This window comes from Bubalus kerabau, chromosome 12 (assembly GCF_029407905.1).
Source record: "Bubalus kerabau isolate K-KA32 ecotype Philippines breed swamp buffalo chromosome 12, PCC_UOA_SB_1v2, whole genome shotgun sequence".
Taxonomy (NCBI): domain Eukaryota; kingdom Metazoa; phylum Chordata; class Mammalia; order Artiodactyla; family Bovidae; genus Bubalus; species Bubalus kerabau.
The window spans coordinates 78,646,114-78,790,292 of record NC_073635.1 but is presented as its reverse complement, the minus strand read 5'-3'; the positions used below and the strand labels follow the sequence as shown (position 1 = coordinate 78,790,292).

Below are 144,179 nucleotides of genomic sequence, written 5' to 3'. Positions count from 1 at the left end.
TTAATGAAGCTGAAGGGAGATTTTCCTTGCTCCGGGTCTGATCTGAGCCGCTAAGAGGTTTTTTTCGACAAAGGTCCATCTAGTCAAAGCTATGGCTTTTCCAGCAGTCATGTATGGATATGAGAGTTGGACTATAAAGAAAGCTGAGCACCAAAGAATTGATGCTTTTGAATTGTGGTGCTGGAGAAGACTCTTGAGAGTCTCTTGGACTGTAAGGAGATCAAACTAGTCAATCCTAAAGGAAATCAGTCCTGAATATTCATTGGAAGGACTGATGCTGAAGCTGAAGCTCCAATACTTTGGCCACCTGAGGCGGAGAACTGACTCATTGGAAAAGACCCTGATGCTGGGAAAGATTGAGGGCAGGAGGAGAAGGGGACGACAGAGGATGAGATGGTTGGATGGCATCACCGACGCAGTGGACATGAGTTTGAGCAAGCTCGGGGAGTTGGTGATGGACAGGGAAGCCTGGCGTGCTGCAGTCCACGGGGTGGCAAAGAGACATGACTGAGAGACTGAACTGAACTGATTCTTCATATTTGCTGCTCCTGAGGGGTTGGGGGGAGGGTTTGGTTAATGGCCACACCCTCTCTGGAAGGAGGGGAAGCTGTCTTTGGTCCGAAGGGGAGGGTTCTGCCTGCCTCCTTGACCTGCCTGGGGTGGGGAAGACATTCATCCTGTTAGCATCTGGGGCTAATTTACTGGAGTGAGTCCAGCCCACTCACTCTACCTCCTAGAGCCCACGGACTCTGCAAAGTTTGGAAAGGCAAGCCTGCATTTAAAAAATGCCTTTGAGCTTAGTTTGTGTGTGTGTGTGTGTGTGTGTGTGTGTGTGTGTGTGTGAAATGCAGAATAGTGGAATTTTTTTTTCTTCCACAACTAGCAGAGCAAGTAACGCTGGCAGTTTTACATAACAGAGCCGGAAAATGGACCCCTGGTGCAATGTATTCCATGCTTACAAGCTGCCCGCTGGGGTTTTAATGTGAAAGATAGTTTTGCCTTAAATAATTGGCTCAAATTAAAAAAAAGAAATATAAGAGCACTCTCCTGTAAACAATCTGAGTCACTTCTGGGCTTGGAATGTGGTTATCGCTGTGAATCGGGCCCAGACAATGACCTCTCAGGGCCTGTTGCAGAAACAGACCTGCGTGCTCCCCACTTTTTTTCTCCTGAGAGAAGATGCGCTGAGAGCAGGTTGAGGAGGCTTAGGGTGAACTGACTCCTCTTCCTGCTTTTTCAGTTTCAAAACACTGAAGGGGCATTTTCCAGCCTGGCATGTGGGCACTTAGCCACACGCCTCCTATTACCCTGATGAGATGCATGCAGCTTGGCCCTTGCACGTCCATTTACCCTTTAATTTAATAAGTTCTCCCTTCATGGAGCTGCTAAGAGTTTTTTCCTAAGAAAAACAACCAGTATCCATACCCTCTTGCCTTTTCCTATAACGATGAATATACCTATTCAAAAAGCTTTTTTTAAAAAAATTATTCATTTTAATTGGAAGTTAATTACTTTACAATATTGAGATGGTTTTTGCCTTACGTCAACATGAATCAGCCACTGGAGAAGGCAATGGCAACCCACTCCAGTACTCTTGCCTGGAGAATCCCATGGATGGAGGAGCCTGATAGGCTGCAGTCCATGGGGTTGCTAAGGGTCGGACACGACTGAGCGACTTCACTTTCACACATTGGTGAAGGAAACGGCAACCCACTCCAGTGTTCTTGCCTGGAGAACCCCAGGGACGGGGGAGCCTGGTGGGCTGCCGTCTATGAGGTCGCACAGAGTCGGACACGACTGAAGTGACTTAGCAGCAACATGAATCAGCCACAGGTCTACATGTGTCTGACAGCAAATGGTGTGTGAGAAATGGACTGGACGAAGGGACAGTGGCCAGGTCATGTGTGCAGACAGAGCCCTGGCTCACAGCCCAAAGCCCCTGCCCAGAAAGCCCACTCTACCCCTACTCATCTGCCACAAGCAGCCTAGGAAGCCAGCCTGCTGTTGGACAGACTAGACTTGTAGGAAGACAGACTGCTCCGTCTATAACAATCCGGGAAACTAAATAATAGCTTATGTAATCACCTACCCCAAATGGCCAGGACTTGACTTAAAACTTCCAGCTTTCCTAATTTTTGTCCCTGCTTCTAACTTGGAACCAAGCAGAGAAAGCCAAATAGGCAGCCCCCTCGCCAACCCATCCCCTGGTGGCTCAGCCGGTAAAGAATCTGCCTGCAACGTGGGGCACCTGGGTTTAGTCCCTGGGTTGGGAAGATCCCCTGAGAAGGGAATGGCTACCCACCCCAGGATTCTGGCCTGGAGAATTCCATGGACAGAGGAGCCTGGCAGGCTGCAGTCCATGGAGTCACAAAGAGTTGGACATGACTGAATGACTTTCACAACTCATCACACAGGACAACCCCCGCCCTCACACCCCACCCTCAACCCCCTTCTAGTTGGCCCACCTCCAGCTCCCCGAAACCAGCAGCTTCAGAGCAGGACGCAGGAATCTTCCTCCCCCGTTCTTCTCCAGGAAACCCTCCCATCCCTGCTGCCCTCTGCTTTGGCATCTCTGCCAAATGCAAGGGACCTGGCTGCCTCCCTTGCCTCAGCAAACACTGGATAAACCTCCTCTGCTTGTTCTCCTGGAAATGGTCTTGGTTTATTTCCTCCTGTCTTAGCTCATGGGAGGGTGTGACATTAATTGGGTGTGCCCACAACTGTTTGGGGGCTTCCCTGGTGGCTCAGATGGTGAAGAATCAGCCTGCAATGGAGGAGACCTGGGTTCCATCCCTGGGTCAGAAGATCCCCTGGAGCAGGAAATGGCAACAGTAGCGACTTTTCTGGAGCTCCTTCTGTGCATCTCTCTCCTGTCCCCGGATGAAAAGGAACAGATAGAGGGCAGATAATATACACGCTCTGCCACATCAAAATGACCTACTTCAGAGAGGAGTGAGAGAGCCGTTCCTTCCTCATCCCTTGCAAGTCCAGAAGAGCATCCTTTTCAGCCGAACCTGGGAGTTCCTTTTAGACAACGCTTCAGACCTGACTGGTGTATCAGGCTCATTTTTATCCTTAAGAGGCTAAGAATGTGCAAGTGGGACTCTCTCATTTGGGAACATTTGTTCCATTATTTTTCCTTTTCCTTAGTCATTCAATGCACATTTATTATGTGCTAATATAAAGGCTTTAATTAATTTATTTTTTTAACCTCAGATAAATGGTTTATTTAATAAGTAATAAATAAGGAGGAACTTTGTCCAGATTAAAACAACCTTTTTGGTCTGAACCCATGAAGTGTACAGCAACTACTGATAAATAAGAATAAGGAACTGGACATAGTAATAGATCAGGTGAAAAGACTTATGAGTTTTGGCTGATTATAAATGAGGGTTGAATTTATTTGGCTTTTATTTTCAGAGACGTTTTTGACCACATGCTTTTGATTCAGGAGAAACTGAAGTTCCCCTGCGGGGCTCCTAGGAGATAGCTGTCCAAAGTTCAGCCACAGGGACTAGACTCATCCTTCAGTATCTCACCAAGAGGTTTTATTTTTTACCCCAGCTTTTCATACTTTTCATCAGTTTTCTGATGCTAAGCTCTTATGCTCTTGTTTCTAAGCTTGTTTGTTTGTTTTTTAGTTACTGGTGTAATTCAGAAGTTCTCTTGGAATATGCTCATTGTTTAATGCTCAGACACCAAGTCTAAGCCCTTACTATGCATTTACTCGTTTATTTGACAAGTATTTATTAAGGGCCTGCAAAGTCAGGGTGTGGGGCTTCCCAGGTGGTTCAGTGGTAATGAATCCTTTTGCCAACGCAGGAGACCTGGGTTCAATCCTTGGGTTGGGAAGATCCCCTGGAGAAGGAAGTGGCAACCCACTCCAATATTCTTGCCTAGAAAATCCCATGGACAGAGGAGCCTGGCAGTCTACAGTCCATGGGGTCGCAAAGAGTTGGGCACGACTGAGTGACTGGATTTAACAGGAAGCCAAAGACACTTAAGCCAGAGGGCCCTTCACTGCCTCTCTCCTTCAGAGTCCGTGGGAGGGGCCCTGCCATCTCTTCGACACGCTCCCCTGATTTTGCAAAACTTGCAAGAGTCACGTATTTTAGCCAATATCGGTTAAGATGTCTATTGTTTTCTCTGCAACCTCGCCTCTTGTCAAACCACTTCCTCTCGTGTTGCCTGAGGTTAGAAGAACTTTGGTGAAATTTGAGACCTGCCTAGGAGGAAGCTGAGCTGGAGATTTACTTGGTTTGAGTGTGGTGGGATATGTTTGTATGCACAGCAAATTTCTTGTGGCCAGAGATTCATGATGGGCCTAGTGGCAAAGCCGGAGCTTCAGTTCTACTACTAATGGATATTAACACCATACTCAGTGACTTCCACTCTCTTTGGTGGCTGGTCAACTGGCCTTGGATTCTTTCACTTAGATACCCCACTTCCCTGACACCTGCTGGCATGTGATGCTAATCCTAGCTCCCTTGCTAGCTCCCACACACGTCCCTCGACTCATCACCCATTGTTAGCTTTCTTACACACCACCCTCCATGCAAACAGGACTCCCCACCCTTAGCACATGCTTGACCCTGAGATGGCCTTGCTCATCCCTATCCACACAGGTTCTTACCCACTTCTTGCTCATTTAACATGAAATAGTGACACTCAGGGGTTTCCCAGGTGGTTTAGCAGGAAAGAATCCGCCTGCAATGCAGGCGATGCAGGTTTGATCCATCGGTCGGGAAGATCCCCTGTAGGAAGGCATGGCAATCCACTCCAGTATTCCTGCCTGGGAAATCCCATGAACAGAGGAGTCTGGGTGGGCTGCATCCATGGGTTGCACACAGTCAGACACAGCTGAAGGGACTGAACACGCATGTTCATTGACACACAGAGAGAGGACATAAAACCCAGGCCTACTCACTCATGTTTATCCATGAGACAGCAAGAGACATCGCCACCCACCAGGCTTCAAACCCCAAGGGCATGCAGACTTTACTTGGAAACATAAATTCAAGATGAACTTATTAAGGGCGTCAAGGCCACCTCCACAGAGCAGTGAGCCCCAAGCATGGGGCCTCCATATGCGTGGATCTCCACACAGTGGCACTGGTCACTCCCCTGTGAAGGCAGTCCTAGAAGGAAGAGTGGGCAACAGGCCATTGCAGCAATCTGGGTGAGAAAAGGGTAATAGCAGGGAATTTGGGTGAGAGAAGGGTGATAGCAGGGAAGGTGGGAGAAGCGGAGAGTCTGGGATGTACTTTGAAGGTAGAATCAATAGGCTTTCTGGTTGGCTGGATGAGGGGAATGAGAAAAAGGGTGAAATCTAGCCTGCCTCCCATACTTCCGTCTTGAGCATCTGCATGGAAGAAGCATCTACATGGCACCTCTGACTTCAAGGGGAAAGACCATCCATTTGGTTTTGGCCTTCTGGGGTTTGAGATCTGTTGGATATCCAAGTAGACAGTTGCAACTAGGAGGCTGGCATTCCAGGGAGGGGTGGGTGTCAGAGATAGAAATCCTAAGTCACTTGTAGAAAGATATTTAAAGCCATGAGACTGACTAAGATCACCGGGACAGAAGTGCAGCTGAAAAAGAGAAATCTGAGCCCCAGTCCCCTTTAGAGTTGAGGTGTTCTAGAAAACAGTCCAAATAGAGTGGAATTAAATGCACTTTATTGAATTGATGTTCCCAAGGTAATGCCTGCCACAGCCGCCCATCCCTCTAGAATGGACTGCTTACTGGAAGTTAGGTGAAGGAGGGCTTTCATTTAGAAGGGGCTGTCCCATCACATCTGTGGTCGTCCTTTATCCTTGGGAGAGATCTACTCTTTGTGGAGATATGCCGGAGCTTAGAAACCAGAGCTCAAGTTCACCCAGCCTGCTTTGCTGCGGGGACACGTGTGTGATCAGAAGCTTCCAGGCAGCCACACCGGCTTGATACTTTGGGCGGGGGTGACGTCAGGACCTAGGCTCTGTGCAGAGGGTTTGTGTTCCACACCTCCCCCCTCTCAAGAGGAAGCAGTCGAGTACAGGTGGTGGTTTTCTGGTGGCTGTGAGATTGAGCTCCTGGTGGCCCAGGGTGTGGTTTGAGGGCAAGGCAGCAGCAGCGTCAACCATGGTGGTCCCTCACCCCGCCAGCTGTTGGCGTGGCTTTGGAAGTTTCCAGGATGCCTAACCTTTAGCCTAGTTTGCCAGCCCTCCCAACCCCACTGTGAACACTCAGTTTTTCTTTCATAAGCTCCTTTATTACAGGATTACTGTTGTTGCTTACAAGAGAAAACAACGACTAAGCTAACGTCCCTAAATGGGACTGCTAATCATATAAATGATTTGATATTTGTATAGCACACAGCGCCTGGCAGATAAGCCCTATATGAGTATTTTCCCTTTTAATGAATAATTCTCACTTTGGATCCCAAACTCCATCCTAAGACTCTTAGATCACACTCACATTATACAAGCATCTCTGTCTCAAAGGGGATGTTTTGATTTGACATGAGACAGTGTTTTCAACACCAAAAAGTACTTTTGTCCTATAGGAGATGTAAATCAAAATAGAATCCGAGCCCAAGGCTACAATATTAAAAGAGTTCAAATGGGAAGATCTGCTATTAATAAGTAATTGAATTTTAAGAACTTCTTACTTGGTCCACACCACACTGTCTTAAGAGCTGATTGTTCTGTCATTTGAAAATAATAAAGTGTCAAACTCAGCACCAATCACATGAAGTCAAAGACACAAATCAGAGAAGTCTGTGGGCAGCTCTGAGGGGAAAAAGACAGTAATGAGCTCCTGTAGAATAAATCATTTTCAGCCATAGCCTTGTGTAGACAAGAGGTTCCCAGGGATGGTGAGTTGAAGAGGTGAGTTGCAGCAGAGAAGGCTCTGCAGACCAGGTTTGTGTCCTGCCTCTGGCAATTACTGTGTGATGTGGTGAAGACACTTAACTTTTGGAGATGATTAGAGTAGATGACATATGTACGCTTCTTGTGTGATAATGGGCTTCTCAGGTGGCGCTAGTGGTAAAGAACCTACCTGCCAGTGATGGAGATGTAAGAGATGTGAGTTTGATCCCGGAGTTGGGAAGATCCCCCTGGAGGAGGAAATGGCAACCCACTCCAGTATTCTTGCCTGGTAAATTCTTCAGACAGAGGAGCCTGGTGGGCTACAGTCCAGGGAGTCATGAAGACTGACGGAGCTTAGCACACATGCTCTGCGTAGAGCAGTTGCTCAGTACACGTTTGTTCCTTTTTTCTCACTCTCCTCCCATCAGTTGTAAAACCAGGATGTTCTTCACACTGTGTGCATTTCAGGACTGACACGTTGTCATTAGAGTTTAACACAACAACACACGCTTAAGGAATTTTGTAAACTAGAAGCTTTTGTTTTTGAATGTGTGACACACTTCTGATTTGTTTGCTACCTTTTGAGTTCAAAGAATGGGGCAAGTGTTTGGAATTGGCCAGAATGTTTGATAGGTTATGGAAAAAAAATTCTTACCAATTGTTTTGACGAGGGGAGAAGTTACATGAAGTGATGTTGAAAGGGAGTGCTTTGTGGTTGTTAAATGCTATTGAGTTCATTAAAAGCATATATACAAGGATGGTGAAATAGAAAAACGTGTGTCGCCTATCAAAAGGTATTGCAAACTGAATGAGAAAACTACTGCTACATTAAATTTTAGAAACGTCATGTTCAGTTGCTCCTGAATATTGGTAAATGTGAATTCTCCAAGGATATATCACGAGTAGCTCTTCTTCAACTTTTGTTGGACCCTGGAATAGAATCAAATCCTCTGTAAAGACTGCCTTTGGCTGTAACATTTCTCTGAAAGCTTCTGGGAAATGGTCAATAAAGGGACATAGTTCTTTATGGATGAAGACCCTGACTTGCCAAAAAATGCTGGGTGTGAGAGTGGCTGGTGGAAAGAAAGGAATGAAAAGGCAAAAGGAATGAGACATGATCGCAAAGTCCAGCGGTAAATGGGACTTCAGGAAAGGTTTGATCCAGGGTCTTGATGATGTCAGGAAGAGGTCCTTATCTCTTTACTCTTCCTCCCTGCTGTTCATCCCAAGCAGAATCCCCATCGTGTTTGTTGGCTTCATGGAACACGAAGGAGGCCAATGTGGCTACAACTTTGTAAATCCTAGTGAGACATGCAGGAGAATTAAGTAGAAGATGGGCGGGAGACAGAACGTATGTGGCCTTGAACACCAGGCCGAAAGCTTGAATGTTCTATTAAGAGCAGTGGTAGATCACTAAAGATTTTTAAACAAGGGAGTTACATGCTGTGATGCACAATTCTAAAACACTGATTATCCGTACAGAATGGTTTGGTGAAGAGCCAGAGAGGAAACAGAGCACCAAGTAAGTTAAATGGTTGTATTTGTCCCTCAGATCGAGGTAAAGATTGGGTGTGAGAGATGAGAGAAAGGAAGGAATCATGAGCGAGATGCTTTGTCTGTGGCACTTCTTTGTACCCCCAATTTAGAGTGTCTTTCCTGGTATTTGTTTTGCCAGGGACCCCAGGGGCATTACCCATCTGTGACCAGTTTTTAATGTTAATTTTTTTGACTTTGGTTATTAGAGAGCTCTCAACCCAATATTACATGAGAAGGAAAAAAAAAGTGACTAAACAAATGGGACCTAATTAAACTTAAAAGATCTTGTACAGCACAGGAAACCATAAACAAGATGCAATGACAAACCTCAGAATGGGAGAAAATAATTGCCAATGATGCTACTGACAGGGGATTAATTTCCAAAATATACAGACAGCTCCTGCAGCTTAATATCCCCCCAAAATCAAACAACCCAATCAAAAAAATGGGCAGAAGATATAGATACACAATTCTCCGAAGAAGACATACAGATGGCCTTCAGGTACATGAAAAGATGCTCAACATCACTCATGATTAGAGAAATGCAAATCAAAACTACAATGAGGTATTACCACAGGACTATCAGAATGGCCATCATTAAAAAGTCAACAAATAGTAAATGCTGGAGAGAGTGTGGAGAAAAGGGAACCCTCCTACACTGTTGGTGAGAATGTAAATTGGATAGTGGATGCTGGCTCTCACCACCACTCCAATTCAGCATTGGAATGGAGGCCTCAGCCAGTGTAATAGACAATAAAAGAAATAAATATATAAACATTGGAAAGATCAAGATGGATTATCACTATTAGAAGAGTATGTGATTTTTCTCCCTAGAAAAGCCAAGAGAATCAAACCCAGTAAGTCTTAAGATGTATGAATTAGAGGTCTGTATTATCTTTGTTAGGCTTCCTTGGTGGCTCAGATGGCAAGGAATCTGCCTGCAGTGCAGGAATGGCCACCCACTCCAGTTTTCTTGCCTGGAGAATCCCATGAACAGAGGAGCCTGGAGTGCTACAGTCCATGGGGTGGCAAAGAGTAGGACACTCCTGAGTGACTAACACTTTCAATTTTCATTATCTTTGTTATCATTTAGTGACAACTCCATTCTAGGGTCTGAACTGAAGATGCAAAGTTATTATCTTACTTAAGCATCATAACAAACTTGTCATTCCCATTTCACAGGTGAAGAAACATGCTCAGAGAGGAATTAACTTACTTAGGTTAACAGTGAGTGGGAAATCTGGGGCTTGAATTCAGGGCACTGAGTCCAAAGTTCCTGCCCTTTACCACTGGGCTCAACTTGCTCCAAACACAATTTCCATCCCTACAAACCTGAGTGGAAAAGAAGATGCAGTCCATAATTATGCAATACATCATAAATGCCCAGGAATAAACCAAACAAGATACATCTGTACCCAAATGGAGAAAAACTGCTAAATGTTCTTGAAGGAAATGAAAGAAAATCTAAATATAGTCAAAATCATAGCACTCCTGGGTGGAAAGCACACTTATTACCGTGAAGATGTCGTTTCTCTTTAATTACCCTATAAATTCAATGCAATCCCAATTAATAGCTGAAAAGGGTTTATTTAACGCAAATTTGTTAAGCTGGTTTTAAAGTTCATTTGAAAGAAAAATCCAAAAGCCATTAAAAAAAGATTAATGGTTTTGACTACATACAAAGATTTCTGTATGTGTCAAAACACTGTGTGAGTTAGTTGCTCAGTTGTGTCCAACTCTGCAATCCCAGGGACTGCAGCCTGCCAGGCTCCTCTATCCATGGGATTTTCCAGGCATGAATACTGGGGAGGGTGGCCATTCCCTTCACCAGGGGATCTTCCCAATCCAGGGGTCGAACTCAGGCCTCCCACATTGCAGGCAGATTATTTACCATCTGAGCCACCAGGGAAACCCCAAAACTCTATACACAGAGTGAAAAAAAAAAAGATGATAGCTTAGGAAAAGTTTTTTGCCATACATAAGACAGACAAAGCATTATATCCCTAATAAACTGAGTGCCTCCACATGGATATGGAAACGACAAACAGCCTGACAGATGAGATAAAGCTCTGAACAAGCAATTCACAGAAATGGAAATGTAAATGGTCAGTAAAATATGAAAAGATGCTCAAAGTCTCAAGGAGTCAGGTAAACAGAAATCAAATGATGGAAATTTCAATTTCTGCCTATCAGATTGGCAAACATTTCAAGATTATTAGCATCCAGTATGGGCAAGGTGGTGGGAAATGGACACAATCTTCATTGCTGGTGGAAGATTAAATTGTTATTGAGGGAGGAAATGAACAGGCCGAGCTGACTCCGTCTTGAAAAAGAAGGAAACTCCATCTTGCACTTTCAGTGAACTTTAGACTATGTGTCTGGTAACAATGGGGATAACATACCTATGGCTGAACTGGCCTCCTGGACTGATAAACAACAGATTCCATACCAAGATTTCCTGTCACCAAGAAGAATGTAATAATCGCGTATGTAGTCCATCACCTTTGTAATCATTATGGCACCCATTGGTGTAGGCTACAATGTATAACCATCTGACCCTTCTGACTATGAATCATGGCTGTAACCTGATTGTATCTGCCTTTAACACTTTCCAGGCTAGGTTTAAGGAATTTGGGGATGTGGGCTTGAGCAGTACACTTATGGTGTATAAGGTTTTCACAAAAGTTGGTTGGAGTCCTTGGCTAAGAGGAAACTCTGCCTTGGGCCCGTCGGTGTAATGAACTGCACCCCACTATCTGCATTGTCCTTCTGAGTGAGTTTGTTTTCCGGAACACATGGCTACAGCATTGTAATCTTTTCAAGTAATCTGCTGCTGCTGTTGCTGCTAAGCCGCGTCAGTCGTGTCCGACTCTGTGCAACCCCATAGACGGCAGCCCACCAGGCTCCCCCGTCCCTGGGATTCTCCAGGCAAGAATACTGGAGTGGGCTGCCATTTCCTCCTCCAATGCATGAAAGTGAAAAGTGAAAGTGAAGTCGCTCAGTTGTGCCCGACTCTTAGCGACCCCATGGACTGCAGCCTACCAGGCTCCTCCATCCATGGGATTTTCCAGGCAAGAGTACTGGAGTGGAGTGCCATTGCCTTCTCCATTCAAGTAATCTAGTGGTATCTATTTGGGCTTCCCTGGTGGCTCAGACAGTAAAGGATCTGCCTGCAATGCAGGAGACCTGTGTTCGATCCCTGCGTTTGGAGGATCCCCTGGAGAAGGGCATGGCAGCCCACTCTAGTATTCTAGCCTGGAGAATCCCCATGGACAGAGGAGCCTGGTGGGGTACAGTCCATAGGGTTGCCAAGAGCTGGATATGACTGAGCTACTAAGCACAGCACACACAGTGGTGTCTATTAAAACTGAATATACATATGATTTCATCCAGAAATTTCATTTCCAAGGAATCTAGTCTGCAGAAATCAAGCTACCAGTAAAATAAGGATATGTATAAACATGCTACTCTAGTATAGTTTGTAACAGAAAAATAATTGTTTGAAAACTCTAAATGGTTGAATGAATTATGTTCATTCATATTATTGACAATTATGCAGCTATTAAAAAAAGATTGCATTGCATCTATAGAAAAATCCATAATATTATATTTGTGAAATAATGTAATCTGCTGAGTAATGATTATAGTAGTTTTGTTAAAGTAAAATACTATAACACATACATCATAATCTTATATATTTTTGAATATATTTATTTATATGCATATATAAACATAGATTGTGGCAGAATACTTATAAAACTTAACATTGTTTTTTTTTTCAAGGTGGTGGGATTGAATGAAGCCTGGAGAGAAAGATTATGAACTATCTTAACATAACCCCATTGTTCTTTACCTGTTATAAGCAACTATTGCTTTTGTACTGCCAGCTACAAGCTGGCACTTGCCATCTACCTCTGCAAAGATCAAATTATGAGCTGCTTCAGTTGTTGACCTTCAACACCCCCTGAAAGGAATTTAGGGTGGAGATCAGGAATGAGGCACTCTGTGTACTAGGAAAAGCTAGCAGAACAGGTCCTCAGATAGATATTTTCAGGAGAAGATTTTGTGAGCCCAATTCTTGCATCTCCTTGTATCTAGATCATGGCCAATTTGCCCATCATGGCAATTTCCAAGATGAGAACCCCCAGCATTTCAGAGGGACCAACAATGGGGGCCAGAGTTGGTATGTCTTATGTGTAAAAGCATCCTATATTCCTCTAAGTAATAGTTTAGTAGTTATTTGGGGGGACATTAAGCCTCAAATCAGCCCTGGAATTAATCCCATTCCCTCCATGTAAGATTAACCAAATTCCAGATGAATCCCTAGTGTGCTTCTTTGTTTATGATGTCAGAGTTACTAATCCTTTTTAGCCAAGGAAACAATTATTATGTGTTGCAAATATGGACTCTTGTCAGCTCATCAGCAGACCATTTGGTTAAGAGATAAGAGGAGGAAATCCTTTGTCTTTCAAGATAATCTGCTAGAGAGACCCTTGTGCATGGTGGGTGGGCTGGTTGAAAAAAGAATTCAGAAAAATTCCCCTTAAGAATTGCTTTGGAGCATGTGGGTTGGCATCTTTCTAACAATTCTTTTCTTCCTCAGAAATCCTTTGCCTTACTCAGAACCCTTGGGACCAGTCACAGGAACTGGACAGGTCAAATTCAGTTCTTGCTAAGATGTTTTTCCACTGAATGTGAACAAATGCAATTCCTGGGCTGTGTGACTATCAGGTGTGGCTTCAACGATGTTTGTGTCATTTGAAGGAGGATGCAATCTCTCAGGAAACCCTTTAATGCAGTAAGGAATTTTTTTTTTTGACTCGTGGTAAAAGAAAAATAACATGAAATTTCCCATCTTAGCTATTTTTAGGCGTATATATGGATCAGTAACGTTGGGTGTATTCATTTTATTGTACAACCAATCTCCAGAACTTTTTCATCCTGCAAAACAGAAACTCAGTTCTGTATCTCCCCCAACTCCTCCCTGCAGCCTCTGGCCACCACCATTCTACTTTCTTTGCTAAGAGTTTCTGTGACTACATACCTCGTAGAACAGGAATCACACAGTACTTGTCTTTTTGTGACTGGCTTATGGGTTTCCCAGGTGGCATTAGAGGTAAAGAACCTGCCTGACAGTGCAGGAGACGTAAGAGACATGGGTTCGGTCCCTGGGTCAGGAAGATCCCCTGGAGAAGGGCATGGCAACCTAGTCCAGTATTCTTGCTGGAAAGTGCTATGGACAGAGGAGCCTGGTGGTCCATAGAGTGTTCCACAGGCTGTGGTCCATAGGGCTGCAAAGAGTCAGGTACAACTGAAGCGACTTAGCACACATATTTCCCTTAGCATAATGTCCTCAAGTTTCATCCATGCTTTAGCATATATCAGAACTTCCTTTTTAAGGCTGAATAGTATTCCACTAGGCATCCAAAAAGGAATTTTAATATTCAAATTTTATATCTATTTAGTTAGATATAAAATTTAAAATTCATCTATTTTAATCCTTAAACAACGTATCCTCTTCCTTTCTTCCTTCTTTCCTCCCTTTTACTTCTTCCCTCCTTCTTTCCTAGCTTCCTTCCTTCCTTCCTTTCATTCCTTTACTGCAATGCCTGCTCTATGACTGAGAACAAAAAACACAAATGGTTAAGACATTATCATGTCCTAGAAGTTCTCAAGGTGGGCATACAGTTATAATCCAAGGCAGAATAGGCCATTTGAGCAATTTGTTAAAGTAACAAAGAAAGACACGTCACTTCAAATCGACCCTATGCCAGGGCCTATTATTTCTAAAAACTCCTGACCGCTCTTTCACTCATAGAAGATAAAAGTGGGCTAAGAACATGGCATTTGATAACTTAGGACTGATACTTGGTTCATGGTTTTAGGCTATAAGTTCTGCCTCTTACAGAAAGTAGACGCACTCCATGGGCTTGAGATGATGGTTGTGGTTTGCATTTTTGATCATTAAAAGCAGAAAGGAGGGGTTACTGAGTGTCCTGCTAATGCTCTGGTCTAAGAGCGACAGATACTGAAACATTCAGCAGAGATAGAAACCCCATAGCGCTACAGGACTGGCCTCTCAAGTTCAGATATTTAGTGAAAGAAAACCCAGGTCAAATCTCCTTTTTACTTGCACAGAACGGAGAACCTCATTTCACCTTAACTGAGTTGTTTGCTTCATTCTCTTAGGGTCTTATTAGGCTATGCCCTCAGGCCTTATTTTTGAGCTGATAAATTGGCAACTTTGGCCCTAAAATGGATTACAGGCCAGGAAGGTGGGGACCGGCTTCTGGCATGTTGTGCATTTTGTTTTCTATCGATAGCCCTGTTACGGCTCACAGGCTCTCGGGTTTCCTGAGAAATGGAGCCATTTTGTAAACAAAACGCTGTCATTTTAAGCCATTAGAATGCATTATATGAGGCATAATGGCCAAAGGAGTGCGATGGGGAGTCGGTGAGACACAGACTGGTGAAATCTCCGGCTTTCTGACTGCCTTGGGACTTGACTGCTGTAATGAACTCAGCCTTCTCATTACCCTTTGTGTTAAAAAAAAAAAAAAAAAAAAAGTAAAAGCATGGATGTGCTTTCCTTCTTCAAGTCGAGGTGGATTTAGCAGTGCTGACTCTAGCTTGCTATTTCAGGGACTCTAGTTGTTTTTGGAGTCACATAGTTTTCTCTTGGGTTTCCCTGGTGGAGGAGCGGTAAAGAATCTGCCTGCCAAGGGAGGAGACCTGGGTTCGCTCCCTGGGTCTGGAAGATCCCTGGAGGAGGAAATGGCAACCCACTCCAGTATTCCTGCCTGGGAAATCCCATGGACAGAGGAGGCTACCAGGTTACAGTCCATGGCAAAGAGTTGGCCATGACTGAGCACACACACGCACAGAATCTTCTCTTAAAACATGTTATTTAATTGCACCTCCCCTTCCAATAACCCCCACCCCCACACCTAACCCATCCTTCACTTTTTTGGAAACCTCAGCTCCTTACCTCCTAAGGTGTCAGCCAATAGTTTTAACTGCAGAAGAACTTTGTCTCTCATGTTTTAGACTTGGAGCTGAGTCCTTTAACTGTGCTTGTAGATCCTGTGTTCTAAAATACAGTGTAATTTTTATTTTGTCAATGTACAGGTAGATGGCTCCATGGGGGAACAGCTCTACCACCGCATTCTATGCATTAGTTTCCATGGAAAGTGGACGCCAAGATAGGGTTAAGCATGCAAGGATTTCATCAGAGGACACTCTCGTGTGGCAAGAAATGGAAAGGATATTGGGAAAAAACTGGGAGAGCATCCGCTAACCGTGCAAATTGAACCCCAGTGAAGAAAAGAGGGAGAGAAGTCTGTGTGAAAGCATCAGAGGCTGTCATGCAGTTTTTAAGGTTTGTCAAGATCTGGGGGAAATCTTTGGGTCAAAGTCGGCAGTCAGAAAGGGTCCCATGTCTCTCAGGAGGCCGGCTGCCTAACCAGTCTCCCTGCCGGCTCATTCGATGGTAGGTAGCCTGGACTTTAAATTCTCAACTTAAGAGCACCCGCCTTTCTCTAAAAACTTCGTTGTCTGAGGCTCCCTCCCTACTAGCGCCTGCCACAGTATTTGATAAATTGCACCCTTGCCTCAGAGGATGGGGCAGGTCAAGGTCCCAACACCACGTTTCAGATGTCAGCAGAGAAGCCCTGAACGCAGTGTGCAGGGCAGGCATGAATTCCACTTCTGTGCCTGTCATTTCTCTTGCCGTTTTCCAGTCTTACAACAAGTGAAAGGAAAAGACCGTGTGCACATGTGGACAGTGTTGGTAATTATGCTCATTACATATGCAGGGAGCAGCCTTTGTTCAGCAGATAAACACAGTCCAACAACCAAGGAGTCATGCTTTTAGGAAATCATGGCAAGACATGATAAAGACATAGGAAAGGGGAGGCGGCGTGTTGGGGTTGAGATTTGTGAGGCTCTTACGTCCCTCCTGCTCACTAGTCATTAGACTTGTGCTGTCTGGAAACACCTGCTGTCTTTTCAGAAGAGTGAACCTGTGTGCCATAGTGAATGATGTGTGTAAGAGTGCACAGCAAAGGGAGAACCAGTCCGTGGGTTCTCCATCTGTCCTGACCTCACTCAGGACAAATCAGGAAGGTGAGTGATTTTTAGATCATGCTTGAGCCTCAAGACCCAGCTAATCACAACTCACGAAGGATGCTCCAGTAAACTCCTGCTTCAGAGCTTACTTCAACAGGAGAGAGACAGAAGTCAGATTCTTTTTAACAGAGGCATCAAATTCTTGAGTCTTTGATGGACCTGGAGACTATTGGCTATTCTTAATGTCATTGTCATTCAGTTGCTAAGTTATGTCCGACTCTTTGTGACCCCATGAACTGCAGTACATCAGGCTTCCCTGCCCTTTACTATCTCCCAGAGCTTACTCAAACTCATGTCCATTGAGTTGGTGACACCATCCAACCATCTCATCCTCTGTCACCCTCTTCTTCTGCCTTCTGTCTTTCCCAGCATCAGGGTCTTTTCCAGTAAGTTGGCTCTTTGCATCAGGTGGCCAAAGTATTGGAGCTTCAGCTTCAGCATCAGTCCTTTCAACGAGTATTCAGGGTTGATTTCCTTTAGGATTGACTGTTTTGATCTCCTCGCAGTCCAAGGACTCAAGAGTCTTCTCCAACACCACAGTTCAAAAGCGTCGGTTCTTCGGTGCTCAGCCTTCTTTATTGCCCAACTCTCACATCCATACATGACTGCTGGAAAAGCCATATCTTTAACTATATGGACCTTTGTTGGGAAAGTGATGTTCTGCTTTTTAGTGTGCTATATAAGTTTGTCATTTTGGACAGTTTTTAACTTGGGAAAATGTTCCTTTCCCTTTCGTGTTCTGCCTTCCCTGTTTCTATGATATAACTGGTCTTTCAGGACAGATGCAGGTTGGGGTTGATACCCAGCTGCATATTAGGCCAGCGGGCTGAAGATGGAGCAAAAATCCATTTTCAACTTGAACAAGTCCATCCTAAAGGCCATCATTGTAGGCTCTTGGGTATTTGTTCTCAGCACAGTGAAGGGCTTGATGGAGCAGCATTCCCAGTGGAATTGAGTTCTCAGAGATCTTTCCTGAGATCAGGTCACAAAGTGACATCATGTCACAGCCCCAATATGTTTCATGTTTGTCAAGAATTTATTCATGAACCTGAGGCTCATGTCCATTGGGAATTCAATCTCATAGGGAATGCCTTTTTTTGGCAATAAAACTGTATAAATAATATAATGTTTGGCATGTAAGTCCCCCTAAATGTTGAGGAAGTAAAGGAAGTAGCCCAAAAGAAAAGCAGACAGTAGAATGGGGAAAATGGGACAGGACAGAAATACCCTGTCTCTCAAGTTCATGCCCTCCTGCTGTGGTTTTTATGGTGAAATATGTTGGTGGGAAAATGCTGAGTATCTTCCACCCAGGCTGACAATGTCCATTCTTTTGGTTTTATCATAAGGAGGGCAGAAAAGGAAGGTGTACAAGGACATTCACAAATAGACACTGTGGGGACTGCCCCAGTGGTCCAGTGGCTAAGCCTTGGCACTCCCAGTGTAGGGGGCCTGGGTTCGATGCCTGATCAGGCAACTAGATCCCGCATGCCACAGCAGAGAGTTCACACACCACAACTAAAGACCCTATATGCCATAAGGAATGTGCTGCAATTAACACCTGGCACAACCAAGTAAGTATTTAAAAAACCCACAAAAAACAAGTGGACACTGTGATCTATCTTTAAATACATTTTCCCATTCAGTTTTCTAAAAGGAAGGGCCCCATGGATAAGTGTGATTAATTTTGATTTATATATTTATTAGGGAGGGTTCAGTGCATAAAATAGTACCTGCAGTCAAATGCTCTACCACTAAGCTATAACCCTGCTATGAAACAGAATCTATTCTGGGAAGTTTCAACAGAAAATCACTTAAGGTTATTGGATGCTTATAGGGCATCCAATGGATGCTGGACAGCTAGTCCCTAAACCTTACTTCCTGCAACCTTGCTTGTTAGCAGAAAAGCAACCAAAGTGGCAGGGAGAAGGTTTCTGCCTTCTAGATCTACGGGAGGACACCTAAGCGATTCAGAACCCTACCTGGAAGAGCATCTGTGGGATGTATTGTAGTTTTAGGTTTTCCAGACACTGAGTTTTTGGAGGGCAGAGTCTACCTCCAATAAGAGTCTCCCTCTGTCTAAGGAGACTACCCATCACAGGTTGCAAATTGTCTCAGACAGGCTAAATAAAATTGTTTGCTCCAAGTGAAAAGAACGTTATGGTTAAAATGCACCCGAAATCTGATGGACCAGGGCTCCAATCTCTGCTCCAGAACTTACTAGTTGTTTGGTCTTAGACAATTCTCTTAAAATTTCTGAGTCCTAGTTTATAAAATGGGAGTAATACTACTCCCTTATGGGATTGGAGTGAGAATTAAATCTGATGCACTAAGTAAAGTGCTTAGTGCCATATGCAAAGCCCAACAAGGATCCAGACAATTGAAGAAAGGATTAACAAGGTTCTACTAGACCAGAACACTCACCCAGGGGCATGGTATTTGCTGTATCTCCTGAGGTAACAGAGACGAGACAGATCCAAAAATGTTTTGAGGGTCAAAATAAATACTTATAAGACCAATGCTTTAAAAATATGTTTAGTATTATTAGACTTCCAACATATCTTATTATTGTAACTCTGAGGTATCAAGATGGATTCTATGAGCCTTACACCCACGTGGGTCTCTTATAAGCATCATTTTTATTTTATATGGGTTTCCCTGATAACTCAGTTGGTAAAGAATCCACCTGCGATGCAGGAGACCCCGGTTTGATTCCTGGCTTGGGAAGACCCACTGCAGCAGGAATAGGCTACCCACTTCGGTATTCCTGGGCTTCCTTGCGGCTCAACTGGTAAAGAATACACTTGCAATGTGGGAGACCTGGGTTCGATCCCTGGGCTAGGAAGATCCCCTGGAGAAGGGAAAGGCTACCTACTCTAGTGTTCTGGCCTGGAGAATTCCGTAGAATGTATAATCCAAGGGGTCCCAAAGAGTTGGACACGACTGAGTGGCTTTCACACTTCACTTCACTTTATTTTATACATTGCAGTGGGTTGAGATGTGTCCTCCAAGAGATATTTTCAGGTCCTATCCCTCCATGTCTGAATGTGACCTTACTTGAAAATAGGGTCTTTATGGAAGTAGGCAAGTTACGATGAAGTTATACTGGAATGCTGCTGCTGCTGCTAAGTCACTTCAGTCATGTCTGACTCTGTGCGACCCCATAGATGGCAACCTACCAGGCTCCCCCATCCCTGGGATTCTCCAGGCAAGAACACCGGAGTGGGTTGCCATTTCCTTCTCCAGTGCATGAAAGTGAAAAGTCAAAGTGAAGTCGCTTAGTCGTGTCTGACCCTCAGTGACCCCATGGACTGCAGCCTTCCAGGCTCCTCCATCCATGGGATTTTCCAGGCAAGAGTACTGGAGTGGGGTGCCACTGCCTTCTCCCAATACTGGAATAGGGTGATCCAAAATCCAACGATTGGGGTCTTTATTAGAGAAAGGAGAGGGAGGTACACAGATACACTCAAAGGGAAGATGGACATATGAAGATGGAAGCAGAGATTGGAGTCATGCAGCTGCAAGCCAGGGAATGCCAAAGAGTAACAGCTACCACCCGGCAGTAAGAAGAGACATTAAGAAACACACACACACAAAAGGAACAGTCAAATTCTATATTAAAATGTGCAGGCAGATAAGGTAGTTTATATGTAATGCAATCATTCATAACTCAATGACATTTTAGTTGCTGAGAAAATTTTTCTTTGCTATGACGTCTTTCCTAGAAGGAATGGAAAGTTATATGTGATGATACTGTAATACTTCCTTTCTCAAACTAACACTAAATTAAGGTTGTGTTTTCACTTTTATTCGGTAGGCAGCGTGGGATCTTCTGTGTTGAAAGCTCATAGTTATAATTAATATTCCTTTGCATCAGGAAACCAAGAAAACCAAAGTGTCATTAGAGTACATTCCTCATGTTGATACAACTTACTCAGGCCATTGTTTTGACACTCGTACTATAGGAAGGAGGACAAATATGCTTTACAGAGAATTAATTGTGAACAAGAGCTATTTATGTGAATACCCGTCAACAGAAGCAGAGCAGCCTGGCTATTGATTTCTAGTACTGTCAACATTTGCTAACATACAATAATAAAACTGTTCAACTCTATCCTCTTCGTGAAAGAATGTGAACATTCTTAGACGCTCCAGAGTGTTGAATGCTGGAGAATTATAATTAGATTTTTTTTTTCCAGGAATGAAAAATACCCATCTCAGAAAGCACCATGCTTCAAGCAGGGCACTGATTGCCCGACTAGTGATCATTACCAGTCTATGATGTCAGTAGTTGTTCTCCTGACACACGCTGTCTGTTCCAATTACATTTCTTGCAAAAGTTAAACAGACAGTAGGTAATTGAAAATACCCTACTAGAAATCTCCGCCTTGGAGAAAGGTCTGGATTTCCTCAGCTGTTATTGATCATAGCACTGTGATCTCATTCAGGTCCTTGAAATGACCTTACAGCTACTCTCTATGTTCACAGAAAAATGCAGTATTATTTGTTACAGCAGAGAACGGAGCTACCCACCCCACCTTAGGAAGTTCTGTCTTATTGAGAGGAACATACTTTCATCTCATGAATGGATAATTTAACTTAAATAATCACTCCCTTTGCCAATATTATGTTTTAGGACTTCCTTTTTTTCTTTTTTAGATTCTTTAAGGTCAAAAGACATATATATATATTGCCCATTTAAAAGGATATTTTTCTTTTTGTTTGTCTTGGTAAGTGTAAATTGCTTTCTTAGCAATTTACAATTACAGTCCAAATAATGATACAAAACACCAATTTCCTCATTTTGAAGATACACGGGATTGTTGCTGGCAAAGGTTAGAAGTTGTTGCAAAACTATCTTAAACTCTTTATACAAGAGTTACCCAGGGCGCCAAAAGCTTTCTGCTCAACATAAATGAATCTAAGGATAAAGAAATAGTTCCAGTTCCAGCTTCTGGGAAAAGCCCACATATCAATAGTCAGTGCTCACTAGTGGGATGTTAGCAGAGTGTCTCGGGGTATACCATGACAAGCTTTGGAACTAGCTCTACTGTGCTTGCTTTCTGTAGCCCTAGCACAAGGCGACATACTGCGGAACCTCCTACTGGCGATTTGAGAGAGTTGGGCTTCCCTGGTGACTCAGCCGATAAAGAATCTGCGTGCAATGCAGGAGACCCATTTCGATCCCTGGGTCGGAAAGATTCCCTGGAGAAGGGAATGGCAACCCACTCCAATATTCTTGCCTAGAGAAATCCGTGAATAAGGGAGCCTGGTGGGCTACAGTCCAGGGGTCAAAAAGAGTCAGACACGACTGAGTGACTTTTACTTTCATCGATAGAAAGGAATGCTCAGTGGATTGGAGGTCTCAGACCTTTAAGATTATAGACCAAATGGTAACTATTTGGATTTGGCATCTTTTGCTAAGTGACACTGATGCTTTTCAGAAATATGAAATGCAGCCATGGATGTGCTAGAGGCACCTGAAATCTGGGTGAGGGAGCTGGGAGTCATTGGGCTGCTTACAAAGAAGCTCTCATCCCCTCCAGTGGATAATAACTAGGTCCATGTCAGAAAGTAAGTATCTGATGGCTGGACTTCAGTGCATCACGCAGGTCTGTTACGGCTAAGTTGAGAAGCCCTGAGACCTGAAAACCCAGCATGGGGACATTGCGGTGGGTTTTCTTGAAGATTTTGGCTTAAGACATCTCCCACCTTCTGAGCCTGCAGGTGTTGCCAGTCTTCCCCATAAGAGTGAACATCCTGCTTCCTCCACCCCACCCCACCACTCCCCGCCCCTGCCCCAGTTCCGTAGTGTTAGTGCTGAGGACTCAGTCCCAGGACATGTCTCCTCTCTTCCCAACACTCCCCTCCATGCCTCCTCTTGGACACAGGTCAGTAATTAGGGCCAAGGAGCAGCATAACCTAACTGGAGATGTGCTGGGCCTGAAGGGATGGAAGGGACTGGCTATACCTACAAAGGCGTTGTAAGACCTACCAGATCTATATTGACTACCGGCAGGAGCCAGAGCTTACACATGGGACTGGATTCCAAGACCACTGGCTCAAGAGGGCCAAAGCACAAAGTTGGATATGTAAGTTTACTGGGCGTGCTGTCCTGAGATTAAGAATAGGTAAGTTTAAACCTGGCAAATACCCTAAGAAATGAAGCTGAAATGCCAGAATGGCCAAGGCAGAAAGGATTAAAATCCTCAAGGTGGTGGGCAACGAGTCATAGGTATTCCATGTATGGCTGGCCAGTTGGTGATGTTCTACAGGAAGATGTGGATGACCACCATTTATCAGAGTTACGTGGGATGAGCTAAGGGGAGGAATACAGTTGGCTGGTTTAGTTGCTAAGTCATGTCTGACTCTTGCGACCCCATGGACTGTAGCCTGCCAGGCTCCTCTGCCCATGGGATTCTCCAGGCAAGAATACTGGAGTGGGTTGCCATTTTCTTCTCCATGGGATCTTCCCAATCCAGAAATCGAACCCGGGTCTTCTGCATTGCAGGGAGATTCTTTACTCACTGAGCTATGAGGGAAGTCCAAGGCGAGGAATATGAGCATCACTAAACAGTCCATACTGTGTGGATCACAATAAACTGTGGAAAATTCTGAAAGAGATGGGAATACCAGACCACCTGACCTGCCTCTTGAGAAACCTATATGCAGGTAAGGAAGCAACAGTTAGAATTGGACATGGAACAACAGACTGGTTCCAAATAGGAAAAGGAATACGTCAAGGCTGTATATTGTCACCCTGCTTATTTAACTTCTATGCAGAGTACATCATGAGAAGTGCTGGGCTGGAAGAAGCACAAGCTGGAATCAAGATTGCCGGGAGAAATATCAATAACCTCAGATATGCAGATGACACCGCCCTTATGGCAGAAAGTGAAGAGAAACTAAAAAGCCTCTTGATGAAAGTGAAAGAGGAGAGTGAAAAAGTTGGCTTAAAGCTCAACATTCAGAAAACGAAGATCATGGCATCCAGTCCCATCACTTCATAGGAAATAGATGGGGACACAGTGGAAACTGTGTCAGACTATTTTTGGGGGCTCCAAAATCACTGCAGATGGTGATTGCAGCCTTGAAATTAAAAGATGCTTACTCCTTGGAAGAAAAGTTATGACCAACCTAGATAGCATATTCAAAAGCAGAGACATTACTTTGCCAACAAAGGTCTGTCTAGTCAAGGCTATGGTTTTTCCGGTAGTCATGTATGGATGTGAGAGTTGGACTGTGAAGAAAGCTGAGCACTGAAGAATTGATGCTTTTGAACTATGGTGTTGGAGAAGACTCTTGAGAGTCCCTTGGACTGCAAGGAGATCCAACCAATCCATTCTAAAGGAGATCAACCCTGGGATTTCTTTGGAAGGAATGATGCTAAAGCTGAAACTCCAGCACTTTGGGCACCTCATGCGAAGAGTTGACACACTGGAAAAGATTCTGATGCTGGGAGGGATTGGGGGAAGGAGTAAAAGGGGACGACAGAGGATGAGATGGCTGGATGGCATCACCGACTCGATGGACATGAGTTTGAGTGAACTCTGGGAGTTGGTGAGGGACAGGGAGGCCTGGCGTGCTGCAATTCATGGGGTTGCAAAGAGTCACACACGACTGAGCGACTGAATTGAACTGAACTGAAAGAGTCTGTGGCGGCTCTCTGAAGAGCAGGGCTGACAGTGGGAGAGGCTGTAATAGAACTTGGCTTGAAATGGCAATAAGGATGATGGGACCCACCAAAATAGAGGTCAGGTGTTGACACCCTGATAAACCCAGTGCTTTCCATATTCCATCTCATCAGCTATTTTAAAATATTTATTTATTTAAGTTGGAGGCTAATTACTTTACAGTATTGTGGTGGTTTTTTGCCATACATCAAAATGAATCAGCCATGGGTGTACATGTCCCCCCCCCATCCTGAACACCCCCTCCCACCTCCCTCCCCACCCCATCCCTCTGGGTTGCCCCAGAGCACCAGCTTTGAGTGCCCTGCTTCATGTATCAAACTTGCACTGGGCATCTCATCAGCTATTTTCAAAGAACCCAACCTGTCACCCTAAGATTCCAGGGTCTGTGCAAGTTAAATAGCAATAAATAAATAATAAGCAACTAGACACATCACAGTGAAATTTCAGGAAATCAAAGAGAAGAAGCAAACCTTAAAAGTGAGTGGAGAAAAATGGAGCTTACAAAAAGAGCCACAATTAGACTTGCAATTAGTAACAACAACAATGGGATAACATCTTCAAAGTACGGATGGAAAGTGAATATCCGATGGGACCTCAGCATCCAGTTAATCTGTCATTCAAAACTGAGGGCAGAATAAAGACATTTTGAGACAAGTAAGGACTGAGAGATTTCACTAGTCTAAGATGTGATGGATGAGCCACCAGAAGAGCTATGCTTCAGCTAGAGGAATTGGATCTGAGCGTGGAGTGGGATTCAATTTTCTATCATCACTCCTAAATTCTTAAGTGATATAGTAATAAATCTAAATAAGTACAGACTTTCCGTCTGATGATTTTAGTGCACATCACTTGTGTCTGTTTTGCAGTGTGTGCCTTAGCTAGAGGTTCGATTAAATTATTTCTTCTTTGTCATACAGTAGTCCTTTAATACAGCCCCAAACATATGCAAATACTCCAGTTTTAAAAATGCTGTTACAGTGCTTAACAAAAGTTAACACCTATGTCCAGAGGAGTAGTAAACACAAAGAACTTTTTAACATTTAAAAGCTGGATTATTGTCATAATTATGTCATGCTTCCATGACCTTCCTTTTTTTTTTTTTTCCAGCCGTGCCTTGGCTTATGGGATCTTAGGACACGACTGAAGCTACTTAGCAGCAGCAGCAGCGGCAGCTGTTCCCCAACCAGGGATCCAACCCAGGGTCCTGGCAGTGATAGTGCTGAGTCCTAACCACTGGACTACGAGGGAATTCCCCTATGACCTTCCTAATAGTATTCCTTCTGTCAGGAATGATCCTTCCAACCCAGACCACATATAACAAAGCCCTACTGATCTCTCACACCTCACCCACTTAAATCCCTTTAAATCTCAGCAAATTACCACCTCTTTATTAACCCTTCCTTGACTCCTCAAGGAGAATTACCATTCCCTCTTTTGGATCCATAAGATTATCTTACATGATTATATCCTAAGTCCCTTAGAAAAATGTATTTGCTTACATGTCCAAATTTGTTCCCCCAAGCTCCAAGCCCTTATGGACACGAGCTACATATTATTCATCCTCAGGTCTCCAGGACCCAGCTCAGCGCTTGGCTCATGGCCCTATCTGTCCAAAGAATGTTTTGTTAAGTTGAATGAATGAAGATGTGACTCATAAAATGTTACCCAGTATAGCCTTGCAACGATGGAACATGAGGCCCCATAGAAAGCAGCTCAGTGCTTGGTCCTTCCTGTTCATAGAAAATTATGAAAAAAAAAAAAAAAAAAAACAAACCCAAATATCTTTTGGAGTAACTCAGCTTTATAGCCCATTACTCAGTGCCACTGGTCCACTCTGGAGACACAGCAAGCCCTTGATCAACTGCAGACCAGAAGCACATACCCTTCTAAGTCTATCCTAACAAACACTGGGCATTCCTCTAACAGCAGTTAGAACATTGCTATTTTAGGGACTTATCTGGTGGTTTAGTGGTTAAGACTCTGCTTCCAAGGGAAGAGGGGCGCCGGTTTGATCCCTGGTCAGGGAACTGAGATCCCATATGCCTCATGCGGCCAAAAGATAAAAATAAATAAATAGGACAAACAACCAAAAAAAGCAACACTGCTGTTTTAGAACCCTTCATTTCCTTGTTAGTCTTGAATAGGGTTTCACTCATCTAATGTTAGAATATATAATTGAAACTTCTGTTTTCTCTTACAGCTAGCAAAGCAACAGTAACATTTGCTTTGAAATCCTGAAAAGAGAAATAAAAAATAGTGGGAAAAAGATAAGTGAGTTTACTGCAAAGCATATGGGTATTTTTTATTACTCTGAAGACTTAGCATGGAGAAGTATAAACTCTAAACTTTGGGCTATATATGTATTTGTTTTCCCTTAGAATGTTTAAGTTTTATTCCTTAGTTCTGAAAACATATCTTTCTATTGAAAATTTAGGTCTTTTCACTTTTTTTTTTTTTTACCAGATGGCAGTTGTTATAACCATTTTCAAAGTGAATATTTTAACTTTCAAAAACAAAAAAAACCATGAAATAGCATGTATGGAATATTTAGGCCCATTTCATTTTGCTCATATTTTGTTAAACTTATTGTTAGACTATTTCATCAATCTGGACATTTTCACAGATATTTTTATCGGTTCAGGCTGTTCTGAATCACTTACCAGTCTGGTTGCTATGGTACAACAATGATTTTTTTATTCTTTTTCCAAACAAAAAAATAACCTTTCAATGACAATGCACTTAGATTTTGAAAAAAAAAAAAAAAGAAAAAAGAAAAAAATGCATCCATACTCAGTTATACAAAGCAACTGTGTTTTAGCTTCAAATTCTCTTTAATCTTCAGTGTTATTAGAACAGGATTTGTATCCTTGGGGACAGAGAGTTTTTAATTGAAACCCAAACCTCACAGCACTAACAGAACATTGTGTGATATAGCAATTTGTAGGTTATTTAAAAGAAAATGAGAGTCAGATAGTGGTTCATTCAAAGCAAGTTAATAAATCCTGGTCTCCATTTATATATAGAGAAAAACAAGGAGGCATAGTAATAAAAATAATAATATTTAAAAGATAATAAGGGGCTTCACTGGTGATCCAGTGGTTAAGAGTCCACCTGCCAATGCAAGGGACATGGGTGTGATCCCTGGTCCAGGAAAATCCCACACGCCAAGGGGCACCGAAGCCCGCATGCCACAACTGCTGAAGCCCATTGCTCTAGAGCCTGTGCGCCACGCCAGAGAAGCCACCGCAATGAGAAGCCCACGCAGCGCCGCCAGACCGTAGCCCCCGCTCACCTCAACTAGGAAAAGCCCGCATGTAGCAAGGAAGACCCAGAACAGCCAAAAATAAACAAATAAAAAATGATCAAAGAATATATTCGCACAGACTCAGTACCAGACACTGTTCTAAGGGATTTGCTCATATTATCTCTTGTAATCCTCACCATCTGAGGGGTAGAAGATGCTGCTATAACGCCCATTTTGCACATAGAAAGAAGGAAGCATAAAGAAGTTAACTAGTTTAATGCCTAGTGTCATATCAACCAAAGATAGAGCCAGATTTCAAAGCCTGGTAGTTGCCCACAGAGTTGGTGTTGAAATGAAGCCGTTTACTCCCAAGTATGTGAGAAATTGCAGAAAAACTGGGGTTAGATTTCTAACTCCCATTCACATTTTCTGATTTGTGGTTATCGCTTTAGCAAATCACAAGAACCACTCTGATCTGAATCTTCCCAAAGCATCCATTTGGTTCCCCATCTGGTTTAGTATTTGATTGCTCCCTTATTCTAAACATGCACCTTTTTTTGCCAGCTGGGAACAGCTAGGGGCAGAGACCCCAAGGGATCTTGTAAATCTTCTGGTCCTGATGGAGCTGAGTGCTGGGCAGGTCATAGTGGGTCCTCACAAGAGTCCTACCTCTGAGGGTTTGATCAGTTCAGTTCAGTTCAGTTCAGTCACTCAGTCGTGTCCAACTCTTTGTGACCCCATGAACCACAGCACACCAGGCCTCCCTGTCCATCACCAACTCCTGGAGCTTACTCAAACTCATGACCATTGAGTCAATGATGCCATCCAACCATCTCATCCTCTGTTGTCCCCTTCTCCTCCTGCCCTCAATCTTTCCCAGCATGAGGGTCTTTTCCAATGAGTCAGCTCTTCACATCAGGTGGCCAAAGTATTGGAGTTTCAGCTTCAACATCAGTCCTTCCAATGCACACTCAGGACTGATCTCCTTCAGGATGGACTGGTTGGATCTCCTTGCAGTCCAAGGGACTCTCAAGAGTCTTCTCCAACACCATAGTTCAAAAGCATCAATTCTTCAGTGCTCAGCTTTCTTTACAGTCCAACTCTCACATCCATACATGACTACTGGAAAAACCATAGCCTTGACTAGACGGACCTTTGTTGGCAAAGTAATGTCTCTGCTTTTGAATATGCTGTCTAGGTTGGTCATAACTTTCCTTCCAAGGAGTATGATCAGGTCTGCAATAAGTGCACACAGGGTTTCCTCCTATCGCCCTACATCCCCATGGAGTCAACACAAAGTGGAAGTGAGAGAGTTAACTTAGGCAGGGTGTCCAGGGCCCTTTAAGGAGGAGGTGAACATTCTCTGGGCTCATGCTTTCCTTAAGCCTTGTGCAATAATGTATCTTGCACGAGAACTGGCCTTCCTTGAGGAGCTAATGATCAAACAGTACAATGTCTTACTCATGGAAATGCTTTTCTTAGGCTCTATGTTAATACTTATAATTGTAACCAATCTTGCCTGGGAACCTGTTTCTCAAGACTTGTCCCCCTGATTACACAGCAACAGTTCTATCTCACCCAGAGACATTGTCCTGAACTCGTTCTCCCTTGGCTAATCTTGTACTGAAGTTATCTCAGGATGTATGTCTTGGGAAAGGGTCTGATGGAACTCTTACAACCTTGAGATATTCTTTTTATCTATTCTCAGCAACCAGTTGAGAAGTAGATAAGGCCCTGCTTAAACTAGAGGCAGATACTCGCCTCACCCCTTATGATCTCTATGTCAGAAGCTTTTTCTGACACTTTCACTTTAAATAAAAATCTACACAAAGCTCTCAGTGACTAAAACTGTCTTTGGTCCTGGAGTTATGTCTTCTCCTTTGAAGACCACGATCTCAGCACCGAACACTGACCACCATAAGCTATCAGACAGAAAACCTAGAAGTAAAGCCAGGAACAAAGCTGATCCAGGACTGTCTGCCTCCCTTTGTCCAGGCTGCTTGAAGGCAGGAGGGTACCTGGCTAGCGAACAAGGTGGCAGGGGCCCAGGGTCTCCAGGTCAAGTCAGAGCCTCTGTCTTTCTACTATTCCTAAAACTTCCTCCCCAGGCAGAGCTAGATCAAAACTCCTTCAATGTGATGGTGTTTAGACCTGCCTTTTTTTTCTGTTTAAACCCCACTCAGATAGACAACTGATCCTGTCTCTTGACTTTCTTTTTGGGGGGCGGTGGTGGTACGCCAGGTCTCAGTTGCGGCATGTGGGATCTAGTTCCCTGAGCAGGGATCAAAGCCCAGGCCACCTGCACTGGGAGCGTGCAGCCTTAGCCACTGGTCCACCGGTGGTGGTGGTTTAGTTGCTAAGTTGTGTCCAACTCTTGCGACCCCATGGACGGTAGTCTGCCAAGCTCCTCTGTGCTCTGTCCATGGGATTTTTCAGGTAAGAATACTGGAGTGGGTTGCCATTTCCTTCTCCAGGGGATCTTCCTGACCCAAGAATTGAACTTGGGTTTCCTGCATTGCAGGCGGATTCTTTACCAGCTGAGCCACCAGAGGGAAGTGTCCACCACTTCCACTTCACAGGGTCCACCAGGAGCAAAGTCCCTAAAAGTTCAGTTTTCTTTTCTTTTTTTATTTGAACTGATTTCTGAATAAAATCCTTTTATTTTTCTCAAAGAAAGAAAAGCAAACGGCCTCCTCCTTCAGTTGAAGGCTACTCTGGTGTTCAGCTAAGTAGCTTCCAGACAGAACACTGAGATGAACCTTGAATGAGCTTTTCACTTTCCCTCTTGCTTTCCTGACGTCCTTGATACTCTGCTGTTTGGGCGATTATAAGGTTAGAAGGACGTTTATAACAATGAAGACAGAAGTCCTTTGCACATGGCCTTGAGCTTTCCAGAGGAAGCATACCTCTGAAATCTAACCAATAAATAATAAATGGGCAGCATTTGGAGCAAGAAGCATAAGGCTCCCAGCTTCACTCAGAGGGAACATAAAGGGCTTTGCAGGGGGGCGGGGGCTTACCGGTTTCTAAATGTTGAGAGAACCACCACACTGTATAAAACAAATATCCTGGTATTGCCTATGTTCAGTGGGATATATCAAATTAAACATTTTATAGGGCTGCATAATTATGGTTTATCATAAAGGAAAAACAGAAGTTATAATAAAATAATTAAGCATACATGCAAATCTTTTGTACTTTCCATTTTGTTTTGCTCTGAACCTAAAACTGCTTTAAGAAATAAAAGTCTATATTTTAAAAAGCCACAGAATTTCTTAACAAAGTGAATATTTATGATTATAAACCTTGATTACAAATTACGTAATAGGCATAGGGAGTTTAAGCTTCTTTCTAGATTGGTCAAATATTTGTCTCCTGCATTTAGAAGAAAGGACACAAAAGTACATATTATATATATACTGGGCTTCCCTGATAGCTCACAGTAAAGAATCCACTTGCAATGCAGGAGACCTCAGTTCGATTCCTGGGTCAGGAAGATCTGCTGGAGAAGGGATAGGATACCCACTCCAGTATGCTTGGGCTTCCCTGGTGGCTCAGGTGGTAACGAATCCATGTGCAAGCCAGGGGATCCTGGTTCGATCCCTGGGCTGGGAAGATCCCTTGGAAGGGAATGGCTACCCACTCCAGCATTCTGGCCTGAAGAATTCCATGGACTATATAGTACATGGGGTCCCAAAGATTTGGACACGACTAAGCTACTTTCACTCACTCACTCATATGTATATTGATAATATGGGCTTCCCTGGTAGCTCAGCTGGTAAAGAATCCACCTGCAGTGCAAGAGACCCCAGTTCAATTCCTGGGTCAGAAAGATCCGCTGGAGAAGGGACAGGCTACCCACTGCAGTATTCTTGGACTTCCCTGGTGGCTCCGCTGGTAAAGAATCTGCCTGCAATGTGGGAGACCGAGGCTTGATCCCTGGGTTGGGTAGATCCCCTGGAGAAGGGAAAGGTCCACCCACTCCAGTATTCTGGCCTGGAGAATTCCATGGACTGTATTAGTCCATGGGGTGGCAAAGATTCAGACACGGCTGAGCGACTTTCACTTTCACTTCATTTTTTCACCAATAATATATCTTTAACTAGGTCAAGGAGGCACCATACTTAAGGTTGTTAAGCAAGTGTTTCTTTATGAGAAAACATGAGACATAATATGAATGATGGGAATTTCAGGAGAGATGGCAGGCAGGTAGGGGAAGGTACTTTTGATCTGGGAAATTTTCTGTGTCTCACAGTCAATTAAACCATGGAAACAGTGCCAAGGGGGCACTCCTGTTGCAACATCCAGGGGCAGACTTGTTAACTTTGTGAATTTTCCTAGGACTGATTGCTTGTGATATAACCTTAAGTTATTCCCTAATGTTAATTATTTGAAATCAGGTATTGGGAAGGCAATGGCACCCCATTCCAGTTCTCTTGCCTGGTAAATCCCATGGATGGAGGAGCCTGGTAGGCTGCAGTCCATGGGGTCGCTAAGAGTCGGACACGACTAAGCGACTTCACTTTCACTTTTCACTTTCATGCATTGGAGAAGGAAATGGCAACCCACTCCAATTTTCTTGCCTGGAGAATCCCAGGGACGGTGGAGCCAGATGGGCTGCCATCTATGGGGTCGCACAGAGTCGGACACGACTGAAGCGACTTAGCAGCAGCATTGAGCCTTTAAACTTAGAACTGCAGGTGTTATTGCTAATTCCCACAGCAGCCCTAAGAAGTAAGTACTGGCATCATTTAGGGTTCCTTGTGGCAAGCAACAGTAACCAGCACTGGCTAATTTAATCAAAAAGGAATTTGTCAGGCTCAAGGAAACACGGGAACAGGAAAACACACAGGCTTCAGGAAGAACATGAAGCAAAGCAGTTTGGGAGATTCAGGAGCAGAAACTAATGAGTCATTTGTCTAGGGAGCCTCTCATTGTTCCTAGACCCTGATTCAAGTCCTACAAATGATGGTGGCAGCCGGGTGTCTGATGGTCCTGGCTTGAGTCTATTTTCCCTTAGGGTACTTTTAAAAATTATTTATTTATCTATTTATTTATGGCTGTGCTGGGTCTTCGTTGCTGCACAGGCTTTTCTTTAGTTGCAGCGAGTTGGAGCTGCTCTCTAATTGCGCTTGCTTCTCTTGCTATGGAGCACCAGTCAGTCCTAAAGGAAATCAATCCTGAGTATTCATTGGAAGGACTGATGCTGAAGCTGAAACTCCAATCCTTTGGCCACCTGATGAGAAGAACTGACTCATTAGAAAAGACCTTGATGCGGGGAAAGATTGAAGAGAGGAGGAGAAAGGGATGACAGAAGATGAGATGGTTGGATGGCATCATGGACTTGATGCACATGAGTTTGAGCAAGCTCCGGGAGTTGGTGATGGACAGGGAAGCCTGGCATGCTGCAGTCCATGGGGAAACTAAGAGTTGGACACGACTGGCCGACTGAACTGAACCAACTCTAGGGCACTCAGGCTTCTGCAGTGACGGCCCATGGGCTTAGCTGCTCTGTGGCATGTGGATCCTCCAGGATCAGGGATCAAACCTGTGCCTCCTGCACTGGCAGGCGGATTCTTTAGCCTTGAGCCATCAGGGGTACCCTCCCTTAGGGTAGTCTGCTCCACCCTGGATGGGGTTGGCTTTACAAAGCAGGGCTGTTACCCAAAGAAACAAGGAAGGGAAGCTATGAGGCCAAGATCCAAAGTGCTTACTAGAATCAGTTCAGTTCAGTTCAGTCACTCAGTCATGTCCAACTCTCTGTGACCCCGTGAATCGCAGCACGCCAGGCCTCCCTGTCCATCACCAACTCCCGGAGTTCACTCACACTCACGTCCATCGAGTCAGTGATGCCATCCAGCCATCTCATCCTCTGTCGTCCCCTTCTCCTCCTGCCCCCAATCCCTCCCAGCACAAGAGTCTTTTCCAATGAGTCAACTCTTTGCATGAGGTGGCCAAAGTACTGGAGTTTCAGCCTCAGCATCAGTCCTTCCAAAGAAATCCCAGGGCTGATCTCCTTCAGAATGGACTGGTTGGATCTCCTTGCAGTCCAAGGGACTCTCAAGGGTCTTCTCCAACACTATAGTTCAAAAGCATCAACTTTCAGCGCTCAGCCTTCTTCACAGTCCAACTCTCACATCCATACATGACCACAGCAAAAACCATAGCCTTGACTAGACGGATCTTTGTTGGAAAAGTAATGTCTCTGCTTTTGAATATGCTATCTAGGTTGGTCATAACTTTCCTTCCAAGGAGTAAGTGTCTTTTAATGTCATGGCTGTAGTCACCATCTGTAGTGATTTTCGAGCCCCAAAAAATAAAGTCTAACACTGTTTCCACTGTTTCCCCATCTATTTCCCATGAAGTGATGGGACCGGATGCCATAATCTTTGTTTTCTGAATGTTGAGCTTTAAGCCAACTTTTTCATTTTCCACTTTCACTTTCATCAAGAGGCTTTTTAGTTCCTCTTCACTTTCTGCCGTAAGGGTGGTGTCATCTGCATATCTGAGGTTATTGATATTTCTCCCGGCAATCTTGATTCCAACTTGTGTTTCTTCCAGCCCAGCGTTTCTCATGATGTACTCTGCATATAAGTTAAATAAGCAGGATGACAATAGACAGCCTTGACGTACTCCTTTTCCTATTTGGAACCAGTCTGTTGTTCCATGTCCAGTTCTAACTGTTGCTTCCTGACCTGCATACAGGTTTCTCAAGAGGCAGGTCAGGTGGTCTGGTATTCCCATCTCTTTCAGAATTTTCCACAATTTATTGTGATCCACACAATCAAAGGCTTTGGCATAGTCAATAAAGCAGAAATAGATGTTTTTCTGGAACTCTCTTGCTTTTTCCATGATCCAGTAGATGTTGGCAATTTGATCTCTGGTTCCTCTGCCTTTTCTAAACTAGCTTGAACATCAGGAAGTTCACGGTTCATGTATTGCTGAAGCCTGGCTTGGAGAATTTTGAGCATTACTTTATTAGCATGTGAGATGAGTGCAATTGTGTGGTAGTTTGAGCATTCTTTGGCATTGCCTTTCTTTGGGATTGGAATGAAAACGGACCTTTTCCAGTCCTGTGGCCACTGCTGAGTTTTCCAAATTTGCTGGCATATTGAGTGCAGCACTTTCACAGCATCATCTTTCAGGATTTGAAATAGCTCAACTGGAATTCCATCACCTCCACTAGCTTTGTTTGTAGTGATGCTTTCTAAGGCCCACTTGACTTCACATTCCAGGATGTCTGGCTCTAGGTGAGTGATCACACCATCGTGATTATCTGGGTCATGAAGATCTTTTTTGTACAGTTCTTCTGTGTATTCTTGCCATCTCTTCTTAATATCTTCTGCTTCTCTTAGGTCCATACCATTTCTGTCCTTTATTGAGCCCATCTTTGCATGAAATGTTCCCTTGGTATCTCTAATTTTCTTGAAGAGATCTCTAGTCTTTCCCATTCTGTTGTTTTCCTCTATTTCTTTGCATTGATCGCTGAGGAAGGCTTTCTTATCTCTTCTTGCTGTTCTTTGGAACTCTGCATTCAGATGCTTGTATATTTCCTTTACTCCTTTGCTGTTTGCTTCTCTTCTTTTCACAGCTATTTGTAAGGCCCCCTCAGGCAGCCATTTTGCTTTTTTGCATTTCTTTTTCATGGGGATGGTCTTGATCCCTGTCTCCTGTACAATGTCACGAACCTCATTCCATAGTTCATCAGGCACTCTATCTATCAGATCTAGTCCGTTAAATCTATTTCTCATTTCCACTATATAATCATAAGGGATTTGATTTAGGTCATACCTGAATGGTCTAGTGGTTTCTTCAATTTAAGTCTGAATTTGGCAATAAGGAGTTCATGATCTGAGCCACAGTCAGCTCCCAGTCTTGTTTTTGCTGACTGTATAGAGCTTCTCCATCTTTGGCTATAATCAAAGAATATAATCAATCTGATTTTGGTGTTGACCATCTGGTGATATCCATGTATAGAGTCTTCTCTTGTATTGTTGGAAGAGGGTGTTTGCTATGACCAGTGCATTTTCTTGGCAAAACTCTATTAGTCTTTGCTCTGCTTCATTCCGTATTCAAGGCCAAATTTGCCTGTTACTCCAGGTGTTTCTTGACTTCCTACTTTTGCATTCCAGTGCTCTATAATGAAAAGGACATCTTTTTTGGGTGTTAGTTCTAAAAGGTCTTGTAGGTCTTCATAGAACCGTTCAACTTCAGCTTCTTCAGCGTTACTGGTTCGGGCATTGACTTGGATTACTGTGATATTGAATGGTTTGCCTTGGAAACGAACAGAAATTATTCTGTCATTTTTGAGATTGCATCCAAGTACTGCATTTCGAACTCTTTTGTTGACCATGATGGCTACTCCATTTCTTCTGAGGGATTCCTGCCCACAGTAGTAGATATAATGGTCATCTGAGTTAAATTCACCCATTCCAGTCCTTTTTAGTTCGCTGATTCCTAGAATGTCGACATTCACTCTTGCCATCTCTTGTTTGACCACTTCCAATTTGCCTTGATTCATGGACCTGACATTCCAGTTTCCTATGCAATATTGCTCTTTACAGCATCAGACCTTGCTTCCATCACCAGTCACATCCACAGCTGGGTATTGTTTTTGCTTTGGCTCTATCCCTTCATTCTTTCTGGAGTTATTTCTCCACTGATCTCCAGTAGCATATTGGGCCCCTACCGACCTGGGGAGTTCCTCTTTCAGTATCCTATCATTTTGCCTTTTCATACTGTTCATGGGGTTCTCAAGGCAAGAATACTGAAGTGGTTTGCCATTCCCTTCTCCAGTGGACCACATTCTGTCAGATCTCTCCACCATGACCCGCCCATCTTGGGTTGCCCCACGGGCATGGCTTAGTTTCATTGAGTTAGTCAAGGCTGTGGTCCTAGTGTGATTACATTGACTAGTTTTCTGTGAGTATGGTTTCAGTGTGTCTGCCCTCTGATGCCCTCTTGCAACACCTACCATCTTACTTGGATTTCTCTTACCTTGGGCGTGGGGTATCTCTTCACGGCCGCTCCAGCAAAGTGCAGCCGCTCCTCCTTACCTTGGGCGAGGGGTATCTCCTCACCACCGCCCTTCCTGACCTTCAAAGTGGGATAGCTCCTCTAGGCCCTCCTGCGCCCGCCCAAGAAGGGAATGGCAACTTGGATATGGGGTTGGTCCTTACTAGAATAGTCTCCTAATTTTAAAGGTGAAGAAGGAGGTCAGTTACGCTCAGTTCCATGTCAGGTCACGTGTCTAGATGTCAAGGCTGAGAGTTGAACCCCTGTGGGTTTCCTCCCCTTGCCCTCCCCGTGCAGACTCCCCTCTATTCCACTGAGCAGAACAGCATGATGACAGCCACAGCCCAGAAGATCCACAGCCCTGTGTTTGTAAAACCTTCTGAACTCTTCCAGGGAAAGGTAGGGTTTCAGTGGAAATGAGTCAGCAGCCCTGTTTGACCTTCCATGCCTTTCTGCTTTTCCCTTGGTTTTTATTTCCTTTGCTGCACCCCCGGCAGCCTCTTTCCCAGTGTTAACAAGTTCAGAGGAACTGATAAGTCAGCCAGGCTGACGGGGAAGCAAGCAGAAAAGAACCGTCCGGTTCTGCAGCCGCTGTGGGCCCAGGAAGAGTCCGTGCTCCATGCTGCCCTCGTCTCTCTCCTCCTCTTGGTCCAGCTGGTCTCTCTCCCTCTCTGAAAATAAGACTTCCAAACAACCTTCCTGTGTGTTGTGTCACTCACCAAAACACCCAAGGCTAGCTCGATCAAGAGCGAAGTGTAATTTTGAATTTAAAATTAGAGATCTGCGCCTATTTCAGGAATTGGTAGCTGCAGGGTGGTGACCAAGCACTCAAGCTTATAACTTCTTCCTCAGTAATAAGCATCAAAACTGTGAGTAGTGCCTTAGTCGACTTTTTAAATTGTGCCTAGACTCATGACTCAGAAGAGAAATGCTCTTTATGTTCCTAAAATATTTAGCATTCACAGTTTACACCATGCGAAACATTTCTGGTGTGAGTTCATTTCCATTTGGTTGTTTCTGTTTGAAAATTACCTGAAACAATTGTTTGATTATATAATTATACAGTTTAAAGAGGCACAGTGAGACATAGGGATTTCATTTTAATTATTAGAGGAGATAATGTTTACCAGGTACTAATATATGAAAAATGCTCAGTAAAATGCTTGTTTCCTTCTCTTTGTGAAATAAACTTTAGTCATTGTTCGTGTACTTTAACATTCTTATTCATTTACATTTACTGAATAGCTGCCAGGGGGCCCATCGCAAGTTATGCTCCTGCTTCAAATTCATCAGTACTTTCCACCACCTCCCAGTGCTTTGCTACTCAAAGTGTGGTCCCTGGACCAGCAACAGCAGCATCACCTGGGAGCCTGTTAGAACCAGAGGTTCTCAGGCCTCTCCTGAGTCCTCCTGAATCAGAATCAGATCGCAAAGTAATCTGGTTACATACTGAACTCTGAGAAGCCCTGATCTACTGATGAAGCTTTCCAGTTCATATAATGAATAAAGTATTATTCCTCATTCTTTTGGTTCATCACCTGCTACTCCCCTTCTTGGGATTTGAACTGAGATTTCCCAGGCAAACCAAGCTGTTTCCTGTCTCTGGGCTTCTCTCATGCTGTTCTCTTTGCCTGGGTTCTATTTTCTCTCTTTTTGTCTTGTTATTGCCTACTCTTTCTTGAAGACATGTATCTATGCATTTGTCCATTTGTTCATTCTCTGTGTACTTATTGAGCACCTAAGCACTGTACTTAGGCAGCTTTTGTGTGTGTGTGTGGTTTTATTTTATGTTTTTAAAATTATTATTTTTTTTTTTGCCATTTTGCTCTTATAAAAATTTTTCTAGAGTATAGCTGCTTTACAATAGTGTGTTAGTTTCTGCTGTACAGAAGAGTGAACCAGCTATATGTATACACATATCCCTTCTTTTTTGGCTTTCCTTCCCATTTAGGTTACCACTGTATGTTGAAAAGGGTTCGCCGTGCTATACAGTGGTCATAGATTTTTCAGTCAAAGTATAGTTGGTGTTGGAGTAGGAAATGGCAACCCACTCCAGTATTCTTGCATGGAGAATCCCATGGACAGAGGAGCCTGGAGGGCTACAGTGCAAGGGGTCGCAAAGACTTGGACACGACTGAGTGACTAACACACACACATACACGTGTGCACAGACACACGTGCACATATCGTTGGTGCACAATGTTACATACATTACAGGTGTACAGTATTGTGAAGTTACTGTTAATGATAAAATATTGGCTACGTTCCTTGTGTTATGCAATATATTCTTACAGCTTATTTTACAGCGAATAATTTGTATCTCCCACTCCCCACCCTTAGTTTGCTTTTCCTCCCTCTCCCCACTGGTAACCACTAGTTTTTTCTCAATATCTACGGCTCTCACATCATTTGCAAATATTTCCTTCCATTCTGTAGGTTGTCTTTTCATTTTATCTATGGTTTCCTTTGCTATGCAAAAACGTTTAAAGTTTAATTAGGTCCCATTTGTTTATTTTTGCTTTTATTTCCTTTGCTTTAGAAGATAAAGCCCCCAAAACATTGCTACAATTTATGTTAAAGAGTGTTCTGCCTATGTTTTCCTCTGTTTGGTCTTACATTTAGGGTTTCCCAGGTGGTGCTAGTGGTAAAGAACCTGTTAGCCAATGCAGGAGACACCAGAGACTCGGGTTGAACCCCTGGGTCAGGAAGATCCACTGGAGAAGGGCATGGCCACCCACTCCAGTATTCTTGTCTGGAAAATCCCTTGGATGGAAGAGCTTGGCAGGCCCATGGGATTGCATAGGGTCGGACACAACTGAAATGATAGCACGTCTTATATTTCGGTATTTCATCCATTTTGACTTTATTGTTAGAGAATGTTCTAATTTCATTTTTTTACATGTAGCTGTCCAGTTTTCCCAGCACTACTTATTGAAGAGTCTGTCTTCATTGTATATTTTTGTCAGGCTGCTTTTTAAAGAAACTGTCCAGTGAGATGGGCGACTCTCCTCTCTGCTATCTCATGTACCAGACTTAACTCTATCGTTGGTGTATTATGCAGGGTTGACACTTACTGTTGACATTGACCAAAGTGGGTAGGGAGCCTGTCACATTTCTCTTTGTTTCTCCTGTACCTAGCACAGTTCCTGGTCCTCAGTAGCTGCTCAGGCAAGGTTTTGTTGGACTGAACTGTTGCACTTTGAGGAATGAGTGATTGGGCCAGGACAATGGCAGGTGAACTCTGAAGTAATTCATGACCTGAGCATACCTTCTACCCACAAGCCATAGCCTGACACCCTCATGCACCATTTGCCCTCTCTAATGCACTGAAAGGCCCTGACCTGACCAGTAGTAGTACTGACAGAATCTCAAACTTCTGTGGATGTTGAACAGACTTGGGAGCTGAGAATGTCACAGACAGGAAGGACTCTGCAGAGACCTGAGAAGGCGACCACTGCGGATGGCTCAGAGGAGGGGTGTGGCTGTGGGCTCTTTGGCACACCTCCTCCCGCTGTAACTACATTGCCCACAACTTGAGCCAAGTGTCATCTTATGAATTACTGATCGGTTGAGTTTTCTACTGATTCCCGACTTCTTGGAGAGGCAGGTCTGTGGGCACCTGCAATGGCGGTGGCCAGTTAGGAGATGCATCTTTGTTGGAGGAGGGAAGTAGTTACCAGAGGGTGATGAAAGCAAGAAGGCAGGGGCACCCCACTCCAGTACTCTTGCCTGGAAAATCCCATGGACGGAGGAGCCTGGTGGGCTGCAGTCCATGCGGTCACTAGAGTCGGACACAACTGAGCGACTTCACTTTCACTTTTCACTTTCATACATTGGAGAAGGAAATGGCAACCCACTCCAGTGTTTTTGCGTGGAGAATCCTAGGGACGGGGGAGCCTGGTGGGCTGCCGTCTATGGGGTCGCACAGAGTCAGACACGACTGAAGCAACTTAGCAATGAAAGCAAGGGCTTTACCCTGATGAGTGGGGACAACTGAGGGCCATGACATAAAGGATAAAAAACAAGGACTTTCCTGGCAGTCCAGCGTTTGAGTCTCTAAACTTCTACTGCAAGGGGTGCAGCTTCGATCCCTGGTTGGGGAACTAAGATGCCACATGCTTTGGGGCATGGCCAAAAAGTAAAAAAATAAATAAAACAAATTTTTTAAAAGGATAAAAAAATAAATGAAATAGAATAAATTGTAAAAGAGAGGAGGAAGAATGTCATGAAAACAAGGACGGTGGAACCAGTCTTTCTGGGTCCAGAACCCCAGCTCTGCATATTAGAGCTACATGATCTTGGGCAAATTGTTCAGTTTTCCATGATCTTGGGCAATTGTTCACTTTCCATCTGTAAAATGGGAATAATAATATTTCCTGCCTTACGAGGAACTATTATTCATAAAGACAACTTATTATTCATAAAGACTTGGACTAGGGGGCTGACACACCATATGATCAAAAAGACCTCAGTGCTTAAGAAACAGAGTATTGAATTGCTTGAAAATAAAACTCAGCATTTCTCTCTCTTTTCATCTCTGTGCGCCTCCACATTAGTAAACGCATTTGTCTACTTCATGGTATTTCCCTGGGTTTGCAATAGGGGTGTGTGTGTCTTTAAGCTGGTGAGCAATGCTTTAAACAAAAATGAACAAAAGGGAAACAGCTGCTTTGTTTTTGAAAAGATTTGCCAAGCTCACATAGTTCAATTTAATGGCTGGGTGTTTTAAACCCTGGAGAACAATGTAATTTGTATCATCACTGCTACAAAGGATGACTCGTTGGCGAGCGTTTCATTTCAGTCGCCTAAAGACCTAGCTTGAACAAAAGAAGCAAAAACAAACACAAATACAGTCATGGAAAAACGCTAATTAGGCTTTGGGGAAAAAAGATTGTCCGATCCTGTCATGTCTCGGCAGAGCAAAATAAAAATAACACTGGCACCTGCAAAGTTATTTTTCTCACCCAATATTTTAATTTTTTAAGTAATATTTTGTGTACTAGTTACGAGTCCAGGGTGTGGGTGAGGGTTGAGAGAAGGGGACGACTGGAGACTAGTATCTGAACATTTTGTACCTGCTTCACTCGCAATCTCTCTTTTAATTCTCTCCAAATTCTATGGAGGAGATATTTTCTCATTTACAATCAGACATTCTAGAACTATTAATAGGACACTCAAGAACTAGACCTACGTGTCTTGGTTAAGTCACTTCACCAAGTTCATACAACCCAGTAAGTTATAGCACTAGAGTTTGACTCTGTATCTGCCTGACTTGGGGGGAATAAACCCTCTTTGAAATGATTTGTTTGTTTTTGTTTTTTATTAATATTTATTTTAAAAATTCTAATTAATTTACTGTTTTGGTTACGTTCTGCAGCATGTGGGATCTCAGTTACCTGACGAGGGATTGAGTCTGTGGCCCCTGTGGTGGAAGCATAGAGTCCTAACCAGGGGACCACCATGGAAGTCCTGGTTTGTTCATTTTTTAATACAAACAAAGTATATATATCTCAGTCTCTTCCTTGTAGGTTGTCAGGAACCAAATATCAAATGCTTGTGAAGTTCAGATATATCTAAAATTGAATTTTTCTGCATGCAAGATAGAGATTTTGCTTCCCCAGAGTCTCTGCATTTCGATAGTAATCATAGGAAACAACTTGATGAGGTTGACAGCTATGGAAGACGACAGTCAAGCGATGACCTCGTCTTGGTTTGGAAGCTCCAGTTTTCACATGTTAGTGCAAGAAATGCCCATTACCGGACAAAAGCCAGTACCTTGTGACACAATTGCAAAGAGACGGTGATGATTAAGGCTGTAACTCACTCATAAGGGGAGTTGGCTGTCTCGTAGTGTTTCTAATTGAGACAGAGAAAAACTGGGAGAGAGAAGATTCCTGAATACAGAAAGGATTAAGGAATTCTGCTACTTTCCTCCTCAGGGGTACTATTTCCATATTAGTGGGTTGGCCAAAAATTTATTTGGGTTTTTCTGTATGAGCAGGAAAAGCCTGAGTGAACTTTCTGGCCAACCCAGTACATTATCACCAAATAGCCCAAGGACATGTGAGAGGAGAGGAGAGAGAAAATGAATAGAAGATAAGTGACTCATACCAGTAGATAATTAACTGGAAAGGACTTTTTATTTGGGCTTATGCTCTTTGTTGTTGTTGCTGTTGTTCTGTCTCAAGTTGTGTCCTACTCTTTGCTACCCCATGGACTGCAGCACACCAGGCTTCCCTGTCCTTCACTATCTCCCCGAGTTTGCTCAAACTCATGTCCATTGAGTCAATGATGCCATCCAACCAGCTCATCCTCTGTCACTCCCTTCTCCTCCTGCCTTCAATCTTTCCCAGCATCAGGGTCTTTTCCAATGACTGCTTTTCACATCAGGTGACCAAAGTATCGGTGCTTCAGCATCAGTCCTTCCAATGAATATCCAGGGTTGATTTCCTTTAGGATTGACTGGTTTGATCTCCTTGCTGTCCAAGAAACTCTCAAAAGTCTTCTCCAGCACCACAGTTCAAGAGCATCAATTCTTCAGTGCTCAGCCTTCTTTATGGTCCAACTCTCAGATCTATACATGACTACTGGAAAAGTCATAGCTTTGACTAGATAGACCTTTGTCAGCAAAGTGGTGTCTCTGCTTTTCCTGTTCCCTTTACTCTCTAGGTCAAGAAATCTCTTACTCCAGAGAAGGCAGGGAACTGTATCATTTCTCTTCTTGACACTGGGTCAAGCAGTGAATTGAGTCAGCAAGTCAAATGAGTCTTCAAGAGCACTTCCCTTTACTTGTAATTGTTGTTGAATGTAACATTGAGTGGGTGTATTTGTGTGTGTGTGTTTAGAATGGGTCTAGGGCATTTATGAAAAAAGATCCTGCACCCTCACTAGAATAACCCCTGGGTCAGAGGCTACAAATCCTTCTAATAGATGCTACTTCAGCACCAGTCTGGTGGGGTCAGAAAGGCTCCTGGTATTGAGAAAATTAATAAAGAAAAACTGCACTAAAATGGGGTTAGGAGACCAGAAGGGAGAGCTCTCATACACATATCACATGATGCCAACACAGATGCCAGCAGGAAGAAATGCACCTTGCATCTCCAGCAAGAAGTGGCATCCTTTAACCACCAGCAGGAGATTGTCTCCTTGCCTGGTAACAGACCAGCCAATGAGAGACTGTGGCAAATCAGCCAGTGAGATGCCGCTTTCCTCCAAACTCCCAGTTTCCTCCAATGACTTTTGTTTCTAACAGCCCCTTTCAACTCCCCCTTCTCCTCTGTAAAAGAGTTTGCTTTACAGAATTTGCATGTGGGTCACCCTAGTTGCATGTCCTGAATTGCAGTTCTTTGCTGCTCCCACATAAACCTGTTTAGCTGGAAAAATAAGTGACTGTTTTATTGTTTTAGGTTAACAATGTACAGAAAAGGAAGTGGTCTGAGTTCAGAAAGCCTGGGGCTGGTCTTGACATGTTTCCACTTGCTCTATAACTTTGAGCACATTATTATAAGAGGTAAACGAATACATTTGAAAATGCCTTTTTAACTGAAAGAAAAAAAGACTTCCCTGGTGGCTCAGATGGTATAGCGTCTGCCTACAATGCGGGAGATCCGGGTTCAGTCCCTGTGTTGGGAAGATCTCCTGGAGAAGGAAATGGCAACCCACTCCAGTATTCTTGCCTGGAAAATCCCATGGACAGAGGAGCCTGGTTACAGTCTACAGGCTACAGTCCATGGGGTCGCAATGAGTTGGACACGACTGAGCGACTTCACTTTCACTTTTTTTTTAACTGAAAAAACTATACAATCACAAGAGACTCGGGTTCAATCCCCCTGGAGGAGAAAGTGGCACCCACTTTCTCCAATATTCTTGCTGGGAGAATCCCATGGATGGAGAAGCCTGGCGAGCTATAATCCATGGGGTCATAAAGAGTCAGACATGACTGAACACTTGAGCACTGGGCAGAGAGCAGTGTACAATATTAAAGGTTTATCGATAGATTGTGATGTACAGTAGTGAAGTTTGATCGTATTTGTTTCTTTTCTGCCATCTTCTCCCACCAGAGCTTTTACCCCTGTTCTGATGCTAAATCCTACTGATCTCTTACATTTCATCGTAATCACTCTCGTAGGACTTGATTAGAAGCCTGTTCTGTGCACATCAAAGTTGCCCGTAATCAACTATTTACCAAATCACAAGAAATAACCAAATTAGGTCATCCTTGGTTTTCCTTCTTGCCTCCCCAACCTGCTCCTCTCTTGAGGTAGTAGAGGCTTCTCCATGTTTTTGTGGCACTTAAGCACAGTCTATTTCAAATATTTTTTTATATATGTCTGTCCAGTAGATCATGGGCTGCTAGAATGCTGCTAGAAATTAGAAAGTGGTCAGTAAATGTTTGTTGAATTAGACTGATATGAAACGTAATTGGTTATGACCCCATGCTGCTGCTGCTGCTAAGTCGCTTCAGTCGTGTCTGACTCTGTGCGACCCCATACATGGCAACCCGCTAGGCTGCCCCGTCCCTGGGGTTCTCCAGGCAAGAACACTGGAGTGGGTTGCCATTTCCTTCTCCAATGCATGAAAGTGAAAAGTGAAAGTGAAGTCGCTCAGTCGTGTCCGACTCTTAGCGACCCCATGGACTACAGCCTACCAGGCTCCTCCGTCCATGGGATTTTCCAGGCAAGAGTACTGGAGTGGAGTGCCATTGCCTTCTCCTTATGACCCCATACTATTACTTTATTTACATGGCTATTTTTCACTCTAATTTACTTGTGAGTGTGTGTGTGTGCTTGCGCTCAGTTGCTCAGTCATGTCTGACTCTTTGCAACTGATCCCAAGGACTATAGCCCACCAGACTCCTCTGTCTGTGGAATTCTCCAAGCAAGAATACTGAAGTGGGTTGCCATTTCCTCCCCATCGGATCTTCCCAACGCAGGGATTGAACCAGCATTTCTTACATTTTCTGCATAGGCCAGTGGATTCTTTGATTTAGGGTTTTGTTGTTATTTACTATTATAAATAAGGCTGTGATGAAGATCTTTGTGACAAGCTTATTTCTGTTGTTTCAGATTATTTTCATAGATTTGAGTCCTAAAAGTAGAGTTAGATTTTGACTAGTATTATCAGGTTGCTTTCCAGAACTATTGCACAATTAAAATCCCCATTTATGTGACTGTTTTACAAATTGTAGTTCACACTTTTGTATAGCATGAATACATATCTATCAACATCACTGCCTTGGAAGCATTGCAATAGCTAAGTTTACCATTTACCTTCACTAAGAATGTTGCCAGAGTGTAGAGGTCCCAAGGAGTGGAAGCTTGCAGGCCTTAGCAATGAAGAAAGAAAATTTAGAAGGCCCTGCCCAGATAGTGCAGTCTCCCAGGAAAACTTAAGAGGGCCAAATGCAGGGCCTGGGGATTAAAAAAATTTCAGTCTTTGTTTGTTACCTTCTCTGCTACCTAAATAGGTAATATTGATTGTTAATAATGGATGTTAAGGGTTATGATGTAATGAATAGATAAAGCAAAAACTTCTTTTGATTCATTTCATTGTGACAAGAATGACAGTGAGGGACATCCCTGGCAGTCCAGTGGTTAAGACTCCAAGCTTCTACTGCAGGGGGCATGGGTTTGATCCCTGGCTGGGGAACTAAGATCCAGCAAGCCCTGCAGCCAATAAAATAACATGTAATAATAATAAAAACAATAAGGCATCCACATGATAGTGAGTCTTGAGCCAGTCATAGAAAGCCAAGATCTCCTTTTGACTCATTTGTTGAGTCACAATAGCCCTTCTCACTTGCAATCATGTTAGAATATTGAGAAATGTAAGGTATAATATTGATGTAGAGAAAAACATGTAGGTCCCCCAAGTTTGTGACTATTGGTTTGGTTCTCCTTCAGTTAGGAAGTCTCTTGTGTTTAATGATGCAGCTGATTCAACAGCTGGTCATTCGCCTTGGGTGCCCTGGTCCCGCCCAGGCCACACAGACCCTTCTGTCGTGTGATGGGGGCTGCAGACCAAGTCTCCTGTTGGTGTATTTGTTTGTTCCAGCCTTGTTATCTTTAGGAAGAGAGGAGGATGGAGATTGTCAAATGCACGGGGTGGAGGCTCGGGGTGGGGAGGAGGGGGCAGGGGGCGAGCACAAGAGCTCATTTAAACAGAAATGATGACTAGAGAGCAGAAAATGCAGATTGTGAAGATGAGCATTCTCGAGACGGTTGAGCGGACCCTGAACTATGTCAGTGGTGAAAAGGTTAGAAAGAGAAGGGCTGGTATAGAAACCATGTGAACATGGTTTGTCTACACAAGGCCAGTTATTTTGGAATAAAGTTAGCCTTTTAAAAAAATATTTATTTCTATTTATTTGGCTGAGCTGGGTCTTTGTTGTGGCACACAGAATCTTTAGTTGCAGCATGTGAACTCTTAGTCACGACATGTGGGATCTAGTTCCCTGACCAGGGTTTGAACTTGGGCCTCCTGCTTTCGGGGAGTGGAATTTCAGCCACTGTACCACCAGGATCATCCCTAAAATCAGTCTGATTTAGTAACTATTTGTTGAATGTCAAGAACTGTATTAAGAATGGTTTTCTGCTATGTGCCAATCCACTGTTACCTGAGAGACCCAGTAGCTGGACTTGCATTGTTTCTTGCTGAAGAAATTCACACTCAGTGATATGAGTAGGAAAAGAAAGTAACAAATCACTTCAATAAGCCCAACAGCTTTAACGGCTAGATTACATAGGTCCTACTAAGGCAGATGAAAGAGGAAAGTGGAAAAGTTGGCTTAAAATTCAACATTCAGAAAACTAAGATCATGGCATCCGGTCCCATCACTTCATGGCAAATAGATGGGGAAACAATGGAAACAGTGACAGACTTTATTTTGGGGGGAGGGCTCCAAAATCACTGCAGATGGTGACTGCAGCCATGAAATTAAAAGACGCTTACTCCTTGGAAGGAAAACTATGACTAACCTTGACAGCATATTGAAAATCAGAGATATCACTTTGCCAACAAAGGTCTGTCTAGTCAAAGCTACGGTTTTTCCAGTGGTCATGTATGGATGTGAGAGTTGGACTGTTAAGAAAGCTGAGGGCCAAAGAATTGATGCTTTTGAACTGTGGTGTTGGAGAAGACTCTTGAGAGTCCCTTGGCCTGCAAGGAGATCCAACCAGTCCATCCTAAAGGAGACCAGTCCTAGGTGTTCATTGGAAGGACTGATGTTGAAGCTGAAACTACAATACTTTGGCCACCTGATGAGAAGAACTGACTCACTGGAAAAGACCCTGATGCTGGGAAAGATTGAAGGCAGGAGAAGAAGTGGACAACAGAGGATTAGATGGTTGGATGGCATTACTGACTCAATGGACATGAGTTTGAGCAAGCTCCGGGAGTTGGTGATGGACAGGGAGGCCTGGCATGCTGCAGTCCATAGGGTCGCAAAGAGTCGGACACGAGTGAGCAACTGAACTACACTGAACTGACTGAGGCAGAATTAATGGGAAAACAGATTAGAGATTTAATAAAAATGCATGAGAAGGTTTAATGAGATAAGAGATTATAAAAAGACTTCTGGAAATATTTTTTAAAGCCCCACACAAAATTTCCAAATTTAAAGTTAAAAGATGACTTCAAAGAGAGAGTAGTTCCTGATGAAAATCAAACTGATTATCTGAAAGAGCAAGTGGAGAAAGTAGTACACAGTGCAGAGCAAAAACTCGAAGAAATGGATACCACAGATGAAAAGACAGAAGACATGGAAGACACAGACAACAGGAATTACAAAGAAAGAGATGAATATATGGGCGATAAATACAATTCAAAGAACAATAGATAAAACTTCCTTGTCTGAACAAAATTTTGCTTTTTCAGATTGAAAGTCTTCCACCAGCTCCAGGAAGTATTTCTGACAATGCCATATAAACCAAATTCATCCATATAAATCTTCTAAAATTCAAAAAAGAAAAAGTTTAGTAAACTTTCCAGTGCAAAGAAAAAAGCTGTTATAGGAAGAGGAGAATTAGACTAGCATCAGACTTCTTATGTGCGACACTGGACATTAGAAGACAGTAATGACCATTTTCAAGTCTCCAGAGAAATTGAGTCAATGTCATTCAAATGTGAGAACAAAAGACAGCCATTATTAAACAGGCTATTATCCACTCTTTGTGAAGGTACACTTTTTATATGACCAGAGGAATTATTCTAACTGAATGAAATTTAATGATAACCTAGATCTCAGGATAGGAGAAGATGAAGAGTATAAGAGCAGTGAGCAATGTAATGATAACCTAGATCTCAGGATAGGAGAAGATGAAGAGTATAAGACACGGCAGTGAGCAATGTACTTCTAAGATGTATAATTAAGTCTAAAAGATGATGACAAGGGCTGTGAACTGTAATATGAGTTAAATAATAATCCCCTAAATAGAAGAGCCTGACTGCATGTATCTGTATGAAATAATAGCTGTCTCCCCAGGCAGTAAGCTCCAATGTTTATGAGTGATACTTAGGTTACGATTTCAATTTTAAATGAGTCTCACCAGTTGGAACAAGGGTGATGGGAAACTCTTGGTTGGGGTTGGTGGAGTAGAGAACAGATTAAGAAAAATCTTGATGTGGGGAACATCATTATTACTTAATTTTATTACTGCATATCTATGACTTTGTGACTTTAAAAGTTAGGGAGTTAATGAGTAGCTGACAGAGAGAAAGTTCCTAAGTAATTTGCAAAGTTAAGGTGGAAATAAAAATAATAATAAAAAAACTTTTTCAGTGAAGCAAATTAAGAACAGTATCAAGAGGAAGCAACAGTGAAAATTGATTACAAACAGAAAGTAAAATGTAAAAATAAAGTGAATATCACAATGAAAGTAAAGGAATACTTTAATAAAAAAAACAAGCAGCTTCAGAATACTTACAAATTTTACCTCTATGCTGTTTAAAATAAATTCAACTAAAGTAAAATAGTAGAGTGGAAACTAATGGGACATACAAAAATATTTTAGCAAAAGTGAAAGTTGCTCAGTCGTATCCAACTCTTTGAGACCCCTTGGAATTCTCCAGGCCAGAATACCGGAGTGGGTAGCCTTTCCCTTCTCCAGGGCATTTTTCCCAACCCAGGGATTGAACCGAGGTCTCCTGCATTGCAGGTGGATTCTTTACCAGCTGAGCCACCAGGGAAGCCCAAGAATATGAGAGTGGGTAGTCTTTCCCTTCTCCAGCGGATCTTCCCAACCCAGGAATCCAACCGGGGTCTCCTGCATTGTTGGTGGATTCTGATTTTAGCAAAACAGAAAACCAAAGAAAAGTAAAGGCAGCTATATTAACATCTGCTCAGTCACTCAGTCGTGTCCAACTCGTTTGCGACCTCATTGTTTGTAGCCCACCAGCCTCCTCTGTCCATGGAATTTTCTAGGCAAGAGTACTAGAGTGGTTTGCCATTTCCGAATCCAGTAATAATATATACCAGATTTTAAAAATCTGAGGGATGATTTAGGAGAGTGATAAGAAACATAATCTATAAGGAAGAGATAATAAATGTTTGTCTCCAAATAACATAGTAGTAAAACATAGAAGGTAAAACAAGAACTAGAAATGCAAAGTGACCTTATAAAATCCAAAATCATAGCAGAGACTGTAGCACACCTTTTTCAGAAAAATAAGTGAACAGTAAGTAAGAGTATGAATGTCTCAAATAATGCCGTCACAAACCTGATCCAGACATAGGCCTTAGATAATTGTGTGCCCTACTCTTCACTACATTCCCCAGACAACTGTGGAAATAAATCATTTATCTGACTACAAAGAAAACCTTAAGACATTCCAAAGAATTTTTTATTGCCCCAATTTTTTGACTATAAAGCAGTTTATTAGAAATTATTCATAAACAAGTAGCGATATAATTATTTGTACATTCATGACCAAACTTTAAATTGGTCAAGCTGGGAAGAGTGCTACCAAGCATGTGGAAAAAATGAATGCAAATTCCCTCTAGAGAAATAAGCTGTTAATTAAAGCCTTGTGCAATCTGCACACATAGGGTCTCACCACAGATGAGCTCACAACAAAAATTCTCAAACATGCGGGAAGAGGTTCTGATTCTCGCAACGCTCACTCTGTTATTTTGGATCGACTCTCCCACTGAGGACTCCAGGCCCATACTGTTGGAGACACATCAGCCTTGGCCCATTACTTGGTTCTGATCTTTTCAAGTGCCTTGAGACACTTGTGGGTTGAAATATTGAGGGCGTATTGCAGATACTTAAACTATCCATCAGAGAATATAAATAACAAGGGCTAGAAATATGAGACAAAAAATTAAAAGGAAAAAAAAGAGAGAAATATTCCATCCAAAAAGCAGAAGCTAATCAGGCCATATGCCAAAGGCATACCCTTTTCAGAGAATGTTGTTTTTCAGTCACCCAGTCGTATCTGATTCTCTGTCCCCATGGACTGCAGAACGCCAGGCCTCCCTGTCCCTCACCGTCTCCCGAAGTTTGCCCAAGTTCATGTCCATTGCATCGGTGATGCCTTCCAGCCATCTCATTCTCTGTTGCCCTCTTCTCCTTCTGCCCTCAATCTTCTCCAGCATCAGGGAATTTTCCAATGAGTTGGCTGTTCGCATTAGGTGACCAAAATACTGGAGCTTCAGCATCAGTCCTTCCAACGAGTATGCAGGGTTGATTTCCCTTATGATTAGTTTTATCTCCTTGCTGTCCAGGGGACTTTCAGGAGTCTTCTCCAGTACCATAGTTTGAAGACAGAAATTCTTTGGCATTCTGCCTTCTTTACAGTCCAGCTCTCACAACTGTATGTGACCACTGGGAAGACCACGACCTTGACTGTATGGACCTTTGTCAACAGAGTAATGTCTCTGCTTTTCAATACACTGCTAGGGTTTCATACCTTTCCTGCCAAGAAGCAACCATCTTCTGATTTCATGGCTTATTTTAGAGAATATTTTATGTCATACCTGGAGATCATTGGAGTTGCTGTTCTAATCTGTTGTGAGAGAACAAGGGTCCTTCCTACTTTCTGATCAATTTGACAGTGTGACTTGATGGAACCAAACCCTGGCTTTAGATTTTTTTTTTCCCCTTGATTCAGCCTGATGGGGGCTCCAGTCTTGCTGCATGCTGTGTATTTATTCTCTGTCTTTCAGGTGTCTGCCGTGACAAGAAATCAGAGATGCAGTGGGCTGCCCCTTCTAGGAGATGTTACTCATATAATTTTTGGTGGATCAACCTTGACTTTGCAGATATTAGGTTGGCCAAAAAGTTGGTTGGGATTTTTCCTAAGATATAATGGAAAAACCAGAAAAAACTTTTTGGCCAAGTCAATATTTCCAGGCATTTGAGGACATCTGAGCTAAGTGATATGCAAAGACTCACTTATCTCAGTAGTGCTTATCAGGCTAGAGTCATATCTATAGAATGCTAATTGACCAAGTTTTTAAAGATTCTAGGCTTTTCTGGTAGCTCAGATGGTAAGGAATCTGCCAGCAATGCAGGAGACCTGGGTTGGATCTCTGGGCTGTGAAGATCCCCTGGAGGAGGAAATGGCAACCTACTCTAGTATTCTTGCCTAGAGAATTCCATGGATAGAGGAGCCTGGTGAGCTGCAATCCACGGGTCAGAAAGAGTTGGACACGACTGAGCAACTAATACAATAGAGGCACAGAGCTTACCTAAAAGGGTCCTGGATTCAGCTGATTGGTCATCATTATTAGCTCGTATTTCCAGGTGTCATATTTTTTTTCTTTTTTGGCTGCACTGCGTGGAATGTGGCATCTTAGTGCCCTGACTAGAGATTGAACCTGGGACCCCCACAGCAGAAGTGTGGAGTCTTAACTGCTGGACTGCCAGGGAAGTCTCCCCAGGTGTCAGTTATTAAAATTATATTCTGCTTAGTGTATGTGTTACTGAAACTCTCCAGACCTACCTTTACACTGAAAATAGATTCTTAATAGCAGGGGCAGGGTTTTCACCATAACTGGGTTGGTCTCAGTCCAATGATCACAGAGAAAATACATACATTACATGATGAATATGACAGTAACAAAAGTCATCATACTCATGTTAGGGACTGAATGCCTCCACTCCCAAATTCATATGTTGATGTCTTACCTCCCAGTGTGCTGCTGTGTGGAGATGGGGCTGTAGGAAGGCAACTGGAGTTAGTTTAGGTCATGCGGGTGGCCCCTCATGATGAATTAGTAACCTCAGAATAGTACATGACCTGAGGGAAGGCCATGTGAGGACATAGCAAGGAGGCAGGGATCTGTAACCTAAGGAGAGAGCTCTCACCAGGAACTGAATCAATTGGCACCTTGATCTCAGACTTCCCGGCCTCCAAAACTGTGAGAAAATAAATTTCCGTTGTTTATACCACCTAGTCAGTGGTATTTTTTATGGTGGCCTGAGATGACTAAGGGGCTTCCCCGTTGGCTCAGCAGTAAAAAAACAAAAAACAAAAAAACAAAATCCTGGAATACAGGAGATGCAGGAGATCAGGTTCGATCTCTGGGTTAGGAAGATCTCCTGGAGGAGTAAATGGAAACCCACCCCAGTATTCTTGCCTGGGAAATCCCATGGACAGAGGAGCTTGGTGGGCTGCAGTTCATGGGGTTGCAAAAGAGTCAGACCCAATGAAGTGACTGAGCACACACCCGTGAGATGACCAAGACAATCCCTGATGTAGTGACGGCAATAAGGGGCAAATGCCCGGTGTATGTTGGGCTTATCATGTTGTTGTTCAGTAGCCCAGTTGTGTCTGACTCTTTGTGACCCCGTGGACTCAGCACGCCAGGCCTCCCTGTCCCTCACCATCTCCTGAAGTTTGCCCAAGTTCATGTCCATTGTATCGGTGATGCCATACAACCATCTCATGCTCTGATTGCCTCTCCTCCTTCTGCCCTCAATCTTTCCCAGCATCAGGGACTTTTCCAATAACCTTCAAAATATCCTCCTGAGTATGGAAACTCAAGATTAGAACAGTAAACACTGGTCCATAGAGGTGAAGTGATTTGCCCAGAGTTAACAGGAAAAAGCAACTTTAAATGCCTTTATTTACAGTACATTTCTTACAGTGTACCTTACTTGACTTATGAATAAAGAATATATATGTATATATTTTAACTTAAAAGCATCTATTAAAATATCTCAACGACTAGACAGAATGTTCAATAGTGGTTCAAACAGAAAACAGAGGTTAAATACTTTGCCCCCTTTTCCCACTGAACCCAGAACCAGGGGGCTGCCAGAGTCCAAATCGGATTACTAATGATCAGATTGAAAGAGTCAAGATTGGCCCCCTAGAAGCATTATAAGATAGGTCTTAATTTGGGTATACTTTCAGTTTTAAGGAGAATTGGGATTGCTTAATTAATCAGATTGCATTTAATTAATCAGATTATAATTAATTAATTAGATTACAGTTTGCAAAAAGCTTTCCATGCACTGTCACATTTAATCTGTACAACAGTTGATGTGATAATAATAATCTCCATGTTACAGAAGAGAAAAATTGAGGCTCCAAGAAATTAAGTGATTCTCTCAAGCTCACTTAGCTGGTCTGTGACAGAATCCAAACGTTGATCCAAAGACTTTGATGGGAAAATGCAAGCTCATTATACAGAGTTTAGGCACACCAGGAGGAAGAAATGGGCTCCCTCATAGGTACCATTGTTTGCCATGGTTGATCTCATTATTTCCTGACTCTGAGAGGGCAGCTTATGGTAACTGAAAACCAAGATTCTCTGATTCATAAACATCACGTTGATATAGTCACCAAGTACTTAATAAACCTGGAAGGGGATGAGGACAGAAGCAAGAGGGCAATCAGCTACATGCATAACACACAGCAGAGGACAGCTTAGAATGGGATCACTAAGTGCAGGACATACAGAGTATAAAAATCAGATAGAGGAACCAGTTATCTCCTCAGTCAACTGAATATGCTTGACTTCTGGGGAACTGGGGCTGGTAAAGAATGCAATGCAGGAGACCCCGGTTTGATTCTTGAGTCAGGAGGATCCCGTGAAGGGATAGGTTACCCACTCCAGTATTCTTGTGCTTCCCTGGTGGCTCAGATGGTAAAGAATCTGCTTGCAATGTGGGTTTGCTCCCTGGATTGGGAAGATCCCCTGGAAAAGGGCATGGCAACCTACTCCAGTATTCTTGCCTGGAGAATCCCCATGGACAGAGGAGCCTGGTGGGCTACAGTCCATGGGGTAGCAAAGAGTTGGACACAACTGAGCGACTAAAAACAGCACAGAGTAAAACAAGTGGAGTAAGAAACTCAAATAGATTAGTCCAAGCTGCAACAGAAAAGTGAGATGGACTTAATGTGAAATATAAGATGAAGCTCAATTAGCTGAAAGGAACCAAGATTTCAGGTGAATGGTGTGTACTAAAAAAAAGAAAGAAAGTTGAAGCTTTAATTGAAGCCATGGTTGTTACTTAAAATACCATGAAACCATTTGGAGTGAATCAAACATGAATTGATTTCATCTGCAAATGCGTGGCACCCAAAAGAGAAAGCCGGACCACAAGTAAACTCCGTGCATCCAAACAACGAGGATTTGATTTAGGGAGAAACCCACGGAACCTAAATGAAAGTTGCAGAAACTCAAAGAGGCATGGATTTATGAAATAAGTCATGCATGGAAGTAGAATAAAGAGATGATACTGAAATGCCAAAAGACCCAGTGATGATAGAGTTAAGTGATATATGGAGGGGGCAGAAAGACTTGTTTTCATACTTTTCTGATGTGGCTGATAAAATGTTTTAAAAGAGAAAAGAAAAACAAAAATTCAAAACAGTTTCTGAGCAAGAGATGTTAGGACGTTTTGAATAAGAAACACTGCCCGGAGTTGTCAAAGAATGAAGGAAAAAATATTTGATACTACATGACTGAGTACCAAAGTCCGTGATGCCAGGAAAGATTGAGGGCAGATGGAGAAGAGGGCGTCAGAGCATGAGATGGCTGGATGGCATCACTGATGCAATGGACAGGAACTTGGGCAAACTTCAGGAGATGGTGAGGGACAGGGAGGCCTGCTGTGCTGCAGTCTATGGGGTCACAAAGAGTTGGACACGACTGGGCGACTGAACAATAGCAACTACATGCCAAGGATGTGAAGCTTTCAAGGTGACCTTTCCCTGTAAGAGAAATGTGTGTTAACTGCTCAGTCATGTCCGACTCTTTGCAATCCCACGGACTGTAGCCTGCCAGTCTCCTCTGTCTGTGGAATTTCCAGCCAAGAATACTGGAGTGGGTTGCCATTTCCTCCTCCAGGGGATCTTCCCAACCCAGGGATCAAACCTGGGTGTCCTGCACTGCAGGTAGACGCTTTACCATCTGAGCCACCAGGGAAGCCCCTGCAAGAGAAAGGGAAGCACACAAAGTCAAGACACAAATCACTGCCTAAGCTGGGCCTATTTTGGCTGGTATTAGCATAACTACAATAGCATTCTTTCAGTTAATATTTATGTGGTGTATCTTTTCCCATCTGCTTGTGTTCAGTCTTAATGATTTAAGTATTTCAGTGCACCTCGGTAAAAAAGCATACAATGACATGCTATAAACCCAACTGCATCTTTTTTGCTTCATAACTAAATCATTAGATCTGTTTACATTTGTTATAACTGCAAGGTTTATAAATTAGACTTCTTTTTTCCAGTTGTGTGTGTTTGTGTGTGTGCTTGTCCCTGTTCTATTTCATTGCTTTCTTTCCTCAGCTTCTTATAGATTTAAAAAAAAAAGTTTTCTCATTCCTTTTCCTCTTCTATTTTAGAAGTTACTCAGTGGTCCCCAACATTTTTGGCACCAGGGACCAGGTTTGTGGAAGACATTTTCTCCATGCACCAGGGTTGCAGGGGTGGAGGGGATGATGGTTTTGTAAGGATTCAAGTACATACCAGGGCTTCCCTGGTGGCTCAGACAGTTAAGAATCTGACTGCAATGCAGGAAACCCTGGTTCAATCCCTGGGTTGGGAAGATCCCCTGGAGAAGGAAATGGCAACCCACTCCAGTATTCTTGCCTGGAGAATCCCATGGACAGACGAGGCTGACAGGCTACAGTCCATGGGGTCACAAAGATTTGGATACAACTGAAGCAGCTTAGCACCCACATCCTGCTTTATACTGATCTTTCTGAATCTCTAGTTGAATGTTCTCAAACTTCTCAACTATTCTCTATGCACATGTTGTTTCTGTATCTGACTCTTCCCATCTGGCACTCACATCAGACCTGAGATAGTTTCTCCCAACCTACCATCCATGATTCTTAAAAACCCTTTCCTATTTCCCATCTCTTCATCTCTCTATGCCTCATTCCGTATAGTTTATTCAGCTCTATTTTCTAATTCGGTATTCCCTCTTTGGCCAGATTTTCCCTTCTGTCTCTGCGATGAAGGTAGTTCTTCGAGAAAAGAACTGTATTTGGTTCTGCCAGGCAACAGGTACAACTGCCATTCTGGGATCACTTTTAACTACATTTTTGACATACTTTTCGGACAGCACAGGTTGTGTAAATTGGGGTTGCAAACCACGCGAAGACTGGCATGTGGCTTTCCCCTTCTACTCAGTGACGAAGTTCCAGACGGTGTTTGTTCTGACTTCCCCCCAGGGAGAGGTGCGGAGGTCAAGTTTGCTTCTAGGGTATGCTTTTAGAGGATAGCCTTTGGGGTTCAGGGGGTTTTTTGGGGGGTTCCATTAAGTCACACTTAGAGGGGTCCCTGTCCTTGCCTCCTCTTTTCCAAACCCTGCAAGACTTCAAACACCAAGGCTCAAGTCCATGGTAAATATGTTCAGTGTAAAAGCTGTCTCTGTTTTGCTGCCTGTCTGTACTTAGTTTTTAACCTGAGAATTCGTGACATTTTGCTAACTTGCGAACATAGTTGAGATAACTTTTGTTTGTTTCTTTATTTTCATTTTATCCATTATTTTTAGTTGTTTTAAGTGGAAACTAGTCAAACCAGATGTCTGATCCATCTTGGTTAATGCCTACCTATACAACATTTAGAGGAATTTTTTGAACCTAATGCTTCATAAAAATACCAAGATACCTTTTTTGAGAATGGTTGCAATGGGAATTCCTTTATATTTAACTAGGCATACATATACACAAGTGTTGCTCGGTCATGACCAACTTTTTGTGACCACATGGACTGTAGCCGAGCAGGCTCCTCTGTCCATGGAATGCTTCAGGCCAGAATACTGAAGCAGGTAGCTTTTTCCTTTGCCAGGGGATCTTCCCAACCCAGGGATTGAACCCTGATCTTCTGTGTTACAGGCAGATTCTTTACTATCTGAGCCACCAGGGAAGCTCATATACACAAATACACACACATACATATGATATATCCATTGGGCTTCCCTTGTGGCTCAGCTGGTAAAGAATCTGCCTGCAATGCTGGAGACCCGGGTTCAATCGCTGGGTTGGGAAGATCCCCTGGAGAAGGGAATGGCTACTCACTCCAGTATTCTGGCTTGGAGAACTCCATGGACGTATAGTCCATGGGGTGGCAAAGAGTTGGACATGACTGAGCGACTTTCACTTTGTATATGTAAACATGTATAGCTTTGAGTGTTATATACAGTTGGATTTTCATATAAATGTTCAGTCCTTAACTTAAGAACTGAAGAGGGATCTTTAACCAGAGTGTTTTGGGAAAGATCTTCATGCTAGGGTAGCCTGGGACTCTTCTCCTGCCTTGTTCAAGTTCCACCAAGTCTCTTCCACATTTCCCACAATTTCTTATTTCATGAGCTTCTGCACTAAGATGAGACTTTCACAACAATGATACTATAGAGCCTTCATGGTGTCTTTACTTCCCTCCTATACGCTCCACAAAATGATGGTGCTTCCTTTTTACATATTAATTAAGGGTATAATTTTTCACTCTTCCCTTTATCCTGCAAGTTTTCTTTTTTTCCTTTATATTTTGGAGACTTGGGGGCAAGTGTCTTTTTAAGGTGACCGTGAAATCCTATGCCATGCTCTCTGCTAGTTGCACTGTCTTGGGATCACATCCTACATTGAGTTAAATTTCTTTTGGTTAAAAGAGCTACTTCTTGCTTAGAGGCTGACTCACATCATCTGTAGAGCTCACACCGACCTGTGTGACTTTGTTAAAGTTGAGAAGAACTGTCTTCCCCCACAGAGGTTACCTGGCACAAGCTGGTTCTGCAGAGGTGTTTTTATGGAAGATTTTCACATCATTGGAGTCATCATTCCGAAGTTCCTCCATGTAGGCATTATGAGTTTATTTTCCCATAGAAGAAATCCACTGGGATTGTGCTCCTAGCAAGAAATTATTCAGTAAGTCCTTTAATATTAGTAGATTAGAGATATAAAGGGCTTGGACTTTCTTGGTGGTCCAGTGGTTGAGAATCCACTTGTGAATGCAGGGGACAGAGGTTCGATCTTTGGTCTGGGAAGATTCCATATATCACAGGGCCACTAAGCCCGTGGGCCATGGGCTTACGTGCTGCAGTTACTGAAGCCCGTGCTCTAGAGCCTTTGATCCACAACTACCGAGGCTGCGTGCTGCAAATACTGACGCCCCTGTGCCTGGAGCCTATGCTCCGCAACAAGAGAAGACACTGCAACGAGCAGCTGCGCGCCGCAACACAGTAGCCCCACTCGCTGCAACTAGAGAAAGCCCGTGTGCAGCAACAAAGACCCAGCACAGTCAAAAATAAATAAACGCATGAACGAATAAAATTTTTTATAAAAGCAACATAAGGGACAAATGTAAAGAGAAAAAAAATCATGCACGTGCACTTCTATTCACACCTTTCATGTGGTTTGGTTTTTTAGAGTTGTTAACTGCTAGGCTTGTTTTCTCTAAAGGGAGCTGACACAGAGCAGAATAGACTTGTTTACAATAGGCGATCCACAGGTCCACTGCACATTCCTCTCTGGGTTAATAGTGTTCTTAGAAAGTAGAAGAACCACATCTGTTGTCTTATTCAAAGTCTCAACCTCAAAAGCTAAACTGATCAGAACTTGACCCACATGCAGGAGAATTTATAATTTTAATATCCCCGTTAATAAGTGTTTGCTTTGAGTTGGTCTTTGGCTTGACAGGAGCATTTTTTACCTAAGTGCCAGGTGAATTAAGGTGGTGTGATAGTAAGTTTCCAGTCAATGACACTTTTCAAAATGGCATTTTAATAAGGCTGGGTATCATTTCTTGTTTACAACAATAATGACTGAAATGAGAATATAGGTACTTGAGAATTACAGTCACCACCTAAGGATTTCTAAATATGGCTGATCATTTAACATCCGAATCCATGGACAGACTTGAAAGCCTGCTAAGTGGGTTGCCTGAGGTGGTGAGCTGAGTCAGAAACAAAGTATAGGGTCTTATTACCTGATTCACTGTCTCGTTTGTTTAATAACCTCCTCCATTTAATATAAATACTTTGTCTCTTAGAAAGATGGCACTGTCGGAGTAGGAGAAATAAACCAGTATCTTCTGGACCCCTTCAAGGCAGAAGAGAGGAAACTGGTTTTGATTCCATCATACAATAGTTGAAGTTCTTTCTACCTGAAGATGTCAGCAACCTCACATAGCAACAATCTAACATCTAAAAACCCTCTGTGTGCAATGCATTATGCTACACAATTCATTTATCCAACAAATATTTACATAATTTACTTTATTTAAGCCAGGAACTAGAGATACAATGAACGAGGTAGATCAAATTCTTTACTCATGGAGCTTGTGTACGAGCCCGAGCCCGGTAACAAAAAGGAACAAATGGTGACTAAAAAAGGGATAAGAGCTATCCAGCAGGCGAGTGTGAGGCATTACAAAGTATCTGGGAAGGCTTTCTGGAGGAAGGAGCCTTTAGGCTGAGACCTAAAGGATGGGAAAGAGATATCCAGATAAAGTGGGGGTGGGGATGGAGGGTGACCGTTTTAGAAATGAAACTATCAGATCAAAGGCAGAGAGATAGTATATGATAGGTTTGCTGAATGACCAAATGAATGAAGGAATATTCAATGATCAGACATTTTTGAATGGGGATACTCTGATGTTTCAGACACTCTGATATTTCTTTGGCATAGAGTCTGAAGTGTTTCTGTGGATGGTGATTGGATATTCCTGTCTGATACAGGTTAGACAGGAAATGGAGTCTGAAGGCAGTTCTTAGGCAGGCAGACAAGGCTTTGTGACCTCACCACCTTGGGTCTGTAATTTAAGGAGTTCGGATACATCAAGGACCCCCCTCTGAATAGTAGGTTAAGCTAACCTCTGTCAAGTGGGCCTAAGGGTGACCCTGATCTTACAAAGAACGCTAAACGGTGAGCTCCATACTTACATGGAAGTTACTCACCAGGATGTGCTGAGTATTTCTCTTCCTTCTCCCCCGGCCTAGAGCCAAGCTGGTTTTACTGTTGCAGGAGGCTTTCAGTCATGATGGGAGCATGAGGCTTTGGTGTCGATTAACCGGAGACAGTAAAGGGGGAACTGTACTCCTGTGAGGTAGGACCTGTTGTGGAGGTAAAGGAGAACCTCCAGGAGGACAGTCTTTAGGAGACACAGGGGAAGGCTGCACATTCAGTTTTCTCTCCCCGTTTGGAAATTTTATCACCAGCGTCAAAACTGAAAAATTAGAATTTTGTTTTATGAAGGGTATCGACACCCTGACTGGTGAGACTTTGAGAGAATGCTTTCCACAGACAAGTGAGACTGACACTCCCAAGCTGTGCTATGAAAGCGGGAGGTGAGAAGCCAACGTGCTTGTGTGCTCAGTCGCTCGGTCGTGTCCGACTCTTTGTGACCCTCATGGAAGATAGCCCACCAGGCTTCTCTGTCCGTGGAGTTCTCCAGGCAAGAATACAATGGGGAAAGAGTACTTGAAATCCAGGCAGGGACTTCCCTGCGGCGCAGTGGATAAGAATCTGCCTGCCAATGCAAGGGGACACCATTTTGTCTGGGACGATTCCACATGCTATGGAACAACTAAGCTCGTGTGTTACAAGCTCTAAGCCCAGGCACTAGAGCCTGCCTGCCACAGCTACTGAGCCCGTGTGCCCTGGGGCCTGTGCTCCAACGCCGCGAGAAGCCCATCCATGCACCACCACTAAAGGCAACCACAATGAGAGAAAGTCCGCGCAGCAAGGAAGACCCACTGTGGCCAAAAATAAATAAATAAAATTGTTTTTAAAAATCCTGGCAATTTGATTGTCAATATTGTACAAAAATCTTGCAATAAGGAAGGGGAAAAAACAAATCCTCTTACAGCCCAAAGAGGATTCACTTCTGGTAAAGATGTTCTACAGAGAAAAACAAAAAGTAGATTATCCTTGTCAGCCTGATTATTAAAAGAAACGCATAAGTCATTAAAAATGGTCACTAGATTCTTAACTGATCAGTCAGCTGACGCATGGGCAATGAGTCCCCCCAGCAAGTCTTAATTTCATTAAAGCTAATCAGAAAATGGCTTAAACATTTGATCAGTAAAATCCTAATTTCTTTTCCAAAAGGAGGCTATAAATTGCATCGTGCAGACCAAGTTCAGGGTAATTTTTTTTTTTTTTCTATCATAACTTTATAGAGTTGCTGTGAAGACTAAACAAGATATTACCGGGGCAAGGTCTTAGTCCAGTGCTTGGTCCATAGGAAGAGTCTTATTAATGTTCATTGTTCTGTTGTTACTGCTTTTAGGAGGACCAAGGCTTCCCTGGTGACTCAGACGGTAAAGCGTCTGCCTACAATGCGGGAGACCCAGGTTCGATCCCTGGGTCGGGAAGATCCCCTGGAGAAGGAAATGGCAACCCACTCCAGGACTCTTGCCTGGGAAATCCCATGGACTGAGGAGCCTGGTGGGCTGCCGTCCATGGGGTCGCAAAGATTCTGACACGACTGAGCGACTTCACTTCACTTCACTTCTCTCTACTTCATACCTCCGCCGGCTTTGAATAGGCTTTGATCGGTCTCACTAGGAGCCTCGATGAAGTCAGATGTTGATTCACCTGATTATATGTTGGTAGATCCTGGAAGACGCACTACAGACAAGGTCCTTTGTTAAGCAGAGTCTCCTTAACACAGTTACTGACATTCAGGGATATTTAAAGGTAAATCTAAATCTCACTTTGAAGGGATGGGGAATTTAATGGAATCATGGAATAGGAATTTGATGGTTGAAGACTGGTAGGTAGAAACTGGAAGAGGCGGTGTTGGAAGAAACAAGAGAGGCAAGGAGATGGCAGGAAGCTCAGATCAAAAGATTTATGTGAGAAACATCCTTTTTTGGGATATAGCTACTTAATTCATAGTAAAATGATGTCCAATATTGCAGTTATTTAAAAAAAATTTTAAGTTGATATATTGTACTTTCATTTTTATTCAAAGAAAATTCAAGAAATTTTCTTTTTTTTTTGGCACGTGGGATTTCAGCTCCCCAACCAGGGATCAAACCCATGCGCCCTTCAGTGGGGAGTTCAAAGTCTCAACCACTGGACCACCAGGGAAGTCTTCAATATTGCATTTAAAATCTTTGCCAGTCCTATGTAACAATCCTTTTCTGTTACTAAAAGACTTAACTTAAAATCTCTCTCATTTATTCATGGTGATCATTCCCCAAGGCTGTGAAGTGTAGACTCCTGAGTTACTTAACTTGTCTGTGTTTAGCCCTGGAGCGATCACCCTGTGGTATGACAAACACTTTCTACTAGAAGCACTAAGGAACAGGCTTGAAGACACGTCTCCATTTGGGACTGGGTGCTCTGGGCTTCTGGGACATATGACCTTTGGTGATTGTCTTGAATGAACCACAGTTTTCTGAGATCCAGTATGGGAGAATTATGTTTGTTTTTCAATAAAAGGATTCTTTTTAAAATAAAATCAAGGAATGAAGCATTGATCAAATAATATTGCGAATGCCCATAATCCTTCCATCATCCTCAATTTCATTTCCTAGTGGAAACTGATGGGTATCCTTTCAAATATTTTCTGTGCCTCTATAAGCATATTTCTATTACACATGCTGCTGCTGCTGCTGCTAAATCGCTTCAGTCGTGTCCGACTCTGTGCGACCCCATAAACGGCAGCCCACCAGACTCCTCCGTCCATAGGATTTTCCAGGCAAGAGTACTGGAGTGGGTTGCCATTGCTTTCTCCGTCTATTACACATAGCTGACGTATACTTTCTTATTGTTGTTTAGTTGCTAAGTCGTGTCTGACTATTTGTGACCCCATGGACCATAGCCCGCCAGGCTCCCCAGTCCATGGGATTTCCCAGGCAAGAAAACTAGAGTGGATTGCCATTTCCTTCTCCAGGGGATCTTCCCGAGCCAGGGATCGAACCCATGTCTCCTACATTGGCAGGCAGAGTCTTTACTGCTAGCCACCAGGGAATGCCATACTTTTATATACAAATGACATTACTTGCGAACTCTTTCACGATGGCTTTTTTTTTTTTTTTTTGCTTTATCTCATCGACACAAATGCTGCCTGTTATCGGTGTGCAGTCTTGAAATTGATTTTCCTTCATCTTAGTAGTCAACACTGGTCCACGCTGGTCAACAGGCATTTTGGGGCTTGTTTTCTTGATTGAATCTAAGAGTGAAAACCAAACTAACATTGGGAGACGACCAAACTGAACACAATGGAAATAAAAGCGTGAACTGTGTGTGTTCAGGTCTCAGGAGTAGGCAAGGCTGGGGTGGGCCAGGGCTTGAAGGATGAGTTAGCATTCCTTAAAGAGCAAAGAACTGGGAGAGAAAGGAATCGGCGGGAGCGAAGGCTTGGAAGAGCATGGATATGGCTCAGAATTTGGAAGTGAAAATTATGGAGGTTCTACGACCTGCATCATTCTGACTGGAACTCACAGGGTTCACTCTTGGGTAGTCATTAACATTTACTGGGTGACCTAATGACATCTTCATGTAATGGAAGGTTTGCTTAAGGTTTTGCTTAACAGAGCTAAGTAGGTTTTCTCTGTTCCTAGACTCTGTCTTCAGTATATATTAACGTGAATGGACTCAGGGAAGATTTCATTGGAGGTATCTTTAATCTTTGCCAATAACTCTGGAACAAACCTCCTCTTAAGAAAAGCCCCAAAGGGAGATGTATAGGAAATTGTAAATTGAAGTAAGTTACAACACCCTTCTTTAGTTTCAAAACAAGTATTGGGCTTTCACTCACCTAACCACGTTTCTCTGGAATTTTTTTGCCTTAGGCTGAAAGCCACTGGGAAATTCTTTACCCTACAATCTCCTTAAGAACAGAGTCTTCTCTTTAAAACCTGCCCTCACCTGTCTCACTGCTAAAAAAAATGACTTCCTGCTCTTTTGTATCCGTGGTTAATTTTTATTTCTTTTAATGTTGTTTTGTTTGGGGTTATACTTTTTCTACAGTGTGATATTTAAGGGGTTCCTATTATCAAGTAAATTTGAATTTCATGAAATTACTGATAGTTGACCACTTTTTTAACCTACAAAAAGTGACAGTTTCATATTGTCCAATTTAAATCTGGGACTGTGTTGTTTCTTGTTATATTAAAATTGGGGTTCATCGGTATTTTGTTTCTTACTAATTTTCTCACTTTTAACTTCACAGTTAGTCAAAATGAAATCTTTATAAGCTTCAAAACACCTCCCAGTTCAGTGCCTTGTCTCCATTTGACTGTTATCATCCAAGTTCAGGCCTCCTTATCTTTTTACCTTGACTATGTGAAGTGCATCTCTCCTTGGCTTCCAGTCTCCAGACACATTTGCCAATTTTTCTCAGTGTTATCTTCTAAGGCACAGTCCTTGCCGACCTGTCAGCTTAAGACCAGGCATGGGAGGCTCCCACAAGATAACTCAGCCTCCTCTTCCTCCTTCTACTCCTGTTCCTCTGCCCACAGCTTACATCGTGAGTTTCCTCTACATTCATTTTGGTTACTTCCCTTCTGCCACCCAGCTTGCTTTGCCTGGTATCATAGCTGCCTCTATAGCAATCTTTTCCTCCCCAGACCACAAGCTCTTTGAAGGCAGAGAGAGTCGTCCTGAGACACCGCTGCAGCGTCCAGTGTGATGGTCACCACGTGTGGCTATTCAGGCTTTGGACGGGCAAGCCGGGGATGGCTGTTCTTAGAGACTGTGCCTTGGCTTACGGGATCTTAGTTCCCCAACCAGGGATCCAACCCAGGGTCCTGGCAGTGATAGGGCTGAGTCCTAACCACTGGACTACCAGGGAATTCCCCCATGACCTTCTTAATAGGATTCCTTCTGTCAGGAATGATCCTTCTTCCCCAGACCACATATAACAAAGCCCTACTGATCTCTCACACCTCACACACTTACTGCTAAGTCACTTCAGTCGTGTCCAACTCTGTGCGATCCCATAGACAGCAGCCAACCAGGCTCCCCCGTCCCTTAAATCCCTTTAAACCTCCGCAAAATTATCACTTCTTTATTAACCCTTCCTTGACTCCTCAAGGAGAATCACCATTCCCTCTTTTGGACCTGTAAGATTATCTTTACATGATTATATCCTAAGTCCCTTAGAAAAATGTATTTGCTTACATGTCCAAATTTGTTCCCCCAAGCTCCAAGCCCTTATGGACAAGATCCTTGGCTTCTCCAGGGGTCACGTGGTTGACACAGTCGTGGTTAGCACAGTGGCTTATGGAAAGCAGGTTCTCATATGTACTCACAGAATTCAGCTGAATTTCAGTTATTTAGATCCGACCATGAAAACTGCTTCAGAAGCACTAAAACCTCGCATCTTCAAACCTGGAGAGTTCACTTGGCCCTTAATTGGAAACAGACAATCCCAGGAAAGGGAAACTAACTACCACCTCTCCGATTGGTCTAGCAGGCTCCCAGATCCGCAGTCAAGTCCGCTGACCCTCTCTCTGAGACAGGAGATGCCTTCCTCCCCTCCTCCAGCCTCAGGCGCCTCAAAACACAGGGCTTCCCTGACTCCATCCTCCATCTTCTGCCTCACAGGACTGCCCCTCATGCCCATGCAAGGCTAAGAGCTGTAAAACAGCCCACCCCCACCCCCCTGAGTGTTCCAACTGGAAACTTTTCTCTTCGGCCATCAGCCACTTCTCGTTTATCTTTGAGTCTCTATTTCCTTTGGTTGTGGTACTTCCTGTGTAACCAGGAAGCAAAACCTGGCAAACTGTTACTGACTTGGAGAGTTTGGTGGGGCTTGGGTTCCACAGCCAGCCCCATGGGAACCCTTGGAACTGTTGTCAAGAGAAAGCCATGAGTTTGACTTGCGGTTGCCAGGGGGAAGGATAGGGGGAAGGGGTAGTTAGAGAATTTGGGGTGGACATGTACACACTGGGCTTCCCTTGTGGCTCAGCTGGTAACGAATCCGCCTGCAATGTGGGAGACCTGGGTTCGATCCCTGGGTTGGGAAGATCCCCTGGAGAAGGGAAAGGCTACCCACTCCAGTATTCTGGCCTGGAGAATTCCATGGACTGTATTAGTCCATGGGGTGGCAAAGACTCGGACATGACTGAGTGACTTTCACTTCACTTCATGTACCCACTGCTATACTTAAAATGGATAACCAAAAAGGTCCTCCTGGTTAGCACAGGGAACTCTGCTCAATGTTGTGTGGTGGCCTGGATGGGAGGGGAGTTTGGAGGGAGAATGGATTACATATATGTGTATGGCTGAGTCCCTTCACTCCTCACATGAAACTATCACAACATTGTTAATTGGCTGTACTCCAATATAAAATAATTTTTTTTTTTTTTTAAAGAGAAAGCCATGAGTTTGAGCCTAGGAGAGGTGAAAAAATAACGAGGTCCAATTGGCTTTTGGAGATGCTTCTTACATGTGAAGAGGAGTTCTGAACAAGGCAACGGCTATTTACCGAGCAAATATGAAAACTGGCAGCCATGGATCAAAGCATGCTGTGCAAAGGAAAAGGTCTTATGCCGCTGTGAGGTGTCACATTGACAGAGAGGTCCATCATGAGCTGCCCGAGGATTTGCTAAAGAGGGAAAGACAGGGAAAAAAAAAAAAAAGAAACAATCAATTTAGGAATGCACTCTAACTGTAAAGTTTCCTGTGGGAAAAATAAGCAAGTATTTCAAACATCAGAAAGCAAATGCCATGGGGAATTTCCACTCTTCTTAAATACAGTATGTCTTGGCACGAGTACAAGAAGAGGACTGGAGTTGTTGTTACTGCTCCCAGGCAGGGCAGACATAGCCCAAACGGTCATCTCTGGCACCGGGTCACATCCTGACTGTTGAACGGGTGGACTGAAGGGGTGATTTTGTCGATCTACATCTTGTAAAAATCTTAAGAACAATTTTAGATAACTTGTATTCCAATTTGGAGTGAGGGGGCAGAGCAATAATGCCTGGAGAGAATCTAGGGATAAAAAGATCCTTTTTTTTTCTCCTGCCTAGAGTGTGGGAAAGGGCAGAAGTCCTTGGGAGAACAGCGGGACCCATGATGTTCCTTGGGAGAGCTCCCGAGGCTGTGTTGTGTAGAGGCTACAGGAAATCCTGACCTTACTGGTGTTAACTTCTGGAGCGCGTCCCAGGCCTGGGAAACCCGTGGTCCTGCTTCCAGACTATGGGGACCTGCTGGCTCCTAGGTTGCCAGGGGAGGTAGAGAAGGGGCCCAACCAATTCCAGAGAGGGGGCTCAGGAACCAAACCTTCAACCAGCACCCTGAAGACTGTGGGAACCAGTTCTTCTCCGTCCTGCTGCAAAGTGCCCCCAGGAACATCATGGAGCTTTCTACAGCCCTCGCCAACCCCATCTCCACCCTCGTTCAGCACATCACCTGGGCTCTTGGATGGGAGAGTAGGTCACTGAGCGTCTTCCTACCCTCTGATAGAAGGCAGATCTGATTCTGTTTCAGCTGATGCCCATGGCTCCTCTCATTGCTTAAGGCGGGTGAGATGGTGGTTAGGTATTTCCCATAAGTCCCTGTCTCTGGACCATGCTCCTAGGAGTGGTGAGCAAATCGATCTAATTGCCCAAATCAATTAAATTAATTAAATTTTTGGCTGAATCAATTAAATCAATTAAATTTTTGAGAAGATCATTTCTTGTGATTTTAAGTGCATTCAGAGTATGCTTTAAACTCGCACCCTGTCCCCAGGCCCTGCTTTCTTGTGGAGCTCGGTGCCACTGGGTGGACCCCGGCAAGCACGCAGGAGTATTTTCATATGTGGCCCCTTCAGCACTCTGATCAGAATTTCTGAAGCCCTGGGTCCTTCCGTCTATTTGGAAGATGCCTAAGAAATGAAAGGAGTCTGAAAACATAGTTGCCTGGCTCACAAGGGTTTCTGGACCCACTGAGAAGATGTCTGCTTCAGTGTGTGTGCACGTGTGCTCCGCTGGTTTCACTAGTGTCTTACTCTGTGACGCTATGGACTGTAGCCCGCCAGGCTCTTCTGTCCCTGGGATTTCCCAGGCAAGAATACTGGAGTGGGTTGCTGTGCCCTCCTCCAGGGAATCTTCCTGACCCAGGGATCGAACCTAAGTCTCTTTTGTCTTCTGCATTGGCAGGTGGGTTCTTTAGCACTAGCGCCACCCGGGAAGCTCCTACATCAGTGTGGCCAGTCTCCAACAGCCAGTATCAGTCATCTTTTGCATTCTGCTTCCTGATTTTCTGGTTAAACCAAGGTATTGCTTTCACTTCGCCCAGTCTGTTTTATCAAAGGTTCACATCATCAAGTTCAAGGCCAGAATAAATTGCCACTGTAACAGCGCTAACAATTTCAAACCCAAGCAAAGCTGAGTTTTCAGTAAATGAGTTTTTCCCCTTTCACCCTGAAATGAGGATCCGCTGCTGCTGCTGCTGCTAAGTCGCTTCAGTCGTGTCCAACTCTGTGGGACCTCATAGACGGCAGCCCACCAGGCTTCCCCGTCCCTGGGATTCTCCAGGCAAGAACACTGGAGTGGGTTGCCATTTCCTTCTCCAAGGCATGAAAGTGAAAAGTGAAAATGAAGTCGCTCAGTCGTGTCCGACCCTTAGCGACCCCATGGACTGTAGCCTACCAGGCTCCTCCGTCCATGGGAGTTTCCAGGCAAGAGTACTGGAGTGGGTTGCCATTTCTTTCTCTGGAGTGGGTTGCCATTGCCTTCTCTGGAGGATCTGCTAGCCAACTACTTTTCAGTGCAATGATGTTTCTTCTTGTAGCGTTGACGTTGAGAAAGGAAAGAGCTGGGACTTCCCTGATGGTCCAGTGGGAAAGAATCTGCCTTGCAACACAGGAGACATGGGTTCAATCCCTGGTTGGGGAACTAAGATGCTGCATGCCACAGAGCACCTAAGCCCACGGCCACAACTAGAGAGGCATACACTGCAACGAAAGATCCTGCATGACACAGCGTAGACACCTTGTGCCTGCTGCAACCAAGACCTGAGGCAGCCAAATACAAAGAAAAAAGAAAGGAAAGAGCTCATTTACCCACCACTGCAGGCATCGGGTTCATGGGGGTCTCAAGGCAAGAATACTGAAGTGGTTTGCCACTTGGACTGTGAAGAAGGCTGATCGCCAAAGAATTGATGCTTTTGAACTGTGGTGTTGGAGAAGACTCTTGAAAGTCCCTTGGACTGCAAGGAGATCCAACCAGTCCATTCTGAAGGGGATCAGCCCTGGGATTTCTTTGGAAGGAATGATGCTAAAGCTGAAACTCCAGTATTTTGGCCACCTCATGCGAAGAGTTGACTCATTGGAAAAGACTCTGATGCTGGGAGGGATTGGGGGCAGGAGGAGAAGGGGATGACAGAGGATGAGATGGCTGGATGGCATCACTGACTCGATGGACATGAGTCTGGGTGAACTCCAGGAGTTGGTGATGGCCAGGGAGGCCTGGCGTGCTGCAATTCATGGGGTCGCAAAGAGTCAGACATGACTGAGCGACTGAACTGAACTGAACTGAACAGGCATCAGGTGGACCAAATTTCAGATTATCAATAGAGATTTCAAATACACCCAAAGTAGTCTGCATGACCTTTCCCCAACCCACAGCCCAGCACTCTCTACCACCTCTCCTTGCTTTACTCTTCTCTCTAAAACTTATCACCGTCTGACATCCTATATGTTTTATTGTTGCAAACAAACATTTTTGCCTCTCTCCATCTCTCTTTCACACATGAGTGAATGAATGTCTCAGAAAACAGTGTTTCCTCAGAAATGAAGCTTTTGACCTTCTTTCCCAGCCCATATACTTGGAAGCTAGATCAATTGACTTGCAGTGACGTCGCATCTTATTTACAGCAAGATCTGAGAAAGACCCGGCATATAGCCCAGGGGCACAGTCCAGCCTGAAGGTTCGAAGCGTTGAGAGATCCTAGGTCAGCTCTGGGGTCAGTCTTCACATACCGAGTCAACATTCCAGATGCAGAACTCACCCAGAGAACAGAGACTGGATGAGAAATGAATTCACTCTACACAGTTGCCAACTGCTCGTTTTCAACTCTTCCTCCAACAGTTCCAATCAGACTTCTTACATGAAGTGAGGGAGATAAAGACTTGGCTCTGTGTGATATGACCTTCAGAACACACCAGGGATGTGACTTCAGCCACATGGCTTAAGCTTTGTGGGTTTCTGTTTCCTCATCTCTAGAATAGGGGCTGCTGGGAGAACTGCATTGGCTAATATTTGTAAAATGTTTAGAACAGTGCCTGGTACACGTGAAGTATGATGTGTGTGTGTGTGTGTGTGTGTGTGTGTGTGTGTGTGCACTCAGTCATGTCTGACTCTTTGCAACTCTATGGACTATAGCCCACCAGGCTTCTCTGTCCATGGGATTTCCTAGGCAGGAACTCTGAAGGGGGTTGTGATTTCCATCTCCAGAGGATCTTCCCAACCCAGGGATCGAACACATATCTCCTTCAATGCAGGCGGATTCTTTACTGCTGAACCACGGCGGAAGCCCTCATGAAGTATGATAGGCTTTAGCTGTTATGTTTATTGGAGGAGACACTCTCCTCACTATCTTTCTTATTGGAATCTGCTTGGTTATGCTTGTGAGACCCTTTGCCCCAGATGCAGTTTAAAAAAAAAAGGACCATTACAAGGCACAATGACCTTGTATACTTTGCAGAGATTTTGTTATATTGGAGATTTTTTTATATTTTATTTTTTAATATTTTTTATGTATTTTTTATATTAAACTATAATATCTTAGTTTAATTCAACTCTCAGTCAGTGAGAGTAGAATATGCCCTCTTCACTGTGTGTCTCGCATCACACTAGTTATGAGAGGCCAGCAGCCCTGAACAAGAAAAACCCAGTCCTCACCTTCATGAATGTGCTCCAGAAATCTGTAGCTCAGGCTGGGAATCAGATGTCCTCAGAACTACATTTAATTTAAAATCAAGCCACTTGAGAAAATTCAGCTGTAAACTTGGCCTTCTCTCAGCTCCCTGAGCACAGGGCAGCAAGCTGCAATCAAGCTGAGAGTTACTCAGACTTTTCCATCAAGACCTTTAAGTTCTTGCTATAGATTCCCTTGACACGAGAGTAAATAGAATATCACAGGTCCTCAGTGTCTCCACGCCAGAAGAGCCTTCTGGCCGCATGAATGGATTTTCAACGTAAAGTGCTTGAAATCAGGAGAAAAGGGCTTCTGGCTACTTTTTCTGCACTGAACATATACTGTTTTTGTAAGGAGAACTGAAGATGTTTTAATTTTTAAAGAGTTTACAGTTGCAATAGAGAGTACCCTTGTGAAGCACATCATAAATTAGATACAAGTTAACACTCGTATACATTTGAATCATCTAAACCAAAAAAAATTAAGGACATTCTCAAGTGTTACTACTTCTCTTTCAACTTTTAAGTTGAGAGTTGGGAACGCCAGGATGAAGGGGTAGACTGTAGAAGGCCGTGTAGGCAGGTGCACAGAAGTAAGAATATCTCCAAGAAAGTTAAAGGATGTCAGCAAAAACACTTCAGCTTATAAATTGAGCCGTAAGGCCTGCAGAAAATATGGCTAAAATTGCATGACAACATTTCTCATTTGCTTGGTTTGGGACCACCTTGTAGAAAGTTGAAGTCAATACTTATAATCTGACTAAACTTGATCCATTTCCCTTCCAGCCTTGGTTACTAGCAGAAGTGAAATTTCCTGCTATTCACCAAAGGGACTGATGGTGAGTCATGCTGGGCTTACCTGGAACTCTGAGACTACTCTTTTCCCTCCTGTCCAAGGTCTAGAGACCAGAGACGGTATTCTACTCAGTCTTTATATCCAAAGGGCCTAACGTGTGAGTGTGCTCAGTCGCTTAGTCGTGTCCTACTCTTTGCTACCTTATGGACTATAGCCCGCCAGGCTCCTCTGTCTATGGGATTTCCCAGGCAAGAATACTGGAGTGAGTTGCCATTTCCTACTCCAGGGGATCTTCCTGACCCAGGGATTGAACTCATGTCTCTTGCGTCTCCCTCATTGACAGGCAGATTCTTTACCACTGTGCCACCTGGGAAGTGCAGTATCTTTACAGACGTGCTCGGTTGCTCAGTGGTATTTGACTCTTTGTGACACTATGGACTGTAGCCCAGCAGGCTTCTCTGTCCATGGGGTTTTTCAGGTAAGAATACTGGAGTGGGTTGCCATTTCCTCCTCCAGGGGATCTTCCATAGTCAATGCCAAATAAGCATTTGAAAGATAAATAGGTGGATAAATGGATAAATGGATGGATGGGTGGATGGATGTAGAGGATGAGACAGTTAGATAGCATCACCAACTCAATGGACATGAATTTGAGCAAACCCCAGGAGGTCAAAAAGAGTCAGATATGACTTAGCAACCGAACATTAACAACAGCAGAAAGAGTTAAGGTTACTTAAAGAATGCTTCCATTATTATCTGAAATAGAGACTATAGGGAAAAAAAGAAGTTTGCTGTATCATTTTTGGCTCTTTGAAACATCTATGCACCTTGGGCTGTTGTAAAAGTTCTAGGCTTTGATATCCTCATGGATAAAACTGAGGGTTCAGAGGAGTTGTTCTCTAGGTTACCTTGAAGTCCTATGATACTAAGCATAATGATTAAGATAAAGAAAAGTAGAATTTACCATGGTTTAACAATGGCTTAAAAGTGTGAGAGGCACTTCCCTAGTGGTTGGGTGGCTAAGATTCTGCACTCTCAATGCAGGGGGCCTGGGTTTGATCCCTGATCAGGGAACTAGACCCTACATGCCATAACTAAAGATCCTGCATGGCTACAACTAAGACACAGCACAACTAAATAAATAAATAACTTTTTAAATGCTCTATTATCAGCAAGAAGGCAACTGGTGTTGGGCATTTAAAAAATGTTTGGTTTCTGATACATTCTGTGTACTTCAAAGTGATATATACCACTTCTGTTTGAAGTAAATTCAAATTGATTTATCTTTCACAGATAATTCTTGTGATACTTGCCCAGCACATTGTAAAAATTAAGCTGGAAGTAAATCTTTTAATGTTTGGAGCTGAATTCTAAGAGAGATTGGCTTCTGAGAAATCCTTCAGCTAGGGCAGGAGAAAACAGGGAGTTGATTAGTAACATCTACCACTTTTTACTGAATTGAACTGGGGTCTACTTACCCGTGCTCAGCAAAGCCAGTCTCCTGATAACTGATTGTGATGAAGGAAGCTTACAATTTGTTGCAGGGTGCCAAGCAAGAAAAAGTGTGGGCTTTCCTAGTAGCTCAGCTGGTAAAGAATCCACCTGCAGTGCAGAAGGCCCTGGTTCAATTCCTGGGTCAGGAAGATCTGCTGGAGAAGAGATAGGCTACCCACTCCAGTATTCTTGGGCTTCCCTGGTGGCTCAGATGGTAAAGCATCTGCCTGCAATGAGGGAGACCTGGGTTCAGTCCCTTCGGTTGGGAAGATCCCCTGGAGAAGGGAAAGGCTACCCACTCCAGTATTCTGGCCTGGAGAATTCCATGGACTGTATAGTCCATGGGGTTGCAAAGAGTCGGACATGACTGAGCGGCTTTCATACACAAGCAAGAAGGGCAACTTATGCTCAACAGACTCGAACTTCTCGCTGGCTTTCAGGGGAGAGGTTTTAAAGGCAAGATCAGAGGTGTGTGTTGCAGGGCATGTGATCAGCTTGTGCACAATTCTCTGACTGACTGATGGCGAGGTGACAGGATAATGTTCTGGAATGTTCTGGAATCTCAATCACCCACATTCTGGTTCCAACCTCTCTGGGGTCTACATGTTGATGATCTGCATGGAGTTCACTTTTCCCACCTGGTGTGGGCTTTAGTATTTACAAAATAACTCAAGGAGATGGCTTAGGATATTATCTAGAGTCCTTGAGGAGGAATTAAATGTCCTTGACCTTGTTCGACCGCCAAGCTATTATTTTGTCTTGCTTGACTGCTTTCCTTTGTTTCTACATTTTCTGAGTTCTCTGATTATCTGCTCTTTGGAACTCGGGGAAGGGCCAGGAGGCTGCAGTTTATTTCCATAGCCTCTTTTCCCCTTCAGTGATAAACAGGGGACACCGAGGCCTCTGTCACTGGGAGAGACCCTGCTTGGCTTCACTCTCATAAGTAAACAAGGTCTCTCAAATCCCACTCAACCCTTGGATTTTTTGGTTTTCTGGTCTCCACCTTCTACCACTGAGCAGCATTTTCACTGTCCAGGCCCACTATTTTGCAAACTCTACAGTTCTTTCTGCCAAAACCAAATGCTATCTCTTCTCTTCTCCCAATATGATTAACTCACACAACCTTGGACCAAAACATACGTCCACACGCCAGCAGTCAATGTTTTAGCTCCTCTTCTGTCAACATTGTCTCTCAGCCTGGGGCCAAAAAAGTCAGAAAGATCAGTGCCAAATAGTATTGTGCTTTTCATATTGATTCTCCAGCTTAAAATTAATTTGTTTATAGACTTTTGAATATTTTATTTGTACTAAGTATTTTTCTTTTCCTCTTGATCTATCTCTCTAGCTGCTTTTTATTTTTTCAAATGCTTTAAAGACAATGGAGTTGGATTTAAAATATGTTCTGTTATGTTCTATTTATTTGTCTGGGTCATGGAAATTTCTGACTTTCAAAAGGTCAATGTGTGTATTTAACCATACAAATAACCAAAATAAAAATGCCACAGTATTTAAATTTTTATCTGGTTTTCAAGCCAGCTCTCCAAATATAGTCAATTTTAATATCTAAGTCCTCTATGTACAGCCACATAAAACCTTCCCCAATTTGTCTAATGCAGGAGATTCCCAGTGTATTGTGATTTATCTTTTTTCCATAGCTATCACACTTGTCACAAACTCCAGTTCAAAAAGTAGATAAAAAGCAGACAGAAAGCCATAAAGTGAAAATAATCAGGCTTTTATTTGCTGTGTATATAAATGATGTTTAAATGGATAACCTGTAAGATCTTGAGCTAATGTTTGCATCTACAGAGATTCAGATACAATCTATGATTCAGTCTATGATTATGCTCAGAGCAGTTTCAGGTGAAGAACTTTTTATTAAAAGGTTGTCGCTATCTGGGAATGTGTAAGCTGTCCTACAGTAATTACTGTAGTATCAGTGAATCGGAATATTCAACTTACCAGAAAATTCATTTTCTAACTCTCCTTTATATAAAGGAGAAAAGGGGAGGAGCCTGATGGGGTGGGGTAGGAACCCCCCTCCCTCCCCTAGAAGCCAAACTAGTGAATCTAACTTCAGACACACCCTCTGCTCTGTTATTCCAGGTTAGCCATTTGTTTTTCTTTACTGTGTCCTAAACTTAGTTTTTTCTGTGCTGCTATAAGAGTACACTCTTATTGTCTAAACACAACACCTTCTAAAACTGCACTTTGTTTTCTATTTTTCTATGTAAAATTTTGTCCCTTAACTTTAGTTCTCTGGGGCACAGCCTATATTTTTAATCCTAGCCACAGGTGTGTCAGGAATTATCTCAGAAGAACTCTTAAAACTGTCCCCCACTGTTTAGTTGAGATCACTGAAGTTGGTAGAGATGAAATAATTTGGACAAAGTCAAGACCTACAGTTAGCAAGGGAGTGAATTAGAATTTTCACCAAGATTTGACATGTGCCAGGTGCTGTGTTCATTTCCTCAGTAGTACAGAATAGAGGCCTCTGTAATTTTCAGTATGTAGACGATCTCCATTAACAAGAATCCAAATAACTGTGATCCTCATTTTTTAAATTGAAATTATTTTTTAAGAGAAAGATGAAATTGTAAGAATGGTAACTCTATTAATAGTAATTAAAATACAAGCATGTATATATACAATTCCAGGGAGTATTTTGTCCTTCCCTTAAAACATATGTGGTCTAAAATTCTGCTGTTTAATATTATAAGTATTATAGAATGATCAGTATTTAAAAAAAAACTCCAAGGCTTTTAAATAAATCAATGCCAAAATATAAATGGCGAATTAATACTAATACAGGGAAGTAGGTTTACATATTTTATTTCATTTAAAGAGAGTTTAAATCTTATACTTTATTGATTTACAGCAGCCTAACTGTTCTCATAGATATGCTTTTTTCAGGATTGACATATACACAGTGCTAGAACTCTGCTCAATATTCTTTAATAACCTAAATGGGAAAAGAACTTGAAAAAGAACAGATATGTGTATATGTAGGAGTGAATCACTTGCTGTACACCTGAAACCAGCACAGCACTGTTAATCAACTATACTCCAATATAAAAAAATTTTTTAAAGTGACCTTTATTTCTAATTGCTTATTGTAGGGAAAAAAAGAAAAGCATGAATACATTCAAAACATACATTCTTTATTCTGCTGTGAACATTTTACCATGTCACTTATAACTCTTTACTTGCATAAATCATACATAAATTAAAATATTTTCATGTGCATATACCATATATTACTTTATATTTTCTCGGTTGAACTGTTATTTATGATGAGATAATGAATACATTAGGCTTAGATTCCTGGAAGTAGAATCATTGGGTCAAAGAGTAGAAACCTGTTCAAAGTTCTTGAGAAGTATTGTTAGATTACTTTCCAGTAATTTCACACCATTTTTCACTCCAGGAGGAACCTTATCAGACAATTACCAGCAATGAGTATTATTATAGCCATAAAGATTTATAATATGGCTTCATTCTAAATTATGTGCTTTATCAGGTTTGAGAAATGACCCTCTTTTGATTCATGGAACACATTTCCCTAAAGATTTCATTGTCTATATAAACAAGTAAAAATGTATCAGGTATTATGCTAAGAGATAAAATTATCTCTTAATTATAATCATACTTCATATAATAATATATATTTATAAACAAATAATATACTGCGTGCATGCCAAGTTACTTCAGTTGTGTCCGACTCTCTTGTGACCCTGTGGACTGAAGCCCGCCAGAGCCCTCAGTCTGTGCAATTCTCCAGGCAAGAATACTGGAGTGGGTTGCCATTTCCTTCTCCAATGCATGAAAGTGAAAAGTGAAAGTGAAGTCGCTCAGTCATGTCTGACTCTTAGCGACCCCATGGACTGCAGCCTACCAGGCTCCTCCATCCATGGGATTTTCCAGGCAAGAGTACTGGAGTGGGATGCCATTGCCTTCTCTGAAATAATACACTAATATGTTATAAATATATATTTAGATATAAATAAATTATATATATAATGATTTTCTAGATGAAGAAATTGTCTGTCTTAGAAAAGTTTAGCCCCTTGGCTAAGATAACCCAGCTAGTAGTAGTTGGCATAGCTTCAACCAGGTCTGACTCTGAAGCATCTACAAAGTTTTATTTATTTATTTTTCATTAGGCACTTTAAGATCAGGCACTCAAGATCCCCCCACTGACATTTTTCTACATTATTATAATGTTCTGATCTCTTCCTTCCCATTTATTTTTCAGATGAACTATTTAAAATGATTTTATCAGTTCCCTCAAAATTGGCAGTTTGACTGATGTTGCATTAAATTCAAGAAAAATAGCATCTGAATAGTATTAGATCTTCAGCAGCACCGTATCTTATTATTGTGGTTCCCTCCGCTGTAGCCTCTTCACCTCTCTTGTTAAGGCATTTTTACTTGTTTGTTTGCCCCATAATAAACAGGAGCATTTCTTTACTATATTTTAATTGACTGTATTTAGCACTGATTTGCCCTGGAGGAGGGCATGGCAACCCACTCCAGTATCCTTGCCAGGAGAATCCCCATGGACAGAGGAGCCTGGTGGGCTACAATGCATCGCAAAGAGATGGACATGACTGAGTAACTAAGAACAGCACAGGACTGATCTGTGTACATTTATTTGCATTAGTTTTTAGTTATAATTTTAGTTTTCCAATTGATTTTCTAAAGTTCTCCAACTAGACAACTGTGTCTTCAATATTTTCTTCCCTTAATTCCTACTATTTCTTATCTCTATCTTTTCCATCTTTCAATGAATTAGGGAAACTCCTGGAACAGTGTTAAATATTGATGATGTGGTAATTATAAAGAATATTGCTTTTTTTCCTTTACCGTACTGAAATTATTTCTAGTATTTTGCCTTTAAGTTAGTATAGATGCATGTGTGAGGGTGTGTGTGTGTGTTTTAAAGTGTAATAAAACATATAAATAATGCAGTTAGTAGAAATCCTACCTTGACTTTCCCATTTTGTCAATTTTTCCTTTTCAGTATTTTCATGAGAAATTTAGTGGGGACTTGGAAATAGTACATGGGCTCCAAAACTTGCCGCTACTTTGACTCTGAAATCGAACACATAATTTTTAGGACGATTTTCAAAAAATGATGCAATATATTATTGCCTAATTAACTTTAAAATTTAATTCATTTCCCTAAACAACTCAGTCTCCTGAGGTAAGATTGTAATCAGCTTTTCCTAATTAGATTTATCCCACACTCCATTATTTTCCATTACCCATATGCTTTCCACCTCCCACTAGAATGTATAGTTTTCCAGACCAGGACTAAAGGAAGTCAAATGCGGAGTTAATAAGGAAAGAGCCCCTTGAACCCACTGATTTCTGTTGAGGACGAGAAGTGCTTCGTTCTAGCTGTTCTCATAGCCTGAGCTCTTGATAATGTCACACTCAAGTCTAGCCAAATGACTACAAAGAACTGGGACTTCCTGAGGATAAAAATATATGGACTTTTCCATCAGTGGATGAGTGCGTATGAAAATGTGATTTTATATATATGTATGTATATATCAGATCAGATCAGTCGTGTCCGACTCTTTGCGACCCCATGAATCTCAGCACGCCAGGCCTCCCTGTCCATCACCAACTCCCGGAGTTCACTCAGACTCACGTCCATCGCGTCAGTGATGCCATCCAGCCATCTCATCCTCTGTCATCCCCTTCTCCTCTTGCCCCCAACCCCTCCAGCACAAGAGTCTTTTCCAATGAGTCAACTCTTTGCATGAGGTGGCCAAAGTACTGGAGTTTCAGCCTCAGCATCAGTCCTTCCAAAGAAATCCCAGGGCTGATCTCCTTCAGAATGGACTGGTTGGATCTCCTTGCAGTCCAAGGGACTCTCAAGAGTCTTCTCCAACATCACAGTTCAAAAGCATCAATTCTTAGGCGCTCGGCCTTCTTCACAGTCCAACTCTCACATCTATACATGACCACAGGAAAAACCATTGCCTTGACTAGACTAACCTTTGTTGGCAAAGTAATGTCTCTGCTTTTCAACATGCTATCTAGGTTAGTCATAACTTTCCTTCCAAGGAGTAAGCGTCTTTTAATTTCAGGGCTGCAGTCATCATCTGCAGTGATTTTGGAGCCCAGAAAAATAAAGTCTGACACTGTTTCCACTGTTTCCCCATCTATTTCCCACGAAGTGATGGGACCGGATGCCATGATCTTCGTTTTCTGAATGTTGAGCTTTAAGCCACCTTTTTCCCTCTCCACTTTCACTTTCATCAAGAGGCATTTTAGTTCCTCTTCGCTTTCTGCCATAAGGGTGGTCTGATCTGTATATCTGAGGTTATTGATATTTCTCCCGGCAATCTTGATTCCAACTTGTGTTTCTTCCAGTCCAGCGTTTCTCATGATGTACTCTGCATAGAAGTTAAATAAGCAGGGTGACGATATACAGCCTTGATGTACTCCTTTTCCTATTTGGAACCAGTCTGTTGTTCCATGTCCAGTTCTAACTGTTGCTTCCTGACCTGCATACAAATTTCTCAAGAGGCAGATCAGGTGGTCTGGTATTCCCATCTCTTTCAGAATTTTCCACAGTTTATGGTGATCCACACAGTCAAAGGCTTTGGAATAGTCAATAAAGCAGAAATGGATGTTTTTCTGGAACTCTCTTGCTTTTTCCATGATCCAGCGCATGTTGGCAGTTTGATCTCTGGTTCCTCTGCCCTTTCTAAAACCAGCTTGAACATCAGGAAGTTCAGGGTTCACATATTGCTGAAGCCTGGCTTGGAGAATTTTGATCATTACTTTACTAGTGTGTGAGATGAGTGCAATTGTGTGGTAGTTTGAGCATTCTTTGGCATTGCCTTTCTTTGGGATTGGAATGAAAACTGACCTTTTCCAGTCCTGTGACCACTGCTGAGTTTTCCAAATGTGCTGGCATATTGAGTGCAGCACTTTCACAGCATCATCTTTCAGGATTTGGAATAGCTCAACTGGAATTCCATCACGTCCACTAGCTTTGTTTGTAGTGATGCTTTCTAAGGCCCACTTGACTTCACATTCCAGGATGTCTGGCTCTAGGTCAGTGATCACACCATCGTGATTATCTGGGTCGTGAAGATCTTTTTTGTACAGTTCTTCTGTGTATTCTTGCCATCTCTTCTTAATATCTTCTGCTTCTGTTAGGTCCATACCATTTCTGTCCTTTATCGAGCCCATCTTTGCATGAAATGTTCCTTTGGTATCGCTGATTTTCTTGAAGAGATCCCTAGTCTTTCCCATTCTGTTGTTTTCCTCTATTTCTTTGCATTGATCGCTGAGGAAGGCTTTCTTATCTCTTCTTGCTATTCTTTGGAACTCTACATTCAGATGTTTATATCTTTCCTTTTCTCCTTTGCTTTTCACTTCTCTTCTTTTCACAGCTATTTGTAAGGCCTCCCCAGACAGCCATTTTGCTTTTTTGCATTTCTTTTCCATGGGGATGGTCTTGATCCCTGTCTCCTGTACAATGTCACGAACCTCATTCCATAGTTCATCAGGCACTCTATCTATCAGATCCAGGCCCTTAAATCTATTTCTCACTTCTACTGTATAATCATAAGGGATTTTATTTAGGTCATACCTGAATGGTCTAGTGGTTTTCCCTACTTTCTTCAATTTCAGTCTGAATTTGGCAATAAGGAGTTCATGGTCTGAGCCACAGTCAGCTCCTGGTCTTATTTTTGCTGACTGTATAGAGCTTCTCCATCTTTGGCTGCAAAGAATATAATCAATCTGATTTCGGTGTTGACCATCTGGTGATGTCCATGTGTAGAGTCTTCTCTTGTGTTGTTGGAGGAGGGTGTTTGTTATGACCAGTGCATTTTCTTGGCAAAACTCTATTTGTCTTTGCCCTGCTTCATTCTGTATTCCAAGGCCAAAGTTGCCTGTTACTCCAGGTGTTTCTTGACTTCCTACTTTTGCATTTCAGTCCCCTATAATGAAAAGGACATCTTTTTCAGGTGTTTGTTAGTTCTAAAATACACACATATATGTGTATGTATATATATATATATAGCTTCCCTGGTAGCTCAGCTGGTAAAGAATCTGCCTGCAATGCAGGAGTCCCTGGTTCGATTCCCGGGTTGGGAAGATCCGCTGGAGAAGGGGTAGGCTATACAGACATACACAAATGAGTGCTAACTATAGTCAATTAGAATATAATTAAGAAAAGCTTTCATTCATTATGCTACTGCACATTTGTTACTACCTGTTTGTCCAAACCCGCAGGATGTATCAAGAGTGAACCCTAATGTAAATTGTGAACTTTAGATGATAATGGAGGGGGTGTTGATTGTGGGGCGGTTGTGCATGAGGACGGGTCAGGGTGTGTATGGGAACTCTCTATACTTTCATTCCCTTTTTCTGTGGGCCCAAAGCTGCTCTAAAAGTTAGGTTTATTAAAAACATACCTAATATATAACATACCTAATATAATAACATACCTAATATAATATAATTTAAAAAACATACCTAAATAATATAATTTTATATGTCAGTTGTATATAGATAATAAGAAAGAAAGTAAGCACACACACAAATATTACATGCAGGCTTAATGACACCTCGACGCCACGTCCAGAGTGTCCACGCTCTCCATCTCTGCTCCTGTTGAATGTCTAGCATCTTCCCTCCCAGCGTTCCTTGGTTTCACTGTGGAGGATGTTAAATCCAGCAGGGCTAATCTCAGGACTGCTCTCTGCTCTCTAATCTGTCTTCCCGCCCCCCTTTCTTTCTCTTTCTTTTTTTAATTCCTGAGCTTTCACCCCACACCATTCTCCCTATCATGAAACATCTGAAGAGGGTCCTTCTGTAAAAGTAATCTTGACCCCTAAACTCTGAGACACCTCATGAGTCCTTTCCTCGTTCACCTCATTTAAATAGGTTCACGGTATTTTCACTGTGCCTGAAATGTGAAGCAAGTAGAAACACTTCATCTTTCTGTAATGGTCTGAGTGGAATATTTAAAACCTGCCCCTTGGCTGAAAATCCAGAAAATTATTCTATAAACAGCAATCATTTAAGTGAATAAAGGAGTGATGGGGAACAAGACTGATAATAGAAGAGTCCCTATTATGGAGCCGATGGTATCATTTGCTCCGTCGTACAGGGAGCCCTTTCTAGGGCTTCACAGGAACCCCTGGAACCTCTGCAGAGTGGGTTACCTTCATCTCAAGTACCCAGTGAATTGCAGTTTTGCTTTCCTCTTTGGCTTTTACTTTGGCTTCCAGGGAGCTCAGAATGGAACAGGAAGAGCTCAGCTTTCAGGAATACATGCCCATCTGGCACACATGGTGACTAATAATGTCACCTCTATTTTTTTATGATTTTTCTACTTTATATTTCATTTTCCCTTATTTCCTCGTCAATTTTCGTGGCACGATTTTCTGCAAGTCCACAAGATATAGAAAGGAGAGAGGAGTACTTTTTAAACTGACAGTGCAATTCTCAGCATGAGTGTCTCCCACTTTGCAAATTTTTGGGGGCCATTTGAATCATGAACTGTCTTCTCTCTGCCATCTGATACACTCTTGAACCACATAAGCTCACCGAGTGCAACATCAATGTGAATGTGAGCTTAAATCAACATAATAAGCAATCAAAATGGTCAGAAAAGCACCTCATGTAATGAATTTCCAAAGTAAGTGAAAATGACTTAAGTATTTCCTGTATTGTTATTATTAACACTGCTATTTTCTGAACTATTTTTTTCCCTTTTTTTTTGGCAGGTACATTGTACTTATTTTGAAAAAGAAATCTAACCAAAATTTGGTTGGGAAGAAACCCTTTCCCTTCATAACACAATATAGGAATCAGTCAGAATTGCAGCTACATTCAATCTAGCTTTATTCTTCTTGTTTTAATGTGACCATGGAAACATGGATAGTAGCTAATAAGCCCCTGATGGTACTCAGGCTGCATTTGATTTTAACTGTCCTCCTGTATCTATCGTTAATGTTGGGTTAATTGCAGCACATAATTTACCAGATGGCAACAGTAGGTTTGTGTAATATAATTTTTTTTATTCAGATCTACAACAGTGTCTTGTGCATAATAGATGCATTGTCTCTGCTGACTGAATGACAGTGAGAATAAAAGAATGAATGAATGGTGAATAAAACCAATCAGGCTAAAGCTTAAACATGAACTCTGGCAAGGCTGTTTAATGGAAAGGAATTCCACTGTGGGCAACTCAGAATCCTCGTTATAAAACACCTGTTCTAAAGAGAACTCAATTTTCCCTTAATGTTGCAGGTGCCAGGATGTAGCTGCAGGCTTTTGGCATTCTTCGGAACAGACATTATTTAAACTGAATCCCTGATGAGAGTGTCTGATGAGATGGTCTAAAGTTCACAGGCACTTAAATTTTATCCCATGTGCCAACTGTTTTTCCTTACTCTCTGAAGATTGTAGGAAAGGAGGTTGAAAAAGAACCATATGCTTTCAAGTTGTGATGCTGGAGAAGAATCTTGAGAGTCCCTTGGACAGCAAGGAGATCAAACCAATCAATCCTAAAGGAAATCAATCCTGAATATTCATTGGAAGGACTGATGCTAAAGCTGAAGCTCTAAGATTTTGGTCACCTGATGCGAAGAGCCGACTCATTGGAAAGGACCCTGATGCTGGGAAAGACTGAAGGCAGGAGGAGAAGGGGACCACAGAGAATGAGATGGTTGGATGGCATCACCGACTCAATGGACATAAGTTTGAGCAAACTTCAGGAGATAGTGAAGGACAGAGAAGCCTGGCATGCTGCAGTCCACGGGGTTGCAAAGAGTCAGACATGACTGAGCAACTGAAGAACAACAGCAAAAAAAGGAAACAAAGAACTCAGCATCCAAGCTCCATGTTATATGCTCAGGGCTGGCTACATAATTTGAGGGAAACCTGGTACCTAAATGTGAAGTCCTTTGTTCAAAGTTATTAAGAATTTCAAGATTGTGAGAACAGAGCATTAAGCTAAGCATAGAGTTCTTCTTTGGAGACGGGAATGGCAACCCACTCCAGTACTCTTGCTTGGAGAATCTGTGGACAGAGGAGCCTGGTGGGCTGCCGTCTATGGGGTCGCACAGAGTCGGACACGACTGAAGCGACTTAGCAGCAGCAGCAGCAAGGTCCTTCTTAAGTGCAAGGTCATTTATGACAACACAGGGTGCACACCCATAAAACAAGCCTCACATATATGTTCTTAAGTCTCTTACTGTTTCTGAGCAAAGAAAATTGAATAAGTCTGATGCAAGCAATGTTTATTCTAATGTAGTGCCATTCAATAGAACTTTCCGTGATGACTGAAATGGTCTGTATCTATGCTAATATATAGCCACTAACTACCTAAGGCCATTGAGCACTTAAAATGTGGGTAGTGGGACTTGAAATTTTAGTAATGCCACTGAAGAATTATGTATGGTAGTCGCTCAGTCATGTCCAACTCTTTGCAACCCAGGGACTGTAGCCCGTCAGGCTCCTCCGTCCATGGAATTCTTCAGGCAAGAAGACTGGAGTGGGTAGCCATTTCCTTCTCCAGGGGATCTTCCCGACCCAGGGATCGAACCCAGGTCTCCTGCACTGCAGGCAGACGCTTTACCATCTGAACCACCTGGAAAGCCGGAAGAGTTATATTCCAATTTTAATTTTACCTGACATAAATTTAAACAGCTACATGCAAACATGGCTAGTGGCTGCCATATGGGACATTAAGAAGTTTAATGAATCAACCAATCTACAGACAGCAGAGAAAACATTTCCATAAAGAATGTGTAGCAGTGAAATTTGTAACAATGAAAAGCAAATAATGCCTTTTATGTTAACTGCTTTGGCTGTTAGCCTGCTTACCTAATGGAAAGTTGCAGAATATCTTCTAAACTCCTAAATAGAACAAAAAGTTCCTTTAAGATACAGAACTGTGAAATTTGGAGGCGATCCCTGCCTCCAAAATTTCCTAAGGATAGAGAGTTTCCATGGCAACGAAGAATCCATCCAAATGTAATTAAACGTGAATGACGAGGTTATCTGTATCATTCAGTTCTAGTACATTTTACCTTTAATTGTATTTTCCCAAGCTACCTTTGTGCTAATATGTCAGACAATATTTGTTCAGGACGGAGGCTGACAAAATTCTGTAGGAAGAAGAAATGAAGACACAGTCATCTTGAAGGGAGCTCTGCAGGTGGAATAAAACAAGAAGAAAAGATGTGTTCATTTGCTCCTCTTTGTAATTCCTTCAAGTCAGGATGAGAAGGCCAGCCATTATTTTAGGGTTTTTTTTTCACGTCTTACTATCACTTTTCTCCATTTTGGACCCTTGCCAGGGTTTGCTTCTGAAACACCTCTTCCTTAAGTCCAAGAAGCACCTGTTCTGGTTCCCCATTTGGTTGCAGGGTCCCAGCCAGTCCTGTCCATCCTTTCTGGTCCTTCGCCCCGGACCCCAGGCCATGGCCATGGGCGGCCTTGGAGGCCCTAGAGGCCACTCTCACTGTTGTCCTGCTTTAAAGTAAATGCCGAGAAATTGGTTTTGTTATATATAAAAAGTTTGTAATTAAAAAAAAATGCACAGTGAATACTAGCGGCGTGAGTGAATGAGAAGAGTTTCTTGCATCTTTGCTTTGTTTCAGTTGCAAATCACAGTTCTCTGAGTGGAGACTGAAAACACCAGAAATGGCTGAAGTGAGCTAATTTATTGCGAGAAAAAACCAGAGCAACCACCAGACCAGCATCATCCTCCAAAGGAAGCAGTGTGAACGCTTTAAATAGCAACTGTCTGTGTTTGGGATGTGGAGAAAATCCAGCCACAGGGGGCCACGGAAGATGCAGTGGCAAAGGAGACAAAAAGAAAGGGATGTAGCGAGGCAGGGAGGAGGGAAGCGTGTGATGAAACTCTGAACTGGTTTAAGGGGACTGCTGATGCCTATCCTAAATCTCCCGCTCAGTCTCACAGGATGAACTCCGAAAAATTCCTTATTTGCTCTGGCGTTGGCCACAGGGCAACAGTATCCTGAATTTTCTTTAGTTTGTATTGTTCAACCATAAAGGTGGCAAAAAACAAACAAATGAACAGGTGAGTCTTTGGGCAGCAAGTATTATGAGTATCGCTTACATTAAGGGAAAACCCTTAACCCAATTCACTGATTCTCAGGAGCAGGGGAGTCCAATCCCCAGTGGAGGAGGTTCTCGAGTCTCAAGATCAGGGGGAAGGACGGCTTTTTCTCCCGAGATTCACACACAGATTTGGATGCACTCCGTCAGGAGTGGGACCCCTTTCCCTTCCTTGGAGATGTTCCGTATGCAATGCAGTTTTGCCTGTGGGCCCACTTTGCATATATGAAAGACCAGGAGGCGGGAAGCATGCATCCTCTCTTCTTTAAAATGTCTGTTTCTTTTCCTTAAATCTAGAACAGTGTCGTTCCCCCTCCCCCAATTTTTGTCTTTTGAGACAAACCTCTTTGCAGCATTCAAACCTATTTTTGTGGAATGCCTGTGATGTGGACTTCCCTGATTGCCATCCCATAATATGATGCAGGGCTTCACAGGTGGTGCTAGCGGTAAAAAAAAAAAAAAAAAAACCAACAAAACCCGCCTGCCAATGCAAGAGAAGTAAGAGACACAGGTTCAATCCCCGGGTCAGGGAGATCCCCAGGAGGAGGGCATGGCAATCCACTCCAGTATTCTTGCCTGAAGAATCCCATGGACAGAGGAGCCTGGCGGGCTGCAGTTCATGGGATTGCAAAGAGCATGCAAAATCCAAATCAACTTTTACATGGGGATGCAAGAGGATGATTTTCTAATTCTGCCTTTCTACATTCATTAACTAGTATCCTACAAAAAGTGGCTACTCCCCTTCCTCCCTTATTTTTAGAGATATTTTAAAATATCCCTGTGGACTCTTGGATTCAGATTTTTCAACCTTTTTTTGTTGGACATTATATCCTTTGCCTTGAGATATATTTACTAAATTAGTCACCTGTGAAACAACACTCAGGTGAAATGCTCTGAGGGGATGCTTTCTGTGGTCAAGTGATTTGGGGATGAAAAATACCTGCCATCTCTCTTGAAGTTGCCTAGTGTATATCAGAATATTGAAGACTCCAAGGAATTCTACAGGAAAGAACCTGCTTAATTTTGTTTAACCAGGTATTTTCCAAACTTACTTGACCATGGAATTATTTTTTTTTTTTTTTTCAACACAGATGTAGTGCTTGGTGAAATACGTTTAGGGAAACACTGGCCAAGAACCAAACTTGTCATTAAATGTTTCACTAATAATATGAAACAGGGACTTCCCTGGGGGCCCAGTGGCTAAGACTGCATGCTCCCAGTGCAGGGAGCCCAGGTTTGATCCCTGGTCAGGGAACTAGATCCCACATGCCTCAATTAAGACCTGGGGCAGCCAAAATAAATAAAATAATGAATACTAGTAACAGTAGCTGTATTTCCCTTTGGTCAACAATTTCTGTATGAGTAATTATTCTATAATCATTCCATGTTAAGATCAACTCAGCATACTATTGAAGGCCTGAAGGTCAAGAGCAACCCTGAAGTAATGAAGGATTTCTTTAAAAGAATACAGAAAATAACTAACTATAAAAGAAAAGATTGATACATTAACTTCATTAAAATTAAGAACTTCTGAGGAGGCTTTGGGGGAGAATGAATACATGTGTATGTATGGCTGAGTCCCTTCACTGTTCCTTTTTACTACCACAGCATTCTTAATTGACTATCAGTTCAGTTCAGTTGCTCAGTCGTGTCCAACTCTTTGCAACCCCATGGACTGCAGCACACCAGGCTTCCCTGTCCATCAATAACTCCTGGAGTTTACTGAAACTCATGTCCATTGAGTCAGTGATGCCCTCCAACCATCTCATTTTCTGTAATCCCCTTCTCCTCCCACCCTCAATCTTTCCCAGCATCAGGGTCTTTTCCAATGAGTCAGTTCTTCACATCAGGTGGCCAAAGTACTGGAGTTTCAGCTTCAGCATCAGTCCTTCCAATGAATATTCGGGACTGATTTCCTTCAGGATGGACTGGTTGGATCTCCTTGTAGTCCAAGGTACTCTCAAGAGTCTTCTCCAACACCACAGTTCAAAAGAATCAATTCTTCGGCGCTCAGCTTTCTTTATAGTCCAACTCTCACATCCATACATGACCACTGGAAAAACCATAGCTTTGACTAGACGGACGTTTGTTGGCAAAGTAATGTCTCTGCTTTTTAATATGCTGTTTAGGTTGGTCATAACTTCTCTTCCAAAGAGCAAGCACTTTTTAATTTCATGGCTGCAATCACCATCTGCAGTGATTTTGGAGCCCAAAAAAATAAAGTCTGACAGTGTTTCCACTGTTACCCCATCTATTTGCCATGAAGTGATGGGACCAGATGCCATGATCTTCATTTTCTGAATGTTGAACTTCAAGCCAACTTTTTCACTCCCCTCTTTCACTTTCATCCAGAGGCTTTTTAGTTCTTCTTTGCTTTCTGCCTTAAGAGCGATGTCATCTGCATATCTGAGGTTATTGATAATTTCTCCCAGCAATCTTGATTCCAGCTTGTGCTTCATCCAGGCCAGCATTTCTCATGATGTACTCTGCATATAAGTTAAATAAGCAGGGTGACAATATACAACCTTGATGTACTCCTTTCCTGATTTAGATCCAGTCTGTTTTTCCATGTCCAGTTCTAACTGCTGCTTCTTGACCTGCATACAGATTTCTCAGGAGGCAGGTCAGGTGATCTGGTACTCCCATCTCTTTCAGAATTTTCCACAGTTTGTGGTGATCCACACAGTCAAAGGCACAGTCAATAAAGCAAAAGTAGATGTTTTTCTGGAACTCTCTTGCTTTTTTGATGATCCAGCAGATGTTGGCAATTTCATCTCTGGTTCCTCTGCCTTTTCTAAATCCAGCTTGAACATATGGAAGTTCACGGTTCACATATTGCTGAAGCCTGGCTTGGAGAATTTGGGGCATTACTTTACTAGTATGTGAGATGAGTGCAACTGTGCAGTAGTTTGAGCATTCTTTGGCATTGCCTTTCTTTGCGATTGTAATGAAAACTGACATTTTCCAGTCCTGTGGACACTGCTGAGTTTTCCAAATGTGCTGGCATATCAAGTGCACCATCTTCACAGCATCATCTTTGAGATTTGAAATAGCTCAACTGGAATTCCATCACCTCCACTAGCTTTGTTCATAGTGATGCTTCCTAAGGCCCACTTGACTTCACATTCCAGGATGTCTGGCTCTAGGTAAGTGATCACCCCATCATGATTAATTTGGTTGTGAAGATCTTTTTGTACAGTTTTTCTGTGTATTCTTGCCACCTCTTAATATCTTCTGCTTCTGTTAGGGCCATAACATTTCTGTCCTTTATCGAGCCCATCTTTGCATGAAATGTTCCACTGGTATCTCTAATTTTCTTGAAGAGATCTCTAGTCTTTCCCATTCTATTGTTTTCCTCTATTTCTTTCACTGATAACTGAGGAAGGCTTTCTCATCTCTCCTTGCTATTCTTTGGAACTCTGCATTCAAATGGGTATATCTTTCCTTTTCTCCTTTGTCTTTTGCTTTTCTTGGGGATGGTCTTGATCACTGCCTCCTGTACAGTGTCATGAACTTCCATCCATAGTTCATCAGGTACTCTATCAGATCTAATCCCTTGAATCTATTTGTCACTTCCACTGTATAATTGTAAGGGATTTGACTTAGGTCATACCTGAATGGTCTAGTGGTTTTTCCTACTTTCTTCAATTTAAGTCTGAATTTGGCAATAAGGAGTTCATGATCTGAGCCACAGTCAGCTCCCAGTCTTGTTTTTGCTGACTGTATAGAGCTTCTCCATCTTTGGCTGCAAAGAATATAATCAATCTGATTTTGGTATTGACCATCTGGTGATGTCCATGTGTAGAGTCTTCTCTTGTGTTGTTGGAAGAGGGTGTTTGCTATGACCAGTGCATTCTCTTGGCAAAACTACATTAGTTTTTGCCCTGCTTCATTCTGTACTCCAAGGCCAAATTTGCCTGTTACTCCAGGCAAAAGTAGGAAGTCAAGAAGTACCTGTGAAGTGACGTGAAGTCACTCAGTTGTGTCCGACTCTTTGCAACCCCATGGACTGTAGCCTACCAGGCTCCTCTGTCCAGGGGATTTTCCAGGCAAGAGTAGTGGAGTGGGTTGCCATTTCCTTCTCCAGGGGATCTTCCTGACCCAGGGATCGAACCCAGGTCTCCTGTGTTGTAGGCAGACGCTTTACCGTCTGAGCCACCAGGAAGTACCTGTAGTAACAGGCAAATTTGGCCTTGGAGTTAATTGTCTATATCTCAATACAAAATAAAAAATTTAAAGTTTGGAGAAAAAATTAAGGACTTTTGTTTATCAAAAGACACCAACAAGAGTATGAAAAGGCAAACTTCGCACTGGGATAGTATGTTTGTGTATATATATATATCTCCATAAAATACAAAGACCTAATACGAATATATAAGAGAAAAACAACTTGTTTAAACAATGGACAAAAGACATGAACATCACAAAAAGGTGATGAACATCAAAAAAGTACATCACAAAAGAGGAAAACCAATGGCCAATAAGCATATGATTATGATTGAGCTTAGAGAAATGCAGAGTAAAATCCACGATGGCATTACACCACACGCCCACCAGAATGACTAAAGTGAAACACAATGACGGCTCTAGGTATGCACGTGGGTGTGTGGAGTAGGTAGACTCTGCGGGGCACCGCCCGGATCTCCTTTCAATGGAGTGATTGTTGCCCAGATGCTTGGAGCACAGACAGCCTCCACCCCTAATCCTTCTGTGATTGTCTCAGCCGCATCTCATCCAAGGTCACAGTGACTGAAGGACGGAGGGCAGAAAGGACTTGACACAAGCGACATGAGTCACTTGGCCCTACTCAGGATAACTCAGCGGGGCCATTCCAATTCTCCCGAGCCCAGGTAGTTGTTGGCCCTGCAATGCAGCTCAATTTCCCTCTCCCTCTATCCAATCTTGGTTCCTACTGCTCCTGTCTGCAGGATCCAATCCCAGGGGCGTTGTGTGTGTGTGTGCTAAGTCACTTCAGTCGTGTCCTACTCTTTGCGACCCTATGGACTGTAGCTCACTAGGCCTCACTGTCCATGGGGTACTCTAGGCGAGAATACTGGAGTGTGTTACTATTTTCTTCTCCAGGGGATCTTACTGACCCACAGATTGAACTCACGTCCCTTAAGTCTCCTGCATTGGCAAGTGGGTTCTTTACTACTCGTCCCTCCTGGGAAGCCACCTGGGATCCCAAGGGCACTCCGTAATAAACATCCTGCATACTACACTCCGTTGCAGTGTCTGCTTCCCAGGGAGCCTGTCCTGTGACCCGTGAAACTTGAGTTCTCACGCACCGCTGGTTTTGGTGTGAGCCGGTACAACCACCTGAGAAAACTGTCAACTGTGACTTTATATTTACCTGGAAGAAGTGAGCCTTGTGTCTGTCTACCACCAAAAGCCATCTATGGGAATGTTCATAGCAGCATTTTTTTTCTCCATAATAGATCCAAAGTGGGAACAGCACAAATGTCCATCAACTGTAGATTAATTATATAAGTAAGTTCATACACAGGAATGCTGTGCAGTGATAAGAAGCTACTGTTACACATAACAGCATGGCTGAATCTCACAAACACAATGCTGACCAAAAGCTTCTAGATACAAGAGAGCATATGCTGTGTGATTTAATTTATATGAAGCTCACAAACTGGCAAAACTAACCCATGGTGTTAGATGTCAGAATGATGTTAACCTGTGGGGTGTGGGTATTGACTGAGAAGGAGCATGAAGCAGCCCTTTGGAGGAACAGAAGTAGTCTATATTATGACGTGGTTGGTGCTTTCATATGTAAAAGTTCCCTGAATTGTACACTTAGTTTTGGGCATTTTACTATATGTGTGTTATTCTTGTTGCTGTTCAGTCGCTAAGTTGTGTCTGACTCTTTGTGACCCCATGGACTATGGCATGCCAGGCTCCCCTGTCCTTCATTGAATCCTAGAGATTGCTCAGATTCATGTGCATTGAGTAGGTGATGCTATCTAACCATCTCAGCCTCTGCTGCCCTCTTCTCCTTTTGCCTTCAATCTTTCCAGCATCAGGGTCCTTTCCAGTGAGTTGGCTCTTCACATCAGGTGGCCAAAGTATCAGAGCTTTATTTTCAGCATCAGTTCTTTCAGTGAATATTTAGGGTTGATTTCCTTTGAGATTGACTGCTTTGATCTCCTTGCTGTCCAAAGAACTCTCAGTAGTCTTCTCCAGCACCACAATTTGAAAGGATCAGTTCTTTGGCACTCAGTCTTCTTTATGGTCTAACTCTCACATCCATACCTGACTACTGGAAAAACCATAGCTTTGACTATATGGACCTTTGTCAACAAAGTGATGTCTCTGCTTTTTAATACATGTCTAGGTTTGTCATAGCTTTCCTTCCAAGGAGCAAGAGTTTTGTGTGTGCTATATGTGTGTGTGTGTGTGTGTGTGTGTGTGTGTGTGTTATAGGTCAGTTAAAAAAAAGAAGCAAACTCAAACTAAATTCCGTATTAACCCACTGTAGATTAACTGGTTTGTGGACTAAATCTGGTTAAGGTGCTTAGTCACCTGTGATACTGTCGCTTTCTAGGGAAAGTTGGTTGGAATGGGTTTAGTAAAAAGTCATCCTGATTAGTACACTGACTTGCTCCCCTGCAGCAGAAAGAACCAAGCTCTAGGGCTTGGTGATCTGATGAGGGAGGAGAGGAATGCTCTAGGGTTCACACTTCTGATTTAAATAGGACAGTTCCTCCCGCTCAGATATCTACCACCAGATCTTATCAGCCAAGATTCTCTGGGAGAAAACCTCTCTAGGGAGAACAATCTCTTTTCATGGGCAGTTAGGATAGTCTACAAACCAAACCAGTTTATCTGCAGTCAGGTAAATTCACTAATTGACAGGAAATCAATCATCATTAGACATTTAAACTGCTTCATTATCAATAATTATGAACCAATTGTACAAGGAAGAGAAAAGGAATCAGATGGTTACTATTTTTTTTAATGAATTTCATAAATATGTTTTCATTAACCTTGACCAAGAGAGATTAAAGCTATAACTTAAAGGCTCAACCTTTCCAACTTCCCTGGTGGTCCAGTGGTTGACTCCACACTCCCAATGCAGGCTAGAACTTGCTCACTTTCTTACCACACAGACATGACTATGGACCAGATAAATGAACCCCTGGCTGCTTTGGTTCACCCTTTTTTGGTTTCCTATCTTGGAGTTTCTGACTTTCTTCCCAGAAATTCTATTGTCTCTCTATCATATATCATTCCTTGGTGTTAGTAGTTCCCACTCAACAGTGATGTATTTCAGTTGCTATAAGTATATATGAATCACTCATTTTGTAGAAGGGTCTTAAAAAAGAACTTTCCAGTCTTGATGTGTTTAACCATAAATCTGAAACCAAAAAATGTCTAATATCCAACTGTAGGCACAGACCTGGTGTTTACTCTTGTGTGTCCTGATATATACATGCCTCTGGCCCCCTTAGTTTTGCTGTGTCCCTAAATTACCTCAGAGCCCCCCACTGCCCACCCTCCAGGAGCAGGGAGGGCCCTTGCAGGTCTGTTGTCAGCCTGAATGCCTCCTTAGGAAAGAGACACTTGCTCCAACAGCAGAGCCCCAGAACCCTGCTGTACGGCCATCCGTCGACTCCTCAAGCTCAACAGCTCAGGTTGGTTGCATTGGCTTTGGAAAGAATGGAGCCAGCTGCGGTGCCTGTGGGCTATGCCCAGGACTCTGGGTCCTCCTGGGTTGCTGGAGCACTGGCATGTAAGAATAGGCAATGAAAAATCAAAGTGTTAGTAGCTCAGTTGTGCAACTCTTGGCGACCCCATGGACCATAGCCTGCCAGGCTCCTTTATCCATGGAATTCTCCAGGCAAGAATACTGGAGTGGGTAGCCATTCCTTTCCCCAGGGGGATCTTCCCAACCCAGGGATTGAATCTGGGTCTCCTGCATTGCAGGCAGATTCTTTACCATCTGAGCCACCAGGGAAGCCCTGAGGTAGGCAGGGTACAAGTTAATTCATTCTTGCCAGTAGGCTAATTCTTATATGGTGAGGTAAAGGGAAAAGCAAGGAGAAGACTAGTAATAGAGGCTGAATGTTTGTTCCCTCAACATTTGTGTGTTGAAACTTAATCCCCAGCGTAATGAGGAGGCTTTTGGGAGGTGAGGGAGGTGACTAGGTCATGAGGTGGACTGCTCATGAATGGGATTAGTGCCCTGATGAAGGAGACCTCAGAGGGCTGCCTTCCCCCTTCTGTCCTCTATGTGAGGACACGGAAAAGTCAGCCATCTGCAACCTGGAAGAGGGCCCTCTCTGGACACTCAATCTGCCTGAGCCTTGATCCTGGACTCTGCGATCCCTGAAACTGTGAGAAATAGATGTTTGTTGTATAAACCACCCAGTTGATGGTATTTTGGGCTTCCCAGGTGGCTCAGTAGTCAAGAATCCACCCGCCAATCCAGGAGACACAGGGGATGTGGTTTGACCCCTGGGTCAGGAAGGTCACCTGGAGGAGGAAATAGCAATCTACTCTGGTATTCTTGCCTGGGAAATCCCATGGACACAGGAGCCCAGTGGGCTACAGTCCATGAGGTCGCAAATATTTGGCCACAACTGAGTATGCATGCACGATGGTATTTTGTAGGAGCAGCTTGAAGGGACCAGGACAATTAAATTGCCTTTGATATCAGGGATTACGTGTCTGTGCCTATCTATAAGGCTGTGCCATGCCAGGTGTAGGAGTAATCCTCAGGGAATAACGGATGAGTGAGCCTGGAATGAGTGGATACCATTTAAAAAAAGAAGTAACAGTAGGAAAAAGGTGATTTAAAGTTATAAGAGTCTGGATCTCAACCCTGGCACTTTTATTAGTTCAGTGAGCACGTGTGATTCATTTTTATTGCTTTAGAGCCAATTTTCTTATAAGCAACATAGAATTATTTATCCTTCTTACACATGTATGTGTATCTGTATATGCAGAGAAAGATGTCTAGAATGGTTTACATCAAATATTAACATGGTTGTTTTGGGAATTTGGAAATTGAGTGGCTTTTCCCTTTCTGTACATTTCACTGATATTTGATCTTTTTAAAGGTAAAAGTGTAAAGCATACCCCAAACACAGTCAATATAAAATCGCAATCATATGATAAAACAATGAAATCTTTCATATTTTTGAGTTTTTGAAGTGGGACATTCCTTAATAAAAATTCCCACAAACGGAATCACATTATTGTTCAGTCAGTTGTTTTCCCCTCTAATTTGTGTGTATAAATAGGTCTTCATATTGAATATTTCCAGCAGGTATTCTTCTACTTTTTTCTCCATTAATCATGCAGGAATCTTTAGAAAGGTAACATTAAGACTACTGTTCGAAGAAAATATTTGAAGAAATAACATATCATGTCACCTGGAAGAGCAGCAGAGAAGGCTGAGCATCAAAGAATTGATGCCTTTGAACTGTGGGGCTGGAGAAGACTCTTGAGAGTCCCTTGGATGGCAAGGCTGGTCAAACCAGTTCATCCTAAAGGAAATCAACCTGGAATATTCACTGGAGTCAGGACTAATGTTGAAGCTGAAGCTCCAATACTTTGGCCACCTGATGAGAAGGGCCAACTCACTGGAAAAGACCCTGATGCTGGGAAAGATTGAGGGCAGGAGGGGAAGGGGATGACAGAGGATGAGATGGTTGGATGGCATCACCGACTCAATGGACATGAGTTTGAGCAAACTCTGGGAGATTGAGAAAGACAGGGAAGTCTGGTGTGCTGCAGTTCATAGGGTCGCAAAGAGCTACTGAACAACAACTTCAAAAAAAAAAAGCAAAAAGCAGGGGAAAAAAGTTAATATTGAAAATCTAAAACCAGTTTAAAATTTCCATTTAACAAATGAAGTATCACTATGTTTTATTCCTAGTTACTTGGAAACATAGATATTCATGTTGAGATTTGACAGAAAACAAAATTCTGTAAAGCAATTATCCTTCAATTAAAAAATAAATAAATTTAAAAAAGAAAATAAAGAACATGAAAAAAGTGTGCTATACTAGAACAAATGGGTGTTTGCTTATGAAAGAGGATGTTTGGGTTTTTTTTTCAGGGATTACATTTTTCACCCTTTAATGCAATATATTTTTCACGTAATAAAGTTTATTTATAGAGAAATAAATAAGAGGTCAGCAGCTTTTTAAAGGGATTTTGTGACAATTTTCTCTGCTTCACAGGTCTTAAGAGGTCAGAAGGGTTCCCAATTGGTAGTACTTTTCTCTTTAGTTTTTTATATTTTTATTCATGGACCTCTAACAATCAATAAACAGTACAGTGTGTTAGAATTTCAAAATTTTATTTTCCAGTCACAAAGAAATTCTCCCAATTGAAAGCAGAATGTGATAGGCTTGAATACTTTACAAATGCTTCAAATGAGATTATGAGGCCAACCAGTAGATATTTGTTTATTATACTAAAATATAGACACATTTTCCTTTAAATATTTGAGATTCTGCCTACAGTGCCTCTGTTATATTCATTCAAATTATTCTATTCCAAAACAATGAGGCTTCTAAACTGGTGGAATGTTGCCAGGAAATTTCAACACAGTTTGAAGGCAACATGACCAAAAGGCACAGTTTAAATTGGCTTAGGGAATGAATGGGCTCCTTATCAGAGCAGCTGAAGGCTGTATATAATTAACAGCATCTGTCAACATTCACAGGACCCTATATAGAACAAGCAGGCCCTATAGCCCTTACTAAACAGCAAACTCCAGCCTCTGGTACCTTAAAAATCCACAAGACCAAAACAAAGAGACACCCCCAAGCCTTCACTGGAAGGACACCGATATGTTTCTGTGATACCAGCAGGGCCACAAAGCAACTGCTAATTAATGTTAATTATCTAGAACAATTCTGTGAACGTGAATACTGTTGAGATGTCAAATTAGCCAGCTATCATCAAAAATATAAAATACCGTTCATATCTAAAATTACTAATTTAAAAATCTTTCTCATGTTTTTATTTTTAAAAGCTATGAAAATGATCTACTAACCTCCCTTTTTAATATGATGAATTCTCAGCTTGACCATTTCTGTAAACAGAATTCTACAGCAATTTTTTAGTTTTTGAAAAAATACATTTCACCCATGAATACATACAAAACAACAACAAAAAATCCAGAGGCAATTTCATTAAATAAATTTATTTGTTAAAATAATTTAACTCCAAATACAACTGTTGAATTTGCATTGAGTTATAACTACAATTCATGTTTTAACTGAAAGGTCAAGGTTTAACAACTGACATTGTTACAAAACAATAAACTGTTGTTCAATTTTAAATGGTCAGTTGTATTAGAGCTCAACAATTAACTGTGAACTATATTTATCTCTGGGAAACCCCAAATCAATAAGGATAAGTCTGTTTCCAAAACCCACTGCAGTCATTCTTGAAACCCTGATCAAGATTTAAGAGATGCACAATGACACGTTAATTAAAAAAAAAAGACCCCCATAGTCTTTAACATTTGATTGGCTAAGGAGACCATTAAAGCTTACCCAAGTGCTAACACAGGACTACCGAGAAGAACAAAAAAACCACAAAACAAACAAACAAAAACCCAATGGCAACAAGCGAAATAAGCACTTTCATATTCATACACATAGACAATATTCCTACTGGACGACTCCTGAAAACAAGCAGCAGACATCCTCAGGCAACATTTCTTTATACAGAAAAGCAAATATCAGTAGTTTGACCACAGAAAAGTGATGGCAACTGTAGTGATGAGAGTCAAAAGTTCAGTCCTAATTCTACAAACCAAAGAAGAAAAGTCATCAAAGCACCTTTCCACAGTTTAAGGAAGATTTTATGTAATACTTTTGATCAGATGCTGGCTTGTTTTGTATGAGTTGAACAAAAAGAAAGGCATCAGTTACCATCACTATCACAGCTTAAGAGAACCAAAAAAACAACAAAAAAGTTGCGACATAGAACAAAAAATCTTAAAAAGAAAAAAATGCTGCTTTTGTATAAAAGTAAAACAAGACAAAACAAAGGAAAAATAAAAAAAAGAAGAAAACCTTATCGTAGTAGCTAAAGAAAAAGTGGGTCTTTGGATCAAACCATAACATTTTTAAGGCATGTTAGAAAAACTTTCACTTATCTAGTTGCTATTCTGATCAGGGCATAAAATAAATAGCGACACAAGGTCACCAACTATTAATCATGTGCCAACAAATTTCATCTTCCTGTTCTTAAGCTCTGAATTAACATCTCAACAAACACATTCATTCAAGCTGAGTTATTTTCATACCAGATGAAACACCAACAGTAAGAGCACACGAGGGTTTCCAAGTTTCTGGGTATATTTGATGCTTTGTCACTAAATACGCAGGGCTGGGTGGAAACACTGATCAGGCAGCCATATCAGTTATTAACATCTTTACAGTAAAAATAAAAACAACCACCTTATTGTCTGACATAAACACATCTAACTAAAACCCAAATTTTTAGATAATCGTTTCCACCTTATATCCTGCCATACCTTTCACATTATTTAACTTATTTTTCTTGTCTGCATAGCAATCCACAATGTAAAACTGTAAAATCTTTATGTTTTTATATGTAATCTTACTTGCCATAAATTTCTACTAAATATGGAATTCTAAAAACCAGAATCATTCTGAGAAGTCAGAGGCTTCAAAACTCAAACAGTGCACTAACAAATATTTCTCTTTCAGTTGATAAAAATCATACTTCTTGAATCACTGACTTGTCTACATGACTTTGTCAAATCACCTTTTACATGACCAAATTTGATGCAGTAAAACTGGTTAGAACTTTCTGGCCGATAAAAGGTGCTTCATAATTGGGAATTATTCAAAAAATTATATTGAAGAATGCAAATATTCACAATTCAAAGACTTGACAACCATGCCTGGTTTGACCCACACATCTGTCTTCTCATTTATGAAAAGTACTATCCACCTTTTTTCTCTCCTCCAACATTAACATCAGTTTACTAAACACTTGGGGGGCGGGCTAGCAATGATTTCAAGAATGTATAAAAAAAAAAAAAAGAAAAAAAAATGTTTTTGATCCATGGTATTCTGCAGGACAGATTCTCAGTATAGGCAATTATCTCTGACTTGTGCCAAATTCTTCAGAACATTAAACGCACATGCACACGCAAACACACATTCTTCACTCAGTAACACACGTAAGACCCGAGGTTACTTGCACAAGAGTGTGAAACCGACAAGAAATTTGGGGCGGTATGCAGATCACAGGCTCAGTGATACTGCAGTTCTGAAGGCCAAATTCATGTCCAGAGGATCAGCTCAAAACACTCTCTTCAGCATTTTATAACTCTGAAGGTGGCTGAAAACCCTTCTGCGCTTGATTGTAAAACTTATGAATACATTTTTCCTGTGCCATTAGTCATGCAAATGATAAATACTTGGCGGCTATAAAAACCAAAAATGTCAGGACTTGAGCACCTTTTCAAGACAAAATATTCACTCTAGCTTTATTTGCCACTTCAGTAATCAGGGCAAAATTGTTGTAAGAAAATCTTTATAGAATTTTCCAGGAAAATTAAAGGTTTTTTTTTTTTGTCTCATACCTTCCACTCTATAATTTCTGTTCTACTTTTAAGCCCCAATTATTTCACATGGTTATTCAATTTTTTTTTTTTTAAATGCCTGCAATAAAGCTCTGCTATAGAAAACTTGATTTCGAAAGCAGGTTAGCCAAGAATCACACCACAACCATAGCCCTTAAAGGCAAGAAGGAATTTGCTGCTTTAACGAACATAAAAATGCAAGATATCGGTACTGTCCTGTGAGGTTTCTGCAAACGGGAACATGTGGATGCAACATGGCTTCATTTTCCTTGCACGATGGTACTAGTTTATCTACTGGAACGCTTTTCGTTAGTAAGGCTAGGCAATCTCTTTCCATCACAGTTGATTCCTTCTTGTTCAGTAAAGTAACAAAGACCATCCCTGCTTGGTGAACAGAGGGGTGGGTCTGGGGTTTTAATTTGACTCAAACCCTTGTGAGAGTCTCCACTTTCTGGGCAAAGCAGGTGATGACATTCTAACACCAGGCTGTATTTTCACCCAACCTGTGCTGACTCTGGCTCTATCAGAGACTGGTGCGTGAGTTAGTTCTGTGTCACAAATTAGGATAACATCTACAATTAAGCATCAACTTTGAAAAACAGAAGTGTGTCAGCTGAGCAAAGAATCTCTCCCTGGAATGCTGTCGGCAGGTCAGCTGCTACTATCTTCCTTGTTGTGATACATTGGTTAGAAGCACTATCTCAGTTCCTGAAATTCAGTACTCTGGTAGGAAAATATTTCTCCTTGACTCATCTATTTATTTTAAAGAAGACAAAATATTTTAATGGTTAAGTGGTCACAGCAATTCTTCCGGTTTCTGTCCCGTGATTACTTTTAATGTTGACCATAGTTGCTTCTGTCAACTCAAGTGACAATGCCATCATAGCTTTCGAAGGAGGTCACCCTGTGGATCAACTGGGCCACGACGCCTGAAGTTGCAGGTGCCTGGAGGAGACTGAGGATGATGGTGAAGACTGGAGTAACTGGACCCAAAGGTGACTCAGAGATATCAGCTGACAATCGCCGCTTGGCTCTGAAGGACAATCTGCTGTTTCACTGGAGGTTCACACCGCACACCCTGCAGGCTCCATGGTCGGGCAGGAGAGGCTGGTGTCACCTCCGATGGTGGGGGGGCGGGCAGCCACATGTTAGTGCTATTGTATGTTACACGCGGAACAGCACGGGTCGTCCTTGTCGGGCTGTGCGGCATAGTTCATCTGCCTCACGATTTCGGCGAAGAGTTCGTCCACCATGGTTTTGCTCTTGGCCGATGTCTCCATGAAAGGGCAGCCCCACTCCTCGGCGAGGGCCCGGCCTTCGTTGGAGGACACCTCTCTCTCACTTTCCAGGTCTACTTTGTTCCCCACCAAGATGACCGGCACTTTCTCATACCTAGGAGAGAACAGACACGGACACACAGGGGTTGGAGACGTTAGCACAGAGCTAGACAGGTGAAGTGGATTTTCTCTTTTTTCATGATATGATACTACAGAGTCCCTTGGACAGCAAGGAGATCCAACTGGTCCATCTTAGAGGAAATCAGTCCTGAATAGTCACTGGAAGGACTGATGCTGAAGCTGAAGCTCCAATACTTTGGCCACCTGATGTGAAGAACCGACTCATTGGAAAAGACCCTGATGCTGAGAAAGACTGAAGGCGGGAGGAGAAGGGGATGACAAAGGATGAGTTGGTTGGATGGCATCACTGACTCAATGGACATGAATTTTAGCAAGCTCTGGGAGTTGGTGATGGACAGGGAGGCCTGGTGTGCTGTAGTCCATGGGATCGCGAAGAGTTGGACACGACTGAGCCACCAAACTGAACTGATACTACAGATATTCTCCTCAGCTACATGAAAAATTATTTGCTCCAGTTGGTTTGACATTGGCCAGAAGGCATTTAGAAGCAGCTCTCATAGTAGATCACAAATGGGTTGTTCAAAATGATGTTTTAATCAATTATGTATCTTTTAAAATCAATTTACCTTTCCAGATATACTTGGAAAATTATTATCAGAATCTCAGAATAATCCCCTTAGATGGATTAATGTAAACTTTGTTCATTATAAGGGATGCTTACGCAGAATTTCAGATGATGAGGTAATACCTCTAGTGACTAAACACATAATTTGAATTTTATAAACTTTACTGTGTTCTAAAAGTATGCCAGGGTTTCCCAGGTGGCTCAGTGGTAAAGAACCTGCCTGCCAATGCAGGGGACACGGGTTCAATCCCTGGGTCGGGAAGAACCCCTGGAGAAGGACATGACAACCCATTCGAGTATTCCTGCCTGAAAAATCCCAGGGACAGAGGAGCCTGGTGGGCTGCAGTTCGTGGAGCGCAAAAGAGCCAGACATGACTGAGCAACTGAAACGACAATGAAAGTGTACAAAACTGATCATGTTCTAATCATTCCTGAATAAGAAAAAAGCTGGCAGAACTCACTAGGATGGAACCCACCAAATACAACTACGCTCTATCCCTTTATACAAACTGTCACAGATTAGCCTGTTGAAAGGTAATTACTGTTCTTTTCAGCCTGACAAGGACTTAAACATTCCAATCATTAGCTCTGTTTGATGTTATCTCTTCTTTTCCTTCCTGACTAGAATCAGCGTGCTATAGACTAAATGTGTGTTCCCTGAAATTCGGATGTTGAAACCTAATCCCCCATGGGATGGGATTTAGGAGGTCAGGCCTTTGGGAAAGGACTGGGTCATGGATGGGATTTGTGTCCTTAATACGAGAGACCCCAGAGATCACTGCCCTTATAGCTACGTACAGACAGAGTGAAAAGATGACCCTAGGGAAGTGGGCCCTCACCAGACACTGAATCTTCCAGAGCCTTGACCTTGGACTCCCCAGCCTCAAGAAATATGAGGAATAAATTTCTGTCGTTTAAGCTGTGCAGTCTGTGGTATTCTTGTTACAGGAGCCAGATGGACTAAGATAAGGTGTCTGTAAGTCAAGATGTTTGGAAAATGCTAACAGACAACAGAAATATGAAAAGAACAAAGACAAGAGGTCGTAAATCATTTTGTACTGAAAGATGATTCTCTCTACAATGGTTATTCATGGTGTAAAAAACAGATGCTACTGTGCAAATTTATTTACTACTTGTGTTTGTTCTAAGCAATATTGCTAATACATTTTTACTTTATACATCGTTCTAAAGGCTTTTTGTGATTTCAGTATAAATCAATATGTGTGTCTGTACTTTCTCCTCTAAGCAGAATCTCTGAATTTATCAAGGAAGCAAACTGCAAAACTGCACACAAGTGATAACAAATGTGACTAGACACAGCTAATCCGTTAGAAAACTACACGCAGTCAGGATTTACTAAGGCAGGGTTTGTGCAGCGTTTTTATCATTCAGGAACCAGTGACGGGCGGGCAGTTAATGCTAGCAACAATCCTTTCACAGCTTCATCTTCTGGGCAACATGGTTCTCTCCGCTCACTCTAATTTATAAAGCTAACTGTATTCCCAACAGAGTCTCGTTTTTTCCCTTTGACACAAGATCACACTGACAACGGTCTCAACAAGAGGGCACGCTCTAGGCAGCGTGCTCCTTAGCAGTCTGAAACACACAACTCCAAATAAGTGCAGCCACGAAATTAAAAGACTCTTACTCCTTGGAAGAAAAGCTGTGACAAACCTAGAAAGCGTATTAAAAAGCACAGATAACACTTTGCTGACAAACGTCCATACAGTCAAAGCTATGGTTTTTCCAGTGGTCATGTATGGATGTGAGAGTTGGACCATGAAGAAGGCTGAGCACTGAAGGATTAATGCTTTCAAACTGTGATGCTGGAGAAGAGTCTTGAGAGTCCATTAGACTGCAAGGAGATCAAACCAGCCCATCCTAAAGGAAATCAACCCTGAATATTCATTGGAAGAACTGACGCTGAAGCTGAAGCTCTAATACTTTTGCCACCTGATGAGAAGAACTGACTCATTGGAAAAGACCCTGATGCTGGGAAAGACTGAGGGCGGGAGGAGAAGGGGATGATAGAGGATGAGATGGTTGGATGGCATCACCAACTCGATGGCCATGAGTTTGAGCAAATTCTGGGAGATGGTGATGGACAGGGAAGCCTGGCGCGCTGCAGTCCATGAGGGCACAAACAGTTGGACATGTCTTTGTGACTGAACAACAGCATTATCAAAGATAAATCTAAGATTTGGATATTATCATTTCATAGGAAATGGATCTGGACAACTCTAATTTTTATCAAAGGACTTTGCATGCATTTACTGTGTGTCAGCGGTGATTATGCTCTCTGATCATACTGAGAGCTCTGAACGTAGGACCCAAGAGTTGTGCACATCTAGGACCTTCATGTACAACAGTTACGTGTTCCTCTTGTGGCTCAACTGGTAAAGTATCTGCCTGCAGTGCAGGAGACGCCAGGTTCGATCTCTGGGTCAGAAGATCCCCTGGAGAAGAGAATGGCTACTCACTTCAGTATTCTTGCCTGGAGAATCCATGGACAGAGAAACCTGGGGGCATACAGTCCATGGGGTCGCAAAGAGTTGAATACAACTGAGCGACTAACACTTTCACTTTCAGTCAATGTATTATATATTTATCCATCCATTTAACAAGTGTTTATTTGATAGAAGCCTATTTTTGTGCTAGATGCTATTTGAAACACTTAACATACATCAGCGAACAAAGCAAAGAGCTCTGCCATATAGTCTAGCAGAGAAGACAGTGGTCGATAATAAACCCAAGTAAATAAGTAAATTATTGGTTTACTAATGAAAGTGAAAGAGGAGAGTGAAAAAGTTGGCTTAAAGCTCAACATTCAGAAAATGAAGATCATGGCATCTGGTTCCATCACTTCATGGGAAATAGATGGGGAAACAGTGGAAACAGTGTCAGACTTTATTTTTTTGGGCTCCAAAATCACTGCAGATGGTGACTGCAGCCACAAAATTAAAAGACGCTTACTCCTTGGAAGAAAAGTTATGACCAACCTAGATAGCATATTCAAAAGCAGAGACATTACTTTGCCAACAAAGATCCATCTAGTCAAGGCTATGGTTTTTCCAGTGGTCAGGTATGGATGTGAGAGTTGGACTGTGAAGAAAGCTGAGCACTGAAGAATTGATGCTTTTGAACTGTGGTGTTGGAGAAGACTCTTGAAAGTCCCTTGGACTGCAAGGAGATCCAACCAGTCCATTCTGAAGGATATCAGTCCTGGGTGTTCTTTGGAAGGAATGATGCTAAAGCTGAAACTCCAGTACTTTGGCCACCTCATGCAAAGAGTTGACTCACTGGAAAAGACTCTGATGCTGGGAGGGATTGGGGGCAGGAGGAGAAGGGGACAACAGAGGATGAGATGCTTGGATGGCATCACCAACTTGATGGACGTGAGTTTGCGTAAACTCCAGGAGATGGTGATGGACAGGGAGGCCTGGCGTGCTACGATTCATGGGGTCACATAGAGTCGGACATGACTGAGTGACTGAACTGAACTGAACCGAAATGGTGTTAAGTGCAATGGGAAAAAAAAAATTGCAGAACAGGGAGGGGGCTGGGAGCACAGGTACAATTTTAAACCAGATGAACAGGGAAGGCTTTGTTGGGATGGTGGCCGGTGAGCAAGACCTGAAGGGAGGGAGGGAGTTTGCCAAGCAGGTGTCTGGGGAAGAGCATTCCAGACAGGACACAGACCAGGCAGTGTGAATGCTGGTGGGAAGAAGAGCAAAGGGCCCGCGGGGTCCATCTGTATCGCCTCCCTGACTCCAGCAGTCAGAAGTCCTGCGGTGTAGGGAACTTGTTCACTTGGAACAAATGAACTTTGGAACCTGGGTGGCAAAAGTGGCCTCAGAAGACAAATGTGACCTCTACAATGAGATCGACTGGATTATTTAGGAAGACTAGGTGCTTGGTTAGCAGGAGATAATTAGTATTTTCATCTCATGATCATTATTTACCATAGTTTGGTGAGCTGTCTTGATTCCTGCCCCCCACTTTCTATTAATAAACATATCACTTAGGAATGAAATTGAAGATGCAAAATCCCCCAAATACTTAATTTATGTGTCACTGTTGTTGTGATCATGAACAGGGCACCACTGTATCCACATCTCAGGTATCAGCTGGTTTCTCATCGACTTCAGCGTATCTTCCTTGGTATTTCCTTTGAGAGCGCAACCAGGGTCATACAGTGGCTTCTGCAGCTCAAATCGCTTTACTTTCGTTTATGGTCTGAGAACTAACACTGGTTTTATTAACATGAATGTCCCTGTTGTTAACAGTATTCATAAGCACAGTTACATAATGTATTAATAAATAGAGCTAGTTCTTTTGAGCAGCTCTGCTTAATGCATTGAATGAAACATCAGAAACACTGGCTTGAGTATCACTTAGCTGTAGAGCACTGATGGGCTTCTCCACACGAGGCGGCTTTGTAAACCTGAACAGTTCAAGCGCATCTGATGTTTATCAATGGTCTTTATGTAACTGTCCCGATAGGGGTGTATGTGTATGTGTATTTCATTGTGGTTGTGTCTAAACTCAGCTGATCACCAAGATTCCCATGCCCAAATCCAGGGTTACTGAATCTGAATTTCTAGGATTGGGCCTAAGTGCCTATTTAAAACTGTGTCTAAGTCCTGAAGAATGATTGTGAGGTTCGGCAAGGTTTAGGAATCACTGACCTGTTCTGTTACTTGTGACCCCAAACAGCACTGGGTGTGTATAGGTCATGGTTTTATACTGCGGCAAGCCCAGGATCAGCTCCTTTTCCCCTCGTTGATTCACCAATGATAACCTGGAGACAGATGCCACCACACTCAGTTCCTTTGACTTCCTTTTGAGGGCGCTCTATTGTAGCATGTTAAAAGAGGCTAGGCCCTCACGCGAATTTCAACATGGTGCTATTTCCTTACTCACTTTTCCGTAAGCAGGCTGAAACACAATTCTGTTTGAATTCAGAAATGAGAATTGGACAGAGTTTTACTTTCCCTTGTTCAACCTTCTACCCATTGTTAAAAATCTCACCTACCAAGAGAGTCTCAAGGTAAAATGTCAGAACACCTGATGCTTTAATCATTTCCATGACAACCTCACCAAATGGGTTGTATCTGAACATCTTTAGTGATGCCGAACTCACATCTTAGAGAGCATCACTACGAACAAAGCTAGTGTAGGTGATGGAATTCCAGTTGAGCTATTCCAAATCCTGAAAGATGATGCTGTGAAAGTGCTGCACTCAATATGCCAGCAAATATGGAAAATTCAGCAGTGGCCACAGGACTGGAAGAGGCCGGTTTTCATTCCAATCCCAAAGAAAGGCAATGCCAAAGAGTGCTCAAACTACTGCACAATTGCACTCATCTCACACACTAATAAAGTAATGCTCAAAATTCTCCAAGCCAGGCTTCAGCAATATGTGAACTGTGAACTTCCTGATATTCAAGCTGGTTTTAGAAAAGGCAGAGGAACCAGAGATCAAATTGCCAAGATCTGCTGGATCATGGAAAAAGCAAGAGAGTTCCAGAAAATCATCTATTTCTGCTTTATTGACTATGCCAAAGCCTTTGACTGTGTGCATCACAATAAACTGTGGAAAATTCTGAAAGAGATGGGAATACCAGAACACCTGATCTGCCTCTTGAGAAATTTGTATGCAGGTCAGGAAGCAACAGTTAGAACTGGACATGGAACAACAGACTGGTTCCAAATAGGAAAAGGAGTTCGTCAAGGCTGTATACTGTCACCCTGTTTATTTAACTTATATGCAGAGTACATGAGAAACGCTGGACTGGAAGAAACACAAGCTGGAATCAAGATTGCTGGGAGAAATATCAATAGCCTCAGATATGCAGATGAGACCACCCTTATGGCAGAAAGTGAAGAGGAACTCAAAAACCTCTTGATGAAAGTGAAAGTGGAGAGTGAAAAAGTTGGCTTAAAGCTCAACATTCAGAAAACGAAGATCATGGCATCCGGTCCCACCACTTCATGGGAAATAGATGGGGAAACAGTGGCTGACTTTATTTTTCTGGGCTCCAAAATCACTGCAGATGGTGACTGCAGCCATGAAATTAAAAGACGCTTACTCCTTGGAAGGAAAGTTATGACCAACCTAGATAGCATATTCAAAAGCAGAGACATTACCTTGCCAACAAAGGTTCGTCTAGTCAAGCCTATGGTTTTTCCAGTGGTCATATATGGATGTGAGAGTTTACCTTGCCAACAAAGGTTCGTCTAGTCAAGGCTATGGTTTTTCCAGTGGTCATATATGGATGTGCGAGTTGGACTGTGAAGAAGGCTGAGTGCCGAAGAATTGATGCTTTTGAACTGTGGTGTTGGAGGAGACTCTTGAGAGTCCCTTGGACTGCAAGGAGATCCAACCAGTCCATCCTGAAGGAGATCAGCCCTGGGATTTCTTTGGAAGGAATGATACTAAAGCTAAAACTCCAGTACTTTGGCCACCTCATGTGAAGAGTTGACTCATTGGAAAAGACTCTGATGCTGGGAGGGATTGGGGGCAGGAGGAGAAGGGGACAACAGAGGATGAGATGGCTGGATGGCATCACTGACTCGATGGATGTGAGTCTCAGTGAACTCTGCGAGTTGGTGATGGACAGGGAGGCCTGGCGTGCTGCGACTCATGGGGTCGCAAAGAGTTGGACACAACGGAGCCACTGATCTGATCTCTGAACTCACATCTCAAGCAACCCATTTTGTCCCGTCAGCTCTGTTAAATATGAGTGTTAAAAAGTTGGTGCTAAAAAGTTTATCCCTATCTAATGAGCTGTGACCTATAACACCCTTCCTTCCTGTGACTGTTGAGAACACAGAAATCTTTTCTCACAGGTTTTCTTCCCCATCTCCCTGCTCAAATTAAGTAACACAAGATAATTTTTTAAAGTCCATGGCAATATTTAAATAAGTAAAGACAAAAATGAAAAAACATCCTTCACCTCACCTCCATGAGAATGACTACTATAACTATTTTTGGTGTGTATCGTTTCACGCTATTTTTTTATACATACCTATATAAATGTAGATTTTTCAGAAAGGCGATCATACCCGTTATATTTAGTCGCTCTATTTTCACTTATTATCTTGGACTTTATATACCCATAAGTGGTATGCATCATATTAATGGTGAAGGAGTACTCCATTTTATAGTCTATGTGATAATAAACGTACCATAACTTAATTACGCCCTCCCCATTTGTGTGTGAAGCATTCCCCTCCACTCGTGTTCTCATTAACCAACAACAAACTGATGAACCACACCCACACATGGAGCTTCCTTCTCAAAAGTGTGCACAGTGTGTATTGTATGTGTGTGTGTATGGCAGACCCTTTGAACTAGGAGAAAAAACAACACCACATTTCTAGATTAGTTCAGACTCCTGTGCTCACACACATGCAATCTTGACTGACATCCAGGAATTTATACTACAGCCAGTACAGCTGAGGTCAAGGGTGCCTGTTTCCCCACCCTTGGGATGGGTATTTTTAATCTTTCAGGGAAGTGTTATGGCAGTTCTGGACAAAGAGAGTGGTTTTATGGCTGGGAGTTGAAGGCCCCAACCACAGCCTGCTAGCATAAAAACATGAATACTTCTTATAAAGGTGGAAAATGTAAGCTAAGTAAGGCTTCCTTCTTCCTCTAAACTGACTTGTTTTGAGGTGACTAAATATTTCATCTTAAAAGGGAATTTCTGGTAATTTAGCTTGAATAATAAAAGGAAACCAAAATTCCTTGCAGTAATGGTTTCCTGGTTTCAGACTGTATGCATACTGAAGAACAGAAAGAAATTTGTAAATGTAATCTAAAAGTTAAGTAAGGGCTGTAATGACACCAGAAAGATATACAAGGCACTCAGGGCTACTCCATGATGATACAAATGAAAACAATCTGTTTTTACAGAAATTAAGAGCTGACACTGTATCTGAAGAACAGTGTGATGGTGAGGGAGCAATTGGTCATGACAATGTAACTCAGGCACTTTGACCGTTGTGTTGAAAAGCCATTTGGGAGAGAAGATACTTGGCAAAAGGCATCTGATAAAGGGCTGTTATCCAGCATATACAAGGGAGTCTTAAAACTCAACAAGCAACAAACAACCTGATTGAAAAATGGGCCAAGGACCTTTAAGGTACACCTCAACAAGGGAGGTATACAGATGGGCAAATAAGCATGTAAAGAGATGCTGCACATCATGTTTTGTCAGAGAAATTAAAATAGAGACACCACCACACACCTCTTGGAATGGCCACAATCTAGAGCACTGACAACACCAAATGCTAGAGGACGTGGAGCAGCAGGACTTTCATTCACTCCTGGTGGGAGTGCTAAATGGTACAGCCACCTGCAAGGCAGTTGAGTGATTTCTTAGAAAACAACATACACCCTTACCATACAAACCAGCAATCCCTGGTATTTAGCTTCCCAAACCAAATATTTACAAATATATAAAGCCTGCACATAGATGTATATAGCAGCTTTATTCGTAACTGCCCAAACTTGGACGCAACCAACATATCCTTCAGCAGGTGACTGGATAAATAAACTGTGGTATATCCAGACAATGAAGTATCATTAGTGTTAACAAGAAATAACCTAATGAGTCATGAAAAAAAAAAAAACAGGAAATTTAAATGCACATTATTAAGTGAAAGAAACCAATCTGCAATGGTGACATACCGCATGGTTTTAATTGCATGACATCTTGGAAAATGCAGAATTCTGGAGACAAGTTAAAAGATCCGTGGTTGCCAGGGGTTGATGGGGTGGGGAAGAAGGGCGGAATGGATGGAATACAGAGGATTTTTAAGAGTGAAAATACTCTTCATGATACCATCATGATGGATACATGCTATTAAACATTTGCCCAAATTCACACAATGTACAGGGCTTCTCTGATGGCTCAGCAGGCAACGAATCCACCTGCAATTCAGGAGACACAGGAGATGCAGGTTCAATCCCTGGGTTGGGAAGATCCCCTGGAAAGACGAAAATGGCAACCCACTCTAGTATTCTTGCCTAGAGAATCCCACGGACAGAGGAGCCTGGCAGGCTACGGTCCATCAAGTGGCAAAGACTTGGACACGACTGGGCAACTGACACGCACGCACACAACGTACAACACCAGGAGTGTACTAAGGTAAATCACCGGGTGATTACGGCAAGTCAGTGTAGATTCATCAGTTTAACCAAGGTCATAGCTTAGCTGGTAAAGAATCTGCCTGCAATGCAGGAGACCCCGGTTCGATTCCTGGGTTGGGAAGATGTGCTGGAGAAGGGATAGGCTACCCACTCCAGGATTCTTGGGCTTCCCTTGTGGCTCTGCTGGTAAAGAATCTGCCTTCAATGTGGGAGACCTGGGTTTGATCCCTGGGTTGGGAAGATCCCATGGAGAAGGGAAAGGCTACCCACTTCAGTATTCTGGCCTGAAGAATCCCATGGACTGTAGAGTGCATAGGGGTCGCAAGGAGTCGGACACTACTGAGCACCTTTCACCTTCCCTTCCCTTTCCCCAGTCCAGTGGGGGATGGTGTTAATGGGAGAGGTTATACATGTGTGGGGTCAAGGGCTATACAGGAAATCTCTGCATCATCTCAATTGTACTGTGAACCTTAAACTACACTAAAGAAATAGAGTCTTTAAAAAAGAAAGCTACTGGAGGACTAGGGTAGCCAAGGGGGCTTAAGTTCACTAAAGTCTTTATGTCCCACTGATCACAAGTGAAAACTCATGAGAGAATACAAAAAGTAACTACCAAACAACTCTGAAATGTAAAGAGAGAAACAGGCAGATTGGGGCGGGCAGCCAATTCCTGGAGAGAAGACCCATGAGGTTGAGTTTCCTGGTTTTTTCTCTTTGCTCCGAGAGTGGGCAGTCAGTGGTATGCACACAGCCAGAACTCTGGGAGAAATTCATTCTACCCAGAAGGTCAAGCGAAGGGATGCCTGTGAGCTGGAAGGTGTGCGTGGGTGGGAAAGCCTCCCTTTTTTCTCTGCTTGTCCTCTCACAGCTCACCTACAACGGGCCCCCTAGCAGAGCTGGGGTGGTGGGCAATGCCCATAGCTAAGACTTCATTAGAAATTTCTGGTTAGAGGAATTGAAAACAAGGCTTCTTAAGGTCCAAGGAGGATGAGAGAAAGCTCTAGTTTTTTCCCTTCTCTCTTCTCTGCCCGCTTTGCTAGGAAGATGACCCCAACTGGGAGAACTAGCTGTAGTGTAGCAGCGCAGAAGGATACCAACCAACTTCACCTAATTAATATTTATAGAATACTTCATAAAAGTAGAATACATATTCTTGTCAAGTGCACCTGGAATATTCACTTAAGACCATATTTTTGGCTATAAAAACTCTAACAAATGTAAAAGAGCTGAAATGATACCAAATATGTTCTCAGACCATAATGGAATTAAACTAGAAATCAGTAACGAAAGATACCTAGAAAAATCTCCAGATACTGAGAAACTGAAGCATATACTTCTAAATAATCCATGGGCCAAAGAAGACATCATTAAAAAATTAGAAAAAATTTAAGTGAATGAAAATAAAACATAACAAAATCTGTGGGATGCAGTTAAAGCACTGCAGAGAGGGAAATTATAGCACTACATGTTTATATGTCTCAAATCAGTGATCTGTGCTACCACCTTAAGAAGCTAAGAGAAAAAGCACAAAAGAAATCCAAATTAAGCAGAAGGAAGAAATACTAAAGGATAAAAATAAAAGATGTGAGAGTTGGGCCATAAAGAAGGCTGAGTGCTGAAGAACTGATGCTCTTTAATTGTGGTGCTGGAGAAGATTCTTGAGAGTCCCTTGACAGCAAGGAGATCAAACCAGTCAATCCTAAAGGAAATTAGTTCTGAATGTTCACTGGAAGGACTGATGCTGAAGCTGAAGCTCCAATACTTTGGCCACCTAATGTGAAGAGCCAACTCGTCAGAAAAGACCCTGATGCTGGGAAAGATTGAGGGCAGGAGGAGAAGCAGGCAACAGGGGATGAGATGGTTGGATGGCATCACCAACTGAATGGACATGAATTTGAACAAACTCTGGGAGATCGTAAAAGACAGGGAAGCCTGGCGTGCTGCAGTCCATGAGGTTGCAAAGACCTTGACACAACTTAAGTGACTCGACAACAACAACAAAAATAAAAGAAATAGAAAACAGAAAAACAGTACAGAAAAAAATCAGTTACACTAAAAATGTAGTTCTCCGAAAACGAGCAATAAAATTGGTAAACTTTTATCCAGACTGATCAAGAAAAAAAAGATGACACAAATTAACAATACCAGAAAGAGGAAACTTACTACACACACTACTGACATGGAAAAGAATATGCTCCTGAAAGAGAAACTTGGAGGAAATGCACCAATACCTTGGAACATATGTGATGTCACAGATGCCCCTCTCTTCAGAGGATGACAGCACTGGTGATACCATCTCTAAACCTCTCCGTTTCACTTCTTCAGGTATCTAAACTCTAGTTCTTCATTATCTAATTCAACTTTATCTCCTACAGCTTGATAAAGAGAATCTTCCATTCTGAATTCTGTCCGCCTGTTCATGATAGTTCTCTAATGAGAATGGTCCCTACCAATCAAATTCTAAGATCCATTCAAAGCTTAGGTCAGATTTCATCTTTTAAAATCCTCCCTTACTTTTATAAATAGCTCATTAGTCTGAACTCTTATATTTACATTTTATGTCATTAAGAATTTGGTCTTCTTGGGTTTACATTAATTTATTTCTTTGAGTATCTACTAGGCATTGTGTGAGAGACTGTGGATATAAGACATATGAAATCCTTAAGAGTTTGTGCTCAAGTTCAAGGAAACATAGTAAACAAACAACCAATATCACTAAAGACTGTGATACCTGTTTCAGAGAAAATCAATATTGATTAATATACAGTAACTTGGGTGGGCCAATATTACATGAGGCCATCAAAGAAGGCATCTTTAGGGAGATGAATTCTAAGCCGAAACCTGAAGATTGAGAGTTGAGTCAGCCACAGGAAAAAAAAAAACCAGGAATCAAACATTTTAACCAGAAGAAAATATAAAGGAAAGGCAGTAGAAAGCTGCCAGCTTTATTCAGGGAACAAAAGGGAGACTGGCACAGTTACAGCATAAAGAGCAAGGGGAAGAAAAGCATGAGGGATGACTGAAGAAGGACCCATGACCGCTCTTCTAAGAACAGGAGAAAGTGACTGAAGGTCTGTTAGCAGGGAAGTGAGGAGGTTTATGTGTCAAGACAGCAGTGTGGCTAATACACAGAAAATGTTCTTTAGGGGCACAGAAGTAGCAGGCAGACAGGAGATGACTGCTGTGTTCAAGGCATCAATGATGGCTTGAATTGGAATGATGGCAATACCAGTGGAAAGAAATAAAAGTTAAAATATATTTTGGAGGCAGCATCAACAAAGACATGACAATGGACTGGTTGAAGAAGACAGCAGGTAATTGTTGGACGACAGAGAAATCAGTAAATGATTCGTAGGTAAACTACTGCTTTTACAAGTATGACTTATCTCATGATTTATGACAAAGGTCCAGCTACAGTTCTTTGGGGAAATGGTCTTTTAAATAAATAGCACTGGATCAACTGCATAGCCATACATGGGGGGACAAAAACAAAAACCTTGACTCTCTGTGTCTCACACCTTTCATACAAATTAGAGATAAATCCCAGAATAAAAGTCAATACACCTCCTAGAATTAAATATGGAAGAGGAATCTTCATAACCTTGGAGTGCAGAAAGATGTATTAACTAGGACACAGAAAAGAACTAAACATAAAAATCAAAGATTAAGAACTTATGTTCTTTAAAAGAAACTACTAAGCAAGTGAAAAGGCAAAATGGGGAAAAGGTACCTGCAATACATGTATCTCCAAAATGTATAAAGAATTTCTACAACATTTAAGAAAAAGACAAAATAATTTTTAAGTGGACCAAACATGAAGTTGTTTTAAAAAGAAGATATACCAACAGTCATTAAGCAGATAGAAAAGTGTTTATCATTACATGCCAAAGAAATAAAAACTAAAATCAAAATGAGGTACCACTAAACTCTTACCCGATAAGCTAAAATTTTAAAAGGCTGATAATATCAAATGTCTGCTAGTGAGTGGAACAACTCTTATTGGGAGAAGAGTAAATTGGCACAACTGTTTTGGAGAATCATTTGTCACTACAGTTGACCCTTCAACAACTTGGGGATAATCTGCACACAGCTTACAGCTGGCCCTCTGTATCCATGGTCACAACTAGGGCTTCAACACGCCATGGACCGCGCGGCACTGCAGGAGTTACTACTGAAAAATGTCTGCATGTAAGTGGACCTGCACAGTTTCCCCACGTTGTCCGAGGGTCAGCTGTATCTACTATGCATTCATGACTCAGTAATTCTGCTCCGAGGTATTCACCAAGGGAGTGTACATATATGCACCAAAAGATATGTACTAGAATGTTCACAGCAGTGTTACTCACGAGAGCCCTGATCTCAAAACTGCCCAAATGCCCATCAACAGAAGAAACAATGAAATCATGGGATATCCACACAAGGGACTACTGTACCTCAATGAAGTATTCGCTACTGCTACAAGCGACATGAATGAGTCTCATAACGAGGATGCTGAATGATGAGACCCCGGTTTGATCCCTGGGTCAGGAAGATCCCCTGGAGAAGGAAACGGCAATCCACTCCAGTATTCTTGCCTTGAGGATCCCACAGAGAGAGGAGCCTGGTGGGCTACAGTCCATGTGGTCGCAATGAATCAGACACAACTGAGCGACTAACACTTTCACTTTCAGAAGCCTAAAAATAAACAAAACTAATCTGTGTTGGTCTTCAAGCATGGAAGTAACAGGCATGAAACTTGAGGGAAACTTCTGGGTTGTCTGAAAGGTTTGTCCTGCCTCTTTATGCAGGATTTGGCTACCTGGAGTATACATCTAGCTGTCTGATCTTATTTATGTGTTTTACCACATAAAAGTTATACCTCAATTAAAGAAAGAAACTGAAACCAAAAAAATCAACAAATAAGATAATTATCTAAATGATTTCCTCACTGAAATAGGAATAGAAAAATAACCTTCAAGACCAACTGAGTAAGCATGCATGTTGGTAATGGGTGTAAGTTGCACAAAGTCCATGATTAAGTTGATCAGTTGGTTTACTGCTCAGCTAAACACTGCTAATGTATTCTAAAATTCTGTCCACGTCCTATGCTATTTATTTTATATTCAAAGCTGGCTGAAGACTGAAAGCATAAGGAATACTATACTAAAGTAAATGTTTTTAGAAATAAAAACGATGAAAACGCTGAACATTTTCTTCACTATTGGATCTATAAATTGCATCCATCTGACTGACTACAATTCTTCTCAGGCATAGCAAGATGTCACAGCAAGCCAGAGAACTCCAAATATCCATGTTAGAAACAGAATATAATTATGACTACATTCAACCTGGCTTTTTATCTATTAGATATAAAAATACTCCCCCCCCAGAGACGTGTCATATGTGGGGAAGTGTTTGCAACTGGAAGCCTTAAACCTTGTTATTTAGAAACTACACATGCATATATCTGAATAAACCATTATTATTATTTTTAAAGCACAATATCCAAGATATCCAGAATAAGGCAGAGGAAAGCAGCTACTGGTTCACATTATGTACTTTAATGTGCAACTAAATTTCAACCTGCATTTTAATGTATATTCAGTCATCAATTAATCTGTCAACAAAGTAAGCATCTTCTTACATAATTTAAACAGCAGGGACAATTCAAGCATGGACACATATTTGAAGAACACAGAACTCTCATTTAAGAAACAAAGGTCTTCAAACATAAAACTTGCATTTTATCTTTAGTGATAGCTGAAATCTAAAACCTCTACATTAAAAAACAGGTCCAACTATTGTACTTGAAAAGACTAAACTGAGTCAATTACTCAGAAATACACAAGTTATTTGAACTGTTATCTATATTTACGTCAAATTATAGGATATTTCTTTTCAGCATCCCCTCATTTCAGCATTCCTGGCAAAAACGTTGATGAATGGAAATTCGTATGTTTTTGGTACACAGTTATAGTATTTTTTAAAAAGTTACCTCTGACTGAAGAACATTTAAAGATGCATCAAAGCTAGACAGAGCTAAGATTTTTAAAGAAACTTTGAGATCTTCAAATATTTATTTCCAAATCACTAAATATAAACAGCACCAAATAAAACTAAAAAACAGAAACATGCTGCATCTCCAGAAAGTTCAGGTTATCAGACCAGCAGAATGAGCTTTTCTTCTCTCAGCAATGCACAGCTCAGGCAATGAGTGCCATCAATTATGCACGGCAGGTTGTAACTGGTTGGTTCAACTGGGCGTAAGTTTGACTGGTGATGTCTATTAAAAAGGATTTTTCATTTGAACTGGGAGAAGTTAACAGGTGACAGATGGCAGACGCAAAACAAAACAGTGAAGAAAGGAGCTGGAAACCCTCGTTATTGGCAGCAATTATGGTGCCCAAGAGCAGCCAATGGAGAATGATGAGCTGCGGGTATGTTGGCAGGATTCAACCCAACAGCAAAGTAAAAGAAGTTAGAAATGGTTATAAGAGGTCACTGTGGGAGTGAGGGAGAAAGGATGGTCAGCAAAAGTCATCAAGAGTCTCTAAAGTAATCAAGTTGGAGATGAGAGGCTGTAACAACAGGTCTGCAACAGTACTGATTACAGGGAACAGGCAGGGTGAGAATTATTGGATGTGAGAAAACGGGTCCCTTCATTTTCATTCCTGCTACAAAACTCCTTTAATTTCCAAAACAACTCACACCTGAACTATGCAAGTCTCCTAACTGGTCCTACCTCCAATTTCTTGCCCCACTATTCTATCTTCTATGCCATTTCCACAACAGTTATCCTAAAACCCTGCACATGTTCCTCTCCCCATCCTTGCAAATCACTACCTTAGAAAAATAAGTGGCGGCTCTACAACCACTGGGGCTTCCCCGGTGGCTCAGTGAAGAGCCCGCTTGCCAACGCAGGAGATGTGGGTTCAATCCCTGCATCGGGAAGATCCCTTGTAGAAGGAAATGGCACCCCACTCCAGTATGCTTGCCTGGGAAATCCCATGGACAGAGGAGCCTGGCGGGCTACAGTCCACAGGGTCACAACGAGCTGGATATGACTTAGCAACTAAAGGACAACAACAACTAAACCACTAGATAAAGGCTAACACTTAAGGTCAACCGCAGCTTTCAGTTCAGTTCAGTTCAGTCGCTCAGTCGTGTCCGACTCTTTGCGACCCCATGAATCGCAGTACGCCAGGCCTCCCTGTCCATCACCAACTCCCCGAGTTCATTCAGACTCACGTCTATCAAATCAGTGATGCCATCCAGCCATCTCATCCTCTGTCTTCCCCTTCTCCTCCTGCCCCCAATCCCTCCCAGCATCAGAGTCTTTTCCAATGAGTCAACTTTTCGCATGAGGTGGCCAAAGTCCTGGAGTTTCAGCTTTAGCATCATTCCTTCCAAAGAAATCCCAGGGCTGATCTCCTTCAGAATGGACTGGCTGGATCTCCTTGCAGTCCAAGGGACTTTCAAGAGTCTTCTCCAACACCACAGTTCAAAAGCATCAATTCTTTGGCGCTCAGCCTTCTTCACAGTCCAACTCTCATATCCATACATGACCACAGGAAAAACCATAGCCTTGACTAGACGGACCTTTGTTGGCAAAGTAATGTCTCTGCTTTTGAATATGCTATCCAGGTTAGTCATAACTTTCCTTGTCACTGGCTAAAATCATGATGGAGTCCACAAGGAGAAGAGGACTGGATGTATATTTAGGGTACCTAGAAAAAGTCCCAGCTGTGCTCCCTAAGACATGTCACGTGACCTCTCTCAGCCTCAGGTCCCCCCCTCCTTTTATTTCTCCTTTTTCGGCTGTGCCATGCGGCATGTGGGATCTTAGTTCCCTGGCCAGGGATTGAACCCACACCCTCTGCACTGGAAGCTGAGTCCAACCACTAGACTGCCAGGCAAGTTCCCCTCCTGTTCCTTCCTTGTGAAACGAACATTAGGTATTACAGTATGGAAGAAGATGGTGATGACTTTACTAATAATAGCTTAGCACCCATAGAAGGCTTAGTAGGTGCCAGACACTGTGCTAAGCAGTTTACATGAATTATCCATTGAAGTATTATGGATACTGTAAAATACTACAAAATGCTAATTATTCTTTTCTAAGTTCTCTTGAACCATCTGTTAGTAAGTCAGTTTTAGAATTTTAATTGTGGTGATATAGCTGTAAAAAAGAACAAAAATTGTTACATAGTATCTTATTTCTTATCTCCAGTTTCCATTCTCCGGCAGGATGGTCTTCTACAATAAAGGCCATTAGCTCCTATTGGTACAATGTGAGAACAACAGGATAGATATTAATATCAAATTAGTCTGCTGCTACTATCAAATTGTCTCTAATATCAAAAGCTGGCAGTTTACCATCTTCTCCAAACAGAAGTATCTTTCCTTACTCTATTCACCTTCTTGCTTCAAACACTGCTGAGTCAAGTCACTAGCTATGAACCATGGCGCTGACGAGACTGGGCGTGTTCAGGGTGGTACGGCCGTGGGCTGAACCACTGCTCTGAAGCCTTACAGAACAACGTGGTATAATCAAAAAGAAAATGGGACAGAACTGAAGAGAATGAGCAGAACCAAGGTCTCGTTTCTGCCTTAAACCAGCTGTGCCACCTCTGAAGTTAGATCTGGGACCTCAGGAAAGCGAGGGCCAGGAATGTTTTTATGTAGCTGTTTCTCCAGTACTGGAATCAATTCTTGACACTTACACTCCTACAAAACAGAATGACTGAATGAAGTGATGATCTGCAAATATATCAGCTTTCACATGTGCCCCTAGTGAAATGTCACAGAAACAATGCAAACATATCCATGGCTGCCGCAGTTGTTTCAGTCGCTCAGTTGTGTCCGACTCTTTGCAACCCCACGGACTGTAGCCCACCAGGCTCCTCTGTCCTTGGAATTCTCCAGGCAAGAGTACTGGAGTGGGTTGCCATTTCCTTTTCCAGGGGATCTTCCTGACCAGGGATCGAACCTGCATCTCCTGCACTGGCAGGCAGATTCTTCACCACTGAGCCACCAGGAAAGCCAGATCCATGGTCCCCCGGCTGAGAAAGCATTTTCGATGTACTTTATCTAGAATGCTTTATTTTTCTTTATCCTTTATCATGGTTTACCATTAGATGCCAAAATGCTTAAAACTGATTTGCAGCATAAAGGCTCTCCAGATATTTGGAAGAAAAATGGTCAAAATCCATAATGTAACGAACTAAAGGAACATTTATTTATAATTCAACAAATACTTTCTTTGTACCAAGTGCTAGATATCAAAATTGAAGCAGACTACCACCAAATCAATACATGGAAGAAGCTTTTATTCTTAAGACAGATTAGATGGTGTTTGCCAACTACTTTTATAAACAACATACACTGTGGGTAGAGTACAGGGGGAGAGTCCAGTAAGATGAATATTATTACAAGCAGTCGCAAAACACACACATAGACTTAGATTTTTCTGCTGAAACTAAACTTTAATATGTTATAATCTAATAAAATTATATATGATCTTCAGTTCAGTTCCGTCACTCAGTCATGTCTGACTCTTTGCGACCCCACAAATTGCAGTACACCAGGCCTCCCTGTCCATCACCTACTCCCGGAGTTTACCCAAACCCATGTCCGTCGAGTCGGTGATGCCATCCAACCATCTCATCCTCTGTCGTCCCGTTCTCCTCCTGCCCTCAATCTTTCCCAGCATCAGGGTCTTTTCCAATGAGTCAGCTCTTCACATCAGGTGGCCAAAGTACTGGAGTTTCAGCTTCAGCATCAGTCCTTCCAATGAACACCCAGGACTGATCTCCTTTAGGATGGACTGGGTGGATCTCCTTGCAGTCCAAGGGACTCTCAAGAGTCTTCTCCAACACCACAGTTCAAAAGCATCAATTCTTCGACACTCAGCCTTCTTTATAGTCCAACTTTCACCTCCATACATGACCACTGGAAAAACCATAGCTTTGACTAGATGGACCTTTGTTGGCAAAGTAATGTGTCTGCTTTTTGATATGATGTCTAGGTTGGTCATAATTTCCTTCCAAGGAGTAAGCGTCTTTTAATTTCATGGCTGCAATCACCATCTGCAGTGATTCTGGAGCCCCCAAAAATAAAATCTGACACTGTTTCCCCATCTATCTGCCATGAAGTGATGGGACTGGATGTCATGATCTTAGTTTTCCGAATGTTGAGCTTTAAGCCAACTTTTTCTCTCCTCTTTCACTTTCATCAAGAGGCTCTTTAGTTCCTCTTCACTTTCTGCCATAAGGGTGGTGTCATCTGCATATCTGAGGTTACTGATATGTCTCCAGGCAATCCTGATTCCAGCTTGTAAGTGTGGTTAGTCATGTGTGGGTAAGAACAGGAAAATGACACAGGGCAGATAAAATGTGAAGGCAAATGGTGAGCGCCTGCATCAGTCTACCACCTTTTAATAGCTAAAATACACTCATCCATTCACTTACCACTCATCCTCAATATTCTTTAAAGATCTTCACAGAGAGAAATCCAAAGGATCAATAGTACTTTTATCAAAATAATTTATAAAATATCAACATGTTCATCTAAAAATGTTTTACCATTTCAGATAACTATTGCTGTATAAAAACTACCCCAAAGCTAATGGATTAACATAACCATTTTACTGTATTTCTTGGTGGTGTGACTCAAGAATTTGGGCAGAGTTCAGTTGGGTGGTTCTTCTGCTCCATGTGGTACTGACTGGGCTCATTCAGTGGTCCTCAGCTAGGGCTGGGCTGGGCAGACAGTCAACGCTGGCTGCACCCTAGGCCTGGCCCGTCAGTGGGCCCAGTTGGATGGGCAGCTCCCTCACTCTCTCCACATGGTCTCAGGGCCTTTTCAGGGCAGCTGGACTTCTCACACGGCAGTTCAGGGCTTCAAAAGACCATGGTGGAAGGTGCACAGTCCTTGTAGAGGCTAGGCCCCAAACTCGCTTAGCATCACTTCCACCATCTTTCTTGGTCAAAGTAGTTATGGGCCAGCCCAGAGTCAAGGAAGGGGAAATAGATCCCACCTCTTTCTGGGAGTCATGTCCAACAATCCACAGCCATCTTCAGTCTAGTATGTTTTGTAAAGAAGATGTCATTCTTTAAACTGAATTTCCAGTTCATGAGGATCTGCTGCCCCAAGTTAAGAAATATAATACAGAAGGATGGTGCCAAGTCAAAGAAAGAAACTGTTTATACAGACTGGGTATGTCAAAAATACATGTAAAAAACTGGGCTGCAGTTGTCATGATTCTAAAAAACAGAGAACTTAAGGTAAGAGTCTAGAGGGACTATATAATTTACTGCCAAGAGATGCTTTTGAGATGGAAAGGGACACTGTAAACAAATGTGCCAAGGCAGCAGGCATAAACCTGAACTGTCCCAGGTAAAAAGACACTGGGTCACCTTTGGAGAAAAGGGAACAGATGAAAGTGGTGGTACTCATTCAAAGGAAAATATTCATGGGATTGTTAGAAGCCAATCAGTATGGCGTACAAAAGCTTTCAGTTCAGTTCAGTTGCTTAGTTGTGTCCAACTCTTTGCAACCCCATGGACCACACCACGCCAGGCCTCCCTGTCCATCACCAACTCCTGGAGTTTACTCAAACTCATGTTCATTGAGTCGGTGATGCCATCCAACCACCTCATCCTCTGTTGTCCCCTTCCCCTCCAAAAGCTTTAGGATTTGTGATTTCAACAGCATGTGCTGATGGGAGCAACAGAACCACTCGCCTTCCCCAAACAGTCCTTCCTCCATGAATGTCCAACCATTTCATTTAGTAAAAACAGATGATGTGCTCAGGATAGCCTGAGGAATAAACATCAAGAGTGGCCTTTTCAAATGGATGTAGCCCTGGGAGGCGTCCTACCACCCGACAGGGTTTAGGTCCTTCCCCTCTGAAGACAGCAGTGTGCCAAACCGGCTAATGGTCGTTTGAGAGCAAGAACAGGGAGAGCTCATGCAAGCATTACAGCTCTTTAATGTAAGGCCACTGAAACAAGTTCTGTGTCATTAGTGTTATGCATAAACTGATAAATCATTGAGATATGATTTTCTCATTTCTTGCTCCTCTAAAATATAACTTAAAAATCACCTTAACTTTCTACTTAGTGTTTACGTAGTATGCACCCGTCTTAACGGTGAGCATCTAGCCCCTCATTATGCCAACAGGACTGATGGTCAAAGTTTGTTTGGCTCACAAAGCAAAAGAGAAAACATTCTGAGTACACGTGGGTCGTCTGGGTGAGGAGGAGATTATATCTCAGTATAGTTTTGGAGGAGGAAATGGAAACCCACTCCAGTATTCTTGCCTGATGCCCGGGAAGTCCCATGGACAGAGGATCCTGGTAGGCTACAGTTTATGGGGTCTCAAAGATTTGGACACGACTTAGAGGCTGAACAAAAATAGTTTTATTTATACCATATTTGGAAATTTCAGTTTTATTAAATGCAAAGACCAAAAAAAAAAAAAAAAAAAGTGATATGATGATAAAGCTTATCCTTTGTTTCTCAATCTATATTAAACTATCCCTGATAATGAACTTTTGTTTTTAAATGAACTTTTATCTTTAGCTTATCTCTCAGCTATCTTCCCTGGGTACTAGCTAACCTACTCTATTTTCTCTCAATTATCCATAAATCAGTTTGCCTTTTTAATGCTTTACTAAGACAACAATTCTGCTCAAACCATTCAACAACCAAATACAAACAGAAAGTTTTAAGATTTCATTTCCAGGGAGGACTAAGATGTACTAAATAAAGCAAATACACAATTGTTGACATTAGACTTAGAAATTTTTGAGTCAGAATGCATCTTTAGAAAAGGTGAGAGAAATAGGTGAGGGGGATTAAGAGGCACAGACTTCCAGTTACAAAATATGATTCGGAGGCATGAAATACATAGTATAGAGCTGTCCAGGGGCATAGCATAGTAATAATGTAAAATCTTTGTATGATGACACGTGGTAACAGGACTTATCATGGTGACCATTTTGCGATGCGTAGAAATATCGAATCACTATGTTGTGCACCAGGAACCACACAGCATTGTAAGCCAATCATGCTTCAAAAACAAAAACAGAAAAACAAACTCACAGAAAAAGAGAACAGATTTGTGGTTACCAGAGGCAGGCATGTATGGGGGCTGGGGGAGGAACTGGATGAAGGAGTCAAAATGTACAAATTTCCAGTTCTAAGTAAATAAGTTCTAAGGATATAACGTACAACATGATTAAATATAATTAACACTGCTGTATGTTATCAATGAAAGTTGTTAAGAGAGTAAATTCTAAGAGTCTCATCACAAGGAAAAAAAATCTTTTTTTCCTATTTCTTTAATGTTGCATCTGTATGAGATGATTAATGCTCATCACTGAACCTCCTGTGATAATCATTTCATGATGTACCTGAGTCAAATCATTATGCCATACACTTTAAACTTACATAATGCTGTGGGTGAGTTACAGCTCAATAAAATAGGAAGGGGAAAAAAAACTTGTACCCTCCCAAAAGCTTCCTTAGAAAAAGTGGTCTAGTAAAAGCAATGTCTTTGGTGGAATAATACTTTAAAACTTAGAAATAAAACTGTTCCAAAAAAAAAAATGTATTCTGTCTCTCTCTCCATATATAATAAACTCAACACTGTCAAACATATATTCATTTGTAGTACATGTTGACACACCAGATGGATGAAGATAGAATCTTGTACTTATTCTGCATAACGCCCAGGGCAATGTTATGCAAATAAAATGCTTTAAACCATAGTATTTGATGTTGACAGTGATGACTTTTATGCAAAGACAAGACTTCTAGAATCAATTTATTAAAAAACTCTGTCAACATATTTCCCTCCATTGCCCCCTCCTTCTCTCTCTCTCTCTCTCTCTCTATATATATACACACACACACATATATACAGATGTAGTTATATGTAACCAGCCATAAACACTATTAAAATTATTTCTGCCCCATGCGCAGTTTTGGTTTTCACACAAGGTCTATTATCATTGTCAACTTTTTAAAAAAGAAATATTATTTAACAAATACTTTTTAATATGTCTGATTACTTCCTATGAAGTATTTTTACATTTTACATAGATGTACTAAAAAAAAAAAAGGAGGAGGAAATGGCAACCCACTCCAGTATTCTTGCCTGGAGAATTCCATGGACAGAGGAGCCTGGCAGGCTACAGTCCATGGGGTCGCATCGAGTCGGACATGACTGAGTGACAAACACACACACACAAATCACAATTCTTTGTGAGTCCAAAATCATACTGTCAGCATTTATAGGCAAGAGAGTCTTGTGGAAGACAAACACACAAAGCACTCAGGCCTACAAGGTCTGTAACACACACTGGATGAGCACTTCAGACACGGAGGAGAAAGCAGTGGAGAAATGGAAATGCAATGCTAAATTGTGCTGTGTGCTAAGTCGCTTCAGTTGTGCCCGACTCTTTGCGACCCCATGGACTGTAGCCCACCCGGCTCCTCTGTCCATGGGATTCTCCAGCTAAGAATACTGGAGTGGGCTGCCATGCCCTTCTCCAGGGGATCTTCCTGACCCAAGGGTTGAACCTGTGTCTCCTGTAGTTCCTGCATTGCAGGCAGATTCTTTACCTCTGAGCCACCAGGGAAGCCCACGGAAGAGAAAGCAATGGAAAAATGGAAAAGCAATACTAGAGTAGCTATATAATTTATCTACATATAGGAAGGCAACTTGAGTCTAATGCCTAAGAAATCACGTGGCAGTACACTGTTTATAAAGTCGGAAAATACTTGGGTCTCATTTCTATTTCTTTGATCTTTGGTGAAATGTTATTATTGATATTTTAGGGTTACTATGCAAAAAATTCTATAGGAAATCAGTCCTGAATATTCAAAAGAAGGACCGAAAAGCTCCAATACTTTGGCCCTGATGTGAAGAACTGACTCAATGGAAAAGACCATGATGCTAGGAAAGATTGAAGGCGGAAGGAGAAGGGGACAACAGAGGATGAGATGATGGTTAGATGGCCTCACTGACTCGATGGACGTGAGTTTGAGCAAGCTCTGGGAGTTGGTGATGGACAGGGAAGCCTGGAGTGCTGCAGTCCATGGGGTCACAAAGAGTCAGACGTGACTGAGGAAATGAATCGAAGCAAAGAAAGTTTACATTCATTACCTCATCAGTTTTTTATTATACCTATATTCCAGATGAGGAAGTTGAGATGCAGAGAATGCTAACTTGCTCCTCATAACATAACTAGTAAGTACTGAAGCTCAGCTTTAATCAGATTAACCCTTATGGTCTTCATAGGTAAAATCAGATCATTACATACAATAAAATTAAAAACTGAATAACTAGAACAACTACAATAAACACAGTATATTTGTTATGTTCATTGGAAACCTAAGAACGCATGTATTTAGAATTAAGAACAAAATAAAAACTTCCACCCAAAATGCGAGAAAAACACTCTAAGGCTTCATTTGCAGAAAGATGTAAAGACATCTGGTAGGAAGAAAATATTAAGATGTACTGAATTATTAACAGGATGTAGGATTTCCACATTTGAATTATTAATTTTTAAGGGCTGCTCCAAGAAAAACATGAAAAACAACACTCCTAAGTGTTTTAAGTAAAGGTTTATAATGTTTCTCTGGGGTAATTTTACTAAGTGATTTTAAGATAGCTATAATTATGGTCATCTTCATCTATTTTTACTGTCTTAAAGGCAGAGCTGAATCAATATCATCTTGGAGAGATGCAGCAAGCCTCTTATAGAGATCAGTCTCCCCAGTAACCTGTTGTGGTAATGAGCACGCATTCCAGTCGGAATCCTCCTGCAATGTCCCGTTCTCTGTTCCACACTGCACAGGGCCAGAGCTATCCTGCCTTATCTGGATGAACAAAACTACATGAGAAACAAGTCCTCGTAATTGTAATCTGCCCAACAAACAGTAATAAATGCTTCCTCAAAAGATACACTTTCTGTATCTTTTTGGTCCTTGACTAAATGGTTTCTTTTTCCGTAACAGAGGCTGCATTTACTAACTCAAGTTGGGAAATTTACTTCACTTTTAGAGCATTTATACAGCATTGCTGGAAAATGGAAAAGTGGGAACAGAAGATAAAAGTTGTTTCAAACTATGAAAAGACAGTTCCATTTATTTTTATTTTTTTTGGTCATTTTATTTTTTTATTATTTATTTATTTATTTAATTTTATTTTATTTTTAAACCTGAAACACTGTATTAGTTATTTTTCTCAGAGAAAAATGTTCCACAATAGCAGTTTTCAAATTGTGTGTGATGAGATCAATTTAGTGGATCAAGAGGAATACTTGTAAACAACGAAGTAAGAAAAGAATAATACAGAAACTATAATAATAGCAACACAGCAAGTGTAACTCTTGTTTCATGAAATTTTGGTTTCAGTTATACGTATTTATATCTGTATGTGCATTGTAAAATGTATTTCTGAGAGCCATGATTTAAGAAAATGTAAAAGCCCCTCACTGCTGACTGAATACAAAGAAGTAGATAGTTTCTTAAAAAATATTTTTTGACAGATAATAACAATTTTAAAAAATAAGACATTGATGAGAGAAAATGAAGGAAAATCTAAGATTGTTCTGTATTCAAGGCCTAGAAGATATTGTTAAAATGTCCATACTACCCAAAGCAGTCTACAGATTCAATTCAATCTCTATCAAAACTCCAATGGCATTTTCCACATAAATATAATAAACAATTCTAAAATTGTATAGAATTACAAAAGACCTCAAATAGCCAAAGGAATCTTGAGAAAGAAGATCTAAGCAGCGGCCATCACACTTCCTGATTCCAAACTATATTACAAAGCTACAGAAATCAAAACAGTATGGTACCAACATAAAAACAGACCTATGTTAATATATCAGTGGAACAGACTAAAGAATGCCCATCATATATGATCAACTACTTCACAACAAAGCAGCCAAGAATATACAATGGGGAACGAATAACTTCTTTAGGAACTGGTGCTGGGAAAATTGGACAGCTGCATGTAGGAGAATAGAACTGGAGTATTATCTTGCACCACAAACAAAAATCAACTCAAAATGGATTTAAAGATTTAAACACAAAACCTAAAACCATAAAACTCCTAAAAGAAAACATAGGGTGGTAAGCTGTTTGACAGTGTAAGTTTTTGGATTTGACATAAAAAGCAAAGGCAACAAAACAAATAAAAAAGGGGGGGACTACATCAAACTAAAAAGCTTCTGCACAGCAAATGAAACCATCAACCAAATGAAAAGGCAATCTATAGAATGGAAGAAAACATTTACAAATCATATACCTTATAAGGGGTTAATACCCCAAATATAAGAGGGACTCATACAACTCAATAGAAAAAAATAATCCAATTAAAAAATGGGAAGAGGATCTGAGCAGACATTTTTCCGAAGGAGACATCAGATGACCAACAAGGACATGTAAAGGTGCTCAACACTGCTAATCAGGGAAGGACATATCAAAGTCACAATGAGACTATCACCTGTTAGAGTGACTACCACCCAGAACACAGAAAACAAGTGTTGCTGAGAATGTGGAGAAGACAGAACCCCTGTGCACAGTGGGCAGGGATGGGAATTGGCACGGCCACCATGGAGAATGGTATGCAAGTTCCTCAAAAAATTAAAAAACAAAAAGAACTATCCTATGATCTAGGGATGCCACATTTGGACATTTACAGCTGAAGAAAACAAAATCACTATTTCAAAGAGATACATGCACCCTCAAGTTCACTGCCACGTTATTTACAAGAGCCAAGACATGGAGACGACCTAAGCATCCACTGTTGGACAGGCTGATGGAGAAAATGTGGCATATAAGCAAAACAGAACACTACTAAACCATAAGAAAATAAAAAAAAAAAAAGGAAATCCTGCCATTTGAGACAATATGGGATAGAACTTAAGGGTATTCCGTGAAGTGAAATAAGTCAGGCAGAGAAAGACAGAGACTGTATAATTTCACTTACATAGAGAATCTTAAAAGAAACAAATAAACCACAAAACTGAACTCAAAGATACAGAGAACAGAGGGAGGGTGGTAAATGGGCGAAGGTGGTTAAAAAAAAAAAAAAAAGGTATACGCTACCAGTTACAAAATAACTAATAAGTAAGCCCTGGGCAGGTAAGCTACAGCATGGCAATAATGCTGTATTGGATATCTGAAAGCTGCTAAGGGAGTACACCATGAAAGTTGTCAGCACACACACACAAATTCTACCTATGTGTGGTGACAGATGTTAACTTACTGTGGTGATTGTTTTGCAGTATATATGTATATCAAATCATTATGTTTTATGAGAAATAACTTCTAAATATTTTAAGTTAAAGCTTTACAATGTTTTTGTCCTGGGTAATTTTACTGAGTGAAAAAACCCTACAACTATTACAATGTCTATATGTCAATTATCTCAATAAGAATAAACTTTAAAAACCCACAAAATCATTAATCAGCATACTTCCCCATAAAATACCAATCTGATTCGTTTTCAAAACAAAAAACAAAACAAAACCAACAATCTATCCAATGTGACCAGTGAATACATTTTAGCATTTTGATTTAAAGAATGTGTAATTTACAAGTATACTTTATTCACATGCTGCAATCTGTTTTAAATAGCTTATTCGGACAGAGTTCAGCAATGTATGATAAGTTCATTTCCAACATTAAGTAATGAAATACATCAAACTGCAAAGAATTCCAAAGCTGTTCTGTTACTAGATCTCCCAAACCATGTCTGCAATATAATATGCTGCTGACATTTGATTCAGATAACCAATAACCTTATTCTGACTCACATGCTGAAAAAAAAATCTTATTTCCTAGCGGTGACCTTTACTTTAAACTGAAATTTATTAAAAATCAGGCTAATATAGGTGTCTGTTTTTTATTAGAGTTTTCCTACAAGAATAAAAGGTGAAGTAGTTGAAATATTAGGTCAGACGTTTCCAAAGAGGTTTCAGTCTTTTAGAAGCATAATTTAAACAGTACTTAGTACTGTGTGTATGTGTGTGTGTGAGTTGCTCAATCATATCTGACTCTTTGCCACCCCATGGACTGTAGCCCACCAGGCTCCTCTATCCATGGAATTCTCTAGGCAAGAATACTGGAGTGGTTGCCATGCCCTCCTCCAGAGAATCTTCCCAACCCAGGGACTGAAGCCAGGTGTCCCACATTGCAGGCAGATTCTTTACCATCTGAACCACCAGGGAAGCCCATTCAGTAGTATACACCATGCCCAAATCTTGGAAGGTTTAATCTTTAAGGTTATCAAAATATGTGTTTTAATATATTTTGATAACATTAAATCTTATCAATATATTTTACTTATATACTTTACTGAAATGCAGATGTCTAAAATCGCAGCATTGTCATTATTGATATCATTGTACTAAAACGCTAGATCTGGTAAACCATAAAAGTGTGTTTAAGAAATTTTTCTGTCAGGCTGAGAATGATTTTTAATTTAATGAACCACAGTTGTCAAAGAGCTTCCCTGATATAGCTCAGTTGGTAAAGAATCGGCCTGCAATGCAGGAGACCCTGGTTCGATTCCTGGGTCAGGAAGATCCGCGGGAGAAGGGATAGGCTACCCACTCCAGTTTTCTTGGGCTTCCCTTGTGGTTCAGCTGGTAAAGAATCTGCCTGCAATGCAGAAGACCTGGGTTTGATCCCTGAGTTGGGAAGATCCCCTGGAGAAGGGAAAGGCTACCCACGCCAGTATTCTGGCCTGGAGAATCCCATGGACTGTATAGGCCATGGGGTTGCAAAGAGTCAGACGCAACTGGGCGAGTTTCACTTTCACAACTGTCCAAGTTACAAGTAAAAAGGCAAACATATACACGGTAGATTTCTGTCCACCATTAATAGTTCATAATATATTTCCTAGAGAAATCCACTCTCTCCATTTTTACTTCTGCAATTATTCAGTCTCCAACAGTTTTATCTTGGGTTAACGTCGACTCATATTCAAACTCAAATATTTCTCCCCGCAAATGTGGGGTACATAGAATTCCTTTTATACTATAGGCCAGAAAAACATAAGTACATGAGGAAACCATAGGTAAGAACAGATGGAGAGAAAGGGGGAAGCCCAAACAGAGCCAGAGGAAACCCTAGAATGGGAGCCACACTTCCTTCCCCAGGGGTTCAGGTTCTAAAGACGATGGCTGAGACAGAAACCATATAAAGTAAAAATTATCCTAGGAAAAAAAACCTCCTTAAGTGTGGTATACCTAGTGTTATGTAAAGATCACTGCTTAAAAATATGTATAAATATCTAATGTGCCATATATAATTTCTGAAAAGATGTCATACAATTAGACCGCTCAAGTGTAGTGTTACTGGAAAACTTAAAAAGATTCCAAGTGTGTTGGCTTTTCCTGTTGGTTTCGTCATCCAGACATATTTTAATAGTTCCTACTCCTTAACGTTTATCAATTATTGACTTTTTCCTAAAGGAGAGTTAGAAGGTCAGTGTCCTCTACCTGCCTGAATACTTCTCATTTCAGTGGCCAGTCAAAGTGCCTTTCAAATCATCCATTTGTTCCATTTGCCAGAGGATTTATCCATTTGGGGAGGGCTTATATCGTTTGTCTGTGTGCAGTGGCATGGATGGCTGGCTAAATTCTTTTTGCCCTCTCTACCTTTAAAAAAAAACTGTAATGATTCCCCTGATTAGAGATTTTATTGATACAATGATTACAAAACCTTAACTAGATTAAGATTTGCAAGTCACACGCTGCTGATTCTTTAAGATTCATAGCAAACTACTTTTTCCCTTATCATGCTAACTAGACAGAGGTATTCCCAGAAAGCTGAGCTGGAGGGACATCATCTACAAAGTGAACTCAAAAAATTCTAATCCTGGGATGGTAAAAAGAACCTGACTCTACTGTAATTTACTCTAATATTACATTGCAGTGAAACCAAGTTCCCCTTTCAGGGAAAAAAAAAAACTCTGAGCTGTAAAAAGATGACTCATAGTTATTAGGCTCTGTACCTTGGAGGAGCTCTCAATTACAATTTTGGTTTTCGAAGGGATCAAACTGGGCAAGGTAATGTTTGGGGAAGAAGGAGTTGGTGGCAGACTCCAGAAATCATTTATTGGGACAAACAGCACGGGATGTATTTCCTGGTTTTAGCTCTATGCGCCAAATTACTGCGGGTCAAGATCTATGCTTTAGCAATTGGCAATCCATCTCTACCTCAGAGCAGGCTTTTTGGCAACTTGCGGTGAAAAGAAAAAGGGCAAACAACCAGCTGGTCACTTAAAAGTGATCACTCAAATGATACAGAAATATAAATAAGAATATTAAAAAAAAAAAAAAAGTCACTCACTCACTTGGGTAGTACTAAATTAACCACTCCTTTCCCCAGTCTTGAAACATGTCATTTCTTCTAACGTAATGAAGTCTCCTCTAGGTAACTTGCAATTCTCAAGTTCTATCCTTGGCCATGTGCATTTTATTTTCCATTACTGGCCACCCACTTCTGTCTCTCTATACTCTATCCAGAAGGTTTTGTCTACTCTCCAAATCTGAATTATGAAGATGATCTCAAGTCTCTGTATTTATTCATACATAAACTGATCTTTCAGGCTTTATTCCAATATCCTAATTGCTTATTAGGTGCATCTATCTGGATGATCACCAGCTCCAAAGGTGAAAACATCTCCCGCAGCTATTCCTCCCTAATCCTAATTCTATTCGCTCATGTTCAGAATGTCAAGGTTACTTTTGACCTTTCCCTCATTTCTCCCACTAAGTTTGATTAATTCACATTGTTTGCATCCATTCTTTCCTTTCTGTTCCGAAAGACACTGTGCTAACTCAGAATCTGTATGAGATTCTGACAGTATCTTACAACTCTTCCTTCTGACTCTATTATCACTAAGCCATCTATCACATCATCACCATATTACCATTTCAGCAAGAATTTTGATCATGCTCCTTGACTACAAGATCAAGTCCAAAAGTCTTTAACCTTCTGTAATTCAGCCTTGCATATTAATATTTAGCCTTACCTCCTCTCACACTTTATATAAATTCCTGGTTTAGCTAATCTGGTCTATTTAACAGTCAACAAAGAGGAACTAAAAAGCCTCTTGATGAAGTTGAAAGAGGAGAGGGAAAAGATGTCTTAAAACCCAACATTCAAAAAACTAAGATCATGGCATCCGGTCCCATCACTTGATGGCAAATATATGGGGAAAAATGGAAACAGAGACAGACTTTATTTTCTTGGGCTCCAAAATCACTGTGGACTGTGACTACAGCCATGAAATCAAAACATGCTTGTTCATTGGAAGGAAAGCTATGACAAACCTAGACGGCATATTAAAAACCAGAGATATTACTTTATCAACAAAGGTCCATCTAGTCAAAGCTATGGTTTTTCCAGTAGACATGTATGGATGTGAGAGCTGGACTATAAAGAAGGCTGAGCGCCTAAAAATTGATGCTTTTGAACTGTGGTGCTGGAGAAGACTCTTGAGAGTCCCTTGGACAGCAAGGATATCAAACCAGCCAATCCTAAAGGAGATCAGTCCTGAATATTCACTGGAAGGACTGATGCTGAAGCTGAAGCTCCAATAATTTGGCCACCTGAGGCGAAGAGCTGACTCATTGGAAAAGACCCTGATGCTGGGAAAGACTGAAGGCAGGAGAAGGGGATGACAGAAGTTGGGATGGTTGGATGGCATTGCCGAATTCAACGGACATGAGTTTGAGCAAACTGCGGGAGATGGTGAAAGACAGAGAAGCCTGGCCTGCTGCAGTCCATGGGGTCGCAAAGAGTCGGACACGACTGAGTACCTGAACAAAACCCCCTATGCATTTCCCATGCTGTGTTCTCCATCTGGACAACGTCACGTTTCTAATTCGTTAAGGTTCTTATTAAACTATCTCTTTTCCAGTTGCCCTAAGCAGACACAAGTATTCTCCTAGAATGTTAAGAGTTGAAGGGAGACTGTCTACTCCAGCTACAAAATGGGCTTTAAAGAATCATCTCCTCTATCTGTAAAATTCAAATGCTTTGGGAAACTGAGGCCACTTAAGTAATTCTTTCTTTGAACACTGAATTTTTTCAACATATTTTTCTTGATTGTTTCCTAAGTGTCAGGAGCTGTGCTAGCCACATGGGATTAGAGTTTAATAAGAAAGACTGATTGTACTTAAATATCACCCAAATATTTAAATTTTGATGAGCACTACCAGCAGAGGGGAAGCACAGGCTGCCAATGATGTCTGAAATATGTGTGGTTGAGGGAAGGGGCGAGGCATGAAGTCAGTATAGTGTGGGAAGACGGGAAGGAGGAAATTCAATTTGGGAAGATGAGGAAGGCTTCCCTGAGGAGGAAATCTTTTAATTGAGTGTTAGTCACTCAATCATATCTGACTCTTTGCTACCCCACGGACTGTAGTCATAGGTTCCAGGTTCTTTGAAATTCTCCAGGCAAGAATATTGGAGTGGGTAGCCATTTCCTCCTCCAGGGGATCTTCCTAACCCAGGGATGGAACCCCGGTCTCCTGCACTGCAGGCAGATTCTTTACTGTCTGAGCCACCAGGAGATGACGATTCGATCTGTGGGTTGGGAAGATCTCATGGAGAATGAAATGGCAAACCACTCCAGTATTTTTGCCTGGGAAATCCCACGGACAGCGGGGCCTGGTAGGCTACAGTCCATAGGGTTGCAAAGAGTTGGATATGACTCCGCGACTAAAAAACTACAACCACCAAGAGGAGGATTTAACTCTGCAAAAGGCAGGTGATTTCTACATGTAGAAGGAATGCCCAGAAGATAGGCAATTTTGCAGAACTAAAAGGTCTGGGTGCTCAAATGCAAGGGGCGAGGAAGGTTGCCAGAGGTGAAGCCGGAAAGGCCAGGAGGGATAAGAGCATGCTGAGCCTGGTCATGGTGAGGATTTCTGGGCTTTATCCTAAGACAGGCCTTGGACAGCATGTTCCAAGATACTTCAAGTCAGGACCACAGCTTACCCTGGGAGGAATGGGACAACCACCCATGACATTAGAAAGAATTCGAGTTTTATTTCAACTGAAATATATTCTGTATCCCTGCCACTCTTCCCTATGTGTTTGATCTTATCCAAAGTCAATTTCAAAAAAAGCATGGGAATTTATAAAAACCACCACTTAGTCGGCCCGCTAGGCTTGGATAGGAACTTGCGTATGTACTTTCCAAATGTCCTGTGCTTTTCCAAAGTTGCTTTATGCCATTTCACGTTTACAAAAGACCTCTGTCAGTACCCATTTTTGATAACCAAAACATATCAGGTGATTTTTGCTTTTAAAAGTGAAAAATGAAAATGGCATTCAGCATTTGGTTTGATGTGAGCAGCTGAGAAGTAGCATTACCCTATCAAGGAGAGAGGCACCCCAGGCTCCATCCCCAGGAACCATGCTCAGCATCTCTGCCCCCCAAGCTCCCTCCCCAGGAACCACGCTCAGCATCTCAGCATCAAGCTGCCACAGCTTTGAACTGTGTCTGTGCACATCTGAGCTTCACCTAGATATTTTTGTGTGTATCTGTAAGCACGATGTGTCCTAAGGTAACCACTTCTTCGCTTTATGCCACTGTGGCTTAGGAAAGGTTTCACAGAATGCTCTCCTTTCAGATGGGGCATGGGAAATCTGTGTATGAATATCCATGAACCTAGGAACCTATGACTACTTTTTTTCCAGTAGTCATATATGGATGTGAGAGTTGGACTGTAAAGAAAGCTGAGCACTGAAGACTTGATGCTTTTGCACTGTGGTATTACAGAAGACTCTTGAGAGTCCCTTGGACTGCAAGGAGATCCAACCAGTCCATCCTAAAGGAAATCAGTACTGAATATTCATTGGAAGGGCTGATGCTGAAGCTGAAACTCCAATACTTTGGCCACCTGATGCAAAGAACTGACTCACTGGAAAAGACCCTGATGCAGGGAAAGATTGAACGCAAGAGAAGGGGACAACAGAGGATGAGATGGTTGGATGGCATCACTGACACAATGGATATGAGTTTGAGTAGCCTCCAGGAGTTGGTGATGGACAGGGAAGCCTGGTGTGCTGCAGTCCATGGGGTCTCAAAGAGTCAGACACAACTTAGCGACTATACTGAACTGATAGACACTTAAGGGAGTGGGGGCCTCTTTTATATTTTCTAGAAGCAACACTCCATACAAGAACAATCCAGCGATACGCTCCATTTCACTGTTGCCCACGCATAGATGCTACAGTAAAAGTTACATGTTCATTCTGTGGCCTTTTCCTGCAAGATCCTTAATAAGAGCAAATATTTTAAAAGAATACCAACAAAATTTTTCCAAGGATTGTTTTCATCATGATTGCTTTTTTAGTATCACCTTGGGCTTCCCTGGTGGCTCAGATGGTAAAGAATCTATCTGCAATGGCAGGAGACCCGGGTTCAATCCCTGGGTCAGGTTGATTCCCCTCTAGAAGGGAATGGCTCCCTACTCCAGTATTCTTGTCTGGGAGATCCCATGGACAGAGGAGCCTGGGGGGTACAATCTATGGGGACGCAGAGTCAGACATGACTGAGTGACTAACACTTTACTAGTCTACACTAGGTAATGAATTTCAAAATGCAGCCACAAATTTATTTCCTCTAAAATAACATTTAAGCAGACAAGGAGACAAAGTTAAATAACAGCTGGTATTTGTATGTTCAAGGTATTGCGCTGGACACCTTAAAATGCATTACCTCATTTAATACTAACAAAGCCTCTGAGAGGTGCATGTGTGTGTGTGTGTTAGTCGCTCAGTCGTGTCCAACTCTTTGCGACCCCATGGGCTGTAGCCTACCAGGCTCCTCTGTCCATGGGATTCTCCAGGCAGAAATACTCGAGTGGGTTGCCATTTCCTTCTCCAGGGGATCTTCCTGACCCAGGGATTGAACCTGGGTCTCCAGCACTGCAGGTAGATTCTTTGAGAGGTGCGTGCCATACTCTTAATTCACAACAGGGAGGCTGGAGCTTAGAGAAGCAAGTGTTTCCCCAAAATATTTACACCTTAGACCTGTACTGTCCCATATGTTAGCCTTGGAGCCACGTGTGGCTGCCGAACAACTGAAATACAGCAATAATACTGTATAAATATTGAGATGTGCAGTAAGTATACACGGCACCTCAAGTTTTGAAAATTTAGTATGCAAAAGAAAATGATGAAAATACCTCAATTTTTGAATACTGATTAGATGTTGAAATGACAGTATTTTAGGGTGGATTAAATAAAATTTATTATTAAAATTAATTTTACCTACTTCACATTAAAAAAAAAAAATTCAGCTACTAGACATTTCAAAACTACACATGTGCCCCACAATTATATTTGAATTGAATAGTACTGCCGTAGACGAAAGGCTGCATAATTGAATTTGTCAGAAAATGCCAAGTTCAAAGGCAGCCTGGTGTAGAGGAAGAGAAGAGTACATGGATTTGTGCAGATTTGGTTTAAATATCCTCTCCACCAGTGACTAGCTTTTGGCAAAAAAAATCAACCCTCTCTACATTTCACTTATGTCATCAGCATTATGGTGATATTAAACATCCTCAAACGACTGCTGTATGTAATATGTAAAGCAGCTAACTGGCAGAGGGGAAAGAATAACTACAAATACCTCCTACAGCAACTGCTTAAAAATTGATCCTCAAAAAGAACAGAAAATGGACTTATTTGAAAATCACATTTTATTCTTTAGGTGGGAAAAGTTAAAGAATCAATACACTGAATGCCTGCTCTAGCATAATATATGCATGATATATACTGTATCATAATATACATAAAATACACAGATCCTTTCTTTCAATATTGTTTAAAATATGCTATAAGCTGGGAGGCCAGATAATGAGGTTAGGGTGAGGTAAAAAAAAAATATCAGGACACAGATAGGCCCAAGTGGTTCTTACGGACAATTATCTTGAGCTTATGAACTCCACGTCAGCTGATTTTTTTCAACCTTTTACATCAGGAACTGAGACGAGTGAGTAAAATGACATCAGGGCAAGTAGAGTTTTACTTTTTTCCTTCCTGGGTCATACTGCAAACAAATAAATTGGTCCAGTACACTAAGTTCAGACTAACTCATTATTGGTGATCTCAAATATACCAAAAGAAACTACAAAATCATGTGAATATACTATCCAATGACATTTTGCCCTATTCTGTCCCCTAGGCTCCTGTCAAGAAGTTTGCACTAGGCATGTGACTTTATCAATGTATGTATTATCTGTATATGTGTAAATACAAAGAGTGGAGCAGTTGGGGCATTTACTTTAATGTGATATATGTATACAGCCTAAGACTGACATGTGACAATGTGTTTCATTGCCCTGTTCTATAGGGATTTTTTTTGTTGTTGTTATTGTTAATAGTCCCTGGGAAGTGTTAAAGATTTCAGTCACTTGAATGTAGTCTCTTAATATCATATACTTTAACACCAAAAGTATTCCTATGTTAACTATAGCAATTAACTTTAAGAAAATGATACTGAAAAAAAAAAAGCTATTAAATTCATAGATCATAGAACATCATCAGAGACCATAAAAATATTCACTTTATTCTAGTTTGAAATTTAATGGAAGAAGTAATATACAAAATTTTAATTTACCTATTAAAGTGCATATTCAATGAGTTAAAAGTGGGGAGGGGTGCTTCAGGAGAGGGCTTCCCCTTTGATCTCATATATGGCATCAAAAATCTGCTTCTTGTAATGAATTTTTGAACAACTCCTGAGGGCACATGACTTGGTATTTGCTCTTTCAAAATGAGTTGATTCAACTTGGCTAAAAATGAGATTACGTCTACAGTACACTTACAACTAGCTTTCAGCCAATGTCTATTCATTTAGGGTTATAGGTAGAATTGGGTAAGAAAAACAAAATTACACTACATCAAAATTATTAGCAATTATTAATAATAAGAATCAGACAAAACAGTAACGTGCAGTTAACCAGTAATTAGAAAAATTTGCTAAAACTCGGAACTGAGACATTGCATTTCTGATTCTTGAAATTATAGGAAAAAATACAATCAATTTAAGAGAATACAAATATCATAAGCCATTTAAGCTACCAGCCATATTTTCAAAATGCACACTTAAGAGTAAAAGAGTTCCTATCAGGAAAGTGCTTATTTGCATTAACTTTACATTAGCTAATATTTGAGTCACACCTTTGAAGATACTTGCTTTATTTCCAGGAATGTCTCCCCCTCCCCCCTTTTCTTTCTTTCTTTATTGTTTTTGAGAGGAATAAGGCAGCTCGACTAAAGAAAGAAAAAAAAAGTTGTCATATTCTTTAATGTGAGTGGTATATTTGTGCTTCTATATACTAGAATATACTCTTATCGATTCCACTGAGCCAAGTCTTCAAATAATATGATAATCTGTCTTTCAAGTTCCATCTTAATTGCAGAGTTCATTTTTGTTAAAATGCCCTGGCACCATTCAGTCTTCTATGAAATGAGAAAGGTCTTTTTCCTTCGGACTTGACATGTTTACCACGTATGTGTGAGCAATTTTTGCTGTCAACTAACTGCAAAGGTCTTTTTGTTGTTGTTGAATCTGAAAATGTCTCCACTATACTTGCACAGCTGCCCTCTTCCCAGCAGAAACCAACCCGCCCCTCTCCCCTCTGCGAGTTTTAAACTTTCTTTGCTTTGGGGGTTCTGCACAAGCGCTAGTAGTAACATCCAAGAGACAAAGAGCTGTGCTTGTGGGATGCCAAATTTGAGTTGTGAAACAAAGCACTCAAATTTGAGATTCAAGAGGATGAGGATGATGCTGATAAAAAAAAAAATTATGATAAAACGTTATGATCCTACAGCCGTCTCCCTAGACAGCTCCTCCAGCCCACGGCCACCCCAGAGCACGCGGGAGAGAGTTCTGATCCCCGAAGAGGAGGGCTGCGGGGCCCCCACCGGCGAAGCCCCCTGCCCGCGCCCCCGGCCCTCTCACCGCTTTACTCGGATGATCTGGTCCCGCATGGGCTTGATGTCCTGGAAGCTCTGCTGGTTGACGAGGCTGTAGACGAGGATGAAGCCCTGGCCGTTCTTGATGTACAGGTCCCGCATGGACGCGAACTGCTCGGTGCCCGCCGTGTCCAGGATCTCCAGCACCGACGGCGACGAGTCCACCTCGATCTCCTTGCGGTAGAAGTCCTCGATGGTGGGGTCGTATTTCTCGATGAAGGTGCCGGTCACGAACTGCACGGTCAGGGCGGATTTGCCGACCCCGCCCGAGCCCAGCACCACCACTTTGTACTCGCGCATCGTCCCTCCGCGGCCGCCGCCGCCGCCGCCGCCCGCGACATAGACCTACGCCCGCCTCGCTGCACGCCCGGACCCTGCGCCGGCGGCCGGCCCCGCCGCCTCCCGCGGCCGCCCCCACCTCACGGCCGCCGCGGCCCCCCGGGCGCCGGCGGAGGCAAGCGCAGCCCTGGGCATAGGGGCCGAGCCAGGTGGCAAGGCGGCCCCGCGGGCACCGGCAGGCACTGAAGGCGAGCGCGGAGCGGGAGCGAAGGAGCCGCCCGAGCCGCCCGAACCGCGGGCCCGCAGTGCCGCCCGCCCGGCCGCCCCGCCCCTCGCGCCTCCACGCCCAGCTCCCCGCCCGCCGCCGCCGCTGCCGCTGCTCTTCCCGGCGGCTGAGCGCGCGCCCGAGCCCGAGCCGCAGCGCTACCGGGGGGCGGGGCCCGGCGGCCCAGGGGGCGGGGCCCGGCGGCGCAGCCCCGCCCCTGCGCCCCAGTCGCCTAGGTGATCGGCCGCGCGCGCGCTCCCGGGAGGCTCTGCGCGGCGCGGATGCCTCGGCTGGCGGCTTAGATAAACAACCACCTGGGCCACCCGACAACACCCAACCCGGTCGAACCCAGCGGGTAGGGGGCATATTGAGCATGCGCAGTTCTCCACCCGGAGACGGGAGCTGTTTCTACCTGAACACGCCACGTTCAAGACTTTGGTGGAGACAGGATGTTGGAGGGGCCAGAGCAGTCTCCGAGATTTAACCTGAGGAGGGGATTGAGAAGAGAGACACCGGCAGGGCCCAAACGGCGACCCTAGCACGAGGGCCTGGCTGGACACCACCCGGTCCGTCAGCATTCCTGAGGGATTTGTTTTTATAAAGATAACGAGAAGGCTCTTTGTTTTAGGGAGGAGCGGGCACACCACGAAAGGAAGCTTTTATTTTACGCCTTAGGACAACTCAGGGAGACGCGAGAGGCCGCAAGGGGCTTACTGCCCAAGGCACTGAAGCCGAGGTAGCCGGGGCCTACGCCCGGTGACGTCGCCGGGGGTCCCGCCCACCTTCCCCAGCCCCGCCCTTTTCTTGGCCTGAGAGAAAGTCGAGCTCTTCCCACGCCCTGTCACCACGGGCGCTTGGAAAACCGGGAGAGCGGAGCCCTCAGCCACAGCCGCAAAGCCCGGGGACACCTCATAGCAACAGCCAGCTGGGACAACCTAGTAGGAAGCTAGGGGTCCATCTCAGCCAACCAGCCCACCTCTGTGGACCCCGTGCTGCCTCTCTCGGCCAATGGAGAGCCGCCTTATACCACGTGATACCATCCATCAGCCAATGGAGGGGGGAGTCCAGTTGCAGGCTCCGCCCTCCCATCGCCAACTGCTTGGCTAGGATGGGCCTTTGCGCCTGAGCGTGCTCTGCCAGCCAATGGTAGGTGAGCTCACGCATGACGGAGACTTGCTCTGAGCCAATCAGAAATCGCGATTCTCTTGCCAACCCAGGCTGGTAGTATGGAGACAGGGGCGAGCTGGTGGGGTTTGGGCGGGGTCATTGATTGAGGTGGCGGTCGCAGCACCCTACTCTGGCGAAGGAACGAGTTGAATTGCAAGCGAGAGTGATGAATTTCGCTTTAATGTCGTCTCCGTGGCATTCTGCCTAAATGATGCACACAGAAATAGTGCTGAGGGATGCGGGCTAAATCGTGGGATGAATCTAGAGAACAGTATCTTGTATTTAGGGTGAGAAAATTTCTAGTCGTTAGGGAGACATACTGCAGCAGTTGCATGGGTTATCCAGGCATGCCTCCCAAAATGTTTTTAGTAACTCACTTTTGCCACTTACTGTTCTCTTAATTGCACATTCTCTCCCATCCATAAAGTCAAATTTAGGAGAACTTATGTCCCTAAATATTCCTGGCTTGTATTTTGCAATAACTGGTTATTGGGTTTACCGCTCTTAAACTATGTCCTTCTCTAACCAGTCTACACCCATTCATTACTAGTACACGTTTCTTGGGAATTACAAATTTCTATACTTCTAGGATTTGATCTGGGGCTTCCAGTGGTAAAGAATCCCCTAGCAATACGGGCGACACGACTCGCACAGGAAACTGAATTCAATCCCTGGGTCGGTAAGATCCCCTACAGAAGGAAATGGCAACCCACTCCAGTATTCTTGCTTGAAAAATCCTATGGACAAAGGAGCCTGGTGAGCTATAGTCCGTGGGATTGCAAAAAGAATCAGACACAACTTAGCGACTAAACAACAACCACAGCAAGGTTTGATCATGGCATGCCTCTTCACCCTTTTTGGTCCCCACAATGTCATCTTGTAGAGAGGGTTTTGGTCTGTGTTAATCAATAAAACAGATGTTCTTTTATCATCTTTTTTTTTTTCCGTCAATTATCGAACTGCTATAAAGATGTACTCAAATTTAGCAGTGTCCTAACAGCTGTATCGCTGTTACCTTAAAATGGATAGCTTACCTTTGCATTACCTTGGTATAGTATAACACCTCAAGTTTGTGCTTAAAATAATTGCAGGAAAGTGTCTTGTCAAAATATGTAGTAATATATAAATGAGTCATTATTTCTTGATTACATATCAAAATATGAGAGTTATATTTGAGCCACCAGAATCAACAGCGAAGGCAGATTGCAAAAGAACTAAGAATCAAGAGGAAAGTTTCAAGAGAATTGAAACCTAAGAGGGTGTGTTATCCCATCTTAAACTAGTAATGTGACTAGATGAATTAAAAATAAGAGCTCATATGGGTTTGAGATAAAGCTTCACATCTAAGCTTTTTTGGCAGGCATGTTTCAAGATGATTTTGTAGGTGCATACAATGTTCAACTAGCTTTTTAGACTTTTCATATATTGCGTGAAACTTACATGCTTTTTGTGGTTTCTTTGTAAGAGCTATGCTTCTTTCACAGAAAAGACATACTGTCTCTTATAATATCCAACTTGAGTATTGTGTTAATAAGTTCCTAGACATGTTGGGGTTTAAATA

At 42.3% G+C, this 144,179-nt stretch overlaps 1 protein-coding gene across 3 annotated transcripts; it reads right to left on the bottom strand.

Moving 5' to 3' along the window:
• Positions 1-98,302: 98,302 nt before the first annotated feature.
• On the bottom strand, positions 98,303-141,490 carry RAP2A (RAP2A, member of RAS oncogene family). Of its 3 annotated transcripts, XM_055542874.1 has the most exons (3): positions 140,894-141,490; positions 107,414-107,526; positions 101,958-102,134 (listed from the first exon to the last, which is right to left on the bottom strand). In XM_055542874.1, exons 1-3 carry the CDS (start codon positions 141,205-141,207, stop codon positions 102,094-102,096), a joined length of 468 nt encoding a protein of 155 aa, XP_055398849.1. In that variant the 5' UTR covers positions 141,208-141,490; the 3' UTR covers positions 101,958-102,093. The 3 variants fall into 3 exon arrangements, with proteins under 3 accessions (XP_055398848.1, XP_055398849.1, XP_055398847.1); XM_055542873.1 differs by lacking the exon at positions 107,414-107,526 and having other exon boundaries at positions 98,303-102,134; XM_055542872.1 differs by lacking the exons at positions 101,958-102,134; positions 107,414-107,526 and adding an exon at positions 139,472-140,719.
• Positions 141,491-144,179: the final 2,689 nt, after the last annotated feature.

Excerpts from the sequence above, each read along its gene's own strand:
- RAP2A (XM_055542872.1), bottom strand. The coding sequence starts at position 141,207 with ATGCGCGAGTACAAAGTGGTGGTGCTGGGCTCGGGCGGGGTCGGCAAA. Across the intron at positions 140,720-140,893 it reads CAGATCATCCGAGTAAAGCG|CATCATCCTCATCCTCTTGA; the intron begins GTGAGAGGGCCG and ends TTTTTTTATCAG.